Genomic DNA, 144,179 nt, shown 5'->3' with positions numbered 1-144,179 from the left:
AAATTTGTAATTGCTCTGCTGTGCTGTGCTTTTAAGCCTCCGGTTTTCCAGTCTCTGTTTGGAAGGTGTTTGTTCCTACGTTAAATGTGTAGATTCTTGGATTTTTTAAAATAATTTTCATTTTTTTCACATTTAAAATTTTTAAGCCACCTGAAATTTATTTTTGTAACTAGAGTAACAAAAATTTATTTTTCACAAATTGAAATACCAGCTTTACTGTGTTTTACTAATCATTTATTTTATAATTTATTTCTGAATTTTCTTTTGTGTTCCACAGACCTCTTCATTTGTATTTTTCCAAATAACACATTAATATGTTTATAGGGACTTTGTAGTGTGTTGTAATATTTGTTAAGGCAAGAGCTCACTCTTTCTTCTTAAAAATATCTTGTCTAGTTCCAGAGTTTTAAAAATATAAAGCATAATATCATTTTATCCAATTTACATAATATTAGGATTCAAATTTGACTTGCATTAAATTTATAGATATCAAATCTGGGAAAATCAAATTGACATGATACTAAGTTTCTCCTCTTGAAAATGAAAATCTGTTTCTATTTGTTCAGATCTTATTTTATATTTTTAAATAACATGTTATGATTTGCTTCACATAGGACTCATGCCTTTCTTGCTAACCTCATTCCTAAGCATTTCCTAATTTGTGTGTAGAATGCTTTTTCTCATTTTCTTTTGTCATACTCCTTGTTAGAATAGAAGAAATCTATTGATTTTTGTGTATTCACCTTACATCCTGCAACCTGTAAGATTTTACCAAATTCTCTTATACAGTCTAAGAATATTTTTTTCTAGAGTCTATTGAGTTTCTAGAAATGTAATAGTCTTAGCAAAAAAAAAAAGAGAGACTATTTTATCTTTTCTTTTCTAATGTGTATTCCATTTTTTTCAGCTCACAGTGTTTACCAGAACAAAATAATTGAATAACCATTATGAGAACAAGCATTCCTGTCTGGTTTCTGATTTCTAAGTTAAATATTTTCAGGAATTTGGCATTTAGAATAATATTTGATTTTTTTTTGTTGTATTGTTAGTTTAATTTACATTTCTCTGGCTCCTTCAGAATTTAGGTATATTGTATTTTTTTTAGGCACTTAATTCTACTTTCCTATGGATTGTCTTCTCCACTTGTCTGCTTATTTTTCTATTAATTGTTTGTCCAACTTTTATCAATTTGCCTAATTAATATTTAATTGTTAATATTCATCTTTTATATTATATTTATATTTAAGTAATCTTTTACTGTTTTATTTAAGTTTTAATTAGGAATGGCTAGAGACATAGCAAATGTTCTTTCAGCATTCATTGATGGGATTATATATTTTTTCTTTAGTGTGTTGATACATTCGATTATGTTGATAGAATTCTACATACTGAGTTAGTCTGCTTTCTTCAATAAACTCTGCTTTATGGAGTATTTTTCTTTTAAATATCATTGGATCCACTCAGTAATAGTTTAGTTAGAGTGTTTACATTTATAAACAAGTGAAATTAGCCTATCCCTTATTAAAATAATCTCCTTTTTGGTTTTTGGCATTACAGTTATACTGACTTTATAAAATAAGTCAAGCCATCTTTCCATGTTTTCATAAGACCTAAATTAGTTTACCTGACAGTGGATTTATCTGGTCTTTAAATATTAAATAAAACCTAACCAGGCTGGGCGTGGTGGCTCACGCCTGTAATCCTACCACTTTTGGAGGCCGAGGTGGGTGGATTGCCTGAACTCAGGAGTTTGAGACCAGCCTGGGCAACATGGTGAAACTCCGTCTGTACTAAAAATACAACAACAACAAAAAAATAGCTAGGCATGGTGGTGCATGCCTGTAATCTCAGCTACTTGGGAGGTTGAGGCACGAGAATCACTTGAACCCAGGAGGTGGAGGTTGCAGTGAGCCAAGATCATGCCATTGCACTCCAGCCTGGGCAACAGAGGGAGACTCTGTCTCAAAAACAAAACAAAACAAAACAAAACAAAACAAAACAAAACAAAACAACCAACTGTGATTCCAGTGGGCCCCTACTTATTTATGGTAGCTCTCTAATCATTTTCCTAACTCTTTATATTTTAAAAATTGATACATAATAGATGTACATATATTTTGGCAATTGGATAATTTAACACATTAATATAATTTGTAAAGATCATATTTGGAATATCCATCATCATAAACATTTGTCTTTTATTTATGCTAGAAACATTCAAATTTTTATCTTTTAGTTATTTTGAAATATACAATAGATTAAACTATAGTCATGCTACTGATCTATCAAACTCTAGGTGTGTTAGGGTTCTCTAGAGGGACAGAACTAATAGGTTATATATAGCGGGGTTTATTAAGTAGCATTGGCTCACACAAGATCACAAGGTCCCACAATAGGCTGTCTGCAAGCTGAGGAGCAAGGAAGCCAGTCCGAGTTCCAAAGCTGAAGAACCTGGAGTCTGATGTTCGATGGTAGGAAAGATCCCTAACAGGTGAAAGATGTAGGCTGGGAGAGTAAGCCAGTCCAGTCTTTTCACCTTCTTCTGCCTGCTTTTATTCTGGCCATACTGGCAGATGTTTAGATTGTGCCCACCCAGATTAAGGGTGGGTCTGCCTTTCCGAGTCCACTGACTCAAATGTTAACCTCCTTTGATAACACCCTCACAGACACATCCAGGAACGATACTTTACATTCTTTAATCCAGTCAAGTTGACACTCAATATTAACCATCACACCAGGTTTTATTGCTTCTATCAAATTTCCATCAAACTATATGTTTGCATCAATTAATCAATCTCTCTTCACCCTCCCCTTCTCTCCTACCCTTGCTGCCTCTGGTAACCACCAATCTACACTCTATCTTCATGAGACATGCATTTTTAGCTTCCATAAATGAGTGAGAACATGTGATATTTGTCTTTCTGTGCTTATTTCACTTAACATAGTGAACTACAGCTCCATCCACGTTGCTGCAAAAGGCAAGATTTATTCTTTTTACAGCTGAATAATATTCCATTGTGCATGTACGCCACATTTTCTTTATCAATTCATCCCTTGATGGGCACTTAGGTTGATGCCATATTTTGGCTATTGTGACTAGTACTGCAGTTAACATGGGAGTGTAGATACCTCTTTGATATATTTATTTCATTTCTTTTGGATATATACCCGCAGTGGAATTTCTAGATCATATGGTAGTTCCGTTTTTAGGTTTTTGAGGAACATCCAAATAGTTTTCTATGGTTGCTGTACTAATTTATATTCCCATCAACAATATATAAGTGTTCTTTTTCCACATCCGCACCTACATCTGTTATTCCCTTTCTTTTGGATAAAAGCCATTTAAGTTGGGGTGAGATGATATTTCATTGTGATTTTGATTTACATTTATCTTATAATGTTGAAAAATGTTGAACATTTTTTCCATATACCTATTATTTGTATGCTTTTTTTGGTAAATATCTATTCAGATCTTTTTGTCTGTTTTTAAATCAAATTATTTGCTTATTTTTGCTGTTGAGTTGTTTGAGCTCCTTATGTATTCTGGTTATTAACCTCTTGTCATAATCTGTCACGGGAGGAGAGAAAAAAATCTCTTGTCACACAGCTAGTTTGCAAATATTTACTCTTATTTCTGTGGGTTGTGTCTTCATTACGATGATTGCTTCCTTTGCTATGCAGAAGTTTTTAACTTGATGTAATCCCATTTGTAGTCCATTTTATCTAAAAAGCGTAGGTATTCCTGCTCTTTTTCTGGTTTTCAACTGCCTGGAATATCTTATTTCACCCCTTCACCTTCAGCCTATATATGTCTTTATAGGTGAAGTAGGTTTCTTGTAGGCAGCACAGAGTTGGTTCTTGTTTCCTTACCCACTCAGCCACTCTATGCCTTTTAATTGAAAAATTGTGTCAATTTTCATTGATTCTTTTTTTTAATGAGTAAGGATTTACTACGCTAATGTTGTTGCTTGCTTTCTGGTTGTTTTGTAAGTCCTCTCTTCCTTTTTCCTTTCTTACTGTCTTTTTTTGTGATTAAGTGATTTTCTCTGGTAGGATGTTTTAATTCATTGCTTTTGTTTCTAGTGAATCTCTTATTGGTTTTTGCATCATTGTTACCATGAGGCTTACACAACACATCTTATAGATATAACAAGTTATTTTAAAGTGATGACAACTTATTTTAGATGACAATTAAAAGAATAGAAACAAAGAAACAATTTTAAAACTTGACACTTTAATTCCACCCCTGCCTACATTTTGACTTTGTGTTGTCTCTTAACAGGTTGCTATATCTATTATTATTTTTGACAGCTTTGTCTTTTAATCTTCATAGTAGGGCTGCTCTGCCTGTGGAGTAGATAACACCTTTTCATTCCTTTACTTTCTTGATAAACTGGCTTTCACTTAAAAAAAATCTTCATAGTAGAATTGTGAGTGAATTGCACACCACGATTGCAGTATTAGAGTATTCTAGGTTTGTCTGTGTACTTAATTTTACCAGTGAGTTTTATACTTTTACATGTTTTATTTTTGTATGTTAGTGTTTTTTTTTTTTTCTTCAGATTTTAGACTTCCTTTTGCAATCCTTGTAAGACACGTCTGGTGTCTGACAAGATTTTCTTTCAGATTGTAGACTTCCTTTTGCAATTCTTTTAATACAGGTCTGGTGGTGGTGAATTTTCTCAGCTTTTCATCTGGAAAAGCTTTATCTCTCCTTCATATTTGAAGGATAGCTTTGCTGGACACAGTATTCTTGGATGGCAGTTTTTCATTGTTTTGTTTTTTAGTTTCGCACTTTGAAAATGTCATCCCATTCCTGCCCTGTATGATTTCCATTGAGAAATCTGTTGCCAAATGAATTGGAGATCCTTCATACGTTATTGACTTATTTTCTCTTTGTACTTTTAAGATCTTCTCTTCATCCTTGACCTTTGAGAGTTTGATTATTATGTGACTTGTGTATTATTTGGTTTGAATCTGTTTGGTTTTCTCTGACTTTCATATAGCTGGATATTTCTCCCTTTCTCAAGTTTTGAAGTTTTCTGGTTTTTTTTTTTGTTTCTGTTTTGGTTTAAATAAGCTTTCTTCCCCTTGCTCTTGCTATACTCCATCTTGAACAACAGTAATTCTTAAATTTGTTCTTTTGAGGTAATTTTCTGTATCTTGTAGGTGACCTTCATTTTTTTATTCTTTTTTTTCTTTTTTCTACTCCAACTGTATTTTCAAATAGCCTATCTTTGAGTTCACTGGTTATTTCCTCTATTTTACCTATTCCACTATTGAGAGTCTCTAATGAATTTTTCAGTTTAGCAAAAGTCTTTATCAGTTCCAAGGGTTCTATTTGATTTTTTAAGTACTTTATTCTCCTTGTTAAATTTCTCTAATAAATTTCCAAATTGCCTTTCTGTGTTGTCTTGGAAATAATGAGTTACATTGAAGGATTATTTATTCTAGTCTTCCCTGTCTGGCTTATTCTGATTTTTCTCTTAGGTATGTTTGCTTAGAGATTCTTTGTGACTTATAATTTATCTGTTAATTTTCTTTTCTTTTTTTATTATACTTCAGGTTCTAGGGCACATGTGCACCACGTGCAGGTTTGATACATAGGTATACATGTGCCATGTTGGTTTGCTGCACCCATCAACTCATCATTTACATTAGGTATTTCTCCTAATGCTATCCCTCCCCCAACCCCCCACCCCCTGACAGGCCCCAGTGTGTGACGTTCCCCACCTTGTGTCCAACTGATCTCATTGTTCAATTCCCACCTATGAGTGAGAACATGCAGTGTTCGGTTTTCTGTCCTTGTGATAGTTTGCTGAGAATGATGGTTTCCAGCTTCATCCATGTCCCTGCAAAGGACATGAACTCATCATTTTTTATGGTGGCAGGGTATTCCATGGTGTTTATGTGCCACATTTTCTTAATCCAGTCTATCATTGATGTACATTTGTGTTGGTTCGAAGTCTTTGCTATTGTGAATAGTGCCGCAATAAACATACATGTGCATGTGTCTTTATAGTAGCATGATTTATAATCCTTTGGGTATAACCCCAGTAATGGGGTTGCTGGGTCAAATGGTAATTCTAGTTCTAGATCCTTGAGGAATCACCACACTGTCTTCCACAATGGTTGAACTAATTTAAACTCCCAGCAACAGTGTAAAAGTGTTCCTATTTCTCCACATCCTCTCCAGCATCTGTTTTTTCCTGACTTTTTAATGATTGCCATTCTAATGGCATGAGATGGTGTCTTATTGTGGTTTTGATTTGCATTCCTCTGATAACCAGTAATGATGAGCATTTTTTCATGTGTCTGTTGGCTGCATAGATGTCTTTTTTTGAGAAGTGTCTGTTCATACACTTCGCCCACTTTTTGATGGGGTTGTTTGTTTTTTTCTTGTAAATTTGTTTGATTTCTTTGTAGATTCTGGATATTAGCCCTTTGTCATATGGGTAGATTGCAAAAATTTTCTCCCATTCTGTAGGTTGCCTGTTCACTCTGATGGTAGTTTCCTTTGCCGTGCCGAGGCGCTTTAGTTTAATTAGATCCCATTTGTCAATTTTGGCTTTTGTGCCATTGCTTTTGGTGTTTTAGTCATGAAGCCCTTGCCCATGCCTATGTCCTGAATGGTATTGCCTGGGTTTTCTTCTAGGGTTTTATGGTTTTAGGTCTAACATTTAAGTCCTTAATCCATCTTGAATTAATTTTTGTATAAGGTGTAAGGAAGGGATCCAGTTTCAGCTTTCTACATATGGCTAGCCAGTTTTCCCAGCACCATTTATTAAATAGAGAATCCTTTCCCCATTTCTTGTTTTTGTCAGGTTTGTCAAAGATCAGATGGTTTTAGTTGTGTGGTGTTATTTCTGAGGGCTCTGTTCTGTTCCATTGGTCTTTGTCTCTGTTTTGGTACTTGTCCCTGTTTGCAGATGACATGATTTTATATCTAGAAAACCCCATCGTCTCAGCCCAAAATCTCCTTAAGCTGATAGGCAACTTCAGCAAATTCTCAGGATACAAAATCAATGTGCAAAAATCACAAGCATTCTTATACATCAATAACATACAAACAGAGAGCCAAATCATGAGTGAACTCCCATTCACAATTGCTTCAAAGAGAATAAAATGCCTAGGAATCCAACTTACAAGGGATGTGAAGGACCTCTTCAAGGAGAACTACAAACCACTGCTCAAGGAAATAAAAGAGGATACAAACAAATGGAAGAACATTCCATGCTCATGGGTAGGAAGAATCAATATCATGAAAATGGCCATACTGCCCAAGGTAATTTACAGATTCAATGCCATTGCCATCAAGCTACCAATGACTTTCTTCACAGAATTGGGAAAAACTACTTTAAAGTTCATACAGAACCAAAAAGGAGCCTGTATTGCCAAGTCAATCCTAAGCCAAAAGACCAAAGCTGGAGGCATCACACTACCTGACTTCAAACTATACTGTAAAGGCTACAGTAACCAAAACAGCATGGTACTGGTACTATTCTTATATTTCTAAAAGCTTTAGCTTCATATGTTTAGCTTATATGTTGTTTTGTACATACGGTTTTTGAAATATTTTCATAAATTTTACAATTTGTTGTTATGCGTCACTTTTTTAATCCTGTTTAGTATATAATCTTGAATTCTATCTTATTTAATATTAAATATTGCCAATCTTGCTTTTTATTTGTTTGCAATTTGCCTGGTATTCCTCCTTTTATCCCTATAATTTGAATCCGTTGTCACCAATTTAAGTGTATCTATACCCTTAAGGGTATAAATGTTGTAGGTTTTTTCTTTTCTTTTTTCTTTTTTTGAAACACGGTCTCACTTTCTTACCCAAGTTGGAGTGCAATGAAACTGCATCATAGCTCACTGCAGCCTCAAACTCCTGGACTCAAGTGATCTTCCTGCCTCAGCATCCTGAGTAGCTGGGGATAAAGGTGTGTGCCACCGCACTCAGCTATTTATTTTATTTTTGTAGAGATGGGGTCTCACTGTGTTACCCAGGCTGGTTTTGTAGGTCTGGCTACAAGGAATGTTCCCACCTCAGCCTCCCAAAATGCTGATTACAAGCGTGAACCACTATGTTCAGCCTGCTTTTGGTTTTTAACCCTCTCTGAATAAGCTGTATCTTTTGACGAGATGATTCAGTTTGTTCACATATTTAATAATTTATATGTTTAATAATGTACTTGCCTGTCTTTTCTGTTTCCTATTGTTTTATATTTGTACTTTATTTTAAATTGCTTTTTTCCCCTTATTTCCCATTGGTTTGGTCAAATTGTTACTCATCTTTTAATGTGTAGTGTCTAGCAAAACTGTTAAATTTTATTAATGGTTTCTATTTCCTTGTACTCATAATCAAACATATAGTTCTCTATTGTTCTTTGAAACAAGATACCAACTATTTCACCAGGTATGACATTGCCACAGCTTTCTCCCCTTCCTCCCCGCATGGGATGAGACCACTAGAACACCTTCCTCTGTTATCCTCCCCTTCATCCCTCCTTCTCTCAGTCCTGAGATGGACATTTGGAATGTCTCTAACCTCCTTCCCCTCCCACTGCCCCTGCTGAAATAGTGTTGCTGAAATTGTTTCGTGCTATTAGTTTTAGGCTATTGTAAGAATTTCCCTTGAAATATCTCCCTTCAATTTCCAGATTATTTAAGATTAATATTTCACATTTCCAGAGAATTCATTCTTCTCCATTCAGAATTTTTCTCCTGTTACTGAATTATTATCTTTTTGCTATATAGCCCCTTTTTTTCCTTCTGAAGCCACAATACTTGAATGTTAGGTTCATGCATCCATTCCCCAACTCTTGCTTTTGTCTTCATCATTTTCATCGTCTTATAGTTTTGCTCTGTGTGTTGGCATATATTACTTCCATTTGACTCAATTCAGGTCTCAACAGTAGCCACATTTTTCTTTCCTTCACTTGTTATGCTGTGTAGTTGGGAAATCCACATTTTAGCTTTTGAAAGCCTTTTTGGGTGTGTCCTGCTCTTGATTACCAATAAGTGCTCTGTTTTTCTGTTCAGTCTCAGAGATAAGTATTTGAAAGCAGACACAGCCACAGATACAAGAGAAATTAAAATACTTACAAGAGAAGAGTATATGTAACTTTTGGCAATAATTTTAAAATCTAGAAGAAATGGATGATTTTCCAGCAAATAAAAGTTTCCGCAATTGACTTCAGAAGAAGTGGAACGCTTCAAAAGACCTATTATGACAGAAGAGAGAGAAAGTAAACTACCTTTTAATCAACAACCAGGGCCCAGTGATATCACAGCTGAATTGTGTTGGACATTGAAAGATTAAGAGAGCAGCCTTCTGTGGCTCGGTGTGCACTTTGATAGGTCATCCTCAGTCTGGACACCTTGAGCGTTGTTGCAGGTGGGATCCCCAGGAAGGAGAGCAAGTGGGAGAGTGTCCTGCACAGGACACTCCCTACATCAGGGAGTTCTCTTGGGACCATCCCTGGAGGAAAAGGAAAGAAAGCAGGGTTGAGAAGAGGGAGATGTTGGAGTGTGGCAGGTTGCCTCCACAAAGCCACCCTCTATGAAGAGCCACCAGGCTGTTAGGACTCTTCAGAGTTGTCTTGAACTGAGGTGAGAGGGCTGGACTTTTATATCCCTGCATCAATGAGGCATTTGATATTGCCTGCCTTGGATATGCCAAGGCAACTCCCAAAGAGGCCTGACAATTGAGTGCCATCTGCCAAGAGCCTCTCAGAAGCTGAGGGAGGGAGGAGCCTTCATTACTGTAGCAGAGTCTGGGTGACACATTACAGCATCCACTACAGATGAGCTGGTATTTTTCTTTATTCTCCCCTGAGTTTTTGGCCTGTTACTGCATCTCACAAAAAGCAGCAGTTTCAGAACTGGTGGTGAGTGGTGGAGCAGTCCCCTCACTGCAGCGGCAGTGAGGGTGACCATGTATGGCATCTGGAGGACATTTTCTTGGCCGCTCCTATTCTCCCAGCTGCTGGAGCAGGGCAAACTCAGTCTACTCATTCAACTCTCTCTCTTGGCCAGGCACATGAGAACAGGGGGAGAGGAGGGTGGCAGCTCCCTACAGGAGGACCTGCTGCCTTACCATCCTTGCAAAGGGGCCTGTAGGAGAGAGTTCTACGTTGGTTTCCTTGGCCATGACTCACCTGATACCCATGGCCTCATACAGGCCACACAATGGCCACAGAGACTGGTTGTCTTGGGAGAATCAAATTGATGAGATCTGTTAATGGAGAGGAAGGGAGCTGTAGACAAGTGGCCTTCTCCTGAGAATCCCTTCCTCCTGCCTTTCTCCTTTGTCACCGTGTTTATGAGAGTCATGTAAAGTATTTTGTTCATTGAGTAGCTGAAATCAGCATGCTAACTCAGCAGCCAGTGCAGCCAGTAAGAACTGGGCTGTAGGCAGAAAAGAGACAAACACATTCCACTTGAGGCAAGGGAAAAGTTTAATCAGTCACCACACAGGTTACTCAATTGTGAGTTCCCAGCCCTGGGCTAGGACCCATGGGGAACAGAAGGAGGAACAGTGAGCAAGCTCCTGCCACCGTCCCTGCACTTCGCCATCAGCATTTACGTATTTAAGTAAAGCCTTATGTCTTATAGATGAGTATGTGCGGGGGAAATGTTTACTCAGCCTGAAGCTCTGGTGCAGATCTCTGTGATCCAGGTCCTTTGAAATTTAAACATATTCATGAGGCTGAAACACAGAGGCTCTTTATTAAAGCAAAGAGGCTGTCTAAAAAAATAACTCGCAACACTATGTAAGCTTGGGAATAGACGTGTTAATTGAAGTACCCCTGTGTGGAGGAGCAAGGAAGAGCTGATGACTCCCAGAAGGGCTGCTCCATTACTCTCAATGGGGGCAAAAGTTAAATGCCACCAGCCGTCCTGACTGCACATCCTGCCTGAGCCCAAGGGAAACAGTGGGGAAGGCAGGGCCGCGGGTGCACAGGGAGCTGAGTCTGTGTGGGATGTTGGAAGGAGACACACAAAAGGCAGATACACAGCCAAGGACAAATGCTGAAGCGTGCTCTGGGGCGGTAAGAACAGCATCAGGAAAAACTACCGTTTGGAATGAGCTGAGGTTTGGAAGAAAAAAGTCAAGGACAAGAGAAAATTAATTCTTCTTTTTACTCTCATTTTGTTTGGAGCCAGGAAAATACAAATGTGGCCACAATTTGGGGCTACTGGGGTTCTCTGCCTTCGGTGACCAGGTGCTCCCCAAGTCCACAGGGCAGACAGGTGTGTAACAGGGCACAGAGGGAAAGCGCACCCGCCCAGCCACCCACTCCATCGTTTTCCTCCTGAGGGATTTTCAAGACAGGGAGAGAATGAACTGTGAGGCAGGTAGATTAGAGAGAGGAAGGAAGCCCCCTGCCGGCCATTCCTGCTAGGAGCATCACCAGCATTGACTTCATTCAAGTCCTGGGCTCCCACAAATTGTACTTTGAATCCAGAAAGAACTCACTGACATGAGCCCAGGGAATCCACTGTGTGGAATCACTGAAGACTCAGAAAGGAGAAAGGGAAGAGAAGGCTCACAACCAACAAAAGCTGTCTGGATGTTCAAAATCCGAAAAAACAAAACAAAGTCAATTTCCAAATCTAAAACTAAAGGCCATTGACCTTGGCATTAATTCCTGGGAAAAAACTCCGAACGCAGTTGTTAAATGGTCCAGTTGTGCATGTGTGAGGAGGGAAGCAGCTGGCCAGTGAGGGCTCACGAAGAAGAGCGGTGCCACATGGACCTGGTTGATGAAGGTGTCTGCCCATCTGCAAAGCTCTTCACAGTCTCTCAGCATTGTCTGGTTCATGAGAGAGAAGCATGTGGGCTACACGGCTGCAGGGGGAGGACTCGGGTTGGATTTGACGAGGTGGCCCAGAAGCGTGTTCATGAGAAGACCTGAGTCAGTCTGAAGGGTCTCTAGTGAGCTGTCACAAGGCTGGGTTCAGGCAGGCTCTGCTTTACTCAAAAGGGAGACAGGCCAGCCAGGTGGTTAAAAGCACAGTTTTTGAACTTGGATGAACTTTCTATACTTAAATCTTAGCTCAATCACTTAGCAGGTGCATGATCAAATAAACTTAATGTTTCTGAGGCTTAGTTTCCCCATCTGTAAAATGGGAGATAATGCCTACTTCCACTTACAAAATTATACATACACACATAAATTATACATATACACACATACAATATGTGTATGAACATGCATCTGTTTGTATACATACATATAATATATGCCATATATATGGCATATATTATATATACATGCATGGCATATTTTACATATACATGTATAGCATATTTTATATATGCATTTATATGTATATATAAATGTGTTTATATACATATATGTGGACAATATACTATGCAGTGTATTATATATACACATATATGTGTGCATGTATATATATCTATACATATATAATGCTTAGCACAGGCTTGGAGTGTTGCGGGCATTGAACCAGTGATTGCTGGGTGGTGGTTGTTTAACTGAGGGCACTATCACCTCTTCCTCTAGGAAGCAGAGGCAGGAGTTTGTGTCTGTGAAGGACAGGGTTGGGGTGGTTCCCAGGACACAAATGTATGAGAGCATCAGGAACTTTATGAAAGCGGAAAATTTAAGGTTGAAATAAGTCTGAAAGAAAATAATAAATCTTGAGCAGATTTGCTAAAAGAGACTGGATTGCAGCTCTCTGGCCAGAGGGAAATTAAGGAGCTAGTGCAGCAATTACAGCCCTCCCAGAATTATAGGGAGCACCAGAGTCTTTAACCAATGCCCTGTAGCTGGAAGAATAACTCACAAGCCAGGGCTGTACGTCTAAAGAGAAGCCCTGCTCACGACCAAGCAGTTTTTTCTTCCAAATTAAAAAGCAATTTACATCTGTAAATCACAAGCTGCTGAGTTCTCCCCCACGCCACTATGCAAATCTTATTCTATAGGCAGATAGATTGAGACTGCAGTTTAGAAAATTACCACTCCTTACAAGCTTCCAGAGGACACACTCTCTGTGCCCGCGTGCACCCAGTCCATTCACTTGCTGAGCTTCTGCTGAGCATGAGACAAAGTTCACATACCCAACGGAACTGCCAGCTCAATACAGAGAGCTCACCAAGTCCCAGAGGTCCAGCTGGATCCCAGGGAAGAAGTAGGTGATATTAAAATGAAACAGAAGAAATTCATAGCTGTTGAGCATCTATCATGCATAAGGAGCTCTCAAATAGGAATTTTCACAAAAGAGAGCCTCATAGATATTATCCCCATTTTACCAATGAAGCTGCTGAGCATCAGTGAGGTGAGAATTCTTCCAGATTCAAGAGACAGGGGCCCAATTCAATGTAGCTTAGGCAAGGAAGGGCATTTAGGGAAAGGGTCCTGGGGGAGCTTTTGTTTTGTTTTGTTTTTTGTCCATATTCATACATTTATAGAGCTCATATGTCAAAAATTTACACGGTGATACCATTAGCCCCTGGCCCACCTTTCTCCTGCTGGACACTTATGTGTCCCACCCTGCTTAGACCCTGGCACACAAAGATTGATCAAAGGCCGTGGCCACCTCAGACTGCCACAGTGCTCATCCTGCAGGGGAGAGGCCTGGCAAGTTAAGGGTGAGGCACCCGCAGCCCAAGACAGGTCCCAGACCTTGACCCACCCAGCGAGGACAAAGAGGCCTCAGGTCCCCAAACTTAGCTCACGTAAGAGCCACCACCCACTATTGCCCCTACCATATCAACTTGTGTGGGCAGGACCCTGGCCTGGCAGTGCGGCAGGCGGAGGGCATGGCGAGCTCAGGCCGAGAGCTGAGGGTGGCAGGTGCAGAGGAGCGCCGGAGAGCGAGCTTCTCACAGTGCAGCTCGTCGCCTACCCAGAAGTGCCCGCGCATCTTCAGGTTCACAGAAAGGCAGCAAAGTGTTGTGTGAACCCTGGTGCTGTGGACCTCAGAGACTTTGGCCCCACCTTGCTCTCTGGCCACCTCTCCTGGCTGTCTCACTCCCTGCACGCTCTCACCCTCCGCTTGGCAGCTCTGATGCTCTTCGATTTATCCAGGTAGGATTACGTGCCCACCCTCTGGACCCCTCACAGTGGCACCACAGCTGGGAAGCCAGTGGTGCAGCTGGAATCTGAAGGGCAGTTTTTCAAGGCAGTGTGTGGGGGTGGGGGTGTGAGTAATGAGTAGGAGGGGCATTGTTGCAGGAGATGAAGGCAGAGTTAGGCTGACGAAAACCACCATTGTCACTGGTTTTGTTCAAAGATACCTGACTGTGAAGCGGTAGTGATCAGGTTTGAACACAGAGCAGTCTGCAGGGAAAACTCTCCCTCTCATACAGTGAAAAATTAGCAAAAATATCCACTGGGCAACTGAGATTTGCGTTGAGCTAACTGTGGTGTTTTTTAATGTGTGTTCCGATGTCCATCAACATTGGAATCTGCTGGGGTTGCTTGCTAAAATGCAGATTCACAGGCCCAATGTCAGATCTAGTGAGTCAGACTCTGTAGGGTGAGCCCCAGTAATCTGCGTGTTTTAACAGGTCTCTGAGGGTGCAGAGGAGGACCTCAACGGTTAGGGCACAAAGTGGCTGAGACACATTTTACCCACATCATTCTCGTCACCGTTATATGGAGTAGAGCTCTGTAGCTTTCATACCAGGATGTCTTGAGGATACCGCGGTCCTTTAGAAACATCTGTTCATCCATCCATCTATCCATTCATTCATGCATTCCTTCCATGCCTACTGACCATCTACTACACGCCAGGCACTGGGCTCAGTGCCACGAGATAAGTGAGACATGACAGCTCCCAGCTTCAAGGAGTCTACAGAGGGCAGGAATTACATGTACTGACTTTTAAATCTTCCCAAAGAGGCTAGCCACATTTATTCACCAAGCAAACTCTGTAATTGAGAATGAATGAATAAGTGGAGTTTGTAGGACCAATAAGCTTTCATTTACTGCCTGTAAAATACAAGCATATGATAAAGAATTTTTAAAAACTAGAAAATTAGGGAGAAGACTGGCACCCTATAGAAATATGTATATGTATAGTGGCTTATCATGGGTTGAGATGATTATTATCTCGACTGTGTGAGCATTTAGGGCTCATCAGAGGCCAGCGAACTTGCTGGACAAGGGCTGGCCAGATGTGGGATCTACAAAGTGCCTGAGGACATACCCATCACAGGTCTTACCTTGGGTTCTGGTCTATGTCATCAACAAAACCCATCTATTAGGTGCCTAATTGCCTGTTAAGCATGAGATTTCTCCCCCTCCCTGCTTGTTCACTTGCAGCCTACAGCTAATTTTGAGGTAGAAGATAGGGCTTTCCATTTCACATTTCATTACCCTCTTCGTCCAGGAGAAGCCAGGAGCCAGCCAGCCAGCCAGGGAGAAGCAGGGCCACTGCGCTTCCACGAGAGCAGAGTGTGAGCCCTCTTGAGGGGGGCCATAGTGTCTTCATGTTCAGCTCTGCACACCGTCCCTGCACTGTCAGACACAAAAACGCTGGCTGAAAGATGCGGCTGGCAGTCTTGATCGCTGACCCACGATGGGGTAGCCAGCCTGTCTGACCATCCAGGCCGCCCAGCCTGGAAACAGTCACCCTCACCATGGGTTCTCTGGCCTGCCCAGCAGTACACCCACCCTCCCATCTGTCTGCCTGTCTCCCAGTCCTCCCTGAGCTGCAAAAGTCTGCCAAGTCCTGGGTATGAAGGTTAAAGAATCCGCAGCTGTGGGCTCTCTGGGGTTGCTCCTCTTGAGCACCCTGGTTTCCTGCCTGCCATGGGGCCTTTGGCCTTGCATCCCAGCCTTTAGGTCCTCCTTAGAGGAGCTGGTTCTCATTAAACATCCACTAGCTGGTGTCCCACTCTGGCCAGTTCCCTCCCACATACAGATGCAGCCCCTCAGCCAGCCTGGAAGAGGCTGACCAGCTACACCCGCATGCAGAGTCTTCTGTCTGTGGCCTGGTGAGCAGGCTGCTCATCTGCCAGTTGCCAGATGTGGCTGCAGAGTTTCCAGAGAATGAGAAGACAGAGGATCTCCCTCTAGGAGCTTGGAGTCCCTTTCAAGAGACAATGTCTGGGAACAACTAAAGCCGTGGGAGAGCTTCATGGAGCAGCTGGGACTGCAGGTGGTGGGCGATCCTGGGGAATGAGGGCCTCAAGGGGAGGATGGGGCTGATGGAAGGGAAGGAACAAGTCCATAGGCAGCTGGGGTGTGACTGGAACTTGGAGGAATGGATGAAGTGAGGAGGGGCATTTGCAGGCTCAGGCAGGCCTTGTGACATGTCCCACCCACCACTACATTTTACACTCAGGCTTCTTATACTCACCTGGTACCACAAGAGCTGGCTCCCATCCCCAAGCCTTTGCATGCTGGCTTATCCCTGTCCAAATCTCCTGGGATTTCTGCAAAACCCTGCGAGCAGCCTCTTCTCTCCAAAGCCCAAAGCCCACAGCCCAGGAGAGTGAATCATCCCTTCCTGTCCCACTCCTGCTCCTCATGCCCCCACCACCTGCCACCTGACTTTCATGGCTTGCTCTTCCCCACTATTCCCTCCCTGGGACTGGCTGCCTCTTTGTTTGATTGTTTTTTAGAGAGAGAGACAGGGTCTTGCTCTGTCACCCAGGCTGGAATGCATTGGTGGGATCATAGCTCACTGGAACCATAAACCCCTGGGCTCAAGTGATCCTCCCACCCCAGCCTCCTGAGCAGCTGGGAGTACAGGTACATGCCACTTTGCTCAGCTAGTTAAAAAACTTTTATTATTATTATTATTATTTTTTGTAGAGTCAGGGTCTTGCTATATCACATAGGCAGGTCTTGAACTCCTGGCCTCAAGCAATCCTCCTGCTTTGGCCTCCCAAAACACTGAGGTTGCAGGTGCAAGCCACCGCACCTGGCCAAAACTGTCTTACCTTACTCATTTCTGACCCCATCCCACCATGAGCCCTGGCATACAGCAGATGCTCCACAAATGCCACCTGGGTCAAACTGAGCTGTTAGCCAAACCCAGCCCAACGGCATCCCTGCTGTGAGGGCGCTCACTATGTATGGTGTTGGTCTGGTCATCTCTCCTGGTGGCCCTACATCTCCACTCCTCCTCCCAGCTCTCCTTAGACCCTGCCTGCTGGGAGGTGTAGGAGGAATGAGACACTCTGAGCTTCGGAGTCAGGCATGGCCCTGCCACTTACACCATCATGCCTGGGCCACTTGCTTTGGCTCTTGGGGCCTCAGGTTCCTCTGAATCACTTGATCATCATAAGATCTTCACACAGTTGTGATACTTACATGGCCCAGTGCCTGGCACCTTGGAGATCCCCAATAAAAATCCATTTCTCTCTCCAATGCTTGACACCTTTCACTGCCTCCACCCATTCCCTCCTAGCCTGCTTCCCATCCTTCAATGTCATTCTCCACCCCTAACACCTCTCTTTGGCCCAGGTGAGCCTTTCAGGGCCAGTGAGGCTTGGCCAGATGGGCAAAGCTTCCCTACAGCATCCTTTGGCTTGTACGGTTAAGGTGAGAGAAAACAACCATGGCAGAGGGAAGCCTGGAGAGTGCAGAGGTGGGAGCGGAGGGCCTGGGGAGCTGGGCACTCAAAGACGAAAATAGAAGCTCATCAAACACCTTACCTTCTGCTGCTCTAAGGGTGTGTTTGTTGTGACTGGAGGAAGTGGGTCTGCCCAGTTGCAGACACCCTAGCCCTGTTGAAATGTAACAGAGACCAAGGGCAGGGGAATGTGACAGCAAGTACACAGGCACTGGTCAGATCCTGCTTTGGTCACCTATTCTGCTGTGTGACTTCAGGCAAGCTGGTTTAGCTCTCTGAGCCTCAGATACCCCAGGTAGAAAATGAAGATGGTGCTGGAACAGGCCTCACAGAGGGTGATGTGAAGATGAAATGAAACAATGCTAACACCATGCTTAACATGGTTCATGGAACATAAGAAGCATTGAATGAATTATATACATTAGTAAATATGTGCATTTTTACAGCTTCAACAAGCCCGAAGAACAGAATGGTCCTTAGGGTGCCTGGAGCCCCAGGAAAACATTTGATTAAAACTGTATTATGAAATCCACGTGGAGTATAATGATTTACTGATGAAGATTTAGAATAATGACCAGAGAAAAGGAAATTAAGCGTGTGCTTATTGTCCAATCAGTGGCAGTGAAGATCATTTGGAATGAATAGGCACTGTGTCTTCCTGGTCAGGTCCAGGAGCCATCTTCCTGTCAAATGCACATACCTGGCTTATTTCATATTTCCTACTGTGAGAAAGATGTGGCAGCACCATTGTAGCTCACAATGCCACAGCTTTTTGTAACCTGTATGGATTGAAACCATATTAGTCTTTTTACCTCTGTGGTTCCTTCATGTTGTTTACTTAATGCTGGTTACATCCTTCCTCACCCATGTGCTACCCACCAGTGCTGACTTCAGTGACTCTCTCTGAGTTGTTATTGTGCTTTGTTGCTGATGACCACAAGCCTTGCCCTAATGTGCAACAACTTGCCCTAATAATGCAAGAACAATAATTCATCTTCCAGTCGTGTTAAATTTACCACTTGGAATGTTTTGTAGCATAAACATAAAACAGCACATCCTCCACCCACATCTTCTCTTGAACTTGTTAGGCTGTGATCGCTGCATCTCTAGAATGTGATCGCTGTCATCGTGGCTCATGCCCCTGCCTTCCACACACCATCACAAGGTGGAGGATAGGCAAGGAGATGAGGGGAGCAAGAAGACTGGTCCATCCCCACTTTAGTGTGTCTTAAGATGAGTGGAGGGAATATGATGTCACTACACCCATCACTACAAGAGCATGCATCCATTGGACAGGTCCATTGGCATTCTCTCCAAAGCCCTCAGAGATGGGCATGGCCACCCCCGGAGGCTCCCAGTCTTGGAATCTGTGGAGGAGAGGCGGGCACCATCCTGGGTCCAGTGATGGAAAGTGCATGGGGTAAAGGATGCCTGCCACCATCCTCACCATTCTTAGGTGCCATAGACTTGAGAGAGCATTGCGGTGGAAACATGCACGGTGAGACCAATACATGGGCACACAAATGTTGCTTGCACTCAAGGGTCCGAAGGAGATAGTGGGTAGCTCAGAGCCCTAAATTCCTCCTCTGCCCATCTTGAGTGAGGCTTACCTCGAGTCAGCAAGTCAGCCCCATTCTGGAGGCCCATGTTCTTGCCATCCAGTGAAATAAATACTATCCTGGTCAGCAGTCACAATCCGCTCAGCAGAGCACCCTTCTGGAACCATGGGCTAGGCTGGGACAACCCTCCAGGCATGTATCCTGGAGCTCCATCAGTTGTCTTACAGATCTTATGTGCAGAGAAGAGGGCCTGCGAGCACCTGGAAGGGGAGAAATATGGACAGAGGCCTTGCTGGTTTGGGTCTGGGTGGCTAGAGATGTCCAGCATAGATGGCTCTGCCAGCCCTGGGGATTTTCAGGTACTAGAGGGACCTTAAGGAAATGTCATTGGGGGTGCTTCTAGAATCCCAGATGTACACAGGACCTGGCCTGGACCTGGGATGCCCTTTCTGAACAGAACTCCTAGCCCTGACTGGGCCCAGGTACCCAAGGGGAACTCAGAGAATTTCAAGGAAAGTACCCCAAAGTGGGGACTCCTGAGGCAAAGGGCCAGGGCAGGGCCTCCTTGCCTGGGCCTTAGGGAATACTTCTAAAGAAAGTGCTGAATGAGATTTTTAATCTAAGGTTAACAAAAAACTGAATTGCTTAGGAATTTCTCTGGCCTGTCCAGCATTCAGCCTCACTGCTGCGGGCCTGCTGGGCTGAAGCTGGGCAAATGGGCTCAGCTTGGGTGGTGATGGCCCAGCTCTCCCAGGGAGGCCATTACTTGCAGAGAATAACTCAACAGGCTGGCATTTCTCCCTGGGCCTTGCCTTCCTGTGCTAGGGCAGGGGTTCCCAACCTGGTGGGACATTGGCATTAATTGGGGATGTTCCCAAAGTCACACCAGATCAGTTTAATCAGGTTCTTTGGTGACTTCTGTGCTCAGAGAATGGATAAAAAGAGGGAATGAGAACAGCAAGGGCTTTGGGGTCAGCAGGTCTGAGTCCAAATCTAATTTCTCCCCTTATAAGCTGTGTGACCTTGAACAAATTAACTAACTGCTCTGAGACCTAGTTTCCTCCTCTGTGAATGGCATGCTTAAGCCTCATAGGACTGTCATGAGTACAGTGATGAAAGCTTGACTTGTAGGTCAAGCAGAGATGCTTCTGTTTTTTACTGGCTGGATGACCTTAGGCAAAGTACCTAACCTCTCTGAACCTTCATCTCTTCAGTTTTTAAATGGGTATAATAGTATTACCTCCCAGGACTGTGAAGACAGAATAGGATAAAGTGTTTTGTTTTATTTTATTTTATTATTTATTTATTTAATTTTTATTATTTTTTTATTTTTTTTTGAGACGGAGTCTTGCCCTGTCACTCTGTCTGGGGAGTGTAGTAGCGTGATCTCGGCTCACTGCAACCTCTGCCTCCCCGGGTTCAAGCAATTCTCCTGCCTCAGCCTCCCGAGTGGCTGGGATTACAGGAGCATGCCACCACACCCAGCTAATTTTTGTATTTTTAGTAGAGATGGTGTTTCACCATGTTGGCCAGGATGGTCTTAAACTCCTGACCTCAGGCCATCTGCCCGCCTTGGCCTCCCAAAGTGCTGGGATTACAGGCGTGAGCCACCACGCCTAGCCAGGATAAAGTATTTTAAATACCTAACGCAGTACCTACACTTTATAGGAATTTTTACCATGTTTAAAAATAAAGACTGTTCACTTGCCTGTACGGAGTAGAGGATCCAAATCCCCCATCCAGCTCTTAGTTATCTCCACTGTCGCTCTCCAGCTCCCCCGGCCTGACAACACACACCTCATCAATCCTTCTCTCCCCTAACTGCTCCAGTCATATTAATCTTCCTTGTTCTTTCTTATCTCAGAGTCTTTGCTCCTGTCAGGTGCGACTGAATGATCTCCCCTCTCCTCTCTGCCAAACTAGGATGCGCACCTCATTCATGCCTTTGTCAAATTAAAATTTTCTCCATGGTGAAAAAATACCATGAACGAAGCAAAAGGACAAACCAAGGGAATATATTTACATATTCATATCCATGCAACATGAAGGATTCTTACAAATTAGTGAAAAAGAACAATAACTCCATTTTTTAAAAAGAGGGAATGAACGCGTTTAGGCAGTTTACAAATGGGGAAGTACAAATGATCACTAAGCACATGAAAAGAAGCTCAGACTCACTCGTCATTAAAAAACGCACATCAACACAATGAGATGCCATTTTTCAGAATTATATTGGCAAAATAATGATGATGATATACAGTGCAGGCCAGGGCATGGGGAGGAAGGTGCAGTCATGTACTGCTAATGGGAATGTAAATCAGCGCAGCCTCTTTGGATGAGAATCCGGCAATATTTACCAATATTTTTAAAATATTTACCAATATTTAAATGTGTCTCCCCTTTCAGAGGGCAGTGCCACTGGCAGGAGTTATTTTACACTTGTAATACACATGCACCTCTAGTCACTCAACAAATCTGTAGTAAGCTCCTACTACATGCCAGGCACTGGTCGTGACATTGGGAATGCAATGTGCAGGCAGCAAAACCACCTTTGTATTAGTTCCTCGTTGCAGCGGTAACAAATTGCTACAAACAGAGTAACTTAACACAGATGTATTATTTACAGTTCTAGAGGTCAGCGGTCTACTGTGGAGGTGTCAGCAGGGCTGCGTTCCTTCTGGAGGCTCTTGGGAAGAATGTTTCCTTCTGTTTCCAGCTTTAGAGGCTGCCAGCGCTCCTGGGTTCATGGCCCCCTCACTCTTGCTCTGACTTTGACCCTCCTGCATTCCTCTTCCTCGGACCCTGGGATTTGCTATTGGGCCCACCCAGATAACCCCAGATCATCTTCCCTCCTCAAAATCTTTAATTGAATCACATTTCCAAACTCCCCTTTGCCACGTAGGGTAACACATTCACAGGTCTGGGGACTAGGATATGGACATCTTTGGAGATCAATTATTCTGCCTGCCACACTGCCTTATGGAGTCAATATTCTAGGGATAGTGATACACAAAGATATTAATGGAAGCATTATTTGTAGCCTCAAAGAACTTGAGAAGCCTAACTACTCTTTAATAGCCAGCTAGTTAAATTGGTTCCAATACAGCCATTCAGTGGAATACCAGGCTGCTGAGGATGTGAACGTGATATTGAGGTTGTGGTCACAGGGATCCATCTCCCAGATACTTTGCTAAGTGAAAAGTGCCATGCAGAGCAGGATGAGTACTAAGGTGACACTTGTGGAAAGATAAGCACACATGCTTTTATATGTATAGAATATATTTGGAATGATACACAAGAAACTGTTAACAGAGACGAGGAATGAGAACAAGGGGTTTCAGTCAGGGTGAGTCTTACTTTTCACAATATATCCCATTGTGTGGGTTGAAGGCATTTATGGGGCATCTGGAGGGTGGCAGAGCTGTGGCAGTGCTGTGGCAGTGGGCAAGGTGGCTCAGGCAGCAAGGTGACACCCAGGAGGGACAGAGCAGCAGTAGTAATGCTGGAGGGGCACTTGGCTCAAGGCTGCATGTACACATATAGCACCCTGCTCTTGCTCAGATGACCCTAATAGAAATAGCAAAGTCTTTGAAATATGTGTTCATTCAAGCTTTACTTAAGAATGAGAAAACACACACTTTGCTGCTTTTTTTTCTCCTCTTCTCCCCTCTCTTTCTTCCTTGTCTGCTTTGGGGGTGCTCTTTGGGAGGAAGCAGATGAAGTTGGGTGGTAACCACCCCCAGCCACCCCTTGGTGTCATCCCTGCTAGGGAACATGTAGACAGAGAAGAAAGACGAGGGCAGTGTCAACTTTTAGGGGGCAAGCTGTGAGAAAGGAGCCAGGGAGGAAGGCTCAGGGAGAGGCTGGGAGACAAGCAGCTTGAGACTCCAGAAAGGTTGAGAAAATCAAGAGCAGAAGATGTTTCAAAAAATACACAATGCATTTGGTATTTTAAAACCAGTTTTTTAAATGGGGCAAAGCAAGGGTTAACACTGTAAAATATTTCCTGTATCCATCTATCTATTCATATCTATCTATCTATCTATCTATCTATCTATCTATCTATCTATCTAGTCTATCATCTATCTATCTAGTCTATCATCTATCTATCTTATCAGTAAATACTGTAAGGCATACCTGCCAAACACAAGGCATTGTGTTAGAATCTGCAGGCAACATTATAAGCAGCTTACACTTTATTTGGGTGAAAAGTGAAATGAGCTATAAAATATTTAAATAACAGCTTAACCCCGAAGCCACAAAGGAAAAGACTGATAAATTTGACTACACGAAAATTTAAAAGCTTTAGTACAGAGAGGGGAAAAAAAAGCTTCAGGATAAACTGTAAAGGTATTTGAAATGCATATGACAGACAAAAGACTAATTTCCTTAATTTACATTGAGAGAATCATTGAAAAAAAGACCCTAGATGAGCAGATGTGAACAGGAAGTTCTTAAACATGCAAGCTTGGAGGAAAAATTCTCATCTCAACTCATAATTAAAGAAGTGTAATTCAAAACAACAACGAACCTTCACTTCGTTAGTCACATCTCAGATTGGCAAATATTAAAATGAAAATTATTACCAAAGGTGTGGGGAAATAGCCACCCTCTTATTGCTGGTGGGAGTCAATCAGCGCAACCTTATCGGAAGACAATTTAGGAATATGTCAGCATTTCAAGTGCATATACTACTTAATCCAGCAATTCCGCTGCAGCTGCCTCTGCAGAGATTCACCAAGAGGCACTGGGCAGGGTCTCCCGGCAGCACTGTTTGCGATAGCGCTGACTGCAAACAACTAACACCACCCACTGAGGACCAGGCGAGTGAGTTACGCAGCGTCTGTACTGTGGAATATGCCGTAGCCATAAGGAAGGATAAAAATCGGCTCGGCAGAGAACAGTGTGTTCAGTATCATGCCATTTGTGTTAATAAAAACCCTATATACTGTATACGGATTACAGTAAATTATTCTGAGGGGAGAATACATGTGAACTAATAACCACCTCTGGCTTGACACACTGTGCGAATGGTTGCTTCATCAAGTGAGATAAGAAATGTAGGAGCAGATTCCTAAGAAAAAATATGTTAAAAAAAAAAAAAAAAGGCATGCCCCTTTGGTGTAAACCATGAGTCTGACTTTTGACTGTGGAGTTTAAAGTACATCTGGGAGGAGAACTGAGTGGGGGTCGGTGTAGAAAGGAAGGCTAAAGCTGGTAGTGTATTTTATGTTTTCAAGAACTGTTTTGGGAGGGGAACACCACACACTGGGGCATGGCGGGAGGCGGGGTGTGGGGAGGGAGAGCACTGGGAGAAATAGCTAACGCCTGCTGGTCTTAATACCTAAGTGATGGGTTGATAGCTGCAGCAAACCACCATGGCACACGTTTACCTGTGTAACATGTCTGTACATCCTGCACATGTACCCTGGAACTTAAAATAAAATTAAAAATTAATTAAAAAAATGAAAAACAAAACAAAAAAATTTAAAAACTGTTTGAACTTTTTAATCAGCTAAATATGTTGCTATTTTATCAAATATTTTAAATAAAATTACATACTAAGACAACAATTGAGTAACTGGCCCACACAGGACAAATGTCATTGAATTGCTCAGCGAACAGGGGCCAGGACAGGGAGTCTCTCTGATCAATCCCTCTGACCACATTGTTTCTCTATTTTGTGAAGTCGTTTTGTCACTGCGTCTTGTTCACTGACACCCTCAGGAAGATCTCCTACAAAGTGTCTGAGATGTTCCCTACCACCAGCCCCCTTCATCTGGCCCAAGACACTCCCATAGCAGAAGTTTGTTCTGAGTAATTTCCATTTCATTGTGATCTCAAAACATTAAAGATTTGTGCTGCCCAAAGACAGAATCATTCACTGATTTGAGCAACTCTGTGTGTGTGTGTGTGTGTGTGTGTGTGTGTGTGTGTTCCAAGAGTGGCACAGCTTCTTGAGTGAATGAAGCCCTGAATTGGGAGCCAGGAGACCTGAGTTCTAATCCAGATCAGCAGTCAACCAGCTATGTCCTGGGGCCAATCTTATTGCCACCATAGGCCTCCATTGTCTCTAAATGAAGGACTTCAACTAAAGTCATGACCTTATTTATGTATTTATGTATTTATTTGGAGACTAAGTCTCATCTGCTGCCCAGGCTGGAGTGCAGTGGTGTGATCTCAGCTTACTGCAACCTCCTCCTCCTGGGTTCAAGCAATTCTGCTGCCTCAGCCTCCCAAGTAGCTGGGATTACAGGCGTGTGCCACCATGTCCGGCTAATTTTTGTATTTTTAGTAGAGATGGGGTTTCACCATGTTGGCCAGACTGGCCTGGAACCCCTGACCTCAGGTGATCCACCCGCCTTGGCCTCCCAAAGTGCTGGGATTATAGGCGTGAGCCACCGTGCCTGGCTGTCATGCCGTTTAATAATCCTCCCACACTGGCATTCTGATTTTTCTACATTTTGTTCTAGGCCTTCGCTCAAGCCTTGGTTATGTATTCTTCCATTTCTCTACTTTACTATAGCGGCTCCCGTAGAGCGGAGCCTACAGAGGGCTGGAGTGCACGGCACTGTAGGATGGAGAGTTTGGGCCTTGGGAGTCAGATACCCCTGGATTTGAACCTCTTTTCCTCTCCTCACCAGCAGTGTGGGCTAGAACAAGCCAGTTATCCTTTCTGAGAGTGGTTTCTCCCACTATAAATTGCCTTCTAAGTGGTGGCACAGATTAGAGATGCTTCATCTCAGGAACCTGGTAGATAGTAGATGCTCAATTAAAAAATTCATATGATCGCACCAGAAAGTATGATAGGGGAGCACAGCGTGCCCTGCTTCCTCTTCTTCTTCAAGTCTTCTCAAATGCCCTTCCTCTAGGCATTTATGTCACCATCCTGTGACTGTGTGTGTCATGCCCTGCTGAAATTGCCTGATGTCCACTAGACTGTGAAGTCCTGAGGGGCCTCGATCTGGACTTTCATCCCTGGATCCCCAGTACCTGGCACAGTGCCTGGCCCAAAGAAGCTGCTCAATACACTTTTGTTAAGTAAGTGCATCACTGTGGTTTCCTGCTACAGGAAGGCCTGAGAGGCCCGCAGTCTTTACAGGGTAATTTTCCCTCTGGTCTGCCATATGCCTCAGCTCTGTAAGCTAACCCTCTATGGATGGGAGTGAAGAGGGCTCTCTGGGCATACTGATATAAGCAGTGACACCTTGGTCTCCGTGCCTCATGGGGATGTGGCCTTGGACTGTCAGCTTCTCCAAGAGTCAAGTCCACTCATCCAGGAGATAAAGTGCCACCGGGTGCAGAGCTAGGAGCATCTGTAAATGCAGCCCACCTGGGGAGGAGGCTGATTTTTAATTTCAGCCTCTTTTATCAATGACAGCAGGAGCCACAATCAGCATCACAGAGTAGCCTTTATTGTCTCTGAGAACTTTCCACACTTGGGGTGCCATGAGAGGGCCACCTCAGCAGGCCCAGGTAGCCCCAAAGGGTCCCTGCTGCCCATGCCAGTTGGACAGCTCTTCTCAGGTTCCACAGGGAAACCCAAGCCTATCTCTCTCTGACCTGCCTGTCTCCTGCATTCTCTGTTTTGGTGACACTCCTGAGCACCCCAGCTGGGAACCTGGAATCAGCTAGGACCCTGCCCTCCGTTCTGTGCATTGCAGGCCCTCCCATCCCATGCCCCTTGGCCTGTCCCTGCCCCATGCTGTCGTGGCTCCGCTGCTGGGCTGGCCTCCTCACTGGTCATGTTCCCTGAATGTCCAGCCCCACCCTGGCTCATGCAGCTCCCTCCTCCTGCAGTGTCTGCTTCTCCCCTTGTTGTCTTGTACTCATTTTCCAATTCAGGTGGGGCTCCCAGGGGAAGGCTCTCTGCCCTTCACCAGCCCAGGCGGGTTCCCATCCTCTTCTGTGTCCCTGCATCTCATATTAGATCATCTAGTTGTCTGTTGATGGTTCTGTCCCCCCACCGGGCTGAGCACCTTGAGGGTCCAGCTGGCCCAGGTCACATGCCCAGCACCTGCTGCAGGCCTGGCACTTAGAATGAGCCGCCCAGGTAAGTTTGTTGAAACAGAATTAAACCAGAAACACTCCCCAGGAAAAGAGCTGGAGGAGAGAGGCAGCTTCCAGCAGAGGGAAGGGGGGCTATCAAATGCCAGAGGGCATGAGACAGTAGGTGGCACTCACCGAGTCCATGGGTGAGTGCCCACTGGTGTGGGCCTGTGCTGCCCTGCCACCCAGGTGGGCCTGTGGCCGGGGCCACTCTTCAGGGGCTCTGGGCCTCTGGTATCCAGCAACCTCACTTCGCAGATGGCACAGCCCCAACATGAGTTGCGTGAAGGCCTCCTCCTGGCTCTCTTCTCTTCTCACTAACCAGCCCTGATCCAGGAGTCTTCCATGCACAAACTGTAGAAGATGGTGCTGGTGTTTAAATGACCCCGTCCCACTCTTCCTAGTCCAAATGAGGAAACAGGACCTGGAGGAGAAAGACTTGGCTTGACGTCATAACCCACTATTTGGCAGACTAGGGACTAGAACTCAGGCCCCTTGACTACTTTGATGCTTTCCCACTACAGAACTCCTAGTCTCCCCAGGCTCTTCAGAAGTCCCTCCAGCAAACCTGCTGGAGTAGCCACCTCCTCCTGCCCAAACTCTTTACCCTGTGGGGGTTGGCATGGGAAGATGGTGGCAGGTATAGGGGAAGACATGGCCTTCTGGGTCAACCTTGGGTTTGGACCACCAGTTCTGTTGCTTACCTTCTCGCTGTGTGGCCCTGGGCAAATAACCTAACCTCTCTGAGCTTGTTTTCTTCTTACTAAAATGGGCAGTATAGCGTATCGTGGGATTGTTCTGGGGAATTAATGTCTATAAAGAACCCCACAGTGTACCAGTTCACAGTCGGTGCTTAATACGTGGGAGTTTCCCTGCGACCTAAGTGTACTGGCCCCCTGCACGTAGCTTTTTGAACACCATCTGTCCAGGGTCAACAGTGAATTTGTTATTACTAGGGGGTCGGAAGGAGAGGGCGAGGAGGGAGTTTGGCGGAGCCTGGGGCCGGTACAGCTGAAGAGAGGCGTCTGTCTTCCGAGGTGGGTGGGTGGGTCCAGGAGGCGCCGGCCGCAGGAGCCTTAGCGGGGAGCCGCAGCCTCTCCCGGTCCCAGAGCCGCCCGCGAGCGCGGACACCGGCCGGCTCCTGGAGGGCTGAGCACGGCCTGCAGCGACCCCGCGTGCCGGGAGAGAGAAAGCAACCTCCTGCGGCGCGGCCGCCACTGGACTAAGCCCCCCTTCTACTCAGAAGGGACAGAGGGGTGGAGCAGCCCCAGGTCATGTTTGTGGAGCCCAGCGACGTGAAACTCCCCCTTCCCCAGGCTGTTCCTCAGTTTCCAGCCCTGCCACTACTTGCAACAGCCAGTCATCCGCCCAGGGTTTGCCAGGTTCCTCGGGGGCCAAGCATCCGTGTGTACCAAGCACCTTCTGTGTGCCATGGAGCACCTGCTACGTTCTTCCCAAGCCCCGCCAAAAGGTGTGGAGATGTGGAGAAAAGCTCTCATCAGCTGATCCAAGCACTGCAATCAGAAAATCCAGGAAAATACTGTTTTAACATGCATTTGAACAGACCTGCAAATTTCGTGTGTTATCTTTAATGCTATTTTGAGGAGACAAAGCAATTTTGTCCGTGTTCATTAAGGTTGTACTATATGGAGTTCGGGAGCGGGGTGCAGGAAGGAATCCCACTCTGGCCCTGGGCCTGGTAGGAGTTCACATCAGAGGCCCTGCTGGCCCTCACCGTCCTGGGCCACCCTAACTCATCACTGTTTTGAAATCACATTTCCTCGTGGTTTTCTGTGGATCCTAGCCTTGGTGCAGGAACTGGGTCTCTGATCTTCCTATCAGCAGTGTTCAGCACAGTGCCTCATGGAGAGTAGGCATGTGTCAATATCTGCTAAGTTGCGGTGGGGAAGATGCAAGCGTGAGATAGTGAGGTTGGGGACACGGTTGTGACCGGTACAAAGGAAAACAGAGGTGCGGCACAGGATGAAGCAGTGAAGAACCCTTGGGTTAGGACATTAAACTATCAGTAGCCATCAATGTATTAGAGCTCCCAAATTTGCCATTCTCAGGAAATGGGACTTAACCAGGAGGCTAGCCACGGCAAGACTTGGTGCCCAGCTGGGTAGGAAGGAGAGGAAGCACGTGAAGGTGCTGCGCAGGTGTCTTCAGCAGGATGAGTGGAGGACCACTCAGCTCTACACACACCTGTGTTCAAATCCTGCCTCGGCCTCCTACCAGCTGTGTAACTGTGAACACACAGCTCCTCATCCGTAGATGGTCCTTGTAGTATCTACCTTGCAGGTTGCTCTACAGATTACATGAGAAAGCGTGTGCCTGGCACAGGGTGAGCCCTCAAACGATAGCCTCCTGACGATCCCCAACACTTCCAGGAAAGGCGGCAGCACACCCTCCCCACTCTAGAGTTGGATCCTTTTCCCTTGACAACCCGCCAGCACCTGTTCCTCCCCATCCACTCAGCTGCTGACCTTGGCTCATGCCCTCTAAGAAAATAGAAGCAATTTTCAGATGAGAATTCCTTCATCCCTCATCTTCCCACCACCAGATCCACTGGTGACTGCATCTTTATTCATAGCTTTGCCTTCCTTACTGCTGTACTAGAAAAACTATTCCTGTTCCCACCGATTGCTCAGGATCCTTTGCCCCCTCGTCCTCATAACAACTCTGCTCCTGAAATTATGCCCTCTCTCTTGAATTATTGATTTCTCCCTCTCTACTGGGTCATTCCCATCAGCATACAAACAGGATGTATTATATTTTGCTCTAAAACATCAAGTTCTCTCCTGCACCCCATCTCTCTCTCCCCCAATCTTCAGTCCCATTTCTCTTCTCAGCCCGCCCAGCATCCATGTTCTCTGGACACTGTACCTCCTGTCCTAGAATGGGCCCGCCCACCAGTGACACACAGCAGACCCACGACGACCAAGACCGAAAGCCTGAACTCAGGAGGAGGAGGTTTCTGGGTTCTTCGATGATGCATATTGCACTTTTATTGTTGGCTTCAACTGGCAATTTTTCTCTGTTTATAAACTTACACTCATGGTAGACAACCCTCAAGCCATGGAAAAGTATAAAAAATAAAATTAAAATCAATCATAATCCTTCTACCAAAGAGAAACATTTTGGTGTGTTTTCCTCCATTTCTTTGTAATTTTCCCCTCAGCGTGTACATTTTTTAAACAGTTCATTTATTAAATATATATACACACGCTGTGTGCCATGCACCGCACTCAACAATGGGGTTGTAGCAAGGTAGATATGGCCCCTGCCTCAGAGCAGAGAGAAACAGCAGTTCCAGACCTCGCTGAGTACCATCACGTAAGCAGAATCCAGGTGTTTGAGCCTCAGGACAAAAAGGGTGGAGGGAGAGATGAATGACCACAGGCACTCTGGGTACTTACACTAAGGTTGACCTCAGGCTGGAGAGTAAATTCTGGGTAGGTGGAAAGTGGTGATCTGAAAGCTGAGAGGTCATCAGGGCCAGATGACCGAGGACCTCTTCCACTGTGGCTGGGAGTGGGGACTTCCTTGTAATGGCAGCAGGTGGTCTTGGAAGTGTTTTAAACAAGGGAAGTGACTAGATCTGAGGTCCTTCTGGCTCTTTTGGTCTAATGGATAGAAGGGAGCATGATTGAAGGGAAAGAGACCAGTTCAGAGGCTATTGCAGTCTTCTAGGTCACGAATGGTGTGGCTTGGGCATGGAAGGGGTAGGTGTGGAGTGGCTGGGGGTGGGAGATAAGAGGACAGACCCAAGAAACATCGAGGGAGACTCACAGGTCTTTGGTGCTGGATTGAATCTGGAGTGGAGACGGTGAAGGAGAAGGAGGAAACTGTTCTTATTTCATTGTAGTCCTTCTGTACATATTGTTTTACAACTTTTTTCCTTAAATATATCACGAATACTTCCCCATATTCCTAAGCATCCTCTGTAATATGGTTTATAATAGTTAAGAGTCTGTAATTACATTTAACGTACTATCATTTAGTTAACCAAACCTCTACTGTCAGTCATTGGCTATTTCTAATTCTTCTCTAGAATAGAAGCAAATCTCAGCTCACGCATATAGTCAAATAAAGTGAAATTCCTTGGAAAACCTCTTAAGTCATCCATAAAGTACAGTGTTCTTTGTTTCATATACACACCATGTATACTAAAGTATATGTGTAAAGGTATAATGTGTAGCCTATAATAAAGAAGATACATATGAAATAGCACTTTAGACTACTGCTTAAATGGCTGCTTTCTTTACATGTTTCTGAACACAGGTAGTAGAATTTACATAAGTTAAAGGCACATTTGTGTGACTCCACAGTGCTCTTCACAATACTCCGAGGAGCTCACATGTACTTCTGTGGTTGGCAGATTGTCTCATTAGCCTGGTTCTGTACCCCTCCTGTCCACTCCCTTTTCCGTGTGGTTTTACCATCCTTCAACTCTAGATGGAGTGAACTTCCCTGCTCTGACTTTGGACTTGACCATGTGACTTGCTTTGACCAGGGAAATGTGCCACTTCTGAGCCCAGGCCTTAGGAGAAATCAATGTCTTCCTGCTTGCCTTTGTATCCACTACTTTCACCAGAAGAGCTCCAGAGAGAAGACAGATGGAGCAGACCTGAGCCTGAGCCACAGCAAGGAGCCAAATCCAGCTGGTCCTGTGGCTTGAGGCAGAGCTGCTTAGTGGAGTCTAGCTTAGATAGCCAATCCCCAGCTGATCCAAAGATGTGTGGGTGAGCATAAATAATTGTTGTAACCTACCATCTGAGTTTGATTCGTTACACAGCAATAGCTGACCAATACAGTGGGCATTTCAATTAGTTTTTTTTGTTTGTTTCAAAAAGCTTGGGTTCCATCTTGCCATATTGCCCCTTTCCCTCACTGAAAATCCATCTCTATTTCTATTTCCAGTGGATACTGGGGCCTGTTTTCTTCCTGTCTCATCAACATCAAGGATTTTTTTTAAATTGCCAATTTAACATGCAAATAAGTGTTCTCTTTTTTTTTGCATTTCTTTTATTATAAGTGAGGATAAACATTTAAAAATATGTTTACTAGCCTATAGTCTCTCTTTTTGTGAGTTTTTGGTTTATATTCCTAGGACTTGGCCTTATTCACTTCTGATTACCCTGCCACAAAGGGGAACTGAAGAGTGTTTAAACAAATTCCTTGAAGTCGGCTTTATCACCTGGCTAATCCCACAGACTTACAACAACCCCATCAGGTGAGTGCTATTTGTGTACAATTTTAATAATAAAGATTCCTATATACTGTCTGATTCATTTTGCAACAATGCATGTTTTCTGAATGCCTCTTGAATCTAGCGTGGTGCAAGCAAAAATGTATTTAAAACTGAAAGACCAGAAGATGAGTTTTAAAGACCAAAGGAAAATCATTTTATTTCTCTCAGCCTCAGTTTTTACATTTGTGAAATGGAGATAATAATGGAATTTTTCATTCAATGTTGCTGAGAGGAATATAAACGATCATGGGTATTCAGTGCAAAAATACAATGCATCTAGCATCTAGCATGCTACAAACCACATAGTAAGTAAGTCTTAGATTCTCACTGAACTTTCCTTCTTTACATGGGTGGGCTATATGGATAAAGAGAAACGAAATATTTATCTGAAGTGAGAGCAATCAAAAAGATTTTCTAAAGGAGGCACAATTTGTCCTGGGACTTAAAGAGTGTGGAGAATTCTGGAGTAGTGGAAGGAAGAAGGGAAGATATGCTGGGTGGAGACGTGGTAAGAATGAGGCTTGGTATCAGAAGCTATTCTAATCAAGCTACGGTTATTCAGTCCCCAGTATGTGCCAAGAGCACAGCAGTCACTCCAGATGGCAGTATTTTCATTATCATTATTCCCACCTTACAGATGACAAACAGAAATTCAGAGAGGCTTTGTGGCATCCTCAAAGCCACACAGCTGGTCATTAGTGCTGGGATCCGAATCTGATCTCAACTCCCACTCTCTTTTCAGCAAACCACCTAGCAGCCAGGGATTCTCTGAATCTCTCTAGTGCTTCTGAATCTCTGGCCTCTAGAGAGAACCTGCCATCGGGCCACAGAGAGCATGGGAGCCTCCAGCCTTTCGGCGGCACCTTCAGGACTCCCTTCCACTCCTTAGTCAAGGCTGTGCATTTGGGGCAGCACCCGGCCAGGGACAAAGCAGGGCAGGGCAGGGCACTAGGATCTGCAACTCCTGCCCACCGAGGACCCCTCTGAGAGGCCATCCTTGCTCTGGGTCTCCTTGTCAATGTGGCCAAGTCGGGGGCATGTCTGCATTACAGTCTGAGGTTCTCCTGCTCATCCTGCTCCCTCCATGTTTTCCCTTTCACAGATGCTACCCCCAATATTTCTCTTGCACTCCTCACTTCATCACTGTCGGCTTCTGGAGGAGCCACAGACTCACTATCCTAGACCTCCCAAGCCTGGTGCTGATGGGAGGGCCTGAGAAGACCCATCCGCCATGTGCAGAGGGCTCAGTGGGGCCAATGTTGGGGTGGGGTGAGCTGGGAAGGGCCTTAAAGGATGACTACAACAAAGGCTGAGTGCCCACTGTGTGCCAGACACCATTTTAAATGCTGTCTTTTTGCTTATTATTTCAATGAATCCTCACAAGAACTCTACGAGGAAGAAACTGTTACTATTTATTTTACAGGGACGGAAACTGGGCCTGGAGAGGCTTGATGCCTTTCTTGTGCAGGTGACAGAGCCATTGCACAGCAGCACTGGGACCCTAACCTGTGCCATTGGAGTCCAGAACTTTTGTTCTCAGCCACACCACTATGATCTGCTGCTGGGAAGTGCCCTGCGGGGTGCCCTGCTAGGTGGGGGAGTGGCAGGAGGGCTTGTGCACAGGGTTTTTTTTGAGAGGCCTACCATCTCTGTCCTGCCCAGCCAGTCTGCCCAGAGCTGCAGGCCGCAGCCAGGAATGGAGCATAGGAGGGAAAACACATTTCAAGTGGACAGTGCAGCCACGTCTCCTGCCACAGAGTCATGTGGAGGCCATGCCTCACATTCAGTGGCCCCAGATGACGCTGTAGTGCTGATTTTACCCAGTTGCTCATCACCCACAAAACCAGTGTCCTGACACACAGCAGTCATGTGCATGCGGCAGCCCCTGTGGATCTGCAAGAGAAATCTCTTCAGCTTAGCACAGCCTGAGAGCTTATGGGAGGAGTCACCTGGCAGAGATGCCGGCAGCAGCAACCCTCCTTTCTCTCAATCTTATTGGTGCCAGACAGACCTGGGTTTGAATCCCAGCTCTGCCCTTCCTAGCTGTGTGTCCTCTGTAAACTAATTTTTATCAGTTGCTGCATAACAAGCCACCCCCAAACCTAGTGGTGGTAAGCCACAGCCATTTGTGATTTCTCAAGAGTTTGTGGGTTGGTTGGGCAGGTAGTTCTTCTGCTGTGGGCTGGGCTTGACCAGCTCGGCTGGGCTTACTAATACAGCTGTGGTTAGCTGTAAGCCGGCTGATGAACAATGACCTCAGCTGGGGCAACTGGGCCCCCTCCACCTGCTCACTCCCCCGCTAATGGGCCAGCCAGTCTTGTTTTCATAACGTAGCTTGGATTCCAAGAGACAGCAAGCGAGTGCAAGGTCCCTTGAGGCCCAGGCTTGGAACTGCTTCCCAGCACTTCTGCCACTTTCTGTTAGCCAAAGCAAGTCTTGAGACAAGCCCAGAGTCAAGGTGTGGGAAGCAGACCTTGCTTCTGGGGAAAGGAGCTGCAGTTACATTGTTAGTGCCATGAATATAAGCTGGGCAAAGCACAGCCAGCATACTGCATTGCTTCCCCACTCTGAGGCTGGGTTTGCTCATTTATAAAATGGGAATAATATTATTTATATTATGTGATGCCCTAGTGTAAGGGAAATGCCTGCACTTTAGTCAGGAATAGGCCAAGGCAGCCTGCCGGTGCAGCATGACTCAGTGGGTTTGGAGTGCAGGTGCACCACTCCAAACATTATGTAACCATGCCATGTGAGGCACATTATGTAACCACTGACACGTGCTCATGTGAGGCTTGGAGCCACTGTTGTCTGTAAAAGGTATAACTACCTTGCAGACACTGTACATACAGCTTGCACTCGTGGCTTGCTTGTGCCCATGGCTCACTTGTGCCCACAGCTCACTTGTGCCCACAGCTGGCTTGTGTCCAGAGAGAGAATAAAGCCATGTCGAAACTCCCTACGATTCCTCGAGTGTTCTTCCAGTTACCTGCCACTTGCCCACTGATTCCCCTCAGACCTCAGTCAAAACCTGACACCTGAGGCATGGAGCCAAAATGGCCAAATAGGAACAGCTCCAGTCTACAGCTCCCAGCATGAGTGACGCAGAAGACGAATGATTTCTGCATTTCCAACTGAGGTACAGGGTTCATCTCACTGGGGATTGTCAGACAGTGGGTGCGGGACCGTGGGTACAGCAGCACACTGAGCGTGAGCTGAAGCAGGGCAAGGCATCACCTCACCCAGGAAGTGCAAGGGGTCAGGGAGTTCCCTTTCCTAGCCAAGGAAAGGGGTGACAGATGGCACCTGGAAAATCGGGTCACTCCCACCCTAACACTGCGCTTTTTCAATGGTCTTAGCAAATGGCACACCAGGAGATTATATCCTGCGCATGGCTCAGAGGGTCCTATGCCCACAGAGCCTTGCTCATTGCTAGCACAGCAGTCTAGCTGAGATCAAACTGCAAGGCGGCAGTGAGGCTGGGGGAGGGGCACCTGCCATTGCCAAGGCTTGAGTAGGTAAACAAAGCATCTGGGAAGCTTGAACTGGGTGGAGCCCACCCCAGCTCAAGGAGGCCTGCCTGCCTCTGTAGACTCCACCTCTAGGGGCAGGGCATAGCCAAACAAAAGGCAGCAGAAACCTCTGCAGACTTTAATGTCCCTGTCTGACAGCTTTGAAGAGAGTAGTGGTTCTCCCAGCGTGCAGCTTGAGATCTGAGAACAGAGAGACTGCCTCCTCAAGTTGGTCCCTGACCCCCGACTAGCCTAACTGGGAGGCACCCCCCATTAGGGGTAAACTGACACCTCACAGAGCCGGGTACTCCTCTGAGACAAAACTTCCAGAGGAACGATCAGGCAGCAACATTTGCTGTTCACCAATATCTGCTGTTCTGCAGTCTCTGCTGCTGATACCCAGGCAAACAGGGTCTGGAGTGGACCTCTGGCAAATTCCAACAGACCTGCAGCTGAGGGTCCTGACTGTTAGAAGGAAAACTAACAAACAGAAAGGACATCTACACCAAAACCCCATCTGTACGTCACCATCATCAAAGACCAAAGGTAGATAAAACCACAAAGATGGGAAAAAAACAGAGCAGAAAAACTGGAAACTCTAAAAACCAGAGCACCTCTCCTCCTCCAAAGGAACGCAGCTTCTCACCAGCAATGGAACAAAGCTGGACGGAGAATGACTTTCATAAGTTGAGAGAAGAAGTCTTCAGACAATCAAACTACTCCGAGCTAAAGGAGGAAGTTCGAACCCACGGCAAAGAAGTTAAAAACCTTGAGAAAAGATTAGACGAATGGCTAACTAGAATAATCAATGAGAGAAGTCCTTAAAGGACCTGATGGAGCTGAAAACCATGGCATGAGAACTACATGATGAATGCACAAGCCTCAGTAGCCGATTCGATCAACTGGAAGAAAGGGTATCAGTGATGGAAGATCAAATGAATGAAATGAAGTGAGAAGAGAAGTTTAGAGAAAAAAGAATAAAAAGAAATGAACAAGGCCTCCAAGAAATATGGGACTATGTGAAAAGACCAAATCTACATCTGATTGGTGTACCTGAAAGTGAAGGGGAGAATGGAACAAAGTTGGAAAACACTCTGCAGGATATTATCCAGGAGAACTTCCCCAATCTAGCAAGGCAGGCCAACATTCAAATTCAGGAAATACAAAGAACGCCATAAAGATACTCCTCTAGAAGAGCAACTCCAAGACACATAATTGTCAGATTCACCAAAGTTGAAATGAAGGAAAAAATGTTAAGGGCAGCCAGAGAGAAAGGTTGGGTTACCCACGAAGGGAAGCCCATCAGACTAACAGCTGATCTCTGGGCAGAAACTCTACAAGCCAGAAGAGAGTGGGGGGCCAATATTCAACATTCTTAAAGAAAAGAATTTTCAACCCAGAATTTCATATCCAGCCAAACTTAGCCTTGTAAGTGAAGGAGAAAAAAAATACTTTACAGACAAGCAAATGCTGAGAGATTTTGTCACCACTAGGCCTGCCCTAAAAGAGCTCCTGAAGGAAGCACTAAACATGCAGAGGAACAACCAGTACCAGCCACTGCAAAAACATGCCAAATTGTAAAGACCATCAAGACTAGGAAGAAACTGCATCGACTAATGAGCAGAATAACCAGCTAACATCATAATGACAGGATCAGATTCACACATAACAATATTAACCTTAAATGTAAATGGGCTAAATGCTCCAATTAAAAGACACAGACTGGCAAATTGGATAAAGAGTCAAGACCCATCAGTGTGCTGTATTCAGGAAACCCATCTCACTTGCAGAGACACACATAGGCTCAAAATAAAGGGATGGAGGAAGATCTACCAAGCAAATGGAAAACAAAGTGGCAGGGGTTGCAGTCCTAGTCTCTGATAAAACGACTTTAAACCAACAAAGATCAAAAGAGACAAAGAAGGCCATTACATAATGGTAAAGGGATCAATTCAATGAGAAGAGCTAACTATCCTAAATATATATGCACCCAATACAGGAGCACCCAGATTCATAAAGCAAGCCCTTAGAGACCTACAAAGAGACTTAGACTCCCACACAATAATAATGGGAGACTTTAACACCCCACTGTCAATATTAGACAGATCAATGAGACAGAAAGTCAACAAGGATATCCAGGAATTGAACTCAGCTCTGCACCAAGCAGACCTAATAGACATCTATAGAACTCTCCACCCCAAATCAACAGAATATACATTCTTTTCAGCACCACACCACACCTATTCCAAAACTGACCACATAGTTGGGAGTAAAGCACTCCTCAGCAAATGTGAAAGAACAGAAATTATAACAAACTGTTTCTCAGACCACAGTGCAATCAAACTAGAACTCAGGATTAAGAAACTCACTCAAAACCCCTCAACTCCCATTTTGTAGGTTGCCTGTTCACTCTGATGGTAGTTTCTTTTGCTGTGCAGAAGCTCTTTAGTTTAATTAGATCCCATTTGTCAATTTTGGCTTTTGTTGCCATTGCTTTTGGTGTTTTAGACATGAAGTCCTTGCCCATGCCTATGTCCTGAATGGTAATGCCTAGGTTTTCTTCTAGGGTTTTTATGGTTTTAGGTCTAACGTTTAAGTCTTTAATCCATCTTGAATTGATTTTTGTATAAGGTGTAAGGAAGGGATCCAGTTTCAGCTTTCTACATATGGCTAGCCAGTTTTCCCAGCACCATTTATTAAATAGGGAATCCTTTCCCCATTGCTTGTTTTTCTCAGGTTTGTCAAAGATCAGATAATTGTAGATATGCGGCATTATTTCTGAGGGCTCTGTTCTGTTCCATTGATCTATATCTCTGTTTTGGTACCAGTACCATGCTGTTTTGGTTACTGTAGCCTTGCAGTATAGTTTGAAGTCAGGTAGTGTGATGCCTCCATCTTTGTTCTTTTGGCTTAGGATTGACTTGACAATGCGGGCTCTTTTTTGGTTCCACATGAACTTTAAAGTAGTTTTTCCCAATTCTGTGAAGAAAGTCATTGGTAGCTTGATGGGGATGGCATTGAATCTGTAAATTACCTTAGGCAGTATGGCCATTTTCACGATATTGATTCTTCCTACCCATGAGCATGGAATGTTCTTCCATTTGTTTGTATCCTCTTTTATTTCCTTGAGCAGTGGTTTGTAGTTCTCCTTGAAGAGGTCCTTCACATCCCTTGTAAGTTGGATTCCTAGGCATTTTATTCTCTTTGAAGCAATTGTGAATGGGAGTTCACTCATGATTTGGCTCTCTGTTTGTCTGTTGTTGTTGTATAAGAATGCTTGTGATTTTTGTACATTGATTTTGTATCCTGAGACTTTGCTGAAGTTGCTTATCAGCTTGAGGAGATTTTGAGCTGAGACAATGGGGTTTTCTAGATATACAATCATGTCGTCTGCAAACAGGGACAATTTGACTTCCTCTTTTCCTAATTGAATACCCTTTATTTCCTTCTCCTGCCTAATTGCCCTGGCCAGAATTTCCAACACTATGTTGAATAGGAGTGGTGAGAGAGGGCATCCCTGTCTTGTGCCAGTTTTCAAAGGGAATGCTTCCAGTTTTTGCCCATTCAGTATGATATTGGCTGTGGGTTAGTCATAGATAGCTCTTATTATTTTGAAATACGTCCCATCAATACCTAATTTATTGAGAGTTTTTAGCAAGAAGGGTTGTTGAATTTTGTCAAAGGCTTTTTCTGCATCTATTGAGACAATCCTGTGGTTTTTGTCTTTGGCTCTGTTTATGTGCTGGATTACATTTATTGATTTGTGTATATTGAACCAGCCTTGCATCCCAGGGATGAAGCCCCCTTGATCATGGTGGATAAGCTTTTTGATGTGCTGCTGGATTTGTTTTGCCAGTATTTTACTGAGGATTTTTGCATCAATGTTCATCAAGGATATTGGTCTAAAATTCTCTTTTTTTATTGTGTCTCTGCCTGGCTTTGGTATCAGAATGATGCTGGCCTCATAAAATGAGTTAGGGAGGATTCCCTCTTTTTCTATTGATTGGAATAGTTTCAGAAGGAATGGTACCAGTTCCTCCTTGTACCTCTGGTAGAATTCGGCTGTGAATCCATCTGGTCCTGGACTCTTTCTGGTTGGTAAGCTATTGATTATTGCCACAATTTCAGCTCCTGTTATTGGTCTATTCAGAGATTCAACTTCTTCCTGGTTTAGTCTTGGGAGAGTGTATGTGTCCAGGAATTTATCCATTTCTTCTAGATTTTCTAGTTTATTTGCGTAGAGGTGTTTGTAGTATTCTCTGATGGTAGTTTGTATTTCTGTGGGATCGGTGGTGATATCCCCTTTATCATTTTTTATTGCGTCTATTTGATTCTTCTCTCTTTTTTTCTTTATTAGTCTTGCTAGCGGTCTATCAATTTTGTTGATCCTTTCAAAAAAACCAGCTCCTGGATTCATTAATTTTTTGAAGGGTTTTTGTGTCTCTATTTCCTTAAAGGGCTAATACCCAGAATCTACAATGAACTCAAACAAATTTACAAGAAAAAAACAAACAACCCCATCAAAAAGTGGGCAAAGGACATGAACAGACACTTCTCAAAAGAAGACATTTATGCAGCCAAAAAACACATGAAAAAATGCTCATCATCACTGGCCATCAGAGAAATGCAAATCAAAACCACAGTGAGATACCATCTCACACCAGTTAGAATGGCAATCATTAAAAAGTCAGGAAACAACAGGTGCCGGAGAGGATGTGGAGAAGCAGGAACACTTTTACACTGTTGATGGGACTGTAAACTAGTTCAACCATTGTGGAAGTCAGTGTGGCAATTCCTCAGGGATCTAGAACTGGAAATACCATTTGACCCAGCCATCCCATTACTGGGTATATACCCAAAGGATTATAAATCATGCTGCTATAAAGACACATGCACACGTATGTTTAGTGCGGCATTATTCACAATAGCAAAGACTTGGAACCAACCCAAATGTCCAACAATGATAGACTGGGTTAAGAAAATGTGGCACATATACACCATGGAATACTATGCAGCCATAAAAAATGATTAGTTCATGTCCTTTGTAGGGACGTGGATGAAATTGGAAATCATCATTCTCAGTAAACTATCTCAAGAACAAAAAACCAAACACCACATATTCTCACTCATAGGTGGGAATTGAACAATGAGATCACATGGACACAGGAAGGGGAATATCACACTCTGGGACTGTTGTGGGGTGCGGGAAGGGGGGAGGGATAGCATCGGGAGATATACCTAATGCTAGATGACGAGTTAATGGGTGCAGCGCACGAGCATGGCCCATGTATACATATGTAACTAACCTGCACAATGTGCACATGTACCCTAAAACTTAAAGTATAATTAACAAAAAAAAAAAACCCTCAACTACATGGAAACTGAACAACCTGCTCCTGAATGACTACTGGGTACATAACAAAATGAAGGCAGAAATAAAGATGTTCTTTGAAACCAATAAGAACAAAGACACAACATACCAGAATCTCTGGGACACATTCAAAGCAGTGTGTAGAGGGAAATTTGTAGCACTAAATGCCCACAAGAGAAAACAGGAAAGATCTAAAACTGACACCCTAACATCACAATTAAAAGAACTAAAGAAGCAAGAGCAAACACATTCAAAAGCCAGCAGAAGGCAAGAAATAACTAAGATCAGAGCAGAACTGAAGGAAATAGAGACACAAAAAGCCCTTCAAAAAATCAATGAATCCAGGAGCTGGTTTTTTGAAAAGATTAACAAAATTGATAGACTGCTAGTAAGACTAGTAAAGAAGAAAAGAGAGAAGAATCAAATAGATGCAATAAAAAGTGATAAAGGGGATATCACCACCGATCCCACAGAAATACAAACTACCATTAGAGAATACTATAAACACCTCTATACAAATAAACTAGAAAATCTAGAAGAAATGGATAAATTCCTGGACACATACACCCTCCCAAGACTAAACCAGGAAGAAGTTGAATCTCTGAATAGTCCAATAACAGGCTCTGAATTTGAGGCAATAATTAATAGCTTACCAACCAAAAAAAGTCCAGGACCAGATGGATTCACAGCTGAATTCTACCAGAGGTACAAGGAGGAGCTGGTACCATTCCTTCTGAAACTATTCCAATCAATAGAAAAAGAGGGAATCCTCCCTAACTCATTTTATGAGGCCATCGTCATCCTGATAACAAAGCCTGGCAGAGACACAACAAAAAAAGAGAATTTTAGACCAATATCCCTGATGAACATTGATGCAAAAATCCTCAGTAAAATACTGGCAAACCGAATCCAGCAGCACATCAAAAAGCTTATCCACCATGATGAAGTGGGCTTCATCCCTGGGATGCAAGGCTGGTTCAACATATGCAAATCAATTAACGTAATCCAGCATATAAACAGAACCAATGACAAAAACCACACGATTATCTCAATATCTCAATAGATGCAGAAAAGGCCTTCGACAAAATTCAAGAACCCCTCATGGTAAAAACTCTCGATAAATTAGGTATCAATGGGATGTATCTCAAAATAATAAGAGCTATCTATGACAAACCCACAGCCAATATCATACTGAATGGGCAAAAACTGGAAGCATTCCCTTTGAAAACTGGCACAAGACAGGGTTGCCCTCTCTCACCACTCCTATTCAACATAGTGTTGGAAATTCTGGCCAGGTCAATCAGGCAGGTGAAGGAAATAAAGGGTATTCAAATAGGAAAAGAGGAAGTCAAATTGTCCCTGTTTGCAGACGACATGATTGTATATCTAGAAAACCCCATTGTCTCAGCCCAAAATCTCCTTAAGCTGATAAGCAACTTCAGCAAAGTCTCAGGATAAAAAATCAATGTACAAAAATCACAAGCATTCTTATACACCAATAACAAACAAACAGAGAGCCAAATCATGAGTGAACTCCCATTCAGAATTGCTTCAAAGAGAATAAAATACCTAGGAATCCAACTTACAAGGGATGTGAAGGACCTCTTCAAGGAGAACTACAAACCACTGCTCAAGGAAATAAAAGAGGATACAAACAAATGGAAGAACATTCCATGCTCATGGTTAGGAAGAATCAATATCATGAAAATAGCCATACTGCCCAAGGTAATTTATAGATTCAATGCCATCCCCATCAAGCTACCAATGACTTTCTTCACAGAATTGGGAAAAACTACTTTAAAGTTCATGTGGAACCAAAAAAGAGCCCGCATTGTCAAGTCAATCCTAAGCCAAAAGAACAAAGTTGGAGGCATCACGCTACCTGACTTCAAACTATACTGCAAGGCTACAGTAACCAAAACAGCATGGTACTGGTACCAAAACAGAGATATAGACCAATGGAACAGAACAGAGCCCTCAGAAATAATGCTGCGTATCTACAACTATCTGATCTTTGACAAACCTGAGAAAAACAAGCAATGGGGAAAGGATTCTCTATTAATAAATTTTGCTGGGAAAACTGGCTAGCCATATGTAGAAAGCTGAAACTGGATCCCTTCTTTATACCTTATACAAAAATCAATTCAAGATGGATTAAAGACTTAAACGTTAGACCTAAAACCATAAAAACCCTAGAAGAAAACCTAGGCAATACCATTCAGGACATAGGCATGGGCAAGGACTTCATGTCTAAAACACCAAAAGCAACGGCAACAAAAGCCAAAATTGACAAATGGCATCTAATTAAACTAAAGAGCTTCTGCACAGCAAAAGAAACTACCATCATAGTGAACTGGCAAGCTACAGAATGGGAGAAAATTTCTGCAATCTAACCATCTGACAAAGGGCTAGTATCCAGAATCTACAATGAACTCAAATTTACAAGAAAAAAACAAACAACCCCATCAAAAAGTAGGTAAAGGATATGAACAGACACTTCTCAAAAGAAGACATTTATGCAGCCAAAAGACACATGAAAAAATGCTCATCATCACTGGCCATCAGAGAAATGCAAATCAAAACCACAGTGAGATACTATCTCACACCAGTTAGAATGGCGATCATTAAAAAGTCAGGAAACAACAGGTGCTGGAGAGGATGTGGAGAATTAGGAACACTTTTACACTGTTGGTGGGACTGTAAACTAGTTCAACCATTGTGGAAGTCAGTGTGGTGATTCCTCAGGGATCTAGAACTAGAAATACCATTTGACCCAGCCATCCCATTACTGGGTATATACCCAAAGGATTATAAATCATGCTGCTATAAAGACACATGCACACATATGTTTATTGTGGCATTATTCACAACAGCAAAGACTTGGAACCAACCCAAATGTGCAACAACAATAGACTGGATTAAGAAAATGTGGCACATATACACCATGGAATACTACACATCCATAAAAAAGGATGAGTTCATGTCCTTTGTAGGGACATGGATGAAGCTGGAAACCATCATTCTCAGCAAACTATTGCAAGGACAAAAAACCAAACACCACATGTCCTCACTCATATGTGGGAATTGAACAATGAGAACACATGGACACAGGAAGGGGAACATCACACACCAGGGGCTGTTGTGGGGTGGGGGGAGGGGGGAGGGATAGCATTAGGAGATATACCTAATGCTAAATGATGAGTTAATGGGTGCAGCACACCAACATGGCACATGTATACATATGTAACAAACCTGCACGTTGTGCACATGTACCCTAAAACTTAAAAAAAAAAACAAGCTGATACCTAGTGTTCTTTGTTCTTTCAGTAGATGGTTAGTGAGTTGTTGCCACAAGAAGGGACACAGGAGAGGCTCAGGAAAACGAAGCCTTTTATACCTACAGGTCCTAGAGTGACAGTCACTGCATGCCAAGAAGGGGTCACATCCTCCCCACCCTTTAAGGTCCAGTTCAAATTGTGCTTTCTTCAGAAAACTTTTTTGATTACTGTCACTCCAGATAAATATTTCCATTCTGTAAATCCCACCCATGTATGGAAGGAAAGATCAATGAGACTCTAAGACTGATTTCAGGCTTACTATGTGGTTTGCAACATGGAGAGTGGGCTTAGCCCAGCAGGCAGGGCGCTGAGAGAGAGCAAGGACCGGTTGGGCAGGTGGAGTCAGGGTGGAGCACACAGCATAGGGCATGAAGAGAGTTCATGTGTGTGCTGGAATGTTACCAGGTCACTGTCAGGGGAGGACAAAAAGGGGGATAGAGAGCTCACCATGAGAGATGTTATGTCTGAATGACTGAAGAGATGGTCAAGACTAAGGTTGACCATAGGTGACCTTCACCTTCTGCCTCACCACCTCCAACCTCTCCTTCCCCTGGCTACGGACATGAGAGAATTCAATGAAATGTTGTGGTGCATGGAGTGGGCACATCAATGGGGATGGGAGGTATGAACACAGTGACACTCAGCCACAGCCAATGATGTTGAGCTTTATTAATGGCCCCTCTCCAGAGGCTGCTCAGTTGTCCCCAGGGAACTCCTCAGAGATCCTCTGCCTTCCCACATATGAGCCCGAGGACACCTCGGGAGCAGAGAAGTGAAAGGGTTTCCGGGTCAGACGCTGCACTCCACGCCTGCGTCCTCCTCGTGGCTGCAGTCATGATGGCCCCAGCTATTCTTGGTGCAGCTCCACAGGGTACTCTCCGTGCCCCGACACTGAACATTATCCAGCCAGATCTGCCCAGTGCCTTGATAGAGAGAAAGCAAGAGACAGAGGAAGAAGGGTAGGATTAGAGTCAAAGCAAAGAAGCCACGTGTGCGCCTGGGAGCTTCCATCTGAGGTGGACTGCCGACTTCTCACTCATTCTGGCCCATTCCGGCCCAATGTGCTGATGGCTGGCTTAGCCTGTTTTTGTTGTTGTTGTTGTTGTTGTTGTTGTTTTTATAATGACTTTGCCTCCGTTCTATTCTCTACCCTTTGACAAAAGTCTCATGCAAATCTTTAATGCTTAAACCCCACACTATTTGAAATATCTTCCTAGGCGGGTGTCCTTTAGTTTCCTCCCTGCAAATTCACTCCTGCTGCGTCCACCTGCCTCACATGCCTCTGTAATCAAGCCATCGCCCTGCTCTAAAGTGGGCATTTGCTTTGGTTTGGGTAAGGACAGGGAGCACTTGGGGCTGGGAGCAAGGGAAACTGGCCTCATGTCCTGCTGGGCCAGATCCTATAGCCAGAGAAAAGGGTTCTGCCTGGGGACTTAACTTCTTTGCTCAAGGCTTGAACTTTTGGCTGAAAGATATAGGCTGAGTCTCCAGCATCCGAAGACATTTTCCACACATTTTAGTAAGTCCCTGCTCTGATTTGCTTTCTCTTCCCTTCCCATCTTCTCTTTAAAGATGATCACAGCCAAGACTGCTTGCTGGTCAATCCAGGCTGCTGGTTCACAGACAGCTGGAGTGAACATCTGCGTTTGCCTGCCCTGAATCTTCTCTCTGTTCTTCCAGTTGCATCAACTCAGCTGTCCTTTGGAGAGCCATCTGCGGCAAACACCCTCAGCCATGTGGCATTCTGACTCCAGGGCTGGATGGACCTTGACCGAAGCCAGGCCAGCCTTCACTGTCAGCGCTGGAGAAGACAGGCCATCTTTCTGCTGGGGTTGCCAAGCTGGAAGGATGCATACCTGGAGCCCTGCACTGCAGAGCTTTTTGGTTGCTTGGACCAATATTTTTCTTTTAAAGAAAACCACACTGAGTCACTTGCCAACACCCCACCAGCGAGAGAAAGCCACATCCACACCTCTGGGGAAGAGGCCCCCGGCTGATGACTCACTTACCAGCTCCCACTTTGTACAGGGCCCTTCCTTTGGAGTAACCCAGCATGCGGCAGAAGACAATGGCATCAGAATTTTGCCACTCGTCATCGCAAATTGTCCCCCAGGTACCACTGTAGTAAACTTCAGCCCGGCCTCGGTTACTACTGCCGACAATCCTGACGGACACTGAGTTTTCACCTGGGTGAAGAAACACACATGGGAGAGGCAAGGAAGGCCCCTTGGGGCTTTGGGTAAGTGCGGGCTCTTTCTTTTCATTTTGGAGTTCTACAGTTAAGGAAAAGAAATGCCCCTGCTTGACTGTCACCAGAGCCTGGAAGATCCCACTTTACAGTGCCAACCCAACCTGGCACGCAGCCTCCATGCACCTGGGGCCTGCAGGCACAAGGCCACAGGGGCAGGTGCCCCTGTGGCTGGTTTGCAAATCGCATACACCACGTCTTGTCATGTGTTGTGGAGAGAAAAAAAGGAAAGCTGAGAAAAGAGAAGGAAGGAAGGAAAGAATGGAGAGAGAGAGGGAAAGGAAGGAGGGATGGAGAGGAAAGAAAGAAGGGAAAGGGGAGGAAGGGAGGGAGGGAGAGAGAAAAGGAAAGGAAGAAGGAGAAAGGGGGAAGGAAGGGAGAGAAGGAAGGAAGGGAGAGAGTGGCTGGGGAGAGAAACTGCTGCTCTGTGCCGTGGGCAGGCTCATTCAAGGGACTAGACCCTCAACTCCTCCCCAAAATGAGAAATTTATTTGAGAACCAAGGTCTCTTCCCCCAACACACACAATTTTCAGGTGCAGAATTGACTTTAAAGCACACATTAAAGATAATATAAATAGTGATTACCTCTTTCACCTTTTTCTCCCTTTACTCCTTGCTCCCCAGAAGATCCTGTCATGAGGAGAAAACCCACACGGTTTGAAAGAAACCCAGGCAGGACGCCTTTGCCTGCATTTGCATGAGTGGGGAGCGGGTGGAGGGTTGGGAGTGGTCAGATGCTCCGTGGGTCTCGCCTGTGGCCTGGCATTATGGGGATGGGATGTCCTGCGGGTGTCAATGACTGAGCAGGAAGAAACGGGCCTGAGCTACAGCAAGAGGGGTTGAAGTTAGATTGGTGAGGGATGCTTGGTCTGGTCAGAGATATGGAGTGGGATGGGCTCATCTCCTTCATGGAAACTGCCTAGGAGTGTTGGGTCGTGGGGCATGGCTCAAGTGCATGTTCACGCCCCTGCCTTGGATGCTAGAGCTGCGCCTAACCCGCTGCTGTGTGCTCCATGCCTAGGGCAAGCCCCAGCACAAGACTTGTCAATCAAGGAAATAAACCTCTACCCTCCTGGGTTCTGAAAATCCCCAGAACTCTTAAAACAGCGCCTTTCCTATTTTAAGGTACAGAACTGGCTGTAAAGCACAGTCCTAAGAACAAAGGAATCAGATGCAGAGGCCTTACCTTTCACTCCCTGGTCTCCCTTCTGGCCAGCTTGTCCAGGGGCTCCCTTGGGACCTGCCAGCCCTGGGCTCCCCTGTTCTCCCTTCACACCTGCAGGGCCTGGAAGGAGAGACACTGCCCTGATCAGGTGCCCTGCTTTGCCTTCCCAAGAGAGACCCAAGGGCATTACTGTTTAATAAATGAGTTATCCTTAACTGCCAGACCTCCCCCATGGCTGGGCTATCTGAATGTTCAGCCTGTCTTTGGTCCATCTGGGGGCTGCACTGATCTCTCAACTCTTAGGTAAATGCTGTCGAGAACAGGCAGGCTAAAATAGCTGGTGGTATTCCACAGATTCTTGGTCCTTCTGGAATTACATAGTTATGTGGAAGTTCTAGCCATGCTGGGAGAATTTGCTAGAATGTTTCTAAGCCTCGATGTCTCCTTTAGTGAATTGAAATAGTAACAGAGGCCGAGTACAGTGGCTTACTCCTGTAATCCCAAGCTTTGGGAGACGAAGGTGGGAGGATCACTTGATCCCGGGAGGCCAAGGCTACAGTGAGCTATCCTGTCCTGGCACCACTGCATTCGGGCCTGGGTGACACAGAGAATTTGTCTCTAAAAAAATTGAAAAAAAAAAAAACCATAAAACATAATAGAATATCTAGCTTATGAGGAAGAAAACTTGCTCAAGAAATGTGTCTGAAAAATCTCACTTTTGCACTCACAGGGGCAGGGCTCTTGAGAGGCCTAGAAACACCGTCCAGCTGGTGCCAGCTCAGTACCCAACTGAAGCACAGGCTCTGGAGGTGAGGATAAGAATAAGAAAGCCCAGTGACAGGCAGCAGGAGGCAGAGAGGAGAAGCTTGGGGGCCAAGAAGAGACAAGTGGGCCACAGCTGAGGTGGGGAAGCAGCAGCCGTGGATGGAGCAGAAGGGGCACAGCTCCATGGCGGCTGTAGAGCCTGGAGCCTCTGCCTGCACCCCCAGCTCTCCTGACATTTTTCCCCTTTGCCATCCTCAGCCCCTTTGCCATCCTCAGCCCCTGCCCCATACGCTACACCCCTCAGGATGTTGAGTTCCTGTGGTTCCCAGGTTTTGCAGCGGAGAAATCTGAGGCTTGAGTGACAGAGCCCTGGAGTCTTAACCTCCACTTTGGGAGAAGGTCACAGCTGTGCATTCAATGTCAACAAGACCTGCCCTCTGAGAAGGCAGGCCTTCCCCGTCATCACTCCGAGGGATGAAGATGCAGCCTGCCCTTTACCTGGAACTCCTGATTCTCCTTTTCTTCCTTGCTGTCCTTGAAGTCCTAAGATCAAAACAAAAAAGGGGGGGGGGAGGAGATAATAAAACTTAGGTATTAGACATTTTTAATCTTAGACAACCTCTACCTTTTGTCTGATTAATGCAGATGGAAAGATACATTGGTTCTCCACGATTGTTTAAAGCCTCTTCAGCAGATCATGAAAAGAGACAGTCTGCAGATGAATGAGAACAGGTGTGTTGGGGGTGAAACGGCAAAGTACTGGATGAAAGCCTGGATTAGACAGACCCCAGATGCACCACTGGCCTTCCCTGCCCCCCGGTAACCTGACCTGGCATCTAAATCCAATCCCATTCCCTGCTGTTGCATTTATATTGGAAGAGAATTGGGAGATATTTGGTAAATAAAGTTATCTTTATTGCTAAAAGACTGTGGAGGGGCTCAGTGGCCACCAGGAGCTTTGGAGGTCCTCCTGCATAGTAGATGCTCTTCAAGTATTTGTTGGTTTTTTTCATTGTGGCTCCCAGTGGCTAAAGATTCATGTGGCTAAAGGGTCTAATGTCCAGAAAATGGAAAAATAATAACCACAGTCATTGATGATGATCCTATTGTAGTTAATGTTAAAGGTCCCCCTTTCTTCCTTCTTTCCATCCATTCATCCTTTTTTTTCAGTAAACTTTCATGGAAGGCCCACTGTCCCCAGCATCCTGCTGGGTCACTGAGATAATAATTTGTTCATTTAGCAAGATCATGTCCTCTTGATTTTAAGTGCCAATATTTATTTTATTTCAGAGAAATAGGACTCCTCAAGGCAGTTACACAAACTTGGGAAAATGCAAGCTCATTATTGACTATCAATAACAGTTACTAGAGGGTAATGAGGGGAACACCAACAGTGAGTCATAAGTATCTGTGTCCCCAGCCAAGCATGGAGCTCAGTCAACCTCCTTGCAGTTGCCTCGGGGAAGTTTCTGCCTGCCCTGCCCCACCTCTCACTTCAATCCCTGGATTTCCCAAGCACCTGCAGTGTGCTGGTCAGTGGAGGGAGAGGCAAGGGGCTGGCAGACCTCTTCAGGGCCCCTTCTTGGAATAACGAGCAAGAGAAGTTGTGACTCTGGGGGCATTTCAGATCCCACCTCCAGGCCTGGTGCTGCCTGGGGAGGAGGGCTGGAGAGCTAAGGGGCTGGGAGCTGCCGCTGCAGACCCAGGCAACAAGAGAAGCAGGAAGCACCAGAAGATTCTGAGAGGGCAGCTACTTCTGTTCCTCGTGTTAGGGAAAGGGACAGAACTGAGGTTGGGATAGGTTTTTGTAAGAGCTGGAGGTGCCTTAGAGGTCAGCCCCTGGCAGACAGGCCCCAGCTTACACAGGGCCATTTGTGCACACACCTGTCCCTCTGAATAGAATGCCTCACTGCTTTGGTTCACCTGGAGAACTCACATTTAGCTTGTAAACTCTGCAAAGATGTCAGATGTCACCACCTGTGAAGCCTTCTCTCCCTCGCCCAAGACAAGATATCCTTTCTCCCAAGGCAGTAAAGCAAAGTGGTTCCAAAGTCTGACAGCCCGGACTTGAGTCCACTTCTGTCTTATACTAACTTTGTGACCTTGAGCCAGGTGTCCCTGCTCTGAGCCTCAGTTTCCTTCTCTGAGTCTCCTTGTTTGCCTCCTGAGGCAGTTGTAAGGCTGAAATGAAATCGTGTGTATCAAGCGCTGAGCCCGGTGCCCAGCCAGTGCTGAATAAATGATGTAACAGGACCCACAGTGTCCTGTGTCCCCTCCAGGTGGGGAGCACCTCAGGCACTGAGGTTGAGTCCACACATGAGCACCAGGATTGCTGCACAGCTAGCACCCAGAAAATGTCTGCTATTGACCTGAAGGGCTTAGCTGAGATTGCCCAGGAGAAGCGACAGATGTTTCCCTTCTGCTTACCTGCATCTGAACAGCATACGCCAAGATGGGTTGGGCGAAAGATCACATTCTGTATGTCTATGATGGTGATGAAGTAGAAAACAGTCCACATCCAGGGAGGTCACTATGTCTTGGGGTCCCTGAACCCTACCTCTAGGGACACGCTCTTAAGGTAGAGATTTCTGCAACATGGCACCCTCTGGGATGCAGATAGAAGGGGCCAAGAGTCTGGATGTGGACTGTTTCCTGCTTCATCACCATCATAGACATATAGATTGTGGTCTTTCTCCCCACCAGTCTTGACATACGCTGTTCACATGCAGGTAAGTAGAAGGGGCCTCAAAACACTGTGACCACCCTTTATTGTGACCACCTAAAGAGATGCACCCCTCCAACTGTCCCCTAAAGCACCGAGCAGCAAACACCCTCTAAAGACAGGAATCATAGGGAAGCCCCTGTTCACCAGGTCCATAGCCCCAAGCCTGACTCTCCCTCTTCATTTCCCACACTCTCCCTTCCTAGCTCCTCACCTCCAGGGGACTCAGCATTTTCTGCTGCCTGCATCACGCCAGGCACTGTGCCAGGGGCTTTACATCCATGACCTTGTTTGATCTTTCAGCCACCCTCCAAGGCAGTGTGATTTCCCTCCTTTACAGAGGAGAAAGTACACACTCAGAGATGCTAGGTGAGTAATTCAAGGTCACATAAGAGTGAATGGGGGAAGTTGGGGCTGTCACCCAGGCCCAGCCTCCCAATGTTCCCTGAAGGCACCTTTGTTCCACTAGTACTAGGCTCACTCCTATCTGGAGTTTCACTTGGTCTACGCACTTGGTTCCCAAGACACCTCCAGCCTCCCTGAGGCCATTTCTTCCCCCTAAAAGAGGAGTAGTCAAACTAGAGAATACATCAGAATCATCTGGGTGCATCTTGTTAGTAAACAACTTGCTAGGTCCCACCGGAGTCACTGATTTAGTGGGACTGGAGTGGGAATCCAAGAATCCACAGTACTAACAAGTTCCCAGGTGATGCTAATGCTGCAAGTCTCAGGACCACATTTTGAGTAACACTGCCCTAAACAACTCTCACTCATTCTTGAGCGACCAGCTTACAGCCCACCTCCTACGAGCAGCCTTCCTTGTCTCTTTAGGAGCTCACAGCCCCTCTCGCATCTGAATCCTCCCAGACCCACAGTTCCTATAGCAGAGGTTGGACCTTGATGAAATGCCTTCTGATATGTATTTAATGGGTATTGGAAATTAGAATTGAGGTTTGTATCATTTCTCTCCAAGCCTCGCTGGACTCTAAGAGAACACTGGCTGAGTGGTTGTCCATGGACTAATCGATGGAGGAACTAGTAATTACTTCACTATAAATCAAGGCAGCATCCTGATAGGATCAGCTCCTGCAGAGTAGAGGGAGAAATGGCTAAAAAATAGGTTCTAGAGCTGCATGTTGTAAAACTACGCTGGAGAGCAAATAAATGCTGGATTTTTCTTCTTAACCATAAGCAAGCTGGCTTTCCCCAAGTATCACAAGCTTATCAAGCTGAAAGGGTTCCAAATATTTACTTGCAAAGTGTTTTTACAGAAATAATATTCTCCCAAGAAATGTGTGTTAAGTTAGAAAACATATGCCTTCCAGTTGTTTAGTGTTGAGCTGGTGTTCTGACTAAAGTCTTCAATTGTTCCTGCTCCCAGGGAAGCTGCCTATTTCAAACCCAGAGTGCTGTGAAACTGTCAGGGACCTGGTGTTCTTCTATACTGCTTGCACGCCACAGAAAAGGAAACAGGCTCAGCAACGTCAAGTAGCTGAGCCTGTGGTCACTCAGCTAGTCAGGGGTAAGTTCAAGCTGAGGCTCAGATCTCCTGATTCTGAGTGAAATGGAGAAATCTCCAATACATTAAGAAAACTTTCTTTCTTTCCCTTTCTTTTCTTTTCTCTCACACTCTTTCTTTTCTTTCTTTCTTCTTTCTTTCTCTTTCTTTCTCTTTCTTTCTTTCTTTTCTTTCTTTCTTTCTTTCTTTCTTTCTTTCTTTCTTTCTTTCTTTCTTTCCTTCCTTCCTTCCTTCCTTCTTTCTTTCTTTCTTTCTTTCTTTCTTTCTTTCTTTCTTTCTTTCTTTCTTTCTTTCTTTCTTTCTTCTTTCCTTCCCTCCCTCCCTCCCTCCCTTCCTTCCTTCCTCTCTCTCTCTTTCTTTCTTTCTTCTTTTTGACAGGGTCTCACTCTGTTGCTCAGGCTGGAGTGCAGTGGTGCAATCATAGCTCACTGCAGGCTCAAATTCTTTGGCTCAAGTGATCCTTCTCCTCCTCCTTCAGCCACCTGAGTAGCTGAGACTACAGGTACATGCCACTATGCCCAGCTAATTTTTTTATGTTTTGTAGAGAGGGGGACATTGCTGTCTTGCCCCGTCTGGGGAAACTTTCCTAAATACCATGCCAACTTGGAGGCTAGATGCAACCTGGCAAATTTAGGATTGAGCTAATAACTGACAAATCGACCTTGTGGTAAGAAGTGAGATGAAGGATAAGGGACTCAAAATTGGGGTATGTGTAGACTTCTGCAAAGCTCTCTCAGAAACTTAGAGGAAAATGAGGAAGAGTTTTATAAATGACAATTTAGTGATTTGACTTAGTAGAATTTAATAAATTATTGGACTATCTCAGAACTTAGATATAAGGAATGGAATTAACTAAGAAATTATATTCATGACATAGGGCTCAATTGCTATTATGGATGATCTTTTTGGCTTATCTTTAAAGTAAAACATCTTCAAATACAGATGAGAAAATGGATTTTGAGTTATTTGCACTTCGGTTTTGCCCCAAGAGGAAAATAAAAGGGCATGGAAAATTCACATTGCTATAGTTTAGACATAAAGGCCATTGAGATAAAGAATTTCCAATCAGATTGGTGTTTTGGAGTTTAAATGTTTTGGCTGCTTCTAATGTTATTTCATGAGGTGTAAATGGTAAAAAGAGAAATGTCATGATTACAAGCCGAAGTGGAGTCCTTCCTTATTTCTAAATAAATATTATTTCAAAATAGCTAAGACATGTAGAGCTAAAATTGGATTATTCTTCTGCAATCTTTGAAAGTGAAAATGTTAGAAATACTAAGTGATGGAGGCTGGACAGGGTCTGTTTCTAGTAGGTAAAAAAAGTGACCCTGAGAGAAGGTTCTGCAGGGTATGGTGCCTTGCTTAATAAACTGTGGAGGTTATCTTCCCACCAGAATGGGAAGAATTTCCTCTTTGTCTTCTTTAATATGAGCTGGCTCCTCTCTCAAGAGATGCAAACAAGAGGAAGCATTTCACCTGAATGGGGTAGAGTGTGGTCAGTGGCTGTGGAGGAGGTAGAAAGGCTTGGTGACCAAGCCAGGATTTACCCATTTATGGAGGAGTGGGAGGTGTGGCTGGGGTGGGGACAGGGTGAAGGTAACCGATTTCTCTCAAATCATACACTCTACGTTCTTCCATAAAACCGATTCTGGAAAAGCACAACTCTGGAATCAGACTTTGGGATTCACTTCTGAATTCAGTTCATGCTCCCTGTGACACTGTGAGCAAAGGGTTTACTCTCTCTGAGCCTTTGCTTCCTTGTTTGTAAAGTAGGAATGATAAGTTCAGTGTGATCATGGGAGTCAAGACCCAGGCACAGTGCCTGGCCCAGAGGCACTGATAATAATGAACAGACCGCTCATGTTTTTAAAATAATTAATGCGCAGTAATGAAACCTAGCTGTCACCTAGGTCAAGCCAACGCACTGTAATTTTTCTGTTTTCATCTAAAGTGGCTAGATATTCTCTTGAGAGATTAACGATTTTATTTACAAAATGGGAAATACATCAGTTTGGAAACCTGGCTTGATATATCAACACTGGCCAAGCACTGCAGTGGCTTTAGTTTGGGGAATACCGACATCCTGACATTGACAAGTATACACTGTGCTCCATGATGGGGAGATTGGGCTCCCACCCTCTGCCTGCCCCTGCTTCTCCCACTTCAGAAGTTGTCAAATCTAATCTCTCCGGAAGTTTATTAGCCTATGACTCCAGGATGATCTACATACCCAGCTAAATTAGCCAGATTATGGTCCTATTGGAATTCCCCTCTGAGATGTCCATGTGGACTGTCAGCTACTAAATCAAGGAAAACATTTGGACTCGGGTGGGCAACCTGCACAGTTTTAGATAAACGGGAATTATCACAAGCCCCAAATTGAAATGCACTTCCTCATGTTTACTTGGTCAGCCAGAATTAAGGGTAACCCCTAGAATTTGCTGGCTGGTACTCACCACTAGGCCTAATTATTGGAGAACTCCATAAGGGTATTCAGCAGATATAAAAGGTCTCGATGAGGATGAAATTAAAATGATCCCCAAGCTATGGGCCAAAAGTCTTTTGCTAAAATGGGTGTGGGGTCCTGGTTAAATAACTAAGAACCATGATAGGGCCTGAAAGCTTCATGTTTCTTCCCAGGAATGGAACAAGCTGCTACCTTCTGCTCTGATCCTTTCTGAACTGGGATGAAGGGAGGAGGTGTCACTCATCAGCACACCCTGATTGTGGGGCTGGGGAGGGAGAACTCATGATAGACTGTACTAATAAGATCCCAAGCTTTGTCTTGTACTGGCCTAGATTTGAACCTGGCTGCATCTCTTAATGGCTGTTTGACCGTAAAGTTGTGCTACAAAGAGTGCTTGTCCCACTGGGTGTCAAGAAGATGCTCATTAGCAGGAGCTGCTTTTGTTCTGCAAATCCTCCCAGGATGCAAAGGGCAGGGCAGGATTCCCTACCCTCAGACTGTGGAAGACACAAGCTTGGGGCTTGGGGAGTAAGCACAATGCTCCTGTGGGTAAAATCATGTTTTACCTCCAATACTCTTGGTTAGTTGAGAACCGTTAGTCTGGCAGTGGGGGTGGGGGCAGAGGGTGACTACTATTTACAACCGAGAGATGAAAGCAATCATCTCCATGAAATCACACAGAAGGCTCAGGGGCAAGAGAGCATCAGGTCTCATAGTCAGATGGACTCTGAGACTGGGGACCAGAGAAGATGGAATTATAAGATCAGAATGGACAGTGAACAAGTCAGGAACATCTGACGACTATACCCAGATGGAAACTTTCCTATGGTGAGACCCAGCTAGTGGCCTTCAGGTGGCATCCACATGGGATCAGGTAGCAGGGATCCTCCCAAACACACTGTCCATAAAAAACACAATTGCTCTGGGGCTCGACAGATTACAAGGACAGAGAGGGTGTAAAACTGCGCTTGCCATGGCTCCCGACAGCTTTCAAAGAAACACAAAAGCTCAAGCCCAGAGCCCAAGGTTTGCCAGGAGGTGGTGATGAATGAATCAATCAATTGATTAGAGCTGTGGAGGGCCAGGTCCCAGTGTAGGTCTCTAGCACAGCACGGGGGTGAGGGCATCCAGGTTGTCTGACACAAGCGTGACCTTCTCAGGCAGAGGACAGGGGTGGAGGCAGACTGTCTACAGATGTCCTTGGCAGACATGCAGCTTTACATCACAACCCTGCCTTCCCCATTGCCCCTCCTGCCCGCTCTTGGCTTTCCAATGTGCAACAGTTCTCCACAGAAATGCCCAATCAGAGTGTGCCCACATCATCTGGCAACAGTCTCTGTTCACTGCAATACCCTGCATGTCAGGGCAGAAAGGCAGGAATTGATCTTATGCATTGTGATAGTGGTCTGGACTTTCTAGACCAAGCAAGCACACTGTGACTGGACCAAAACGGCTTATAAAGTAGACTATATTGGTACAATGGTTTACGACCTAGACTAAATAGACATGATGGTATATAACCTAGACTAACCTAGACTCTGTTGGCATTATGGTATAAACTAGTCTTTGGCTAGTGTGGGTCAGTGCTCCCAGGCTGCCCCCCTAGGAAAATGTGGAAGAAGAGTTTTCTGGACCCTCCAGCCTGAATCTAGACTCTTGGACCCCCTCTTAGGGGCCCCAATGAAGGGTTAGCAGGAGACAGCAGAAACGTACAGCTGGGAGGCAGACCAGGGAGATGGTATGGGCAAGGTGCTTTGCTCTCCTCCGTGATGCTGGAGGTTTGGTCATGGCATTCAAGGACTTTCATGAGCTCTGAGAAGAGAAAGAACAGCCCTAGGCCCTTGGGCTTAAGGGGTCCTGGCAGGGGCAACTGCCCCCATAACCAGGAACCTCAGAGGCCAAGGCACAGAAGACCCTCTGCCTCCTCCGTGGGCCTAAGAAGAAGCAGTTTTTCTCTCCATCCATCCTGCCACCCAGCAAGCCCACCTACTCACCCACTGCACCCTCTGTTACCTGTGTCCCCTTTGCTTCCTTTCAGGCCTGTGGCTCCTGGACTCCCGGGGCTCCCTGGAAGTCCTGGACAACAGACACCACAGAGAGCATAAGGGCTGGACTAGGCAGGTTTTCACACATCACTCCCTGTGCCCACCATAGGACCCAGGACCTCACCTGCTCGCCCAGGGGAGCCAGCACTGCCAGGCTCACCCTTGGCACCTGGGTGTCCCACTGCACCAGGAGGGCCCGGAACACCCTGCAGTCCAGGTTGTCCTGAAAGGAAAGTAGTGACTGCCAGGCTGTGGTGGTTGGCAGAGGGCCCAGATACCCCAACCCCCAGTGCTTCTGTTTTCAGCAGTGAGACATGTACCTCTTAACACCTTACAGTCCTCTTGGCAGCTTTAACACCTCTCTTTAGAAGCCATGAGCTAGCCCTCTTAGTAGGAGGAAAATTATTCTCAGCAACTTACTAATCTTTTCCATCTGCAGGGCCTGGGACTTATGGACTTACTAGGAGCTCTGGGTGTGACTGTCCAACTCCACCCCCTGGGTGGCAAAGTGGGGTAAAGTCTAGAGAGAAACATCAGTGAGGCCTGCCCCCACCGCCCACTGGCTGCTCTGTTCCTCTTGGCCAGGGCCAGATGTCTAAAAAACCCCAGGTGTTCTGGGTGAATACTACAATGAAGCAAAAGATGGTGGTGTCTGGTCCCCAGCTTCACTCTGCCAGGGACAGTCGTAGCTGGGATGATGCCCAGATTCCTGTAGTTCTTACCTTGATCTCCTTTAGCTCCAGGAAAACCAGCCAAACCTAAGATGAAAAAGAACTTTTAGGAATTTTTTTTTCCTTTGGCTCAGCCAGCCAGAAAAAAAAAAAAAAGGAAATACCTAGAGGTCAGTGGATGTGACCACGTGCCCTCTTACCTGGTGGGCCTGGCCTCCCGAAGTCACCTTTACTCCCCTGGGCTCCAGGAGGCCCCATGACCCCTGCATCTCCTTTCATGCCCCTGTCCCCTTTGCTTCCTGAAAAACCAAAAAGTCTTGGTTAGTTGTGGGAGGAACTCCAATCAGGCCACCATGTCCTCCTCTGACACTTCCCATTCCACTGAAATCCCAAACCCTAAACTCCTTGAGCTCCTACTTGGTGCCCGCGAGTGGAAGATATGACCGCTGCCCTCAAGGAGTGCACCGCTTTGCCCCAGAGACAAGAAAGAAACTCATGAAAATTTGGTGAGGTGATCTGGTATGGCTGACAGTCAACAGAAAGCCCTGGTCCCCTTGGGAGGGACAATAGCCAAGGCTCAGCCAGCACTGTCTGGCTTGTTTTAGTGTCTGCATTTTGGCAATTATTTGAATTCACTTCAAAAATTGAAACCTGAGTATTCCGAAAAGCAGATCCCAAATGCTGAGAATAGCAACTCTGAGGCATCAATAGAGAGAAAAACACTGCAGCAGCTCATATTCCTGCCAGCACTTCAGACATGGGCTTTCCTGGTACCCAAGATTTCAAATTTTCCACTTATCATCAGAATTCAGAGCTCATCCTAGCCTGTCCCCTTCTGAGTCCTCTGTCGCTCCCTCCTCTCTTGCTGGTGCCTGGTGCATATCAATTGACAGAGGCTCCTCACTGGGGTAGGGCTCTGTGACTTCTTTGGTTTAGGGGTGGACTGCCTGGACCTTGCCAGCCATGCAATGCAGGGTACTACTGGTAGGCTGCCAAGGTCCCACCATCAGCTGGGTGTCCGTGCTCAACTCCACTCCCCTGGGGGTGGGTAGAGTGGGGCAAAGGTCTAAAGAGGAATATCTCACCTCAACACAACATTTTAGGCTTTCAAAAAGGCTTATTGGGATGCAATTTTGCTAAAAGGCATTTATTGCTCCAATCTATGATTTTGATAATTCTGAAGCTGGGGAGGACTCAGGCATGACACCAGCCTTCTCTCCAGTGAATTAGAAAAGGGGAGAGAGAGCTCTGAAGAGGTGAGGAAGAAGGGAGAGCCCTGGGTCTTAGCATTGAGTGCTGTGAATTCACGAGGTATGAGGCTCATGAATCAGACCCCTTGAGATGGCTGAATACTTGAAGGGTGGCTGCTCCTTGAGGAAGACAAAGCAATCCTAAGGAACTTGGTTATGGCTGAGGCGTCCTATAACAGCTGGAGATGCAAAAAGCAGAGGAGGCTGTTCTTGGCCGTTCAGAGTGTCCACCCTGGAGAAGGGGCCAACGGCACCTGTTAGAAGGCACTGAGAACTGTTTCCCTGGAGGAATCTGTTGGTGCCTTTTTTGCTGTGGGCCAGGACCATCAAGTTACAGCATTGCTGGGCCACATGAAGTTTCTTCAGAATGGTCTGGACCTGCATCTGTGTTGCTATAACTTCCACTCCCCAGCAAAGGGAATGGCTTTGGGAAGAGGGCAGTATCACATCAGTCAGAGGACCACACTCTGGCTCTAGCCAAGGAAGCACAGCTGCCTGACTTCAGAACTTCCCAACTGTAGCTAAGTAGTAGAGTGAGGAAAATAGGCTTATCCCCTGGGACTTTAAGTTGGTGGCTTATCTGTCTACTAGCAGGAAGAGAATAGGTAAAATCTCAGCACTATTGGGGTCAGGTCTCTCTTGGTTTGCACAGCCCAGCCACCAGCAGTGGATTGAGCAAGCCATGGGTAAGAGAGACCTCATGATCTTGGGAGAGGAAATTTGGGAAGAGGAGGGGTGGGCCTGAGTCCTGATTTTTGAAGAACTCAAACTGCTGCCTTTCCCTTCGCCAACCACAGCGTTTCCAAGCCTGAGTCTGGGTGTGGATTCTATGCGTGCCTTTGTGACAGTGTGGTTGGGAAGCTGCATAACTCAGACTCAGTGGGCAAAGACCTGGCTGAGGCCCCTTCTCTGGGGCTGGCAGGACCACCTTGAGAAAGTCTGGGTCTCCCTTTCCCATCTATAAAGAGAACTGTGTTGTTCCAGCTTTGGAAGGATCCTCAGAGGTCAACCACCCAACCATGTTCCTGGTGCCAGTATCCCTCATCAGACCAGCCTAGGAGAATTCTGCAGCCCCTCCTCCCCTCCCAGCAGTCAGCTTCCCGCTAAAACCCATGCCCACGCACTTCATCATGGGTCAGCCCCAGGTTCTGAATCATTCTTCCTCCCTTGCCTTAGCACAATTGGTCCTCCTGAAACCTTAGTCCATTGGTCCTTGTTCTTCTGCTGGGTACCACCCTGGGCAAGACCATTTTCTTTCCCACAAATGCCCTTTGAATATTTGAGGATGGCTGACACATCCCTACTAAGGGCTGTCTTCTTGAGGGCAAGGCTTCCCAGTTTTTTTGTAAGGAATTCCCATGTGCCAGGTACAGTGGTACACATCTCATATGTCTTATATTCCTGCAGTAATTCATCCTCATTAAAGGTTTGTATTATTATTAGCTCCCTTTTCTAGGAGAGTAAATTGAGGCTAAGAGAGGTTAATTCATTTGCCCAAGGTCACACAGTTAGTGAGCCATATCAGAACCCAGGTCTGTCTGATCTTGAAACTGAAGTCCTTCCCTTTCTACGTTACAGGATAACTACTACTACTATTATTATTACTAATACTATTACTATTACTAGCTATCACATATTTAATGCCTATTACTAGTTGTCATGTATTTAATGCCTATCATGTTGCAGACAGCTTGAAAACATGGTCTCTAACCCTTATTACTGTCTTGTAAAATATATCTAATTTAATTATTTTTTAACTTAATTACCATTCTTTTCTAAAATGAGAACATTAAAGCTCAGAAGGGTGAAGTATTGCGTTAGTCACACAGGGGAGCAGGTGCAGAGCAGGGATGGGAACCAAGCCCGCCTGGCCCCGCAATCCTCACTCTCTGCCATTCACTGCAGAGCCTCCCCAATGACTGCAGGAGGCTGAGAGGCGGAGAGCGTGGCATGCTCAGTCAAGTCCAGAGCCCATAAGCCAGTGTTTCTTCGAGTGTGGTGCACAGACCTTCATGGTCAGAACCATCCAGGGCATTTGAAACAGACCCTCGAGCCCTCCCTGCATTTTAAGCAAGCACCCAAACAGCTCTTATGATATTGGCCCTTGGCTTGAGGAACACTGTTCTAGAGATAGCACCCTCAGTCAATGGGGGATTCTGGCTGCCTGGGGTCTCCCTCCTTGAATCAATCCCCTTGCCCTTGCCACCAGTCAGTCTGCCCTGCTTCCCAAGGCCCAGTGCAGGCCCACTCTCCTCATCCCCTTGGCTTCCTCTCTGAGCTCCTAGCACTGCCTGTGCCCCAGCTTGCCATAGTCATGCCTGGAATGACATTGTTCTCCCTCTCATATTGCATCTCTTTGCTCACCCGGAAAGAAGAGACTATGTGTGGTGCTCCAGAGATTCCCATAGACAGAGCACTGCCTTGCCCTCAGTGGGCACTGAATAGACCCAATGGCACAGAGGTCAGGCCCTAGTTCCCTCAGGCCTCCTGGCAAGCACCGACACCCCCAATACGGCCCTCACCTGGGAGACCCAGGTCTCCTTTCTCTCCCTTAGTTCCAGTTTCCCCTTTTGGGCCAATGAGACCCCCATCGCCTTTGCTGCCCTTCTCTCCTTGGGGTCCTGGGGTGCCTGCAAAGAGAATGGCTGGTGAGATGGGCTCCCACTATCCTTTTGGGGACAGGCTACCAGAGGCAAAGGGGCAGGAAGCATTTGGGAGAGAAGGGAATGGGATCCCCAGATTTCCTCTGGGGGATGTGCTAGCTCATTTCTTGGGTGGTCTTGAAGAAATGTGACAGGACTCAAGAGAAGAGGACTGTAGGGTGGGCAGTAACTGTCAGGGGCTGGGGTGGGGCTGTGGAAAGAGGATGGGGGGTGGGGGGGAACTGCCTCAGTGCCTCAGGCTATGCATCATTTGTCCCTAGCAGAGCAAGTACAAGTTACCAGTGGCTCCTTGCTTCCCTGGAGCACCCTGGGGTCCTTGGAGGCCTGTGAGGAAGGAAAAAAGAGCTCAGTTGCTGTGGCCTGAGAATGTCTAAAATGTCTTTAATCAGCTGACATTCTAGATTCCCTTAGTTGAGCAAGGTTCCCAGAAGGAGATCTTTCTCTCTCTCTCACTCTCACTCTCTCTCTCTCTCTCTTTTTCACACACATGCACACACACAATCACACACATATGATTGCACAAACACAACCAGCAGAGTCCCTGGCAGTTCCAGGCAGTGTTTGCTCTTGCTATGGCATGAAAGTGTCCCTCAAAAGTTCATGCATTGGAAGCCTGGTCCTTAATGCAGCAGGTCCTAGTGGGGAGGTGTTTGGGTCACAAAGACAGATCTCTTATGAAGAGATTAATCCCATCTGGCAAGATGGAGTGAGTTCCTGCTCTTGTGAGACTAGATTAGTTACCAAGAGAGCTAGTTCCATTTCTCCACCACATTTTGACTCAACACAAGGCCCTCACCAGAAGCTGCCAGAGATAGCTGCCCAATCTTGAACTTCCCAGCCTGCAGAATCATGAGCTAAGTAAACCTCTATTCTGTGTAAATTACCCAGTCTCAGGTATTCTGTAGTAGTGACACAAAACAGGCTAAGACAGCTCTCTTCCCAAAGGTCCAGAACAGCACCTAGGAATATGTCCTGCATGGCAGTGCAGGAAAGGCTTTAGAGTCAGGCAAGTGTGTTTGAATTGTAGCTCTGTCACTCCCCAGGCTGATAACTTTGGAAAAGTCACTTAAGTATTCTGCATCTGAATTTTCTCATCTGTAAAATGGGGCTGCTAATGACTACCTGTCCTCAGCAGATGCATAATTAGTGTTCTAAGACAAAATTGGAATTGAGAAACGGTGATTCCCACCCACATGGCCCAGGTATCCAAGGCTAGCATATGGAGTACAGACTGGAGGTGCTGGGTGTTCCTGGGGCAGGGGCAGGGGCAGGGAGGGATCTGTTGAGGAGAGAAATGGTGAGACTATGAGGGGAAATTGAGGGATCCAGGAGGCAAAGTGGAAAAGGATGGGAAGGAGAGGAGTGAGAGGAGGTGGGTGTATATAGAGAGGCTCTAAGTGAGTTGCTGAATTACACAAGCTTTTCCTGAGGATGCCAGTGGGGCCCAAGCAGAAAGTGCAGATGGGCTCTGGACTCCACACTCTCTATGGAACCACAACAGCCTACTTTGTGGATCTGTTTCATGTATGTGGGTTCCAGATGATTTGGGCTGAAAAAGGGGTTGCCTGGTTTTAGTGCTAGTGGTTGCACAGTCCTGCTCTGAGCCCTCTGTCAAGGCTGTGTGATGTGCCTACCTGTCAGAGTCCTAAAGAGAAGGGGAGGCTCCAGCTCTATTCCTTCTTGAAGGAAATGACTGTGCTCCTCAGGCTTCTGGCTTTTCCCTTCAAGCCAGCCTCAGTGGCTCCACTCTGGTGAGTTTCAGTCACCTAGCCTGAGTCCCTCTCTCTCGGAGGAAAGAGGATGGAGGGAGACCCACTCCCCTCTGAGTGAGCCTGCTCTGCTCAAGCCCCCACAGGCTGAGTGTGAGTGTGTGTGCATGGGGGGTGCGAATGTCTGCAAATGTGTGTGAGCATATGCATATGTGCACAAGTGTGATTGTACTTGTGCAAGTGTAAGAATGCAAATATGTACATAGATGTGTGCTCAGACACGGGTGTGCATGAGTATATGCGTGTATGTGAGTGCATATATGTGCATGAGTATATGTGTGTATGTGAGTGCATGTGTGTGCATGAGTGTGATTACATTGGTGCGTGAGTGAGTGTGAGAATGCAAGTATGTGCACAGATGTGCCCTCAGACATGAGTGTGAGTGTGTGTGGTGTGAATGCATGTGCACACCTCTGACTGCACCATAAACCTTCCTTCTTCTGGTCTGCCTATCCTCCCCGCTTAAACCCTCCTCAGAAAACCCCCTGCTGGACACAGATCAATAGGCTCTTTGGGGTCCCTTCTATTAAATTCCTTCCCAAAATCAATTTCTGGAGGATTCTACCTCCTAACAAGTTTCCTTTCTTGTAACTGGTGGTGTTTTCTTTCTGCCTCAGCAGCCTGGCGGCTTAGAGACCTGCTTTGTTTACTCCCCACTCCCTTGTAAATCCTCTCATCTGCCCTTTGTCTAGTAAAGGTCTTAATGTCTTCGCATCTTCACATCCCAGCAGCCTCAACCCCTTGCGGAATTTGCAAGTTGGAGTTTCTAAATTAAGGGTGGATGGGAGCAGAGTGGAATGGAAAACTGATGTTTGGGTTTGTCCCTGGGGAGGGACAGCTCTGGGCCCCCCATTCTCTGACCGGGCCCCGTGAACCCATTTATATTAATAAGATGGCTGGGCAGAATTAGGCAACAGTCTAAAAAAATGGAAACTAATACTTTCCAAGCAACGATCATGAGCTTTGTGTCATTGTCTCTAATCCCCCTGGCAGCCCTCTGCAGCCCTCTCATCCCCAATCACAGAAAAAGAAACTGAGGCTCGGTTTCTTTGGGAACATCAGGAAACATTCCCAAGGGCACAGAGCTAGTCCAAGGTGGAGGTGCATGTGCCTGACACCAGAGTCCTTGTTGGACCAAGGAGGCCAACTTTCCAAAGTGGCACTGGCAGACTTACATTCTCACACAGAGGAGGGGGTAGGAGTCACACCCCCCAGCCCCATCTAGGATGAAGGCCATCTAGCCATACCTGCCCCTGAGGGCGGCTGCCCAGCCCTACTCTGGCCACCAGAAAGGGTGCTTCCCAGCCTCTCATCCCCTCTGGGGTCTCCCACCAGGCCTCCGTTCACCTACAGACCCCTCAGAGGTCCAGACTCTGGAGGGAGGCTGCGTCTGCAGCCCACAGCAGTCACTCTGAGAAACTTGCTGTGTATTTCTGGGTACATACCCAGCACCTACTCACCCGCCTCTCCCTTGACTCCCGGTGGGCCTTGGGGTCCCGAGGGGCCTGGAAGGGAAAGGGAATTCAGAGTGAAGCCAGAGAAGGAGGAGGAAAATGATTAAGGGTCAGAAGAAAAAGACCCGTACCTGTTGCTCCATCTCGTCCCATAGCCCCCTTGGCTCCCTTCTCAGCAGGTGGTCCCGGCGGGCCAGGGGCACCAGGCATGCCCATGGCCCCCTTGTGACCTTGAAGACCTGAGGAAGAGGAACAGAGACACTAATGAGTCAGTCAACAGGATGGGGCAACAACGCCATGCAATCACTTACATGGTGATTCATTCAACAAACGTTCACTGAGCATGGGGATGAGCCAACTGTGTGGAAAGAAGGAAAGAAGACAGAGCTCCTCCTGCAAGAAACCCATGGCCTAGAAAGCAAAAGAGAGACACTGAGTCACAGTCCTAGGAGCAGGTGTTAGCACTGCCCCTTTAGCTGGGTGACCTTGTGCAAGTTACATCATCATTTTGAGCCTCAGCTCCCTCATCAGTAAGATGGAATTAGTGTACTAATTACACAGGGATGTCCTGAGATTACCACGTGGGGACCATCATGGAAAACACACAAGGCAAGCTCACAGGAAGGCTCACAAGGGCAGGGCCTTGTCTGTCTTCTTCATGTCTGGATCCCCAGTGCCTATGCGACTTCTCATCCTCATGGAACTTTCAATAGGTATTTGTTGGGAGGAAGGAAAGAAGTCCAGGATGGATAGGGGAGAGAAACAGAGAGGCAAGTGGGTTTCGCAATCCCCTTCCCTGAAGCTTGGCTGAGGAGCAGTTCCCCTGACTGTGTTCCAGGCAGCCTGCGTGGGAAGGCAGTTCCACCGGCAGGCTGCCTCCAGTGAGACCATGACTTCTGGGTTCCACACCCAGCCCTCCTCCCCCACCCACCTATTTGTCTCTGGAGCCTTTTCAACAAAGGAACCTCTGGGAAGTCTTGACCAGGCAAGGCAAGCCATGGGGAAGGGGAGAGAACACAGCCTCCCTGGGTGGGAAAGGGTGATGGGCGGGGAATCTGGAGAGGCAGGTGGTGTCCGAGGAGGAGCCGAGACTTCTATAGCCCCAGCTGCTGGAAGAAGTTTCCTGTCTCTGGTTTCTGGGCACAAAAAGAAAGAGTGGGAAGAGACAGAGAGAGAGAGAGAGAGACAGAAGTCAGAGACAGAGAGAGACTGAGAAAGACATGGAGAGTGAGAGTTGGAGATTTTCTCTATGTACATACATCTATATTCAGAGAGAGAGAGAGGGAGACATGGAGAGAGATAGTTGGAGTTTTTCTCTATGTACATACATCTATATTCAGAGAGACAGAGAGAGAGACATGGAGAGAGAGAGTTGGAGTTTTTCTCTGTGTACATACATCTATATTCAGAGAGACAGAGAGAGAGACATGGAGAGAGTCGGAGTTTTTCTCTATGTACATACATCTATATTCAGAGAGACAGAGAGAGAGACATGGAGAGAGAGAGTTGGAGTTTTTCTCTATGTACATACATCTATATTCAGAGAGACAGAGAGAGAGACATGGAGAGAGAGAGTTGGAGTTTTCCTCTATGTACGCACATCTATATTCATACAGAGAGAGAGAGAGCCATAGAAGCCATGTTCTGTGCTCTGGGGTGAGGTGGGCAGCACTGTGCCTAGGGCGGGTGACAGGCAGATTTTGAAGGTTGTACTGAACCCATTGGGTTGAGAAGAAGTTTAAGCATTGATTCTGTCAGCAAAAGCAATTGAAATTGTTGAAACTGCCCCTCCTTAAAGGAGAGGAGCCAGCATTCATCAGGCTGGAGGCTCTCCTAGCAGCAGCATTTAGTTTTCTCAAGAATAACAGAATAACAACCATATATAACAATAGCAAATAATAGTCATAATAATAACGAAGACAAGAACATCATTGAGTACTTGCTCTTTGCTGGACACTGGACTAAGAGGTGTACATTTATTGTTTTATCCTGACACCAATCCTAGGAAGTCCTACCATATCTCCATCTTACGGGGGAGGACATAGAGCTCAGAAATGTTAGGTGACTTACTCAAGGCCACCCAGTTTACAGGGGCAGATCCAGGATTTTCTGTAGGCCCACCAGTCTCCCAAGTCCCTGCTTCCATCACTTTGCAAGGCTGCCTCAAAACCCTCCCTGGCCAATGGTGTGATCTGGGCCATCCTTGAAATATTATGGGACCAAAGGATTCTGTCCCAAAAATGGCATGTATATTTATCCTCAGGGGGAAATTTCAACCACTCAGCAGATGAAATGGAACAGGGCTGTGAGTGAAGCGTGTGTGTAACACAACACATGTGGGTTGAGGCAGGAAGAAAAGGCAAACAACCATAGCCTTGTCCTCAGAGAGCACATGCCATTGTCAGACAGCTTTTGCACTCCCTTGAGTCCTACAGCAACTCTGTGAGGCGAGTCGATTATCTCCACTGCTTCCTACACAGGTGAGTGGCTGGGGCTCCAGAAAACTTAAGTAACTGACCCAGAGTCACACCGCCAGTAAGCCCCAGGCCCAGGATTAGAACTCAGATCGGCCTGACCGCACAGCCTGCGCCTCCATGACACCTGCCTCCCATCATTACTGCCCTGTAGGAGAGAGGAGTGAGACACCATGGAAATGAGCACAGCACCTCTGGTGGGAAGTGCTATGTATGTGGTAGGTAAGAGTCACCTGGAAGGAATGCTTACAGGAAACCAGGAGAGAGGCTGCCCTGGCAGCCAGATGATGCCTGGTCTGGCCTGGGAAGGTAGCTAGATTTGGATGGGGGAGTGGAGAGAGGAAGCCTCTTTAAGTAAGGAGGGGGATGACAGCCCAGGGTCTGGGAGTCCAGTTAAGTTCTGGGAACAGAGAGGAGACCCAACTGAAGACAAAGGAGGCTGTGGAGACAGGGGAAGGTAAGCTAGGGTCAGCTGTCCAGACCCAGAATGGCACAGGCCAAGGGGCCCTTTTGGGGAGGTTTTGGGGAAAGAGCAGGGTGGGTGTGAGTGGAAATGAACCTACCTGGGGCGCCTTGTTCACCTTTGATTCTGAACATCCCTGCAAGGGAAGGAGAGTGAGCTGCAGCTGAGCTGTGGGGTACCCTTGGCCCAAGCCCCAACTGAGAGTGCCCAGGTTCTGCAGTGGGAGGGTAAGCCCTCCTGTGTGGGGCTCCCATCAGACTGTGGGGGTTTGGACAACAGGAGCCAAGCACCTGGCTGTTTTTTGGGAAAGAGTCCTTGGAAAGAGCCAGATGCTCAGCTGCAACTAGCGGACTGCACCCCGAGACCTGTAGATCCCTGGGAGTCTTGGAGGTGGGGAAAGGAGGTTGCTTCAAACCAGCCTGAGGAGGTAGAACCCCTTCGTATTGGTCAAAATGAGCTCCTTCACATTTCAAGGAAGGAAGAGACACTCCCATGGTGTCTGTGTCTGAACGTGGACTCCTTCCATCTGCCCACAGCTATCGCCCCTCCTCACACCCCCACTCAGCCTTCGTCTTTTCTCCCTGGGGAGGCCACAGCCTCTGGAGGGATTGGCCTCCTGGGTCCCGTGCTGGGCGTACCCCTTGGTCACAGGACCTAGCCATGGGATCACCCTCCTAAGCCTCAGCTCACACAGGGCCCAGAGCAAGGAACCCTGCTGGGGCTGGAGCTCTGTGTCACGGGGTAAACCCTACAACAGTTGAGCCACACCTAGCAGCTGGTTTTGCTGAAACTGTCTGAGGGCGAGGCTCTTCCCATTTTGGGGCAGGCTGAGAGAGGAGAGGGTGCAGCTGCAAGGCCCTGAGAGCACCGAGGGAAGGGGCACCCTTGGGGTTTTAACCCTTGGCTCAATTTTCCCCAGCCTGCAGCCCTACCACCCAAGTCACCACCTTTCCCCCAGCAGGTCCGGGTGTCCTCCTCCCCACAAAGTCCCCACATTGTCTGAACTAGTTTGGTGCCTTCAGTTGCTCTCTCCCCAACCTCATGTCAGTGTAAGTCAGCTGTGGGGGAGTGGTCCAGGGAACCGCCCCAGGCTCTGTGTTTTACCCTCCCTCCCAGACATTCTGGATCCATGTGGGGACTCTGGGTTCAGACTTGGCATTGAGCTGGTTGCTCTAAGTCCCTGGCTCTTGGAGGTCACACTTTGCTTGGACAGGGTCCTTAATTTCCTGGTTCCTGATCCCGCTGTCTCCCAGACCTCTGTTGAGAAGTCCTGACCCAGAGGGGAGGAGGCCAAACCTGGGTTCTGAGTGAAGTTGTCTACCCGCTGCAGCAAGTGCTCATGGCTGACGCGGACCCAGGTGAGTTGGGCCTGCAGGACTTGCAGCCTCGATGCACCCTGAGCCAGGTGTTCTCCAGGGTGTGCTGACTGCAGCAAGGAGAAGGACGGGCTGTCCTCAGCCGCCAGAGTGTCATTGAGGAAATACATCTCCAGGACCCGGAGCCGCGCCTGCAGATTCAGAACTGGGCCCCACCCCACAGCATTCTTTTAGGGACTGAGGCATTTGAGCATATCCCTGACATTCTTGTGTCATGTGTGCATAACTTCTACAGGCCCTGAATTTGTAAACACAAATTCCATGTGCTGTCAGGACCTAGCGTGAGCACACGGCCTTTTCTACATCTTGACCATGTGCGCTCCACACTCAGGCATGATATTGCACGTCCACAAAACATTTCTGCGTGGCCTAAAGCTGTGCCTACTGCATCCACAATCAATCTCCAACCTTCAGGCAGTTAAGACCTTCCTGCATGCTCTGGGTGTAGATGCATGACAGCTAACATGCTGGTCTGACCTAAATATGTGCAAGCAGCATTCGTGTGTGATCTTAATACACACAAGACGTGTTTATGACAACTGCTCATTCAGCGTTCTTGAGTGACTTCAGTGTCTGCTCATGGAACGACTTCATGACTTTAACCTTTAGATTGGGAATACTTCAAAAGTAAAATCATGTTCAAATGGACACTTGGATCAGCAAAGCCCTTCCCACTCAGAGGCTGGGAGTCTTAGATGTCAGAAGTGTGTGTCATCCCCCGTGTGAAATTATGATGTCTTTCACTGCTTAGACACATAGGCTCACAAGAGCATTCTCAATGTCTCTCTCTCTCCCTCCCTCAGGCACACATACACACAACATACACTCCTTCTTTGCTCCTCTCATCACTGTGGCTGCCAGGGGCTGAGACTGTCTCCCAGCAGATGGGAGCAGTGGCCCGAGGCTCTCCACTCAACCTGAGCCCTTCATCTGAGGGGCCCAGCTGGGTCACCCCTCTCCCCCCAGGAGGGACTACACAGGACCAAGCCTGCTTTACCTTGGACCACCAGCAGCCCAGCGCCAGCGGTGAGCAGGATCAGGTAGATGACCACCACAGCTAGGGAGAAGTTCACCCCATTTCTCCTCTTGGGCTTTGGAACTGAAACACAAGCCAGGAGGAAGGAGGCTGCTGCAGAGAACACAGCACAGGAAGTCCCTGCCTGCTCCAGGCCCTACTCCATGTGAGCAGGGGGCACCCTGTGAGGTCAGCTGGGAAAGACACCAAAAGCTCATGACTCCCAAATCATCCCCCAATCCTCTTTCTTGCCACAAAGCAAAAATTGCCACTGTTGGTCACTCATCTGTGTGGCTGGGCAAATAAACATCTGTGCCATATATCATTTGCTGGAAAAGGTGTCATATCAACCTTGTTCACTGGTGAAGCCCCAGCATGGTGCCTGGCCCTGTTGGGTTCTCAATCTCTGTTTGTGGAATAAATTATGAATTAATGTGTTTAAATTTCAAAACTCTGGGAGGAGGAGGGTTGTTCCCATTTGGCAAACAAGTAGTGAGACTTGGAGAAATTAAATAACTTATTAGGTTATAAGAAGCAGATCTGGAATTCATGTCTAGGTCTTTTTTTTCCTTAAGATTTGTAAATTATAAAAGTAAAACATGCTTGATATATTTTATCAAATAATGTACAGGGCATGACAAGGGTTAATAATCATCCCTCAACCCCCTAAGGTCCTAACCCGATGAGATAATCTCTATTAGCACTCTGGGGTGTGGTCTTCCTCCCATCCCTCCTGTCCAGAAATCCTACAAACCCATATAGTCTGAGAAAGCCTTTTTTTCTTTTAATCTTACAAATGATATCATAGTACATAAAATACCACACATTGCTTTTCACAGTGAAAGATTTTCGTGGACATTTTCCTAGTTTTCTTTGTAGAGAGAGATTAGCTGCCTAATACTCCTTAGAGACAAAAGCCACAGTTCATGCTAACATTTCCCTTTTAATGAGCTGTTTCCAGTTTGCGACATTACAAAAGAGGCTGTAATATTTCTTGCCTGGAAGTCCTGACTCTAGTCTTTCGTCAGCTGTTACTCTGTCTTGTTTAGGGGTATTAAAGGGAGGGCCCCAGACTGCAGAAGGCCCTGCAGTTCCTACTGCTCACATTAAATGAGCACCTATTCCACACCAGGCATTTACCAACATCATCTCTAACCATTGCAGCAACCCTGCAAGGTAGGCATGGTTACACTCCTTTACAGAGGAGAGAGCTGGGGTTAAAAAGTTAAGGTGGCAGGTGACACAGCAGGCATATGACCCCAGGTTGGTCTAGCTTCAAGGCCTGAGCTTGCCTCACTAGCCTGCACTGACCACTGCCCCTAGGAAAGATCCAGTTGAAATGGGCCCCAAGGGCACATCTGAAAGGGAAACAGACAATAATGAAGGAGCCCAAGGGAATGTGTGCCCAACCATGTTTGCTTTTGTGATAGGGGCAGGTGGGTTTTAACTATTGTGACAGATGCACTTAAACCTCAGATCTTTTCCTATCACCTGCAGCTCCTGTGTTTACCCTGCTGATATTCCTTCCAACCCCCGCACAGCAGGGACCCCTGCTTGAGAAATGCCCAGATGAACAATGGTCTAGGGGTAGCTCTGGCAGCACAGAGAGGAGTGGTTTTGTTGGTGGGTTGGTTGTTTAGCTAGTGGTACTCGATTATACTCAGTTTAGCATGGAGTGCCCCGTCTCCTCTGCACCCTACCCCCCAGAATCCAGGCTCACACAGCAGCCTGAGTGAGCCCCACAACACATAACCTGCCCAAGTCATTCCCTGCTCTCAGCCCTTCAGTGGGGGCTCACTGCTCCCAACCTGGCACCTGAAGCCCGTCTGGCCAGCTCTCCTATGGCTGCAGTTCCATGTCACACCTCCACATGGATCCTGACCAATGGCCAGGCCAGATGACAACTGGTGGCATTCTTCTGACTTGGGGCAATGTGTGTCCCCTGAATACTGGCTCTCCTCCTTCCCTTTCACAAGACTAATTTCTGCTCATCCTTCGGAAGTTCAGTAGAGCCCGTCCTGCTTCAGGACACCTTCTCTGGTTCCTCTGGGCTGGGTGGAACCCCCCTTGGCTCTCCCACATCACTCTGTTTCTCTCTGCCATAGCACTGATCACCCTGGATTGTGTTTTTGTCTCTGTCTCCCCAAATGGCCTGGAAGCTCTTTGAGCTGTATTCCAGCACCAACGTGGTATCTGGCACACAACATGCTGGGAAGATGATGACTGAATAGATGAATGAATGAGTGGCTACAGAGGTTTGGGTGCTGAACATGTGCAGAGTTAGAAGTGTTGAAAGAACATCAGGAATGCAACTCAGGGCCTCAGGTATTCATGCAACCGTCATGATGAAGACAAATAACACACGAGGGGAGCCTCACATTTAACACGAGGTGGTGGATGGCAAATTGGCAAATACAGTGTCATGGACAGCACTGTTTTTGGACAGCACTAAATTTTATGAAACAAACATCATGGGAATGGAAAGGTAAATTGTGCTTCAGAGACACAGGTATTACAGAAGTCAGAGGCTGGAGCAAGCATGGAAAATACAGATATTTTGAAACCATATGGTCAGAGCGTGGTGGAAGGCATGTGAGTAAGGATACAATGAGAAAAAATAAGGTATGGTAATACTGTGACAGTAGTTCATGGATAGCCATCCAGGCCCAGAATGCTTTTTAAATTCAGAGCTACCACCTGGCATAGAGGCAAAGTATTTTAGAAACTGGGAATGTTGAGCCTGTAGACCTATATAACTCATTCTGTACAAAATGGAGGGTCTGATGAAGTCTTTAGCCTCTACACTGTTCATTTCATCTCTTAGAGGGTAGAAGAAACTATAAAGAAAACACCTATTCTGGATCAGGTTTGACCAAAGAGGAAGAGCTGCTTGACATGAGAGGATAAAAACAGCTGCTAGTAAATAAAAATGGGCTTCCCTGGAGTAAACCTTGATGAGTATGGGCAAAGATTTTAGGCAAGCAGGTTTCAGAAATTTGACAGCTCTATTGTCTGGCCCACAATGAAAACATAGCTCAGGAGGGAAATAAAAATAATTTTTCAAGTCTGTAAAAGATCCCAGTGAAGAAAAAAAGCCTGCACACAAATTCTAGTCTTTCCAGGTCTGCCACCTCCTGGGGTAGCAGGCAGTGCTGGTAGGGTGTCCTCCTCCAGGTCTGCCACCTCCTGGGGTAGCAGGCAGTGCTGGTAGGGTGTCCTCCTCCCGTGCTATAACACTAGTGGACATTGAGCAGGTGTCCTCACTCTACCCTAGCACTGGGCTGCCTGGTGAGCAGACCCAGAGAAGTAATGTCTTCCCTTTGGGCCTGATGTATCTCACTTCCTACCTGATAGCACCAGGCAGTACTGGAACGTGCCTTCTGCCTTGCAGGAAGGACCAGCAGGGGACCAGCAAGAACTAATGGCACCAGGTAAACAAAGTGGATCAAAATAACGTGGACAGGGCTCTGAAAACTAAATTGTCATTGTACCATAGCCCACACAAGTAGGCCAGAACCTACATAATAAACCTAAACTGTGTGACTCTGTGACTGTCTACTAAAATAGAAGTTTTAAATAGGACTCAGAATCTCCTAACATACTATACAAAACATCCATTATATAATGGAAAATCACCCATCATACAAAGAATAGAGAAAATCACAACTCAGATGAGAGGAGACAATCAAGAGATACCAGCATTGAGATGACACAGATGTTAAAACTATTCCACAAGAATTTTAAAGCAGCTGTAACAAAATGCCTTAGTGAGCAATTAAAACTATTCTTGAAACAAATTTTTTAAAAGCTCACCAAAATAGTACAACATATAAAAAAAGAACCAAATGGAAACTATAGAACTAAAAAAATACCAATGAAAGAAAAAAGACTTGGTAGATGAGCTGAATAGTGTAATAGATGTGACAGAGGAAAGAATCAGTTAACTCGATGATAGAACAATAGAAATTACACGTCTGAAAAACAGAAAATCAGCTGGGAAAACAAACAAACACACATGAACAGAGCCTCAGAGACCTGTGGGCCAGTAACAAAACACCTACAATTCATATCATTTAATTCCTAGAAAAAGTGTGAGGCTTAAAAAATATTCAAAGAAATAATGGCTAAAAATTTCCCTAATTTCGTGGAAGATCTAAACCTACAGATTAAAGAAACTGCCAAAATCGCAAACATGATAAACTCAAAGAAATCCATATCAAGACACATCATAACTAAAACATTGAAAACATAAAAAGGCAGAGAAAATTAAACATCTAAGGAAAAAGGAAAAATCTAGAAAGCAGCCAGAGACAAATGGCACATTACTTATAAAGGAATACTTTTTTTTTTTTTTTTGAGATGGTATCTCACTCTGTCGCCCAGGCTGGAGTGTACTGGCATGATCTCTGCTCGCTTCAACCTCCATCTCCTGGGTTCAGGTGATTCTTGTGCCTCAGCCTCCCAAGTAGTTGTGATTACAGGTGCACGCCACCATGCCCGGCTAATTTTTATATTTTTAGTAGAGACAGGGTTTCACTATGATGTCCAGGCTGGTCTTGAATTCCTGACCTCAAGAGATCCGCCCACCTCAGCCTCCCAAAATGCTGGGATTACAGGCATGAGCCACTGTGCCTGGCCAGGAATACCAATTTGAATGACAGAAAGTTTCTCATCAGAAACTATGGAGAACAGATGTAAGTGGTACAGCTTATTTTGTGTTCTGAAAAAGAAGAATTGTCAACCAGGAATTATATTGCCAATAAAAATACACTGTGGGAATGGACAAGAAATAAAGACACTCTCAGAGGAAGAGAAATGAAGAGAATCTTTTACTGGCAGAACTAACTTTAAAGAATGACTAGAGGAGGTTCCCCTAACAGAAAGGAAATGATATAGTAAACTAGAATTTCAAAAAAGAAAGAGAATAATAGAACAAGTAAAAATAGGGATATATACTACAGCATCCTTCTCCTCATGAGTTTTAAAAATCACATTTGATTTTTAACACAAAAATTATACCACCTGATGTGGTGTTCAGTGAATGTAATAGAAAATGACAATTATATTTAAAAAGTGGAGAAGGCTAAAGAACATAAATGAAAGTAAGATTTCTACACTTGACTCAAAATGGTAAAATGTTGATATGTTCTGTATGTATATTGCAATAGCCAGGCTGCGATAAGTTCCATATGTATATTGCAATAAGTAGAGAAACCATTAAGAAAACTATTCAATAAAAAACACTATAAATAAATCAAAATGGAATTCTAAAAATTATTCAAATAATCCACAGGAAGGCAAGAAAAGAGAAATACATGAATGGGAAACAAAGAAAAAACAGAAAACACACAATAAGATGGCCAATTTAAGCACTGACATATCAATAATTACTTTCGGTATAAATGGTCTAAATCAGAGGACGGATATTGCCAAACTGTATTAAAAAACATAATCCAACAATGTGCTATAAATAAGAAATCAAACAATAGAACTTCAAAATACATGAAGCAAAAACTGATTTAACTGAAAAAAGAAATAGACAATACACAATTATAGTTGAGACTTTAACACGTAGTTTCAGCAATTGATAGAAACTCTGCAAAGTTACAGAAGAACTAAACACTAGCACTACTGACTGATAGTATCTAATGAACACACAGAATACTCCAGGTAGCAACAGCAGAATGTACATCCTTTTCAAGGACACATGGAACATACACCAAAATAGATGATATCCTAGGTCATAAAACAAATTTCAACCAAATGAAAAAAAACCAAGGTCATACAGAATACCTTATTTGCCAATAATACAATAAAAATAAAAATCAACAATGGATAGGCAACAGGAAAATCTCCAAACATTTGGAACATTTAAAAAAGGACTTCTATATAATGCATGGGTCATTAAGAAAGCATCAAAAAAATTTTAAAAATACAAATGAAAGGAAATGAAAATACAATATATTAAAATTTATGGGATAAAAAAAAGCAGCTCTGAAAAGAAAATTTATAGCACGAACTGCTTACACCAAAAATAAAAAAGGCCTCCAATCAACACACTAAGTTTTTTCCTCAAGAAATTAGAAAAGAACAAAATAACTCCTAATCACCAGAAAAGGAAATAATAAAGATAAGAATATAAATAAATAAAATTTAAAATAGGAAGATAGAGAAAAATCAATGAAACAAAAGCTAGCTCTTTGAACAAAGTCAATAAAATTGGCAAATCTCTAGCAAGACTGAACAAAAATAAAAATGAAAGAAGACACGGATAGCCAATATCAGAAATGAAACAGGTGCTATCACTACAGATCCTGCAGCCATTAAAAAGAAAATAAGAAAATACTATCACTAACTTTATGCTCACAATTTAAAGGAAATAGGCTAGTTCCTGAAAAGCCACAAACTACCAAAACTCAGCCAAGGTGAAATAGATAATCTGAATATCTATAATCATTAAATAAATCTAAATTTTAATTTAAAAGCTCCCAGAAAAGAAATATTCAGGCCCAGATAGTTTTACCAGCATATCGTAATAAACATTTAAAGAAGAGTTAGCATCAGTTTTACACAATCTCTTACAGAAAAGGAAGAAACACTTTCTAATTCATTTTATGAGATCAGAATGATCCTAATATGAAAATCAAAGATAGTCCAGTAAAAAGAAAGAAAGAAACAAACAAAACTATTTCATGAACTTTGACACAAAAATCTTCAGTAAAAGGCAAGCAGAGAACAAAATTGTGAATGAACTTCCATTCACAATTGCTACAGAGAATAAAATACCTAGGAATACAGTTAATAGAGGACGTGAAGGACCTCTTCAAGGAGAACTACAAACTGCTGCTCAAGGAAATCAGAGAGGACGTGAACAAATGGAAAAACATTTCATACTCATAAATAGGAAGAATCAACATCATGAAAATGACCATACTGCCCAAAGTAATTTATAGATTCAACACATTTCCCATTAAACTACCACTGACATTCTTCACAGAATTAGAAGAAACTATCTCAAAATTATACAGAACCAAAAAAGAGCTTGTATATCCAAGAAAATCCTAAGCAAAAAGAACAGAGCTGGAGGCATCACACTACCAGACTTCAAACTATTCTACAAGTCTACAGTAACCAAAACAGCATAGTACTGGTACAAAAACAGACACATAGACTAATGGAACAGAATAGACAACTCAGCAATAAGACCGCACGTCTACGAGCATCTGATCTTCAACAAACCTGACAAAAACAAGCAATGGGGAAAGGATCTCCTATTCAATAAATGGTTCTGGGAAAACTGGCTAGCCATATGCAGAAAACTGAAACTGGATCCCTTTCTTACATCTTATACAAAAATTAACTCAAGATGGATTAAAGACTTAAATGTAAAACCCAAAACTATAAAAACCCTGGAAGAAAATCTAGGCAATACCATTCAGGACATAGGCATGGGCAAAGATTTCATGAGGAAATTGCCAAAAGCAACTGCAACAAAAGCAAAAATTGACAAATGGGATCTAATTAAACTAAAGAGCTTTTGCACAGCAAAAGACACTATCATCAGAGTGAACAGGCAACCTACAGAGTGAGAGAAAATTTTTTGCGATCTATCCATCTGACAAAGGTCTAATATTCAGAATCTGCAAGGAACTTGAACAAATTTACAAGAAAAAAAAACAACCTCATTAAAAAGTGAATAAGGGACATGAACAGACACTTCTCAAAAGAAGACATTCATGTAGCCAACATACGCAAGAAAAGAAAGTTCAACATCACTGATCATTAGAGAAATGAAAATCAAAACCACAATGAGATACCATCTCACATCAGTCAGAATGGGGATTATTAAAAAGTCAAGAAACAGCAGATGCTGGTGAGGTTCCAGAGAAATAGGAACACTTTTACACTGTTGGTGGGAATGTAAATTAGTTCAACCATTGTGGAAGACAGTGTGGTGTTTCCTCAAAGATCTAGAACCAGAAATACCATTTGACCCAGCAATCCTATTACAAACCATTCTATTATAAAGATATATGGCACATGTATGTTCATTGCAGCACTCTTCACAATAACAAAGACATGGAATCAACCCAAACGTCCATCAATGATAGACTGGATAAAGAAAATGTGGTACATTTACTCCAGGGAATACTGTGCAGCCATGAAAAGGAATGAGATCGTGTCCTTTGCAGTGACATGGATGGAGCTGGAAGCCATTATCCTCAGAAAACTAATGTAGGAACAGAAAACCAAACACTGCATGTTCTCACTTATATGTGGGAGCTGAACAATGAGAACACGTGGACACAAGGAGGGGAACAACACACACTGGGGCCAGTCAGGGGGTGGGGGTATAGGGAGAGCATTAGGAATAATAGCTCATGCATTCTGAGCTTAATATCTAGGTGATGGGTTGACGGGTGCAGCAAACCACCATGGCATACATTTACCTGTGTAACAAACCTGCACATTCTGCACATGTACTCTGGAACTTAAAATAGAAATAAAAATTTCAAAAAAAACTTGCATAAAAAAGTTAGTAAATAATATCAAGCAATATATTTAAAAAATTATATGCCACAACAAAGTGGGATTTATTCCAGATATGCAAGGATGGTTCAATGTTTTAAACTTAATCAATATATTCCACCAGATCAGCAAGCTAAAGAAGAAAAACCATAAAATTAGTGCAGAAAAAGCACTTGCCAAAATCCAATTCATAGTAAAACTCTCATCATTATAATTCAAAACTATGACTCATAACAAATAATAAACTCACAATAAAAATTCTTAGCAAACTAGAAATAGAGGAGAACTTCCTCAACTTAAAAAACTGCATCTACAAACTATCTAAAGCTAACATCATACTTAATGGTGAAAGACAGGACACTTTTCCCTTAAGATTCGAAACAAGGCAAGGATATATGTTCTTGCCTTCTTATTCAACATAGCACTGGGAAGTTCTAGCCAGAGCAGTAAGGCAAGAAAAAGAAATAAAAGGCATACAGTTTGGAAAGAAAGAAATTAAAATGTTCTTATTTGTAGAGTACATGACCATCTACATAAACCATTCCACAAAATCTACAAAAAAAGTTTTATTTTTATTTATTATTATTATTATTATTTTATTTTATTTTTCCATAAGTTATTGGGGTATAGGTTGTATTTGGTTACATGAGGAAGTTGTTTAGTGGTGATATGTGAGATTTTGGTGCACCCATCACCCAAGCAGTATACATTGCCCTGTATTTGTAGTCTTTTATCCGTCACCACCCTCCCACTCTTCCCTCCAAGTCCCCAAAGTCCACTATATCATTCTTATGCCTTCATGGCTTAGCTCCCTCATATCAGTGATAACATATGATGTTTCGTTTTCCATTCCTGAGTTACTTCACTTAGAATAATAGTCTCCAATCTCATCCAGGTCACTGAAAATGCTGTTAATTCATTCCTTTTTATGGCTGAGTAGTATTCCATCATATATACACCACAGTTTCTTTATCCACTTGTTGGGGTTCCATGATTTTGCAATTGTGAATTGTGCTGCTATAAACATGCATGTGCAAGTATCTTTTTCAAACAGTGACTTCTTTTCCTCTGGGTAGATACCCAGTAGTAGGATTGCTGGATCAAATGGTATTTCTACTTTTACTTCTTTAAGGAATCTCCACACTGTTTTCCATAGCAGCTGTCCTAGTTTACATTCCTACCAGCAGTGTAGAAGTGTTCCCTGATCACCACATCCATGCCAACATCTGTGGTTTTTTTGATTTTTTTTATTATGGCCATTCTTGCAGGAGTAAGGTAGTATCACACTGTGGTTTTGATTTGCATTTCCCTGATCATTAGTGATGTTGAGCATTTTTTCACATGTCACTTGGCCATTTGTACATCTTCTTTTGAGAATTGTTTTTTCATATCCTTAGCCCACTTTTTGATGGAATTTTTTTTCTTACTGATTTGTTTGAGTTTGTTGTAGATTCTGGACATTAATCCTTTGTCCGATGTATAGATTTGTGAAGATTTTCTCCCACTCTGTGGGTTGTCTGTTTACTCTGCTGACTGTTCCTTTTGCCGTGCAAAAGCTCTTTAGTTTAATTAGGTCCCAGCTATTTATCTTTGTTTTTATTGCATTTACTTTTGGGTTCTTGGTCATGAAATCTTTGCTTAAGCCAATGTCTAGAAGGGTTTTCCCAATGTTATCTTCTATAATGTTTACAGTTTCAGGTCTTTGGTTTAAGTCCTTAATCCATCTTGAGTTGATTTTTGTACAAGGTGAGAGAGGAGGATCAAGTTTCATTCTCCTATATGTGGCTAGCCAATTATCCCAGCACCATTTGTTGAAAAGGGTGTCCTTTCCCCACTTTATATTTTTGTTTGCTTTAAGTATTTGGGTTTATTTCTGGGTTCTCTGTTCTTTTCCATTGGTCTATGTGCTATTTTTTATACTGGTACCACACTGTTTTGGTGACTGTGGCCTTATAGTATAGTTTGAAATCAGATAGTGTGATGCCTCCAAATTTGTTCTTTTTGCTTAGTCTTGTTTTGGCTATGCCTTCTCTTTTTTGGTTCCATATGAATTTTAGAATTGTTTTTTCTAACTCTGTGAAGAATGATGGTGGTATTTTGATGGGGATTGCATCGAATTTGTAGATTGCTTTTGGCAGTACGATTATTTTCACATTATTGTTTCTACCCATCCATGAGCATGGGATGTGTTTCCATTTGTTTGTGTCATCTATGATTCTTTCAGCAGTGTTTTGTAATTTTCTTTGAAGAGGTCTTTTGACTCCTTTGTTAGGTATCTTCCTAAGTATTGTATTTTTTTTTTTTTTTGCAGCTATTGCAAAAGTGATTGAGTTCCTGATTTGATTCTCTGATTGGTCACTGTTGGTGTAAGGAAGAGCTATTGATTTGCATACATTAATCTTGTATCCAGAAACTTTGCTGAATTCTTTTATCAGTTCTAGGAGCTTTCTGGAGGAGCCCTTAAGGTTTTCAAAGTAAGCAGTCATATCATCAGCAAAAAGGGACAGTTTGATTTCCTCTTTACCAATTTGGATGCCCTTTTTTTTTAATCTTGTCTGATTGCTCTGGCTAGGACTTTCAGCACTATGTTGAAGAGGAGTGGTGAGAGTGAGCATCCTTATCTTGTTCCCGTTCTCAGAGGGAATGCTTTCAATTTTTCCCCATTCAGTATTATGTTGTCTGTGGGTTTGTCATAGATGGCCTTTATTACATTAAGGTATATCCCTTGTATGCTGATTTTACTGAGGGTTTTAATCATAAAGGGATGCTGGATTTTATTGAATGCTTTTTCTGCATCTATTGAAATGATCATGTGATTTTTGTTTTTAATTCTGTTTATGTGGTGTATCAAATTTATTGACCTGGGAATGTTAAACCATCCCTGCACCCCTGCTATGAAACCCACTTGATCCATGGTGGATTATCTTTATGATATCCACCATAACTAGTATTTTGTTAAGGATTTTCACATCTATGTTCATCAAGGATACTGGTCTGTAGTTTTCTTTTTTGGTTGTGTCCTTTCCTGGTTTTGGTGTTAGGGTAATGAAGGCTTCATAGAATGAATTAGGGAGGGTTCCTTCTTTCTCTGTCTTGTGGAATAGTGTCAAAAGGATTGGTACCTTAGTATTCTTCTTTTAATGTCTGATAGAATTCTGCTGTGAATCTGTCTGGTCCTGGACTGTTTGTTTGTTTGTTTGTTTTTGGGGGGTAATTTTTAAATTACCAAACAATCTCGCTGCTTGCTATTGGTCTGTTCAGGGTATCTAATTCTTCCTGATTTAAGCTAGGAACGTTGTATTTTTCCAGGAATTTATCCATCTCTTCTAGGTTTTCTAGTTTATGTGAGTAAAGGTATTATTCATAGTAGCCTTGAATGATCTTTTGTATTTCAATGGTGTCAGTTGTAATATATCCTGTTTTATTTCTTAGTGAGGTTATTTGGTTTTTCTCTCTTCTTTCCTTCGTTTATCTTGTTAACGGTCTATCAATTTTGTTTATATTTTAAAGAACCAGCTTTTTGTTTCATTTATCTTTTGTATTTTTTTGTTTCAATTTTATTTAGTTCTGCTCTGATCTTGGTTACTTCCTTTCTTCTGCTGGGTTTGCGTTTGGTTTGTTCTTGTTTCTCTAGTTCCTTGAGGTGTGACCTTAGATTGTCTGTGCTCTTTCAGACTTTTTGATGTAGATCTTTAGGAGTATGAACTTTCCTCTTAGCAACACCTTAGCTGTATCCTAGAGGTTTTGATAGGTTGTGTCATTATTGTCATTCAGTTCAAAGAATTTTTAAATTTCCATCTTGATATCATTTTTGACCCAATCCTCATTCAGTAGCAGGTTATTTAATTTCCATGTATTTGCATGGCTTTGAAGGTTCCTTTTGGAATTGATTTCCAGTTTTATTCCACTGTGGTCTGAGAGAATGCTTGATATAATTTCAATTTTCTTAAATTTATTGAGGGTCATTTTATGGCCTATCATATGGTCTCTCTTGGAGAAAGTTCCATGCACTGTTGAATAGAATGTGTATTCTTTGGTTGTTGGATGAAATGTTCTGTATATATCTGCTAAGTCCATTTGCTCAAAGGTATAGTTTAAATCCATTGTTTCTTTGTTGACTTTCTGTCTTGATGACCCTCCTGTGCTGTCAGTGGAGTATTGAAGTACCTCACTATTATTGTGTTGCTGTCTATCTCATTTCTTAGGTCTATTAGTAATTGTTTTATAAATTTGAGAGCTCCAGTGTTAGGTGCATAAATGTTTGGGATTGTGATATCTTCCTGTTGGACAAGGACTTTTACCATTACATAATGTCCCTTTTTGTCTCTTTTAACCTCTGTTACTTTAAAGATTGTTTTGTCTGATATAAGAATATCTACCCCTGCTCACTTTTGGTGTCCATTTGCATGAAATGCCTTTCTCCACCCCTTTATTTTAAGTTTATGTGAGTCCTTATGTGTTAGGTGAGTCTCCTGAAGTTAGCAGGTAGTTGGTTGTTGAGTTCTTATCCATTCTGCAGTTCTGTATCTTTTAAGTGGAGCATTTAGGCCATTTATATTTAATGCTAGTATTGAAATGTGAGGTACCATTGCATTCATCATGCTTTTTGTTGCCTGTACTTTGTTTCATTTTGGTTTTTTGATTTTGCTTTTTAACTTATATTTTTGTTTTATAGGTCCTGTGTGATATATGACTTAAAGAGATTCTGTTTTGATGTATTTCTGGGATTTGTTTCAAGATTTAAACAGATTTAAACAGTTCAAGTTTTTAGCAGTTCTTGTTGTGGTGGCTTGGCCATGGTGAATTATCTCAGCATTTGCTTGGCAGAAAATGACTGTGTCTTTCCTTCATATATGATGCTTAGTTTTGCTGGATACAAAATTCTTGGCTGATAATTGTTTTGCTTGAGGAGGCAGAAGATAGGGCCCCAATCCCTTCTAGCTTGTAGGGTTTCTGCTGAGAAATCTGCTGTTAATCTGATAGGTTTTCCTTTATAGGTTACCTTGTGCTTCTGTCTCACAGCTCTTAAGACTCTTTCCTTCATCTTAACTTTAGATAACCTGATGACAATGTGTCTAGGGGAAGATCTTTTTGCAACGAATTTCCCAGGTCTTCTTTGTGCTTCTTGTGTTTCCATGTCTAAGTCTCTGGGAAGGCCAGGAAAGTTTTCCTTGATTATTCCCCCAAGTATGTTTTCCAAGCTTTTACAATTGTCTTTTTCCTCAGGAACATCAATTATTCTTAGGTGTGGTTGTTTACCATAATTCCAGACTTCTTGGAGGTTTGTTCATATTTTTTTACTCTTTTTTCTTTGTCTTTGTTGGATTGGGTTAATTCAAAGACCTTGTCTTTGAGCTCTGCATTTCTTTCTTCTACTTATCCAATTCTATCACTGAGACTTTCCAGAGCATTTCACATCTCTAAAAGTGTGTCCAAAGTTTCCTGAATTTTTATTGTTTTTTTATTTAAACTATCTATTTTCTTGAGTATTTCTCCCTTCACTTCTCATATAATTTTTTAGATTTCCTTGCATTGGGCTTCACCTTTCCCTGGTCCCTCCCTGATTAACTTAATAACTAACCTCCTGAATTTTTTTTCAGGTAAATCAGGGATTTCTTCTTGGCTTGGATCCATTGCTGGTGAACTAGTGTGATTTTTTTTTTTTCTATTTTTGGCAGGGCGGGGGTTGAGGGTGTGGTGTTGATGAGCCTTGTTTCGTCATATTACCAGGGTTGGTTTTCTAGTTCCTTCTCATTTGGGTAGGTTCTGTTAGAGGGAAGTCTAGGGCTGAAGATTGCTGTTCAGATTTTTTTGTCCCACGGGGTGTTCCCTTGATGTAGTATTCTTCCTGTTTTCCTGTGGATGTGGCTTCCTGTGAGTCAAACTGCAGTGATTTTTGTCTCTCTTCTGGGTCTAGTCACCCAGCAACTTTACCCAGCTCCAGGCTGGTACTGGGGGTTGTCTGCACAAAGTCCTCTCATGTGAACCAACTAACGGCCTCTTAGCTGTGGATACCAGCACCTGTTCCAGCGGACGCAGCAGAGGGTGCAGTGGACTCTGTGAGGGTCCTTAGCTTTGGTGGTTTAATGCTCTATTTTTGTGCTGGTTGGCCTGCCAGGAGGTAGCAATTTCCAGAAAGCATCAGCTGTAGTAGTGTGGAGGGGGACTGGCAGTGGGTGTGGCCCTAGAACTCCCAATATCACATGTCTTTTGTCTTCTGCCACCAGGGCAGGTAGGGAAGGACCATCAGGTCCAGGGGTGGGACTAGGCATGTATGATCTCAGAGTCTCCTTCGGCAGGTCTTGCTGCAGCTGCCGTGGGGGATAGGGGTGAGATTCCCAGGTCACTGGAGTTGTGTACCTAGAAGGATTATGGCTGCCTCTGCTGAGTCATGCAGGTTGTCAGGGAAGTGGGGGAAAGCTGGCAGTCACAGGCCTCACCCAGCTCCCACACAAACCAAAGGGCCAGTCTTACTCCCACTGTGCCCCCAGCAACAGCCCCAAGTGTGTTTCCAGGGGGAGGGGGAGACAGCCTTGAAAACTTGCCTGAGGCTTTCTCTGCCTCCCAGCTGCCAAAGACAAGGGCTTTAGATCTTCTCCTGCCTGTGAAGTCTGCAAGCTGGATTCGCACCCTCCCCTGAGTTCTGGTCAGGAGGCTTCTCACCCTGTTCAAATTGTTACAAAGTTCAGCTAGAGAATCCTTTCTCCCTGTGGAGTTTTGCCCCTGCTCCTCTGGCCACCTTCCTGATGGATTCCTGTGGTGCCAGCCAGGAGTGGGCTGCTTGGGGACCCAGCAAGCTCCCAGGGCCTTTCTGCTGCTTCCCCCACCCCTGTATTTCACTTGGCTCAGCTCTCTAACTTGATCAGCTCCAGGTAAAGTCAGAAACTTCTCCTGCAAACAGACCTTCATCTTCTCCAGTGAGGGTGTGTGTTCAGGAGACGAGGGTCTCCCTTTTCCACTTACACGGCTGGGGCACTCGCAGTATTTGGGGTGTCTACTGGGTCCTTCAGGAGCAGTCCACTTCCTTCAGAGGGTCTGTGGATCCTCTCAGGATTGCTGGTTTGTTCTTGCAGTTGATATGGAGCTAAAATTCACAATGCAAGCCTCTGCATGCTGCTCTGTCTGGAGCAGAAATCTAGTCCCGCCTCTCATCCACCATCGTTCCCCCCACCTCCAGAAAACTTTTCGAATGAATAAATAAATTCACATAGTTGGAAGACACAAGATGAACACACAAAAATCAACCACATTTCTATATACTAACAATAAATGGAAACCAAATTAAAAGCATAATAGAACTGACAATCACACCAAATGTAGAAAGTAAAAAGTTTCCTCTTCAAAGTTTTCCTTCTTGTTGAAGAATAAATTGTGTGTTGGAAATGATGGTTTCTTTTGAGGACTAACTTTCTTCAAGCCTCCTTGCTTTGTGTTAATAACTCTTTGTTAAGCCCTAGCCTATGTAACTGTTGAATGTGCTCACAGGCCCGTTCCAGCTCACAGCCTATGCCCCTTCCTTATTTGGAAATGTTATTGTTTCCTTAAAACTTTTGTAACCAACTTCTTTGCTCTTCCCTGTACTTACCTATTTAGGAAAGTTGTAGGCTATTAGCAAATCGGATATCAGTTTAAGATTGTGAGGTCCTGCTCCAGCCAACGGACATAGGACACGCAGCAAGGACAACCCAAATGTGTAAGGGATAAATATGTCTGCTTTTCCTTTGTTCAAGTGTTCTCCTGCCATTGTTCCATCTGCAATTGAGCACCCTTTCTGCAGAAAGTAAAGATGGCCTTGCTGAGAGATCTTTTGTCTCTGTGCTGACTTTCCTTTGTGGCACCAATGATGTATTTCTAACAATTTTGATATTTCTAACAATTTTGGTGGCAATCGTATGGGGATACATTCTCCTCCGGGGGCATCTCTAGTCCTCTTTCATGAGGAGGCACCACACCACCTCTTGCGGTGGCCTCAGGGGTAAGGGACCAAGACCCACCTGGTGCGAGGAATAACCCGAGCTCTCAGCAATGCAGAAAGAAACTGGCCAGCAACCTAGCTTAAAGGATCCTCACATACTGCAGCGATGACTTTGTGCACAGACCAAGGAAGGCAAAGCCACAGGAGCCGGTAAAGTACTTCCTTGGTCATGAAATTCTGGAGGGCTAAATGTACATGTGCGTGAATGATCACAGATAACCCTGCTTGCGGTGTTGTTTGTGTGGATGGTGACAAGTCCTACTGCTGGATGGAGTGAGTGGGTCCTCTCTGCGGTTCCATAGCTACCTCATATGGCTTAGGGCGGATCCTGCCATGGGATTTATACCTGCACGCCAACACTAAAAGGGGCCTAATTCTCCCTTGGGGGAGCGGCCAGAGAGGACAACACAAGTGGGAAGTGTGCAAGGGACCTTCAGAGAGGGGAAGGGAGAAACCAGGTCAACCTCCCAGGGCAGGCAAGGCAAGACACCCACTGGTTTGAGGGGTTGAGCCTTCCAGGACAGGCAAGGCAAGACATCCCTGGTTTGAGGGGTTGAACCTTCTGCAAATTTCAGGTGGTTGAACCTCACACAAACCTCCGGTAGTAAGAAAAATATTCAGAACTCCCCTGAAAGAGGTAAGAAAGGGGTAAGAAAGAGGCTAAGCTCCACTCCTGCTGGTTGCTCCCCTAGGGGAAGGGGAAGGAGAAGGGAGAGCAGCAACATAAGTGGCTGGCAGAGGCAGGGAAAGACCAGCAGAGAGGAGAGAGAAACTGGGAGAGGAAATAAGGGAGAGAAAGAGAGAGAGGCGGAGAGACAAAGAGGGAGTCAAAGAGAAAGAGGAAGAAAGAGAGAGAGAGAGATGGAGAATCAGAGAGTGAGAGAAAGAGACAGAGAGATAAAGAGGTAGTAAAAGAGAGAGAGAGACAGAGTCAAGGAAGAGAGAGAAAGAGAGAGATGGAAGTAGTAAAGAGAAAACTGTACCCTAGTCATTTAAAAGCCAGGGTAAATTTAAAACTTGTAATTGATAATTGAAAGTCTTCTTCATGACCCTATAACACTCCAATACCACCTTGTTGTCAGTGTAAACAGGGGCGTAGCCCGAAAGCACTGAGGCCACTGACAACCTGAAGCCTTTCTAATAAAAAATCCTTAACCCAGTAACCCGTAGATGGCCCAAATGCATTCAATCTGTAGCAGCAACTGCTTTGCTAAGAGAGCAAAGTAGAAAAATAACTTTTAGAGGAAACCTCATTGTGAGCACACCTCATCAGGCCAGAACTAACCTAAGTCAAACAAACAAACAACAAAACCCAAAAGCTAAAAGGTAGCTCACTGACTCAAGAACCTTAAGGTATGCGGCTATTCTGTTAGAAAAAGTGATTTAACGTTAGCCACTGAAAATTCCCTTAACTCAGTAGGTTTCCTAACGGGGATCTAAATCTTAGTTACCATAGAAAGGTCCCACCAGACCTAGGAGGAACTCCCTTCAGGACAGGATGATTGACGGTTCCTCCTTGGTGACAGGATGATAGATGGTTCCTCCCAGGTGATTGAGAGAAAAGGACACAATGGGTATTCAGTAAGTGATAAGGAAACTCTTGTAGAAGCAGAGTTAGGAAAATTGCCTAATAATTGGTCTGCTCAAAGGTGGGAGCTGTTTGCACTCAGCCAAGCCTTAAAATACTTACAGATTCAGGAAGGAGTCATCTATAGCAATTCTAAGTTAAATTTGGACTAAATTAGGTCTTATTAATAGCAAAGGATAATTGAAATCCCAAACTTACAAGGTTTTCAACAAAAGTAAAATTTGCTAAATATTAACAGTGTCATATGTATTATCCTAACTTCTAATCTTGTGGCCTTTAACAGTCCAGTCCACAGACATGAAGGAAGTTCACTTTGGAAAAGAATGGCTATCATCTTTGAGGAAAAAAAAAGGGGGGAGGGGAGAATTTATGTAAAAAGGAATGTTATATGGTAAATTCTTGTCCTAAAATAAATTAACTGGTTGTTTAAAGAAAGCGATGTTAGCAACAACTCAGAAAGTTGAGGCATGTCGAAGAATTGTCTGTAAAAGTTGTGAAAAACAAAATTATAAAAGGGAATTTATGCAAGAAATGTTGTATAACTTAAAAGTAATTAGGCCTCCTGAATGTAAAACTATTGAAGAAACAGTTTATATGCAAGGTATGTAAGGAAAGCAAAATAAACTTTTGGTAAAAGGATTATAAGGAGGCATAAGAATGTGGATTTCTACCTACATTAAAAGGTTAAAAAAATTTTGTTTTGAAGGTTTAAGCAAGTTTTGAAACTTTAATTGTAAAGGAAATTCTGTGTGTAAACATATTGGCTAAAGTTAAAGGGGTGTCATCCAGTTTTTCTGTGAACTGGATATTAAAATAAAAGAACAACAGGTTTTTCTTAAAACACTAACCTGCTCTTTAACAAAAAATTATAAAAGGTTAAAAACAGTCTATAAAAATCTTACCTTATGGTCAGACATTAAAATTGGATACATATGTCAACAAGGTTTTATTAAAATTAAATTTAACATTAATGACACACTCATATAAAGGTAAAATTTAGCTTTTCTAGTATAAAATCATATACGAAGCACTGTCAAATATAAAATGGTGTTTGGCTTTCTTTGGTCTAAAAACTAATAAAAATCGGTGCTAAAGAAAATTTATCAGCAAGAAGGCACAAAGGACTATAAAGTCCACTGTTGATGTACCCACGTTTAAAACAAAAGATCAATTTCTTAGAAATTATATACTTGGTTTATCCTCCACCTTCTCTTCCCTTGAAACAAAAGGTCTTTTAGCACAGATGCCGCCCTTGGAGTTTCCAGTACATCAGCATCAGCCTGGGGATCACATTCTCATCAAAGGATAGAAAGAAGGGAAACTCGGGCCAGCCTTGGAAGGACCGTACCTTGTGCTGCTAACCATCGAGACTGCTGTTCGTACAGCGGAAAGGGATGGACACATGACACCTGAGTCAAGCAAGTGCCATTATCCTCAGAATCATGGGCCATTGTTCCTGGGTCAAGCCCTACCAAATTAAAGCTAAGGAAAGCTTAGTCTATCTTTTTCCTTTCCTTTCCTAACCCAGTGCTTAAATCCATTACTATTCCTACCACCAGCAACTCTAACCCCACTGTAGGGCACTTCTGTGGTTTAGGAGCAGAAGTCACTGGAAAGGATCCTATAGGCTTCTTTAAGGTGCACTTTGTTCTCCCTCCTCTACCTCCTACAACTGCACCTTTCCCAAACCTACAAAATCAAACTATGACTCGCCTCATGCCAAATGACAAAAGCAAGGTCTCAGTAGTAGAAATAGGAGACCTATGGCAAACCATAGCCATTGAAACAGGGTATAAAGATGTAAATGCCTGGTTAAAATAGATTAAATATTCTGTTTGCACTTTAAACAAAAGTGACTGCTACTCTTGTGTGCAAGGTAGGCCAGAGGCCCACGTTGTTGCCTTTCCACTAGCATGGTCCTCAAATCAAGGGGACATGGAGTGCATGGTAGCTCTTTTTCAAGATTCCACCCCCTGGAATAAAGAATTGTGCCAAGCTCTTTTTCTGCTATTTCCTGAAGTTCAACACCCTGCGGATCAGCCTGCGAGGGCCATCCAGCCTCCATCTTCCAAAACCAATTTTACCTCATATATCCAATGACAAGGGGAAAAATCTGGCATTCCTTGGAGACTTAACAGGATGCAGTGAAGTCAGTCACTTCCAAGAGCTGACCCATCAGTCCACCCTTATTCATACACCTGCCCTTAGCGGATGTATGGTGGTATTATGGAGGACCATTACTGGACACTCTGCCAAATAATTGGAGCAATACTTTTGCTCTAGTTCAATTGCCTATCCCTTTTACTCTAGTATTTCATCAACAAGAAACAAACAAACAAACAAACAAACATAGCTTCAATTCTTACCTCTTCAACAACTATAATAAGTATACTCCTTCTTCTTAAGTATTATGTTGTACCATACATCCAAGAGTTAATCAAAACAACTAAGCCAAGACATGTTAAGCAAGTTTGAAGAGGAAAACTAAAAAGTAAAAGAGGAGGGATTGTAGAAAGTAAAAATTTCCTCTTCAAAGTTTTCCTTCTTGTTGAAGAATAAATTGTGAGTGTTGGAAATGATGGTTTCTTTTGAGGAATAACTTTCTTCAAGCCTCTTGCTTTGCGTTAATAACTCTTTGTTAAGCCCTAGCCTATGTAACTGCTGAACATGCTCACAGGCACGTTCCAGCTCACACCCTATGCTCCTTCCTTATTTGGAAATGTTATTGCTTCCTTAAACCTTTTGTAAGCAATTTCTTTGTTCTTCCCTGTACTTAACTATTAGGAAAGTTGTAGGCTATTAGCAAATCGGGTATCAGTTTAAGATTGTGAGGTCCTGCTCCAGCCAATAGATGCAGGACACAGCAGTAAGGATGAACCAAATGTGTAAGGGATAAATATGTCTGCTTTTCTTTTGTTCAGGTGTGGTCTTGCCATTGTTCCATCTGTAATTGAGCACCCTTTCTGCAGAAAGTAAAGATGGCCTTGCTGAGAGATCTTTTGTCTCTGTGCTAACTTTTCTTCCTGGCACCAATTATCTATTTCTAACAATTTTGGTATTTCTAACACCAAAGAAAATGGAATATTTAGATATAAATCTAATAAAACATGTACAGGATCTGTATGCTGAAATTTTTTTAAAAATTTAGTTAAAAGAACCAAAGACCTAAGTAAATGGAGAGATGTGCATGGATTGTAAGTCTGCAATAATAAAGATATCAATTCTCTCTACATTTATCTATAGGTGTAACACAATGCCTATCAAAATTTCAGCAAGATCTTTTTGTAACCGTAGACAAGCTGACACTTAAATTTATATGGAAAGGCAAAAACCCTAGAATAGCTAAAGCAGTTTTGAAAAGAAGACTAAAATTTGAGGAATAACTCTATTTGATAATAACGCTTACAATATAACTATAGTAATCAAAGCACTGTGGTATTGGTAGAGGGATAGTCACATAGATCACTGGAATAGAATAAAGAATGCAGAATGAGATGCACACAAATTTACCCAAGTTGTTTTTGACAAAGGTGTAAAAGCAATTCAACAGGGAAAGGATAGCCTTTCAACAAATGGTGCTGGAATGACTATGTATCCATGGTCAACAAAATGAAACATATGAAAACCTTGGCCTACACATTATACGTTATACGAGAATCAATTCAAAATGGATCACGGGCAGGCATGGTGGTATGAGCCTCTAGTCCCAGCTACTTGGGAGGCTGAAGTGGGAAGATCACATGAGCCCATGAGTTTGAGGCTGCAATGCACTATGATCACACCTGTGAATAGCCACTGCACACTCCAACTTGGGCAACATAGTGAGATCTTGTCTCTAACATATAAAAATAAAAATAATGTAAAACTACAAAAATTTTAGAATAAGATAGAGAAGAAAATCTTCACCAACAAGGGCTAAAGAACTCTTAGACTTGACACCGAAAGCATAATACATACATGGAAAAATTGTTAGGTTGGACCTTGTCAGAATTAAAAACTTTTGCATTGTAAAAGATGCTGATATGAACATAACAATGCAAGTTACAGACTCGGAGAAAATATGTGCAAACCACATATCTAGCAAAGGACTTATATATAGAATATATAAAGAACTCTTAAAACCAAACCATAAAAAATAAAAGATCCAATTAAAACATGGGCAAAAGACACAAAGAGACATTTCACTGAAGAGGCTATACATATGGTATTTAAGCACATGAGAAGATAGTCAACATTACTGGCCATTAGGAAAATGTAAATTAAATCTACAATGAAATATCAGTATACATCTACGAGAATGGCTACATTTAAAAATAGTGATAATGTCAAATGTTGACGAGGTTGCAGAAAACTGGATCAGTTGTACATTGCTGCTGGGAATGTAAAATGGTATAGTCACACTGGAAAATATATCGACTACTTCTTGTAAAACCAAACACACTTAGAATCCAGCAATTACACTTTTGGACATTTACCTTGGAGAAATGAGAACTTAAAGTCACACAAAACACTTACAGAAATGGTCATGGCAACTTTATTTGTAATAGCCCCCAAACTGAAAACAACCCAAATGTCCTTCAGTGGGTGAATGTTAAACAATCTTTGATATATTCATATCATGGAATGCTACTCAATAAGAAGAGCCAACTATGGATGGATACAACTTGGATGGGTTTCAAAGGAATTACACTATGTGAAAAAAAAATCAATCTTAAAGAAGTCACATACTGTGTAATTTCTTTATGTAACATTCCCAAAATGGCAAAATTATAGAGATGGGAAGCAGATTAGTGGTTGCCAGGGGTTGATGACTGCTGGTGGGGGAGTGAGGGGTATGTGGGGTTATTTAAGCATAGAATTGGTACAACTATATATGTACACAGAGACGAGTGCATGTAAAACTAATGAATAAGCTCTATGGATTGCACCAATATCAGTTTCCTGGTTGTAATTTTGTATTAATGCAGTGTAAGATGTTACCACTGGGGGAGAATGAGACAAGAGTCAGAAAAGCTTCTCTGTACATTTTTTGCAATTTTCTCTGACTCTATAACTACTTCACCATAAAAAGTTAAGACTAAACTCTGCAATAAAGCCAGATGTTTAAAAGATGTTGAGAAATATTGGCATGATGAAGAGCAAAGTCAGAACAATGACATGAAATAATAGCAGTCGTGTTGCAAGACTGAGCCTGAACGGACTTGAGGGTTTGGGTTTTGTTGAAGGTTGCTCTAGAGTATGTTAAGGGTGGGAAGAAAGGATGGTTAGGCTCACTACTGAGAGACAATAGTTAGTGTTAATTAAAACAAACAACAATAAAAACCCTAACTTTTCTACCTGTATTTTGTTTCAAACTTCTCTCTCAAGAAGAATGTTCTTCAGACTGAAGTTGGTGGGAAGCCTGAAGTAGTTGAGAGATTGGAGTAAGAGGTCCCAACAGGGCCAGGTAGGTGGCTCATGCCTGTAATTCCAGCACTTTGGGAGGCCAAGGGGGGCGGATCACTTGAGGTCAGGAGTTGGACACCAGCTTGGCCAACATGGTGAAACCCCGTCTCTACTAAAAATATAAAAGTTAGCCGGGCATGGTGGTGGGCACCTGTAATCCCAGCTACTAGGGAGACTGAGTCAGGAGAATCACTTGAACCCGGGAGATGGAGGTTGCACTGAGCCGAGATCGCTCCCCTGCACTCCAGCATGGGTGACAGAGCGAGACTCCATCTCAAAAAAGAAAAAAAAAAAAAAAAAAAGAAACAAGAGGTTCCGACAGATCACATTGCACAGCCTAACAAGTGCTTGTCTTGTTAGGCTGTGGTAACAGTAGTCTTCCTTGAGAAACCAGACGGCCAGGAGTGTGACAGGAAGCCTAAAGCCAGACACAGATTGCTAATTTTCAAAAAGGTAGAAACAGACACATCCCAGAAAGATATTGCCAACAGGTAAATCCTCTCGTTCAAGCCCAAATGTTCCATTGTTGAGGTGGATGATGGGGCAAAAGAGCAGTTTCTATGGCTCTGAGGAGAGACCTGGGATTCTGTGAGACCCTGAGGGCCACAGAAGCCAACCCTATGTCAAGTCCCCTCAGGAAACTAAAGCAGTCTTTGTGGTGGTTATTCATCCATGGATACATATATCAAATCATCACGTGTACATCATAAATATATACAGTTTGTATTGTTAATCACACTCCTAAAAAGCTAGAATAAAAAATAAAGAAAAGAAAGAGTACCTTAATTCTAGTGCAGATAATGGAATGAAGGAGGCTTGTTCTAATGAGGGAGGCTGGAGGTGATGGCAGGAAAGAGGGATGCAAGTTGCACTGTGCTTCTAGAGGGTACAGTGTGAAATTTACACTCCTCATCCTTTTTTTAAGATTAATTTTAGAAAAAATGAAGGTTATATTCCAAAAGTTTCCCAAACTCACTTCTAAAATTTTCTTCAGCATGTGTTGAAAACTTTCCTAGTCCAGTATCCTTGGGTAATAATAATAAAAAAAAACTAGTTTAATACTTTATAATCAGGGAAAAACAGCATTTTATATTTCAATACCAACAATAGAGAAAAATAAATGAGGAAAATGACATTAGAAATATTTTTCAGTGCTGTTTTTCATGAACCATATGTGGGAATTTTAAGATAATGTATTTTCAAAAGAAAATAAAACTATATATGGCCTAAATAAATAAATCTTCAGCAGACAAAAAATAAGTAATGTGCAGAGCCGGCCCTGAGGGGTCACTGTGTTACCAGAGCCTCACAGTGATTACCTGCATAATGGCACTCTTCTAGAAAGTTTCATATGTTCCACAATCTTTGTATTAGAAGGCAGGATGTTGTGAATGCATATAAGAAAATGTTTCTTTCATCCAAATTGGAGTAGTTTTGGTTTTTTGGTGAGATACTTTAAACATTTTATTTATTTATTTATTGGTGGAGATAGGGTCTCACTATGTTGCCCAGGTTGGTCTCAAATTCCTGGGCTCAAGGAATCCTCCTGCACTGGCTTAGTTACATTTTTAATTGGTGACACACACAACCCAGGTCAGAAATCTAGGGTTCACTATTAACTCCTGCGTCTTCCTCCCCAGCCCTGTCCTGCCATTGCAGTCCAATTGATCTGATTTCCGGTGTTTCTCCAGAGCATTCCTTTATTTTCCTGCCTTCCATCCACTGCCCCTCATCATCTCTTGCTGCCAAGTTCCTCTCTGTCCTCAGCTTCTCTCTCCAGCCATCCCTATGTAGGACAAAGAGCAACCTCACATGCACATTAGTGCCTTTCAGCCCCACATCGGCCCCTTCCTGCTTCCCCACTGACCTCAGGATGAAGTCAAATTTTTTGGTTCCAGCCTCAGTCCCCACTGGTCTTTCCGTCCCAATTTTGGCCAAACAGTATGGAAGTATTTATATTTCTCTGAATATTTCTTGTGAATACAATACAAACATGTGGCGCCCACCCCGCCCCAGGCACTAACTTCTTTCTCTAACGGACTCCCTTTATCCTTTAAACTTTGGAAGAGGTGTCAGCTCTGCCCTCCAGGGCTCTACACCTGGTTAGATCTGTCCATCATGTCCTGTGGAAGTCTCAGTCACAACATGGAAATTGTCAGTTCATGGGCAGCTTACCCTGTCCCCTGTCCCCTCGTGCCAGAAGCCAGAGGCCAGAGGCTATGTTTATTCAAGCCTGTTTCCTCAGTGCTGAGTGCAGTGCCCTGCTGGAAATAGGTGCTGAGTATGCTTGATCAGCTGACTTTGCTTGAACATCTTCAGTCTCTTAAACAGTCATGTATCCAGAATGTTGCATTCTGAGAAGTTCTAAATAGCCAATGATTATTATAGCCATTAGCACTCACACCTTTCTCTGTTATTACACTGTAAATTCCTAGAGGCAGAGCCCCAGACGCTTCATCTTTGTGCGCTGAAAATTCCAGGCAGGGACCTGGGCAGACAGGTGTGGGATGAGAAGGACACTCTGGCCAGGAGATAAAGCCACCAATTTTCCTGCATAGACAACTTCCAGCAAAGCCTGGGAGTGGAAATGACTGATCAACTTGGAAGATGATCCCAAGAGAACGTTCTAGACTAGGAAATCAGAGCTCATTTGTGGAATGCAAGCCCACCCATGACTTCAAATGCTACAAATTCTAGAAGATTTTAAAAATGCATCACCTGTTGAATGCTGAGTGAGAAAATAAAGACAACAGAGTTGACTGAATATTACAGACCTGAGTTTAACCTAAGACAAACTAATTATGAAGCTATGAACATATTTCAGTCAACATGAAATACAGAATATGTTTCCTGACCAGCACATCAGTTATAACAGAAATCCCCTTAAAGAATTTTAAAGAAGCTGTGTTTTGAAAACTGTCATGCTTGGCTTCAGTTTTGTGGTCCCCTTTCAGTGCCCCTGTTTTGCGTTTTCATTGTATCACCCAACCTGTGTGTCAGAATAAGACATTCATTAAAAAAAGGGGACATTTAATAAGCATTGGCATTTTTTCAAGGGAAAATATTTAAATATGATTAAAACAATAGTGAAGCTAAGAAAAACCTGACTATATGCTAAAAATACAGCATCTATTATTAGCATTCCAGAAATTCCAAATTGAAGCACTCCAGACAGTATTAGTGATGATTACGTGCAAAATGCAGCAATAAGCCAAACCTAGACTTTCTATTGACTTGTCTATTTTCGTATCTCGCTAGCAGAAAGACTACATTTCTGGTCATTTCCATTATTGGGGAATCGTACTTTACCATTGATTTCGAAAGGCTCCATTGCAATTTGGTGAAAAGCAGCTTGTTGGGTCTCACTCAAGAGCTCGTCCTCCTTGAGAATTTTCTTATTTCTCATTGCCAAGCTTTATAGATGGCCAAAGTCCTGGAGCCAGCAGAAATGCTCCCCTCAAGAGGAACCACTTGGAGAAAGATCCTTCCCATCGAACCACTGCAGCTGGTTGTAAACCTCGCAGCACTTCCCTTTGGCTCTGATTTCAGAATTTGCAGGATGTTTCCTGACATGATCAGGATTGGACATTTCTCAAACACGGGCTATTCACATGTGGATCTCCCACACAGTGCTGCTGCTTGTTAAGGGGGATCGAGGAGGCTTTGGGACACAAGTTACGGGCCTCTGAATGCACCCGTCACTCCCAGGTCCCTGAGACCCAAAAGCTGGATGGCTCCAGAGAGGGCCAACCAAGCCCTGCCATGGGCCCAGACTCAGCTCTCTGTCCCAGGACCTCTCCAGCCCACAGTGAAATCTCCCTTCTCTGACCTGCCTCAACCTTTAGAGTTCATCCTTGCTGCTCAAAGTGTGGTCCATGGACCAGCAGTATTAGTATCACCTGAGAACTTGTTAGAAATGCAAGTTCACTTGTTCTAACAATGAGTCTCTGGTCCCACCCCATCAGATCAAATCCAAATCTACAGTTTAACTAGATCCCCAGGTGATTTATATACACATTACAGTTTGAGAAGCCTTGCTCTGAACCACACATTTTAGCACTTAGTATTTCTTCTTGTAGTTTTCCCATGTTCTCTCTCTGTGTGTGTACACATGTGTGCACATGTGTACATGTGTTACAGGTGTCCTTGTCCAGGCCCCAGTGAGATCTGAGCTCCTTAAGGAAAGTAGCTTCTCCCCTCTCTCCCTCCCGTCAGGCATCTCTACCAGGGATGCTGTATAGCATGGTGGTTAAGACACAGACACTAAGAGCTAGAATGCCTGGCTTCAAATTCCACCTCTTCCACATAGGGGCTGTCTGGCAGTAGGCAAATCACTTGAGCTTTGAGCATCTCACTCTTCTGTTTGTATAAATAAGGAAGATATGAATTTCGTGAGCCTTAAATGAATTAAATCATATAAGGTGGCTAGGATGGAAGTATTAGGTAATAAACACTATGGTCATGTTGTTGTTATTATCATTAGAGACATTGTGAGCCTGCTGGGCACCGAGGAGATGAAGAAATGGCCTTTTTTCATGAAAGATATTCACAGTCTACCATGCAAGATGGTTGCGGCTACAACTACATTCCAGAAAATTGCTGTGAAGTGCGGCAAAGGTTGATGTCCCTGAAAAGACAGAAGTGCCGGGAGGCAGGGGAGACAGGGCAGAAATATGACAAATAGCTTTATCATCTGAATCAAGAGATATCAGATACCAGAGCTGGGCTTAAAAGGATAATGGGGGATTGATCCAGATCAAGATGAGGCAAAGGCCCTCCAGGGAGGAAGGAGGGCAGGTGCAGCCTCTCAGAGGTGGGACAGCCTGGAGCAGGGGAGCCGTAGACTTTTGGCCTATTTGAAATGTAAGAGGTGAGGAAGACAGGTGGCAGGAAGTGAAGCTGTGCCAGGCGAAGTCACTTTCTTTGGCCCGTGGTATGTCAGAAAGTGAAAGGGGATGAAACTCAGGAAAGTGAGCTCCTAGCAGTGCCCTGAAAAGCAGAGGTCCCCCGTGGCGCCCACAATTTCAACATTCAGGAAGTCACTGGTTCCGCCAGAGGACAAGCAGCAGAAGCCAGGACAGAAAAATTTAAAGAGGAAAATTGGAAATGAGGAAGTGATGGCTCCAGCTAGAGTCTGGGGGGTAGACAGGACCAGATAATTGAGGACACAGGGGATTTGCCCACTGGAGGGCAGTCCCCTAGGCAAAGGAACCCGCTCACTTAGCCTGGCAGAGCTCCCTGCTCTCCCTCTGCCTCTGCCTGGTCAGCTCATCTTTGATTCTCATGGGTGTGGGGAGGGGACTTATTAGAAAATGTCATGGGCTAATTATTGAGGATCCCTGTTCTTAAAGGAAGCACTTAGTGGATGTCAAGTGTAGTCACTTCACCTCTGGCTAGAGACCAGAGAGACTTGGGTCCCAAATTCAACTCTTTCATTAACTTTCTGTGTGACCTTGGTTGACTTACTTCTCTGAACTTCCACACAGAGTAATGGCTTGTGCAAGCATTAATTCCTATCCAGGATTTACTGTTAATGCCAGACACTGTGCTAAACATTTGCATACATTGCTCAACACTCATAACTTGCAACTTGCCTTAAATTGTGTGGTTATAAAGAGCTACACCAGAATTTGAATCCAGACTCTCTGCCTCAATCTATAGACTGATTTAATTCTGGTTTAATCCAGGGGTTCCAATCCAGAGGTTTGCAGTAGAGGAATGCCAGTTTCCCATCCCAAACCTGAGGCTCTGGTTTTAATAAAAATTTCAGAAAGAGCTCTAATGTGCACCAGGCTTAGGACCACCGAGTGGTATAATTGAAGCACTCATGTGCAGTGTGGCCTCCTGACTCCATCCTAGGAGGATCCATTAGGTTGAATCATATGGAATGACAGATATTTATCTGTTTTTCATATGCAATAAATGGATACTTTATATGACTCAAGCTAATCCATTCACCTTGCAGGGCCTGAGACTCAGGGATTAGGATGAAGCAAATAATTCACTAGCCTTGAGTACAAAAGATTCAATAATCAAGATAAATAATATTTTAGTGCAATATATTTAAAAAATCAAAGTTAATGCAAAAATTCTGCGATGAACAAAATATCATCATTTTAAAGGAAGACAGAATCCCACTTTGCACGTACAATGACCCTCCTCATTTGCTTACCCTAGTCCTGGCCCTCTCATTAGCTCTGTGTTTCAGCATCCCCATTACAAAATGGGATGCCCAGAGTTGCCGTGTTTACCCATAGAGTGGATGTGTGGATCAAATAAAATAATAAATGAGTAAGTACATTTGTAAACAAAAGTTCTATATGCAGAATAGCATTTTATATCAAAAGAGCGTGTCATACGAAACTCCTGCACTGTCAATGAATCCCTTAAAAATCCTTTAAATCTTCTATAAATACAAAACACACAATTTAGGAAATATGGTACAGTCTCTTCTGAAGTCTTACTCAGACACTTTTATCTCCAGGAACACAGATCCAGCAGTTTCTTCCCAGGTGAAGTTGCATTTGGAGACAAGTTGTCCAAGAAATGCAGGGTCTGGCTTTATTTGTCTAGCAGCATGCATATAATTGGATTGGAGTATTTAAATGTGCATTTGGGGAGGGCTCAATGCCCAATGTAGTTACATCAAGTTCTGATATTCTCTGAAGTGATGGTCAAGTGGCTCCCAGTGCTTTATCACACAGGAGTGGTGGGGCTGGAGTTCCAGGCAAGTGTGACCACTCTTGATGGTCTCCATGGAGCTTGATTTCCTATCAGCTGGTGGGTTCCAAATTAGTTCAGTCAGTGGGCTGCCTGGCAGATCACCAAGAAGAACCCTTGAGCAACCCAATTCCAGCTTAAAACTGGGGCAACCAAGTTAACGCATGATATAAAAATTACCGGCACAAACCCATGTGTCCGAAACCAACCAACCAATCCACAGCAGACAGGTGAACCGAGCCTTGGGGACCTCTCTGGAGTCCCTTCCACACATCTGCTCAGTCATCTGCCTATGCCCACCAGCGGAAGGGATGGAGAGACTGGACTGAAGGGAATGTATCAGAGAGAAACATTTAAAAGTTCTATCTATTGACTTCATTTTTCCTGCCAGTTGTGAGTGCCCAGGCTTACGTAAGTTCCTGGTAGTTAATGAAGCTCAAGAAGTGTTGATCATTTAAAAATTAGAGAAAATTAACAACACAAATGACCGTGAACAGGCGAATGAATTGTGTCCTATCTATGCAATGGAATACTAGTCTGCAGTAAAATGAAATATGCCACATGAATGAATCTCAGAACCCATTATGCTGAGCAAAAGAAGCTAGACTTCAGACAGGACATACGGTATGATCCCATTTATACAGGCTTCTAGAACAAGCAAAACTCATTCAAAGGGTCAGCAAACAGAGCCATTGGGTCCTGGGGTGGGAGTAAGGGGGACTCTACCAGAGTGGAGCACAAAGGAAACTTCTAAGGAAATGAAAGTTTTCTGTATCTTGTTTGGGGTGTTAGTTACAAAAGTCACTAAACTTTACACTTGAAGTATGTGCATTTTATGGCATGTAAATCATGCCTCAATAAAGTTAATTAAAACAGAAGTTAAAGGACAAAAAGGAATTATTGTTGTTGAACCTTGGCCCAACTCACAGAGGTTTGTCTTTTGAGAGCTATTGGAATGAGGTGACAGTGCCAGCCTCCCAGTAACAGGTGTGGACTGGCCACCCACACTTTTTCTTGCCTGATGAGGATCCTTACACATGCTAGTGTGGCAGGTCAATTCTCCCTGACAACCACACAGACAAGCAGGCATGACCGTCACACAGACAGGCCTGCATAGCACCCTAGTTACACAGACAAATTTCCACAGAGCTGCCTTAACATTGAGCAAATAGTTAAGCCTAGGGAAATAATGCCTAGACATCAAAGCTAGAAATGAAACATGGTCAGTAGGAGCCTTGCATAGTCTTCTCCCTAACCTAGAGCAAACAAAATAATAGAGACAGTCTTACATTCCTAGTGCCAGCACTTCGTCTCAGGTTGACAAAATTTTAGATGAGTAAAGGTAACAGAGGCAGTGTTTGAATAGATTCATTGGAGAGCCTAAGGTAGCTCTCTGGACCAAGCTGTAAAGGAGATAACATAGAAATAATCACTCCGGTACCACAGTAGACAGGCCTTGAAGGTACTGGGGCCCTTTTCGTTGGACTTAGCAAGCATTTTTTGCCTCTGACCTTATAGCTGAAACAAAATTAGTTACCAATAGACTTAAGTGAATGCGATACTGCATGTAGGCACATAACACCAACTATATGAGCACTAAGAAAATGGTAACACTCTGGGTTTGTCTGGTGGAATTATCTCTGGCCTTCTCCCTGAATCCGGTTACAGCAATAAATTCCCTTCTTTCCCAGTTTGTCTGCTTCTCATTATTGGGCCTTGAGAAAACGTAGCCAGACCCAGCTTGGTTCTGGGAACACTGGGATTGCAGAATCCGGACTGCAAACTCCGCCGTGAGTACAGAGGAAAGAAAAGAGAAGCAAACTGGTCTCCTATGAGACTCTTCCACTGACTCAGCACTCCCAATTCAGGAACCATAAAGGGCAGAGGCTGGAAAAGCAGCAGCTTTCTTGGTCTGATTTCAGGAACACAAGTTCTCCTGACCCCAGACACCATGCCCTGCCTTCCTGACACCTGCAATGTTTTCACGGGGGACCAAACCTTATATTCCCTTAATCAGAAATGAGATGTAAACATACATCCCCTCTAGGAGAGGAAACAGAGACATACACTGAAGTGTAAATGAGCAATATTATTCTTTTCCAGAGCAGGTTTGGGGGATTGGAGGAAATAGGGGCACAGGAGAGAGTGGGAGCACCCAGGCCCTAGAAGCTCTGCACAGGAGAGTGCTATAAATGCATGGAAAGAAAAGCAAGAGCCACTAATAAAACTTTACAGGTTTCACAGTTGTACCAAGGATCACCCGTGGTAATTTGCATTGACCTGAAACCATTTTGCCTCTCCAATCCTGGACTGAGAGCAAATGGGTGGAATAGAGAAGCCAGGAATTCAATTAGAGCTGCTGGGGAGGTGGTAGTCATTCCTTATTCATTCATTCAACGGATATATAATGAGTGCCTACTATGTTCCAAGCTCTGTGCTAGTAAGAAAAGAAAACAGAACCTTGCCCTTACCAATGAGCTTGCAATTCACCCTCCCTTAGTCATGTACTCACGGGTTGTGCCCTATCTTGTCATTTTTAGTAGCTGTAACTCCTTCCTAATTGTTTATTCATTCCTCTTTCTGGCCATGCCTCCTATCTTTCCAGCTCATTTCTTTAGCACTAACTCCAACAATCTTTTGACTCTAGGACCTCTTATCTATTATTCTGCTACTCTGCCACTGCCCATCATCTACTTCATGTCCTCTCTTCCCTACTTAACCAGCTTAAATTTATGGTTACTCACCCCCTTGCACACATCCTTAACTCCCTTATCCCTTTTTTGCTTCATTGTCCTCATTTGACAAAACCCACAACCCTGGTTAGATCCAACTCTCAGTGCAGCTGAGTGTAACTGGAGAAAACAATGTGGCCATGTTGATGGTCTTACTTTAATTTTGTGACGTGAACTGCAAATAAACCCTAATCCTGTCTGGCAATAGCACAGTAGTCTTTATTCAACTCACTCTCCCAAGTAAATCTTTCATACCTGTCTTCTCTTTAATCTTGTCTTTGCTCTCACCTCACTTTCACTGAGGAAATCCAAACAACCAGAAAGAAAATTCTCTGCACCTCCACCATCACCAGTATCTGCACTAAGGCTTCTGCCTGCCTCTCTTTGACACGGATGAACTTTCTAAGTTCCTATCAGGAGCCAGTACTTCAACCTGTGCACTACTTCCATCCCCTCTCTTCTATTCATGAACTTTTTCTCAGTAGCAATTCTTCCTTCAATCTCCTCTACAATATTGATTCTAGTCTCTACTGAAGTATTTCCAACTGCTGAACATTGATACTATTTCTCACATTCTAAAACTCCTACTCTTGACACACTTTCCTACAACTTACTACCTAATTTATTGCTCTCTATTCAAGTAAACTTTCTCAAAAGAATCGTCTATACCCACTGTCTTCAATTTCTCCCCTCCCATGCTCTTTTAGATCAACTCCAGTGGAGTTTTCATTTCCGTCACTCAACCAAACTACTCATGTTAATATGACCAATGAACTCTGCATGGTGACATCCTATGGTCAAAGTCAAGTTTTCATTTTACTTGTCAGAAGCATTTCTTAGGGTTGCTCACTCTCTCCTCCAGGAAGTAATCTCTACATTTTCCTTTAAGACATAACAGTTTCTCGGCTGGGCACAGTGGCTCACGCCTGTAATGCCAGCACTTTGGGAGGCCGAGGTTGGCAGATCACCTGAGGTTGGGTGTTCGAGACCAGCCTGACCAACATAGAGAAACCCCATCTCTACTAAAAATACAAAATCAGCCAGGAGTGGTGATGCATGCCTGTAATCCCAGCTACACAGGAGGCTGAGTCAGGAGAATCACTTGAACCCCAGAGGCGGAGGTTGCAGTGAGCCAAGATCGTGCCATTGCACTGCAGCCTGGGCAACAAGAGTGAAACTCTGTCTCAGAAAAAAAAAAAAAAAAAAGACATAACAGTTTCTTGATAGTGTTCCTATCTTACTGGTCACTCTTGGTTCATTCTGCTCATCCCTTCTCTTTTACTTACCTCTTAATGTTGCAGTGCCCCAGGGTTCTAGCCTTTGTCATCTTTTCCATTCATACATACTTTCTTGGTGATGTTATCTAGTCTCATGGTTTTAAATTCCATGATTTTCAAATTTCTACTTCTGGATTAAACTTCTCTCTTGAACTTCAGATTTCAATTTTTACATATATGTTGCATAGGCATTTCAAACTATATACCAAAACAAAACTCCTGATTTTTCCTCAATCTTAATGGGAATTTCATCCCTCCAGTTGTTTTAGTCAGAAACTTTGATGTCAACCTTGATCTCCTTTATCTCTCTCACTCTCTTTATCCCAACATTCAATGTGTTAGGAAATCCATTGGCTTTACCTTCCAAATATATTCACAATTTGAAATTTCTCACCAGCTCCCTGATACCACTCTGGTACAAGTAACCATGATCTCCCACCTGGATTAATTCAGTAACTTTCTAATTGGTACACATACTTCTGTCCTTGCTACTATACAGTCCATATCCAATATAGCAGCCAGAGGGATCCTTTTAATATATGTCAGGAGTGATGACAGGGAAAATGGTGGAGTAAGAAGCAGCAAGAATCTGTCTCTCTACCTAGACAACAATTATACTGTTAGAAACAGTCTGAAGTGACTATTTTGGAACTCTGGAGTTTATTTTAATGTTTGCATCTTCCAGGGAACAGTTTGGCTGGCAAATTTTATCTACTTTTTATTTATTTCAGCCATCAGTACAGTTATGACTACCCATCTCAAATCCCCAGCTGGCAGCAGGCAGCTGTAGGGACAGCAACCAATGTTTCTTGTATGGCTCACTGGAGCTAGAGTGGGCAATAAGGACCTTGTCCTCCAAATATTAGGGTTCTGTGTTCTGACTATGGATTGCTGTTTCTGATCACTGATGGGGCAGGCATGGGGGCTGTTTGTCATTGTTTTAAACCCCATTAACTGAACAGCTTCCAGGAGACTTAAAAAAACAGTGCCTGTTGTTTTGGACACCAAAAATTGAACAGATTCCAGGATACTTAAAAAAGCAGTACCTGTTGTTTTGGACACCAAAAACATGCATGTGAAGAAATTTATAAAGCCATTGTGCATTCCCAGGGAAACAGGTAGAATCAGATAAAACCTAAAAGACCTTAAGTTTTTATTTAAACTGATTCTCAAGACAGAAACATCCCACCAAAATGCAAAAAAACAAAAGCAACACAAACTTTGAGGAAGGGAGAAAACCCAATTTCCAGAGTTACCATGTTATAAGATTCAAATGTTCATCTCTCAACAACAACAAAATAACAAGACATAGAAAGTATGACTCATTCAAAGGAGCAAAATAAATAAATGGAAAACATATTTGAAGGAGCCCAAATATTGGACTTCCTAGATAAAGACTTTAAAATGACTGTCTTAAAGATGCTCAAAAAACTGAAGGAAGACATGAACAAAGACAGGAAAACAATGCATAGATAAAATGAGAATATCAATGAAGAGGTAGAAAGTATAAAAGAGGGCCAAAAAGAAATTCTGGAGCTGAAAAATATAATCACTGAAATGAAAAAAAAATACATTAGAGGGGTTCAAAAGCAGGTTTGATCAAGCTGAAGAAAGAACCAGCAAACTTGAAGATACAACCATTGAGATTACTGAGTGATGAACAGAAAGAAAAAAAACAAGGAAAAGTGAACATAGCCCCACAGATCCCGTGGGGCATCATCAAACAGAACAACTTACATATTGTGGTAATCTCAGAAGGAGAAAAGAGAGGAAAGGGCAGAAATAATATTTGAAGAATTAATGCCTGATAATGCTCCAAATTTGATGAAAGACATCAATTTACAAATCCAAGAAGCTTGATAAACTAAGAAGTAGGGTAGACTCAAAGAGATGCACAGTGATGCACATTATAATCAAAAGACAAGGAGAGAATCTTAAAAGCAGCAAGAGAGAAGTGACTAATTACATAGAAGGGCTCTCAATGAGATTTCAGCAAGCCAGGCATGGTGGTGTGCACCTGTAGTCCCAGCTATTCAAGAGGCTGAAGCAGGAAAATGACTTGAGCCCAGGAGTTCAAGTACAGCCTAGGCAACATAACAAAACCCATCTCTAAAAAAAAGTTTTCAGCTGATTTCTCATCAGCAATCTAGAAGGCCAGAAGTCAGTGAGTTGATATATTCGAAGTGCTTAAAGAAAAAAAACCTGTCAACTAAGAATTCAATATTCAGCAAAACTGTTCTTAAAAATAAGTGCGAAATTACAATATTCTCAGATAAACAAAAGATGAGTTTGTTACCACTAGACCTTCCCTGCAAGAAATCCTTAAGTGAGTACCTTCAGGGTGAAATGAAAGAAAACTAGACAGTAACTAGAAGCCACATGAAGAAATAAGGATCTCCAGTAAAGGTAAATACAGAGACTATTATAAAAGTTAGTATTACTGTAATTTTGGTCCATAACTACATTTTAAATTTTCTCTGTGATTGAAAGACAAATGCATAAAAATGAATTATTAATCTACATTATTGGGCACACAATTTATAAAGACTTAATCTGTGACATTAATAACAGAAAGAGAATACTGGGCACTATAAAAGCAAAGTTTTTATATGTTACTGAACTTAAGTTGGTATAAATTCAAATTAGACTTTACAACTTTAGTGTATTCAATGTAATCCCTGAAGTGAGAACAAAGAAAATATCTATTGAATTCACACAATAGAAAATAATGATTGAATTCATTAAAAAGAATATGCATTTTAAAGTAAAAATAGACTTTAAACCCAAAAAGGTTATAAGAGGCAGAGAGCATTATATATTAGTAAGAGGTTCAATACAGCAAGAAGATATAACAATTATAAAGATTTACAGACTGCTATGGTTTGAATGTGTCCCTTCCAAAGAAAATGACAAGGGAATCATATTCATCATGTTTCTCCAGAGAGGCATAACCAACAGGAGATATACAAGAGAGGAGATTTATTAGGGGAATTTGCTCATACAATTATGGAGGCTGAGGAAGTCCCATATGCTCCCTTGATATTCCAGAGATTGGCCCAGTCCAAGTCTGAAAGCCTCAGAACCAGGAAGGCTGATGATGTAACTCTTGGTCTTAGGGCAAAGCCCTGAGAACTCAAAGGGCTGCTGGTGTAAGTCCTGGGGTCCTAAGGCCAGAAAGCCTAGAGTTCTGATGTCCAGAGGCAGGAAAAGAGGAGCATTATAGCCCAGAAGACAGAGAGCTAGAATGCTCCCTTCTTCTGCCTTTTTGTTTCATCTGGGCCCCAAGCCATTTGAATGGTGCCTGCCCACATTGGGGAGGACCTTTTTCACTCATTCCACCAACTTGCACACAAATATCCTCTGGAAATGGCTTTATAGACACATCAAAAAGTATACTTTGCTAGTTTGCTAGGTATTCCTTAATTCAGTCAAGTCGACATTCAAAACTAATCATCACAGGAATCAAAAAGTTTCACTACAAAAAAAATCAACTAAACACAAAGAAGGCAGTAATGGAGGAAATGAGGAATGTAAAACTAGAGGTCATATGGAAAACAAATAGCAAAATGGCAGAAGTAAGTCCCTTCTTATCAGTAATTACTTTAAATATAAATGAATTAAATCCTCCAATCAAAAGAGAGAAAAATGGATTTTTAAAAAACCTACCATGATCCAACTATGAGACTCACTTTAGATTCAAAGACACAAGTAGGTTGAAAGTGAAAGGATAGAAAAAATTATTCCATGTAAATAGTAACCAAAAAGAGAGGTGATGTGGCTATACTAATATTAGAAAAATATAGACTTTAACCCTAAAAGGTCACAAGAGACAGAAAAGAACATTATATATTAATAAAAGACTCAATACAGAAAGAAGATATAACCATTATAAAGATTTACAGACTGGTATGGTTTGAATATATCCCCTCCAAAATTCAGGTGTTGAAATTAATGGGGAATGTGATTAGGTCATAAGGGCTCCTCCGCTTGCAAATGTGATTAAAGTCCATAAAAAATGTTCTCTTCATGCAGTGTACCACTTTCTTGCCCTTCCACCATCTGCCATGTGAGCACACAGCATTTCGCCCCTCAGGAGGATACAGCAACAAGATGCCATCTTGGAAGCAAAGAGCAGCCCTCACCACAAAACCAAACTTGCTGGCACCTTGATCTTGGGCTTCTCAGGCTCCAGAACTGTGAAAAAATTAATTTCTACTGTTTATAAATCACCAGTCTCAGGTATTTTGTTATAGCAACACAAATCAACCTAATAAAGGACTCTTGAAATATACGAAGCCAAAACTGATAGAATTGAAGGGGGAAATTGATACTTCGATACCACATTTTCAATAATGGATAGATTAGTCAGACGGAAGATAAGTAAGGAAACAGGGGACTTGAAAGACACAATAAGCCAACTAGACCCAACAGACATGTACAGAAACTACATTCAACAATACAATACACATTCTTCTCAAGGGCACAAGTAACCTTCTCCAGGATACACCCTGTTAGGCCACAAAACAAGTCTCAACAGATTTTAAAAGATTGGTATCATACAAAGTATCTTCTCCAACCATAGCAAGATGAAGTCAGAAATCGATAGCAGAAGAAAAATTGGAAAATTCACGAGCATGTGAAAATAAACAGCACACGCTTAAACAGCCAGTGGGTCAAAGAAAAACGTCACAAGGGAAATTAGAAAATATTTAAAGATGAATGAAAATGAAAACACAGCATACCAAAACTTACACTTGTTTTTTTTTGTTTGTTTGTTTTGTTGTTGTTGTTTGCTTAAAACAACACAAATTTATTCTTTCACAGCTCTGGAGACTATAAGTCAAAAATCAAGGTATTGGCAGGGTCATGCTCTCTTTGAAGGCTTTAAAAGAGAATCTTTCCTTGAGTTTTCTAGCTTCTGGTGATTGACTGGCAGTCCTTGGCTTGTAGATGCACACTCCAGTCACATGGTCACCTTCTCCCAGCATGTCTTCACACTTCCCTTTGTGCATGTCTGTCTCTGTGTCCAAATTTGCTCTGTTTATTTCTTTATATATCTCTTCTCCCCTTAATATAAAATCCCTGCATGCTGAAACTTTTTCTTTGCTGTCCACTATTGTATTCAACATTAATCTTGTATCTCCACCTAATTATTATGAAATCGGGCACACTGTCTTTCTCTTCAGGTCCAGAACCTATTCTTTGCACAGGAACAAATGTGTCATTCCCGGCTAATTTCATATCTTCCAGTTTCAGCAGGCTGTGCAAGCATGATGCCAGTGCCTGTTCAGTTTCTGGGGAGGCCACAGGGAGATTTTACTCATGGTAGAAGGCAAAGGGGGAGGAGGCACATCACAAGGCCAGAGAAGGAACAAGAAAGAGCCAAAACATATGTACACTTATAAATGGTTAAAATGATAAATACTATGTTTGGTATATTTTATCACACACAAACAAAATGTAAGTCAGATTGGCCAAAATGGCCTAGTACCATTCCTTGCTAAATAGCAGAACTTTACACCCAGTAAATCTGGAGGATGGGTGTGTATTTTGCCTTTTCTCCATCCTCAAACCTGTTCCTGCCCACTGTCTCCAAGAAGTCTGGGTTCAGAGGGACACTGTCTTTGGGGAGAATCAGGGTTCATTCACTAGCTGTTCAGTGTCATATGACCCCCTGGGAACCCCAAGGATAAATGGAGTAATCTGAACCTAAAAGATGGAAGTACGTCCTTGTGAAAGAGGACCTTGGTCAGGAAGAATTGCTTAGGTTTCTCTTCTGTTTCTGACTTTCATTTCTGAACACTGCTAGCAGTGAGGCTCTGATGTGAGGAGGGGTAAATGGTTATGTGAATTGGAAATGTAGGGTGAAGAATGATCCATTTACAATCTCATGGAGATCCAGAGAGCACCTAGAGGGCTTTGAGAGGAAGGAGAGTGGTGAGTAGCAGGTTGGTGTAACTGACAGATGAGTAGCTAGATGATTGATGATTGCTGCATCATGGTGGACAGCTGGCTATGCAGGTCCAAATGTATTTCTGGTGTCACATTGTCTCTGATACATTTGGATATCGCATGTTGAATTGTAGTTCCCAGTGCTGGAGATGGGGTCTGGTGGGAGGTGTTTGGTTCATGGGAGGAGATCCCTCATGAATTGCTTGGGCCATTCATGGTGATGAGTAGAGGGTCTCCCTCTCAAAGATCCCTTAAGAAAGGACTCAGACAATGAGATACCATCTCACACCAGTTAGAACGGCGATCATTAAAAAGTCAGGAAACAACAGGTGCTGGAGAGGATGTGGAGAAATAGGAACACTTTTACACTGTTGGTGGGACTGTAAACTAGTTCAACCACTGTGGAAGTCAGTGTGGCGATTCCTCAGGGATCTAGAACTAGAAATACCATTTGATCCAGCCATCCCATTACTGGGTATACACCCAAAGGATTATAAATCATGCTGCTATAAAGACACATGCACACGTATGTTTATCGCGGCACTATTCACAATAGCAAAGACTTGGAACCAAGCCAAATGTCCAACAATGATAGACTGGATTAAGAAAATGTGTCACATACACACCATGGAATACTATGCAGCCATAAAAAAGGATGAGTTCATGTCCTTTTTAGGGACATGGATGAAGCTGGAAACCATCATTCTAAGCAAACTATCGCAAGGACAAAAAACCAAACAGCGCATGTTCTCACTCATAGGTGGGAACTGAACGATGAGAACACATGGACACAGGAAGGGGAACATCACACACCAGGGACTGTTGTGGGGTGGGGAGAGGGGGGAGGGATAGCATTAGGAGATATACCTAATGCTAAATGACGAGTTAATGGGTGCAGCACACCAACATGGCACATGTATACATATGTAACAAACCTGCACGTTGTGCACATGTACCCTAAAACTTGAAGTATAATAATAAAATAAAAAAAAAGAAAGGACTCAGAGGCAGCTCATGACTTGGTGTCAAGTCAAGAATGTGCCAAAGGCCCTGGATAAGGCAGTTTTATGCTTGTTTCTTTATGACTAACCTGTTTTTGAGCACCGTTTCAATGTTTGGAGTCTTCCCTGCCTTTGGAGAGTTAATGGGAAGCAGAAATGCTATTCTACTAAAGAGGCCGAAGGGTTGAATTTCTTGAGTTTTCAGCCTCACTTGCAGACAGGCATGGGCATGTGGCCAACCAGACATGCCACCACATTCCTTTAAAGAAGACGGATTGCTGCACACCAGGGAAGGGGCAGCAACTAGAAAATGCCTCAGGTCCTACCCACTCCTCCTGCATAGGCAGCAGAGGTAGCCACAGCAGCAGATGGGTCCTCACTGGATGGGTTCTGTGGCATGATTTCGGCTGTGAACTGTTATCCTTGTCCCTGACCTTGTCCGGAGCCTCATTTGGTGGTCTTACCAGTAAATCTATGAGATCCCAACAGTCTTCCAGGAATTTCCTTCTCAGCTTAAATCAGCCAGTTATCCATTTCTGTTGCTTAGAGTATACTGCAGACTGACACAGAGAGCAAAGAGATGTGATCAGCAATTCAGGCCCTCAGGAGGCCCAGGTGATTAGAGTTTTGGAGAATAAAAAGGTCCAAATTCCTTAGCTTGGCAAATAACGGCCTTTGTGCTTGTCAGCACCACCCTCTTCCCCACCCAACCCATATTTCTCCTGTCATCCTGAAATTACTACAGGTTACCATGGCTGCTCCTTCAGCTTGAAGACACTTTCCCATTCCTGCATCTCATCTGGTGAATGCCTGTCACTCAGTCTAAAGGTATCTTTCTCCATAAAACCTACTGCCAAGTGGAGCTGACCCCCACCCTCCCTACCTGCCTTTTCAAGGTATATTCTGCATGGAGATTCATGCATAGCACAGTAACTCCGCAGTGCTTGTGTTTATTAGTCTCCTTCCTAAACTGTGAGCTCCTCAAGAGCAGGAACTACACATTACCATCTCCTCAACTCCATTTCAACCAAGACTGAAGTCAAGGCATGATTGGGAAATAGCCAGGTGCCAAGGAGCAGCTCCCAGGCAGCATTCCAGCTGCACCAGGGTTTGTGTATGTCCCCTAGAAATAAGTGGAAGGAAAGAGGAGGAAAGGGCAGGCCAAAGGCCCTTTTATTCTCTTGTTGACTCTGTTAGATGAGATCTCAAAGAATAGCGATCCAGAAAGGCTCTGTGGAACCTGTGATTTGTTTTTGTCCAGCACAAAAAGTTATGCTGTGAATGCTCTGAGGAAGTTTATGGCCAAGAGCACCTGAGATTCATTCTTCAAGGTTCTTAACCTCAGCCCCCAGCTGCCAGCAGCTGCTACTAACCCTGGGTATTCATCTTCCCAAGAACTGCACATTTTAATAGGGAACTTAGACTATAAATTGGTTAAATTTTGGCAGAGAAGAGACCCTGAGGGCTAAGGGCTTTGGTGGAGGCTGTACCTCCTCACTTCCCTGCCCCTGCTGGGAAATTGTGTACACCTAAGGGCATTTCTAGCCATTCAAAGGCAAACTCTGCCTCTCTCCACATTTTAACCATTTTTGATTGAAAGATGTGCAATAAGCAACACAGCTTGATTCTTTCCATCCTTTGGACTGATTCTTTGTCCTTTCTTCTAGATGAGGCTTACATCTGGGGGTTTACAATTCTAAGAGCTGACTGCAGTAAAGTGATCTAAAACATAAACGCAAAGAGTGATATTATTAGTCTACAAAATTCCCAGTCTATTATTATCTCTCTTCCTGTGTCATTTCTGATTACAGAAAGAAGTTAACTAATGGTGATTGTGCAAACTGGTTACAAATAAGAACAGAAGCAAAGTCCTGATGCAGTTTTTAAGAGCTGGGTGGAGGGAGCTGAAGTGACTGTATTTCTATAGACTCACTTCCAAAATGGCAAATGGGATAGAATCACTTCCCCAGGAAGGAGAGGTGAACAGTTAACATTTTAGTGCCTACTCCAGGCCAGGCTTAGTTAGGCATTTAAAGAGGTTCTTTCTCCACAACAATCCTCTTTAATGTAAATATCATTTTTTTCATCCTTTCTACAAATGCAGAAACTGAGACACAGGAGCCATTAAAAGCCACCTGTCCAAGGTCACACAACCAGCCCCAACTGGCTGCAGAGTCCAATGTGTTCACTGTATCATACTGAATGCTGGAGTTACCCGGGCACTGAAGAGGTGCCAAACGTTTTTAAGTGGTGTGTATACGGGAGGAGTTTTCTCTGAAGCAATATAACTGATGCCACCAACTGTAACAAACACAAAGTGCTAAGGAGCTGATGAGCCCATAGGAAACTTGTGAATTACGCAGCACATATCTTTGACGTGTTCTTTTTTTAAATATATACATTGTTTCCCTGGCTTGAGGTCCTTGTTCTTCTTCTGCAAGAGGCTGTGCACTCAGCACTTCCCCAGCCTGAATTGCCCTAAGGAGATACTCACAGAATTCACTGTGATCAGAATACATTGCAGTATTATTTGCCATAGCAAAAACCTGGAATTAACTTGAATGATCTTCAGTAGGGAACACAATCAATACATTCTGGAATGTTATGAAGACATTAACAAGAATATGGTAGATCTGATTAAGTAAGTTTGGAAAGAATTTCAAGAGTTGTTATTATGGAGAAAACAGAGGAGTGGAACAAATAGGTAATATGATTCTGGTGATGCAAGTTAAAAAGTATATACGTATGTACACCTATATGATGGGTTATTTATAATTTTTTTAAAAAATAGAATAGTACACCAGAATTTCAGCAGTAGCTGCCTTTGAGATAAAGGTGGGAAGAATGTCTTTTCTTAGATCAATTTTATTATCACTTTATTATAAGAATTGTAATTCTTATATTATATTTATATCACCTTTGCCCTGTCCTGAGCTTTTTATGAATTTTAATGTATTTAGGCCAGGTATGGTGGCTCATGCCTGTTATCCCAGCATTTTGGGAAGTCAAGGAGGGAGGATCACTTGAAGCCAGGAGTTTGAGACCAACCTGGACAACAAAGTGAGAGGCTGTCTCTACAAAACTCTTTTCAAAAAACTATCGGGGCACAGTGGTGCCCACCTGTAATCCCAGCTACTCAGGAGGCTGAGGCAGGAGGATTTCTCAAGCCCAGGAGTCTCAAGACTACAGTGAGCTATTATCATGCCACTGCACTCCAGTCTGGGCAACAGAGTGAGACCCTGTCTCTAAAAAGATAATTTTAAAAAAGTATTTAATCCTCATGATAACACTACAAAATTGGTGCCATTGTTATCTCCATCTTGCAGATGAGGAAATCTGGGTGCAGAGAAGTTAGGTAACTTGTCCACGGTCTTACAGCTTTAAGGAACAGAGTAGGGATTTGAGCTCAGGCACTCAGGCTCATAACCACTGCACAATACTGCTTCCTAGAATAGCATAATACAAGTTGGGTATCCCTTGCCTGAAATGGTTGAGACCAAAAGTGTCTCAGATTTCAGATAGTTTCAGATAGTTTTGGATTTTGGAATATTTGCATATAGGTAATGAGATATCTTGGGGAGGGGACCCAAGTCTAAACACGAAATTCATTTATATTTTGTATACTCTGTATACACATAGCATTAAGATAATTGTATACAATCGTTTTAATAATTTTGTTCATGAAACGAAGTTCGTGCACATCAGAAAGCACAGCTGCCACTATCTCAGCCACCCACGTGGACAACCTGTGGTTGTTTGGCATCACCATCATCCTGACTGAATTTGTATGCTGTGGATAAGCAATCCTTTTCCAACACTACTCACACATAAGTATTTAAGAGTAAAAAAATCTTACATCATTAATAGAGTGAAAAAATAATGTGTTCATGGTAACTAGGCAGCACAATAGCATCACCAGATACCTGGATCAGCTGCAAAACAACAGCCACAACAAACAATGGCAGGTTTTCAGTCTCCATTTACAATGCTGTGCTTCAATTGAAAGATTACTGTACAGTGTATTTTACTCTTTAGGTGAGGAAAATATTAGAAACAGTTGAGAGGCCAGGAAGTGGGTCCTTGAGGGATGAAGAGGCATTGTGCTAGATGGCTTTTTAAAATGTTTCCTCCAGAGTCATCTGCCTCATTAGCAACGGTTTTTGTCTTAGAAGTCTGTCTTCGATTTTATAAACAGACTGTAAGAGTTAAAGAGGAAAGAAACATGAAAAGTGGCTCAACAGTCAAAGATAGGCTTATTTTGGAGAGTAAACCTGTGAGGGGCTTCTGGCTGATTTCGGTCAGGAGCACTCTCTCTTACAGACTAATAGTATTTATTGGATTTAGGGTGAGAGAGCTTATTACAGGCTTGGAATGTTTCCATGTGGGGGAGAAGTTTATGGCAGGGTTGGAATGTCTCTGGTCAGAGGGGAGGTTATCTTGGGCTGACATCTCTCTGGCCAGAGGTGAGGTTATCTTGGGGCTGGCATGTCTGTGGTTGGGAAGGGGTTTACTTTATGGTTTTGGAATGTTTCTGTTTGGAGATGTCATTTGTGGTTTATGATCATGCTGACCTTAGCCATCAGGCTGATGCCCTTTGGATTTAGGCAGTTTTTGATCAAGGTGAACTTTAAAATGGAAGTGCTTGTCCAAGATGGTGATGCTCCTGCTCTGCCACAGACATGATTTTTGTTCTGTTACACTGCCCTAGCCTTTCAGTAAGCCCATCACATATTTTCACCACATCATCTATAGGCACTTTTTCTGCAGTATTAACATCATCTTCATCGTCAATATCATCACGATCCCCTTGATTCAGAACCATTTTGGCATTTCACCATAGGTCAGTGAATGAACAACTGGAGACTCCTTGTTGATGTCAAACACTTCTTTGATATCCACTTCTTCCAGCTTACTGACAGACTCTGAAGGTATATATCTGCATATACGAGATCAAACATCATTTCATTCTCACTTGACTTACAGACTCCTTCAAAGTCACTGCCTTGTTCGTCATCATCCCTGAACACAGTCACAGGCCAGAGGCTGTGCCAGGTAGGCACAGCTGTGTCTTCAGTCACTGTGTTCTAAGCATTGGCAACAGCATATATGGCGTCTTTCATGCTAAACTTCTTTTGAAAACCTTCCACACCCACACTTCGGTTCGCTGCTGCTGGGATGCTGTTCAAGAATGTGTTTTTATATTTACTCTTTATTTTCCCAAGGATATCCTCGTCACATGGCTGAATTAATGAAGTCACATTTGGGGGAAAGTATATTACGTGAACATTATTTTTGATGAGAATTTCAACTAGCGGACAAGCAGAACAGTTGTCAAGGTATAACAAAATCTTGCAGTCATCATCCAATCTGGTTTTCCTGTAGTGAGCACCAGCCGCTGGTACAAAATGTTGTGAAAACAATTGGAAAAGATGTCCCTAGTGATCCATGCCTTTTTGTTAACATAGTAATGAAATGGTAAGAAAGTCATCCCTTGAAAACAGTGAGTACACAAGATTTTTCTATCACAGCAACTTTACACTTATGCAAGCCTGCTGCATTTGCACATTCCAGCACAGTTCTGCCCTTGGCATCCTTAATTCCTACAGGGATTGTCTCATCAGCTGTAGTCAGTCTTTCTGGGGCAGTAATGCCGACACATTGATGTTTTATCAGCAATATATAATAGATTTCTTCTGACATCAGAGTTTCATCAGGGATGACCTTAACCTTGGCAAACTCATCAATGAATTTCTCTCCTGCTTTGTGATCAGCAGATGCTTTGTCACCACAAACTTTAAAATTAATGCCATGTCTTTTCTTAGATTTCTGAAACCAGCCTGTTGAATATTCACAGCTCTCTTCAATTTGCAGTTCATTGTGATAGATCTTTGCTCTTTTATGATCAGCATACCTTTCAGAGGCACGTGTTCACTGTGATGCTGATGAATCTAATCTTTCAATACATGATCAAGATCTTCCTTTTTAGCTTTATGCAGTGTTTTTCAATGTTTCATTAACTTCTGTTGATCACTATAGAGCTTCAGCAGTTTATCCTTCTGTTTCTTCGGGTCACATATGGGGGCCATTCCAACGTCATACTCTTCTGTAAGACATTTCACACTTACACTGCCTTCCAAGTTCTCCAACAGCTTGATTTTCTGTGTTACAGATAAATATAAATGCTTCCTCTTATTCTTATCGCTAAGCTACCCATAGGGGTATCTGTGTGGTTTTCAACACCACAATTATCTTTACACCACAGAGCAGAGATGAATGAAAAAAACACAGAGTAATGCACACAGGTCTTGGCCCCGCGTGGGGCTTTGTGGGAACCTGCTTTGGTGCGTCCGGCCTGCAGTGCCATTTTATTTTCCTTTGTGGATGTGCTTGTGTCAGGGAATTTAGGCAGGCATGGAAAAGTTACATCGCAGCTGAAGGGGGCTGAGAGGTCTTTCTTCCCTTGGGAATGCCACTTAAACTGTGTGTTGTGTGCCTGCATTTTCACTGTGACCTGACACATGAGGTCAGGTGTGGAATTTTCCACTTGTGTTATGTCAGTTTTCAAAAGTTTTGGATTTTGGAGCATTTTGGGTTTGGAGTTTTGGGATTAGGGATTTTCAGCCTGTACATGCATGTAGATTACAACAGAAAAATTGATAAGGTACTGATATCTGAAAGGGAGGCATCTGCTGCCTTACTCTCCCTCCCCAGAGGCAATCATTTCCAAACTCGTCTGTTTCTTTTGGTTCATTACCTCTTTCTTTTATGTAGGTTTATGCTGCTATTTTTGATTTACCTGTTTTAGAACAGAATCTTCCATTACAAGCATGACTTCTTGTTATGGAAGATGAGGCATAGCTTTCTTCTACTGCCATCTCTTATTTCTCCCACTCCTGCTCTCCCAACACTTAGCGAATGATTTGTAAATTTATAGGTAGTGCTTAAATCGTCATGACTATATATATATATACACACACACACAGCTGAGCCAAGTCATCTACCATAATTGTCTTTCCTTTCTGGTATGATTTTTGTTTTTTTAAATTAATACTTGGCTTTTTTCCACATTGTTTTCATTTTCTGTGAATTCATCCTTAAGTTTTTCCAAATGTCCCATAAAATGTTTAAGTAACAAATATTAGTTTTCAAATCATCAGATATATTCAGTACTCTAATAATTCCACTTTTCTTGGAGAACTCCCTCCTGAAGTTTTCAGTCAAATAATTTTCTATACTGCTTGAATTTTTGTATCATGTGCTTATATTACCTTAAAAATACTAAATAAAGGTTTAAAGCAACTTCATTGAGGTATGATTGACACACAATAGACTGCATATATTTAAAGTATACAGTTTGAGATGTTTTGACATATGTATACACCTGTGATATAATCACCACAATCAAGATACCCATTACCCTGAAAAGTTTCCTTGGGCCCCTTTGTAGTGTCTCCATCCTGACCCCATCCCCAAGTAACCACTCATCTGCTTTCTATTATTACAGATTAGTTTGTATTTTCTAGGGTTTATATAAATGTAATCATATAGAATGTAGTCCGTTTGTCAGGCTTCTTTCACTCAGCATAATTATTTTGAGACATATTCATCTCGTTGCTTGTATCAATAGCCCTTTCTTTTTATTACTTAGTAGTATTTCATTGTATGGATATACCACAATTTGTTTATCTATTCACCTGTTAATGGAATTTGGGTTGTTTTCAGTTTTTGGCTATTACAAATAAAGCTGTTTTGAAAGAACATGTGTACAAGCCTTTGTATGAAAACATTTATTTGCTTTTCTCTTGGGTAAATACCTAGGAGTGAATATCACATGGTAGGTTTATGGTCAACTTTTCAAAAAATTGCCAAACTGTTTTTCAAAATAATTGTACCATTTTACATTCCAATTGGTAGTGTATGAAAGCTCCAGTTCCTACACATTTTTGCCAACACATGTCTCATGGTGACTTTTAAAAATCTGAGCCATTCTGTTAGGTATGCAATGTTATTTCTTTATAGCTTTAGTTTGCATTTTCTTAATGACTAATAATATTTATTTATTTATGTATAGTTACTTGTATTTTATTACTACAAGTCCCTTATCAGATACACAGTTTGCAAAGATTTTTCTCTCAGACTTGGCTTGCTTTTTTTTTCTTTTGTGAGACAGAGTCTTGTGATTCTCCCATCTCAGCCTCCTGAGTAGCTGGCATTACAGGGGCACATCACCACATCCAGCTAATTTTTAGTAGAGATGGGGTTTTGCCATGTTGCCCAGGCTGGTCTTGAACTCTTGGTCTCAAGTGATCCATCAGCCTCAGCACCCCTAAGGGCTGGTATTACAGCCATGCACCACCGTGTCTAGCCCTTGATTTGTTTTTTTCATTCTCTTGAGATTGTTAAAAGAGAAAAAAATTTAAAGGAAAAACTATATGGTTGTCTCAGATGCAACAAAAAACATGCGACATAATCCAACATCAATTACTGATAAAGGCCCTCAACAAATCTGTAACAGAAAGGAATTTTTTAACCTGATAAAAGGTATTATAAAAGTCCTTAAATTAAGTATTATATTTAATGATGAAAGACTGAATGCTTTTCTCCTATTATAAGGCAAAAATAAATAAATAAATAAAAGAATCTCAGTTGGAAAGAAAAACTGATTCTGTCTTTATTCACAAGCAACATAATCATATACATAGAAAGTTCAATGGAATCTACACAAATGTTTCTAGAACTAAAGAGTAAGTTTAGCAGGGGCACAGAATACAAGAGAATATAGAAAACTCAATTTTCTATATGCTAGTAATAAGCAATCACTAAAATTATTTAAAATTATACAATGCACAGTAGTATTATAACTATGAAATACTTAGGGATAAGTCTGAGAAGAGATGTAGAAAGCCTATAGATAAAAATCAGTAAAACATTTTTGAAAGAAATTAAATAAGACCTAAGTAAGCAGAGAGGTATACCATCATCATGGATCAGAAAACTCAAGGTAGTTAAGATGTTATTTCTCCTCAGACTGATTTGTAGATTCATTGCAATCTCAAACAAAATTGATAAGCAAATTCTTAAATTTATATAGAAAAGTCAAGGGCCTAGAGTAGCCAAAATAAACTTGAAATGAAGGACCAAGTTGGAGGACTTACATTTACTGACTTTAAGACTCATTTTAAAGCTAATCAAGACATTGCAGTATTTGCAATTTGGCAAAGTGTTCACATATTTTTCTCATTCTACATTGAGTTTTTGCTTTTTTATTACTTAGTTTTGAGAGTTGTTTATATACCGTAGACACAAGTCCTTTATCAGCTATGTGATGTCCAAATATTTTCTTTCAGTTTATGATTTGTATTTTCACTCTCTTACGAGTGGCTTTTGATGAGTATGTTCTTATTTTTGAAATTCAATTTATTTATTTATTTTTCTTTTATGTGTCGTGCTTTTGGTGTTCTATTTTTAAATTCTTTGACTAACCCAAGGTCACAAAGATTTTCTCCTATGGTTTCTTCTATAAGTTTTATAGCTTTAGATTTTCAATTAAGGTCTATGATCCATTTGGAGAAATTGAGAAGTCTGAGGCCCTTTCTAGGGATTCTGACCTAAGACCCAGGCAATCTTTAAGGTCACTGAGCTTGACTAACTTTTGATAGTGGTGTGTGGACTACAGTGTGTTCAGTTGCAAGTATCAGAACACCTATCTTAAATTGGCTTACACAACAGGGGAGCCATTGGTGCTTTAGTTGTAAGTTCAAAGTGAGGATGGCCTATAGGGTTGGTTTAGTTCAGTAGCTCAATGATGCCACCAATTGTTCAATCTTTCTGCTGCCAGCTATATCCTGATTTGGGTTCTTTTGGGAGTTGAAGGTTGCTAATGCCTCCTCACTGCCTAGAAAGAGTGATGGACTCGTATCCAGAAGCCCCCATCACACTCCAACTTGGACCACATGTCCAACTCTGAGTGTTTATCTGTGGCCAGGGGTGGTAGAAGGATTGTCATGGTTACTGTAGGTGTGAGCCACATGCCTCACTGCCAGAAGCAAGGGAAAGCAGCTTTTCCCAAAGCACATGGACAATGCAGGCAAGGTGGGGACGCTGAAGGGTCAATTGAGGGAAGAGTGAAGGGATGTTGAGAAAGCCATCTCAATGGCTATTTCAGGTGCATTTAGGGGCAGAGAAGGGGATGATTTTAGTGATATCTTATATGTAAAATGATTAACAATTTTATAGAAATTACCATTATTTGCAGATTTGTGATTACTTACCTGGAAAGCTCAAAAGAATCAACTGAAATAATAATAAAAACATAAAGAAAATCCTGTAAGATGGCTGGTAGCAAAATTAATATGCAACTGTAGCTTTCTTTATAGAAACAACTATCAATTAGGATAGATAATACACATAAGAAAATACCTCATTAAGACTGCAAAGAGATGAAATACCTGGAAATAAATGTAACGAAAATGTGTTAAGACTCAGCCCAACATGGTGGCTCATGCCTGTAATCTCAGCACTTTGGGCAGCCAAGGTGGGAGGATTGTTTGCGGTCAGTAGTTCAAGGCCAGCTTGAGCAACGTAGTGAGAGCCCATTTCTAACAAATAATTTTTTAAAATTAGCTGGGCATGATGGCTTGCACCAGTAATCCCAGCTACTTGGGAAGCTGAGGTGGGGGCATCATTTGATTCCAGGAGTTTGAGTCTATGGTGAGCTGTGATTGCACCACTGCCCTCCAGCCTAGGTGACAGAGTGAGACTCTGTCTCTAAAAACAAACGAACAAAATCTTAAGACTCCATGTGAAAAAAAACAACTTGTAAATTCTACTGAAGTATATTTTTAAGAGACATGAATGAATGTCTTCAATAATGATATTCAATGTTATAACAACATCAATTGTCCCTAAATGAATCTATAAATTGAATGCAAGTTCAATAAAAACACTAACAGAATTTTTTTGAGAGGAGAAAATTAGATACAATTTTCTTCTGAAATTTATGTGCAAAAAAAAAAAAAAAAAAAAAAAAAAAAGGCAAGAATAGCCTCGAAAGTGAAAATGAAGAGTTATGGAGGGGGAACTATCTTACAATATATTATAAAGTACTATAAAGGTACTGTAACTGAGTTTTCTCTTATCTACCTATCACTAAGTAACAGCAATGGAAGAGAAGAGAGAATCCACAAATATGAAAATAAACATTAAAATTCAAGGTGTAGAATAAGGTAGGCTTTATACCAGAAAAGATAGATTATTTAATAAATTATGTTGGGACAACTGGTTAGGAACTCCTTACCAAAAAAGTAAATGCTGATGAATCAGATATATAGCATTAAAATAAAAAGTGGGAAATACCTGAAGGAAAGGTGGTATGTTTTAGTTTATTTTTTGCATTCTGGAATGGGGAAGAATTTTCCAAGCAACACCAAAACATAGAAGCTATCAGTTTGACTACATGAGAGATAGCTGTATGGGGAGAACATACTGTAAGCAAAGTTTTAATTTAAGAGGATAAGACGCCAGGTGCGGTGGCTCACGCCTGTAATCCCAGCACTTTGGGAGGCTGAGGCGGGTGGATCACGAGATCAGGAGTTCAAGACCAGCCTGGCCAAGATGGTGAAACCCCATCTCTACTAAAAATACAAAAATTAGCTGGGTATTATGGCAGGTGCCTGTCATCCCAGCTACTAGGGAGGCTGAGACAGAAAATTGCTTGAACCCAGGAGGTGGAGGTTGCAGTGAGCTGAGATCACACCACTGCACTCCAGCCTGGGTGACAGAGCGAGACTCCATCTCAAAAAAAAAGAGGGTAAGACAAAAAAAAACGGTTAAAACACATTTCACAAAGGGCTGATGTTCTTAATATGTTAAGAGTCCACAAACAAATGAAAATACTACAAGGAGAACGGACAAAGCACATAAACAGGGAGTCTAAAGCATCGGAAGTGGGTTATAAACAAACGATAATGCAAGTTAGTGTTTCTTTTTTTAAATCGGTCAGATTGGAAAAAATAATAAAAGCTTGAAAAAATATTACTGGCAAAAGTATCAGGAGAATAGGCATTCTCATGCAAAATTGATGGCAATGTAAATCATCTCTTCCTTTGAAGAACAATTTGGCCATATCTGTGAATATAGCTGTCTTTTGGTTCAGTGAGTCCTCTTATAAGCATTTATTTCATAGGTATTCTTATAGATGTGGTCAAGGATGTTCATGGAGGCAGAGTTTGTAAGGAAAACACTAGAAAAACATTGAATGTTTCTTAATAGGAAGCCAGTTAAATAAATTATGATCCATTCATACAACGGAGCCTTATTATAACCCAGTAATGTTTTTGAAGTATCACCCCATGTAATTTCTGTCTTTCTAATTCTCTCTCTTTTTTTCCATTTTCTTTCCCTGACCCTGGGCCATCAAGTCTAGTCCGGAATCCTTGGGCTTGTGCAAAGTGCTTGCTGTCACATCAGGGTGCGGGAAGGTTGGATTGGCTTAGAACAGGGAAGTCTTTTTCCGTTTTGATTTCTGGACCTTGTAAGGTTCAGAATGAGCACACACTCTTGAAAGTTCAACATTTCCAGAAGTAGAAAGTGGGTGCATCTCACAACTCCCAAAGCTGGATTTTCATATTTCAAGAACCAAAGTTTGGAGGGCAGGCCACAGAGTTATTGACAATAAAATGACATAAAGTGATCGACTAAGGGGTGGCCCTTCCTAGTGCTAAAGGAGCAGCCAGCCAGGAGGTGCTGGAAGGAGGGAGTGGTTGAGCAGAGTGAGTGTTCAGAGGCGCACTCCCCTTGCGGTGTACCAAGACAGGAATGTGGGAAATTGGACCAGGCAGGGGCTCTTGTGCTGCTTTTCCAGGAAACTACTACGGGGAGATGAGCCTTCAGCTTAATGTCATGGCTCACCTGGTTAAGCAGCAAAAGGGGGCCACATAGGAGAGGCAGGTGGACCTGAGGGCATATCTCAATAAGATGTGGCAAAGGCACTGGGAGTTCTGGGGCACCAAGGAGCTATGAATGCACCAGGGGACTAGACCGAAGCACTAGGAGAAGCTTGGACTTAGAATAAAAGGCCACCGAGGGCAGAATCTTGATTCTGAAAGCCTTTGCAATCTCTGAGGTCAACGACAGAGGCTGCCAGCACTTCGTGGGACCAGTCACATCTCAGTGGATACCAGTGCAGGTGCTCCGGGCCAGCAGCTGATCACACTGCAGCAGATGATACAAAAAAATAAATGTCTAATTTGCATTGCCTGCTCACACAAGAGACACAAGAAACTGATGGCAGTGGTTATTCCCCAGAAAAAAGGCTTAAGGGATTGAGGATGTGAGAATGTCCAGGCACGCTCACAGTACTGTGTGAGCTCCCCAAGAGAAGGGTCTGCATTGCCCCCATCGGACTAGGCACTCACCAAGGTTAAGGCCCGTGGCTCTCCTATCAGACTAGGGGTTCTGCAAAGGCTGGGAATACACTTTCCCCAGCAGGTGCAGGATCTGAGGGCTTCCTGATTGTGCCCATAAGGGCCTTAGGGATGGCCTTATTGAGTCCTGCCCCTCTGACCACTGTTCAGCTCCTCCCCAGACTTTAGCAAACTTGTGTTGAAGAAAATGGGAGATGAACTGAACAGGAGCTGAGAGACGGCTGAAGAGGTGGCCCTGAGAAGTAGATTTCACATGCTTTGTAGAAAGGACAGTCCCAGTTTATACCTGTCATTGTGCCTGTTGTTCCAGTGTGATGATTAATAGTGTCCTCTTTTACTCTCAAGAGTGACCCTGTTTTGATGATAAATCATGTCATCACTATTTCTAGATCTCTGAGGGAGTGTCTCCCTCAGTTCCCAGAAGGGAGAGTCAAGACCCAAATTCCTCAGCCCTACATCAGCAATCACAGATTAATCATCTCCTGTAAGTCTCATGGGAATGCATCAGACATGTCCTGGGACTTAGGGAGGCAGGGACAGACACTACCAGTTGGGAATTGTTGCATGCACAACAAATGTTCCAAGAGCCCCAGAACTTCCCCTATTCAGCTTCCTCCTGGCTTTTCCCTCAGATGGAAACAAGATGATTGCAACAATGATAAAAATAACAGTAGCTACTTATTGTTTGGAACTCTCAAAATGTCACCACTTCCCTTAGAAAGCTCCCTGACCAGTATGGGGAAATGACTTTCACTCTGCTCATGGGACAGCCCAGTCCTGTGGGCAATGCATAGCTACAATCCTTTTAAGAAGAAGCAGGGACCCCTCTTAGGCACCTGCCATTCTCCCCACCCCACCCCTCATGTACGGAAATAAAGAAAACATATTGAATCCCTTCAAGGGAAATTCCAGGCATCTAGCTAGCCTTGAGAAGAAAATGAACAACACAATAAGAAAGAAGAGAGTAGTAGTAGCTTAAACAATAGCCACCCAAGTAAGCCTGAGTCATGAGATATTTGCTTCCCCATAGAAACAAAAAGATAACACCTTAGCATATGTTCTTGAGTTTTCTTTTAGAAACCAGGACTCCCGCTAGATGAAAATTGCCAACTGCTGTCACACAGACATCAGATAAGGGGGAGCTGAGGACTGAACTCTGACCACTGTTTTTTGTTCTAAATTTCTTCCTGAGAGACACAGAGAGAGTCAAGCCTACAGGCCATCAATCTTGCTAAGCTGGTCACTCTGGTCCAGTATATTGCAGCTTGCTTGCATGACCTGACTCTGGCATAGCACGTGATAATTTATGGGTTTCTTTATCCTAACTAACCTATGTTAAGGCCAAGCCTTAACATTCCTTTCTACTGACCCCAAGCTTTCAGATAAACTCTTGCTCCCTTAACCAACTGCAATTCAATGAATCTCTGAATTTACTCATGACCTATAAGCCCTACTTGAAGATATTCCAGGCCGGATGTGCTGGTTTATGCCTGTAATCCCAGCACTTTGGGAGGCCGAGGTGGGTGGATCACCTGAGGTCAGGAGTTCGAGACCAGCCTGGCCAACATGGTGAAACCCTGTCTCTATTAAAAATACAAAAATTAGCCAGGTGTGGCAGTGAGGGCCTGTAGTTCCAGCTACTCAGGAGGCTGAGGTGGGAGAATCACTTGAACCTGGGAGGCAGAGGTTGCAGTGAGCCAAGATTGTGCCACTGCACTCAAGCCTGGGTGACAGAGAGAGACTCCATCTCAGAAAAGAAAGAAAGAAAGAAAGAAAGAAAGAAAGAAAGAAAGAAAGAAAGAAAGGAAGAAAGAAAGAAAAAGAAAGAAAGATAGCTCACCTTTTTGGGCCAAACCAATAACTTACATGTATTGATTTATGATTTTGCCTGTAACTTCTGCTTTCTGAAATGTATCCCTGCCCTTGAAAGCCCTTTTTTGTAAGCCATCGAGAAGCTCAGGTCTTAAGTGTTAGCTGTTGAATTTCCCTTGCTTGGTGCCCTGCAATAAATGCTTTCTTTCTCTCCCTGCAAATCTCAGTGTCAGCGTTTGGCTTTGCTGTGCTGGGTGAGCCGACCCAGGTTCAGTTCAATAACATTTTGCAGTTCCCAGACTGAGGAGGAAAATCAGGCAAGTCACTCAGAGACTGACAGGAATTCTTTACAAAACCCTGCAAGACAACTGGTCTTATCCCCATTTTACAGATGAAAAAGCTGGGATTCAGTGAGGTGATATAACTTACTAAGGTCACACAGCAATTTGGTGGCATCACTGGCTTCAAGCTACAAATCCCATCATGATGTGACGTGCCATTGAATATGGTGACAGAGCTTAGAAGAAGGAGGGTGCCTTTTAAATCTACTTCCATTCAGAAGGGCACGTATTCTTCTATTCCCTGAGAGTGGCTTTGGTTTCCATGCCCAGGAACATTGTGGCACCTTCATCATGTGCCCTGTACACATGGGCATCCTGTGCCACTTCCACTGGGTCCCACCTCCCACATGTTCTGTTTGGTGCCCTGAGCAAAGGCGAGGCCGCCAGAGGCGCCAGGAACTAGGGACGGTCCTAGATGCTCTGCCTCAAGTACAATGTTAATAATTTTTGTGATGCTGACCGGGAGTTCCTTTTAGAATGATAATCTGATATTCTCGTTTTGTCAATTTTTTAATGTTGTTCAATTTTCTGTGTATCTGTATGAAACCTCAAATATTATGTGGAACAAGTTGAAAGAGAAAGAGACTGAAAGAGAAATAGTTAATGGTGAAGGCTGGTGGTTAGGGAAGGGTCAGAGACTCTCATGTGTCTAGCCTGTTTAGGAAAGCCCCTTCCTTACATCTCTGACCAGCATCCTTGACTAGCACCCGTGATACATAATAATCCTGGTCACTAATCCATATCCAGACATCAGCCCTGTGGTGCTCTGATCATACATGCATGAGTCAATGAATAGCACCATCCTCAGCATTTGTTGTTGTTAGAAAAACTAACAACATTGTTCCTACTCAAGGAAGTTGTAATCTTGCTAGAGACAAGAATCTAGATTCTGAAACAATCAAGGTTATAAACAAGGGACAATCAGAGGATGATACACAGGAGCAAATAAAAACGATTTTCCTTTTGAGAAGAACATTCTTTCTTCTATAACACGAGAAAGTGGACTTTGGCAATGATCTATGCAGAAACCTCAGGCCACAGATCACTGGGAAATTAAGAGCCCTGCTTTGGCTTCCTGAGGACTCAAAGTGGCTGTCTACACGGTGTAATAACTCAGATGAACCAGGCCTCCTCTCCATGAACTGTGTAGACATGGCCCCAGGCTTGGAGGCCTCTGGTTGCAGATTGGCTGCACAGAGTATCGAGGTGTCTGGCTGAACTTTTCCTTATTCCAGCAGATGTTCCAGAGTCAGAGACTGGATGATGGTGTCTTGGAGTTCTCAAAAGATCCTCAGCCTTTATAGGAGCTAGATTCTTTCCAGATCAGGGCTCAAATATCTGGTTCTTCTCTTCTTCCTAGATCCATGGAAGATTTACTTCTCAGCCCCCTTGATTTAGTTGGAACCATGTGACTAGTTTTAGCCAATGCCCCAAGAGTACAAGTTACATGTAGTTAAAAGCAGGTGTGGGTGCTCTATGCTCTCTCTTGCTCTGCTACAGTGACTCAGGAAGCTACACACAAAGATAGTAGATATATAGGGTAGAAAAAGTATGAATTTCTTAGTCATCACATGGGACAGCTGCCCACTAGAATTCTACAAGGAAGAAATAAACTTTGGTTGTGTTCAGCAGTTGAGATTTCAGTATCAATTTGTTACTGCAGCATGACCTAGCCTGTCCTGACTCTTTGCAACATCCCAGACTACTGATTGGGAGAAGAGGCTGGGAGAAGGGTAGAGCTTGGATGGAAATCCTTTTGTCTGTCTTTGGTACGCTGTCTTTGCATTTGATGCTCTTATGCACCCTCTTCCTCCCCTTCCCTCTCTTCTTCAGTTATCTGAAGACCTACCATGGCACTTTTCCTCTGCTCTGCCACTACAGACAGAAGGACTTGCCTGATGGCCTTGTTTCATAATCCATTGTAATTCAGAAAATATTAGGGCCAAAGCGGGGACCAGAGCCTATGCAGTTCAACATTCTCAATGAGCAGAGAAAGAACCTATGGCTTAGGAGGTAATATGAGTTGCCCAAAGCCACACAACACCTGGGCGACAGGACTCATACCCAGGTTTCCCGGCTCCAAGGCCCATATTTTCTCCTCTGTCTCTATCCATTGACCTGAATCCTAGTCTCATCTGGAGGGTTGATTGTCATGTTATTCTACATTTCTTGTGTCAAGAAAAAAGTTTTGAAATCTTGTAACTAGACAGGAAGTACAGTAGGTCCTTCAATGTTTTACCAGGGCATTGTTTAACAAACCGTTTTTAATTCTCAGAGAGAATGTACTTGTGCTTGACTATGGTATATGCTATTTGGTTAGCACCTAGGCACTGGGAAATGACATGTTTAGCTGCAGATTTCTGTCTGGCAAAAAAAAAAAAAAAAAAAGATAACCTCAAATATTATGCTGTTATTGCCCTGTAGGACATTAACCAGTTTTGATCTAGCCTAACAATCTTCCTTCTTTCTTTCTTTCCTTCCTTCCTTCCCTCCTCCTCTCTCTCTCTTTCATACTTTTTCCTGATGGACTATATCATTCTAAGTCATGAAGTGCTCTTGGAACCAATTTTACCATATTACTGGTCTCTCATTATTTAATTCAAAAGTTGAGTAAAATCTTTGGCACACATTCACCCTATATTGGTAAGAAAATTTATGTTTCTAACTTTTTGAAAATTATATGCTGACACTTGAGAGAAGTGTCCATGTTTTTTCAGCTTTGTACCACCATCACCTAGCATACTGTGTGACCTGGAACTGGAGGTCATAATGTTTACTGAATGAACAACGGAACCTGGGCCTATTCATCTAGGTTATAGATCTGCATATCAGCATTTTTAAAGTCTAGACTCAGCAGTGAAGCTCTGATATGGGAGTCTTGGGGTCCAGGAGAGTCTATTGGAGGAAAGGTTTGGGCTCTCACCAGCCATGACTGATCTTTCTCATAGGCATTAACTCCATCTTCACTCAGGAACATGGCACTTCTGTCCTGATGGCCTTCGAGACAGCTTTTGCTCAGTGGGAGAAGTTGGAATGGGTGTATTCCTCTAGGGCCCCTCTTGGACAGACCCAACTGCGACCTCTATATTCCTTTAGCAGTTAGGAGGGAGGTGGAGCTGCATTCCACTCACTCCTCCCTTCCCCCTGTGCTCCATCAGCTTAGCCACCACCTCTGATATTCAAGGGAGCCACATCAGGCAGCCCGAAGCCAGAATAGCTTGCTCTGCGCCCTCCTACTTGTTCTAATTATAGCCTTTAAACACAAGATCCCAGGCCTTTAAGACGAGGTTTATAATGGCGTCATTCCCTAGAAACTTTTATGGGGACTCTTTGGGTGGTTTTCCCTTCCACCTGGAAGCACTGCCAGGTCCTCAAAATCTTAAGGCTAGCTAGCTTTCCACATCCAATAAGCAGACCCTTCTGCCCAGAGGAAGGTCTTCCGAATGTCACCAAGAAGGCTTTCTTCAAAAGGAGCAGTGTCCTTTGCTTGTCCAGGAACTTCACTTGGGCTGAAGGAAATAGTTCATTCTGCCTTTCACGATTTCTCCCTTTCCAGCAGCCAGTGTTTATCATTCAGCGTGGGCCTTGGGATGGGACTGAGTGGATCGGAACTAAAGTAGCTGATTTATATTCAGAGCGGAGTTTAAATTAACTGCACAGAAGTCAAATCTCGCATTGCTCGTGTTTACTTTTTCTGAGCAGTGCTGAGGACTTATACTCTGGTCCATCCAAATTCCTAATGGGCCAAGTGCTCCAATTATAGATGATTTTGTGAACATCCGTAGCTTCTGAGCTGACGCTAGGATGATTCAGGAGAAGCTTTGGTGTCCTTCAGCCGGCTATGGGCAAGTGACACTGCAGAAGCATGGCTGCTCCAGGCTTAGAATGGCTTTGGGCAGGGCTGGGTGACTTTCGCAACTCTCCATGCCCCTTTCCCCAGCTGGATCTTCAGAACACAGAGGCCTTCAAAGGAACTGGGGTCCCTATTGGCACTTCAACCCTTGGTGGGGGAGTGGATGGTGGTATAGATGAAACAGGATTGGCCTGTTTGGGTCCATGTACTGATAAAGCTGAAGATATTGCAGGAGACAGATACATAAGGGTTATCGCACCATTCTCCCCACTTTGAATATGAGTGAACATTTCCATAGTTAAAAGTTGTGTACTATTTTCTTTTTTGATTGGAGAAACCTTCTTTTTCTAATTGGAAAGACCTTTTTATGTACCAGAGACCTGAGATCGAAGCAGCTTCAGAGAAGCCCCCATGGCCCAGGCAGACCCTACTCCTTCCCCATGCCCTGACTGTGATTAATAACCTGTCAGAGGAGCCAGGGGTCTGAAGCCAAGCTCTGCCACTGATGTCAAGGGGCAAACTGCTTGAACGAGAACTTTCTGAGCGGCTGACACTCTTGCTTGTGTATCCAGCAGTCACTCTGCCTTTGTTCTTGCTGACAGAGTGCCGCTGAGTTGAGCATATGCTTGGGGGAGGTGTGCCCAGACCCTGGGAATGCATCATGTCAGTGGGTAGTTAGGGGTGGCCACGTGACCCAGTGAAATGTCAGTGAAATGCAAGGAAAAGTTTTGGCGTGGGCTAGACTGCTGGGAAATCCTCTCTGTTAAACAAAAGGGTAGCTTTAGGGGAGGCCTTCTTTCCCCTGGTGCTTTGGCAAGCTGTCATTCCTTTCAAGGACCTATGGCCCCCTTCGTTTCACTTTCTACAACATTCCTCCTCCATCACACCCCCCAGCCACCCTGGCCCCTTTGCTTTTCTAGAACATACCAAGCACTCTTGCCTCAGGGCCTTTGCACTTGCTGTCTCCTAGGCTTTCCCTCCAGGTCTTCACTGGCTTCTCTTTCACATACTCCGGGTCTTTTCTCAGATGTCAGCTTTGCAGTGAGACTTTTCCTTGCCAAATTAAAACAAATCCTTACCCTTCTTCTCCTCCTCCTTTTCCCTTTTTTATTACTCTTCATAGCATACACCACTAACATACTGTGTTAGGTCCTTCTCGCACTGCTGTCAAGAAATACCTGAGGCTGGGTAGTTCATAGGAAAAGAGGCTTAATTGGCTCATGGTTCTGCAGGCTGTACAGGAAGTATAGTGGCCTCAGAAAGCTTCCAAACATGGCAGAAGGCAAATGGGGAGCAGGTGCATCCCACGGCCGGAGTGGGAGCAAGACAGAGAGCAGGGAGGTGCCACACACTTTTCAACAACCAGATCTTGTGCAAACTCAGAGTGAGAGCTCATTCATTACCAAGGGGGTGGCCCAAGCCATTCATGAGGGGTCTGCTTCCATGATCCAAACACCTCCCACCAAACCCCACCTCGCATACTGGGGATTACAATTCAACATGAGATTTGGGTGGAGATAGATATTCAAACTATGTCACATACCATGTAGTTTTCTTATTTATTTTGTTCATTGCCTCACCCAATCCCCAGAATAGAAGCTCCTGAGGGCAGGGATTTTTGTCAGTTTTATTCACGAATGTGTCCCCAGGACCTAGAAAAGTGTTTGACACACAGTAGCACTTATTAAATATTGGTTGAATGAATTAATGAAAGTTTGCTATGGTTGGAGCTTCAGCAGCCATTTTGTGACTGTGAGGAGGAATTGAAGAGAATCACAGAGAAACAGACCCACAGCTGTCACTGACCTGCTGTATTAACATCCCTGCCTGCTGAGTTATTCTTATTGAGGTAATAATGTCCTAATAGTTTAAGCCACTGTTAGTTGGGGAATGTTTTACTTTTGGCTGAAATTATCTTAAATGATACACCCTTCAAAGTTGTTGGGCTAACGACCAAAGGAGCCTTTGTCATTCTATCCCCAGAGGACTTAGGCTGTGGGCTCCAAGAGAGAGACAGGGTGCCCAGAGTCTGGTGTGTCTGGAATGTCATCAGCTGAGGAGGTGGGCAGTCTGGCCCCAAACTGCTCCTTGGTGTACTCAGGGTCTCAGTGTTTCCATCAATGCAATGGACATTATAATACTTTCAGTAGAAATACCCCTGGTGCTCAAGAAGTGACCTGCCTGCCAGCGTGTCCATTTTGTAAAGGAAGCGGTAGAGGCTGTGTGGCATTGCAGTGAGTCCCCTTTAGCCACACAGCCTGACAGCAAGACTGGGACACATGCCAAGGACTCGTGCCTTCTACATTGGTCTTCTTTCTCCCACTAGCTCCTGAAGCTCCACTTACTCCTGGGAGGGCTGGGGATTCTCAGAGCACCCCCGTCTCACACAGGGGAAGTGAGGAGTTGAAAATCACCTGGTCATCTCAATTTGCCTAGACGAGTAAAGCAAGTCACTGGCTGAGACTTGTGCCCACTACCAACAAGGTTGAGAAGATGGGACTCAATCTGGTTGCCACACAGTAACCAGAGGGTCCTTTTACAAGCTAACCATGGATCTCTGGCTCGAGAATCTTCCATTGATTTTAATTGCTCTGAAAATAAAACCCAAACTCCTTCACAAGACCTCCAAATACCCACTGGTCTGGCCCCGCTTACTCTCAGACTCACATCATCCTTCCTTCTTAATCTCACCAACTCCAGGCACAAACCTCCTCTCTGAACCTTTATAACCATTTTTTCTGTCTCCCCGGGGTGCTCTCCCCAGCCCTCTGCATGACTGACTGATTCTCAACCTTGAAGTCTCCACTCATGTATCTTTCTCTTTGGAGAAATGGTCTCCAATCTCCCTACTCAAAGTGGCAGTCCCCAGTTCCTCAATATCATCACCCTGTTTATTTTACCCATAGCACTTATCACGGTCTGTGGTGATCTCAGTTACCTGTTTACTTATTTATTGACTGTCTCTCCAATTAGACTGTCCTGGAGGGCAGGGACAGTTCTCTGCTCCTACCTACATCTATAGTGCCTCACTCAACACGCAGCACATGATAGGTACTCAATAATTGTACGGGGCGAATAAATGCAAGAAGGAATGGATGCTTGTGTTTACCTCAGTCACATGCCAGGTGGCCAGGCCCTGGCACAACACTGGCCTAAAGACCCTGTCATGGCCCTGGACAAACCAAATATGCCACAGCCACCACATATAGCAATGCTCCAGCTTACCTCAAAAGAAAGTGGGTCCAACAGATGAAGTTTGGATGTTGCTTTAACCAATGAAATGTAGGGGGAGTAACACATGTCACTCAGGGAGAAAGCAGAAAGGTCCAGTTGGGCCAAAACTGGTCCAACCCAACAAACCAGCCTGCCCTTTAGGGTGTGGAGCCACATCAAGCCAAAACCCCAGGTCCTGCCCTGGGCAATCCTGAACCTTATGACTGCAAAGAAGCTCTGTTCCCCCAGGTTTGTTCACCACTATTTGGGGGAAGTAAGGCCTAACCTCCTGCAGCCAACTGGGCAGTCGAGCGGTAACTGAGGGGGAGACAATGGGATGCTGGGCAGCACTGAGCAGCTGTCCTCCTGGGAGACGCCTCAGTGTTTCCTGCACTGGTCTGATTCATGGGAACTTAGGCAGAAGAGCATCCCATAAATCAAGTGTGTTTGGGGATTTCTGAGGACAAGGGAAATGGAAACCTTCACCTTATATAAAGGTGGACTTTGCAGTATTAGAAAGATAACCAGAAAGGTCACATATACCATTCCTCCTCACTCCACCCTCAGCAGGAGAATGGAAGCACAAATGCATACACACACATATACAGACAAATACACACATGCAGGCATATACACCATGCACCTACTCACAAATACATGCACATAAACTCACATATACACAATATACACACATACAATCACACAGTTACTCCCACACAAAAAAAGGCACATCTCTCTTCCTTCAAAACAATTTAATGTTTTGGGGAAAACTATTCTGAAATCAGAAATTCCCTGGCCTGTATCCTCACCATTAAGGGGGTCAGAATTGCCACACTGGGTCAGCTTCTTGGCTTTACCCAGGCCAAATTTCTGTCTCTGCTGGAAGTCCCAGGGAAGTGTTTAATGGAAAGATGGGGACGTTTTTCCTGATATCAAATTCTGAGTGTTCCCAATGTGAATGTATTAAGTTTCCCTTCATACGCTCCAATCTGGGTCTGTCATCCTTCTCTTAAATCTAGTTATAATTTCAGCTGCCAGTTTATTTCCCAAAGTGAAAGTAGCAAACAGGACTTTAATGAATCAATCAGCAAGCGCTGTTGTGCAAACAGGAGCTGGGTAAGAAATGGATATTGTACTGGGAAGCAGCAGTCCTGGTTCCCGGGTCTCCTGCACCACTAACTGGCTGAGAACCCAGGAGTCACGACCTCTGGAGGTCTTGGTGTCTGCATCTGCACATGTGAAAAATATTAATACTTCCCTGCCTGAAGATGGGCCTGAAGGTTGTCCCTGAGGCTGAACCGTCTGCCTAGCACTGTGTTCAATGCTGAGGAGCTTGTGAGTCTCAGCTCCTCCCCTTGAAGCTCTGAATCTTTCTGTGCTTATTCATAAAGTGTCAGGGGTGAGCATGGACCTTCCTCTTCTAACTCTTGAGGCGAGTTTTTGGTGTAAGGGACTCAGGTTCTCGAATCAACCTTACAGCAAACACTACTGGGGACTTCACAACTGTGCTGCTCCCCTTTCTTGCCAACAGAATTAGGTGACCTTGTGCTTCAGGGAGAATGGGTCCCTCATCTGCCCCAGGGAAAGGAGCTCAATCCGTCCAGCAAATCAATGTTGATTTTGTTCCCTTGGATACTTGAGTGGGCATGTGACACAGATCTGGTCAAGGAGGCTTGAAGGAAACTCCACTGCAGAAAGGAGACTTCTGGAAAGGCTGTGCTCATTCTTAGCAAGGGACACGTGAAAGGGAAGCTCTCTCTCTCTCTCTCTCTCTCTCTCTGACCCTTGGATATTTCTGTGTGAGGATGTGATGGCTGGAGCTGCTGACGCTATTTTGTCCCTCTAAGGGGAGGAAATGAAGTGCTGGCCATGGCAGGTGGAAAAACATCTGAGTCCTCAAGGACATCATTGAGCTTCAGAATTGTCCAAACTTGCAATTACTCTGTTTTCAGACTTTTTTCTGCAGGAGATAATATATGTCCTTATTGTTGAGCCACTTTCTGATGGATTTTCTTTTCCCCACAGCCAATAGCATCTTAACTGTATTGGTCAGGTTAAGTTAGGTCGTGCATGATGACAACCATGCTCACACCCCAGGGGTTTTATACAAGTTAATTTCTCACTCAGGTGCCATGCCCCTTGGGGATTGGCAGGGGAGCTCTGCCCATCTCAGCTGCTCAGGGATCTGGCTATGGGAGGCTGGGAAGAGAGTCTTGGGAATGGCACACTGGCCCTAGAAGCTTTCTCCCTGAGTGACACGTGTCACTCCCCACACATTTCACTAGTTAAAGCAAGTCAAACAGATATGCCATATTTCAAAAGTGTGCCACCTGCCCAGAGAGTGAAAGCTGGAATGATGTTGGGGAAGACACTAATTCTACCACAGTAACTGACATAAACTCTAAAAACAGGAAGTCATATGGTGCCAGACCAACAATTTAACTTCCTTGAACTTTGGTTTCTTCATCTATAAAATTTAATTTCTTTGAATGCTTCCTGTTTTTCCACTGTGGTGAGGTTACAATGAGTAATACATATGAAGGTGTTTTTAAAAACAGAATAAAGCCTATGGGAGCGAGTGGCCGAGGAGGTGTTCGTGCCATCTCAGCACAGATCACCAGATATCTCCATCAATGCTTCGATCAGATGTGCAACTTTCTCAGTCTCTGCCACACGTCTGCAGCCAGGCCACTTTGGAGACACTGGATATGTTCTATTTCCAGGATAAAACAGAGAAAGATGTTTATTCTGGAGGTGGAGGTAGAGGTGGGAGACGGTGGGAGACAGGAAATGGGGTAGGAATTATTCTCCCTATGGCACTTCTGAGAGGCTGGAACAGTCAGCTCAGGCTGCCATAACAAAAGACCACAGACGAGTTGGCTGAGATATCAAGAATTCACTTCCTCTCAGTTCTAGAGGCTGGAAGTTCCAAAATGAAAGTGTTGGCAGGTAGCTTTCTTCTGAGGCCTCTCTCCTTGGCTTGCAAGCGGCTGCCTTCCTACTGCCCTTGCGGGGCCGGCCCTCTCTCCACTCACATGGTAGGGTCTCTTTTTGTGTCCCAATTTCCTTTTCTTATGAGGACACCAGTTAGACTGCACTAGGGGCGTCCTTAACTGCCTCATTTAACTTAATCACCCCTTTGAAGACCCTGTCTCCAAATACAGTTCCATTCTGAGGTCCTGGGGTTAGGACTCCGACATCTGAGATTTGGGGTTGGGAGACGCGACTCAGCCCATAACACAGGCTGTTCTTTTCCTCTCAGTGAGAAGATGTCCACAGGAAAACACATGCTAACTTCCACTGCAAGTGAGAGAGAAGGAGCAGATCAGGGAGAAGGGAAGGAAGAGAAGAAGGAAAAAGGAAAGATCCCTGGGAGGGGCAGGGATGAGGCACACAGCCATCCGCAGAGGGCTTCAGTGGGTGTGGGCATCACTCAGCTCTAAGGGCCCACCCACCCGGACATCAGGGCCAAATCTACAGACAACAACAGACACAGAAGCAAAGAGAGTCCACTGAAGCCACTTCAGGCCAAGGTATGGTGCCAGCTTGCTGTGTGCAGAGGGATTGGTGGTAATGAAAGCCAGTGCCGGAAGGAGGAGCCAAGATGGCCGAGTAGGAACAGCTCCGGTCTACAGCTCCCAGCGTGAGCGACGCAGAAGACGGGTGATTTCTGCATTTCCATCTGAGGTACCGGGTTCATCTCACTAGGGAGTGCCAGACAGTGGGCTCAGGCCAGTGTGTGCGCGCACCGTGCGCGAGCCAAAGCAGGGCAAGGCATTGCCTCACCTGGGAAGCGCAAGGGGTCAGGGAGTTCCCTTTCCGAGTCAAAGAAAGGGGTGACGGATGCACCTGGAAAATCGGGTCACTCCCACCCGAATATTGCGCTTTTCAGACCGGCTTAAAAAACGGCGCACCATGAGACTATATCCCACACCTGGCTCAGAGGGTCCTACACCCACGGAATCTCGCTGATTGCTAGCACAGCAGTCTGAGATCAAACTGCAAGGCGGCAAAGAGGCTGGGGGAGGGGCGCCCGCCATTGCCCAGGCTTGTTTAGGTAAACAAAGCAGCCGGGAAGCTCGAACTGGGTGGAGCCCACCACAGCTCAAGGAGGCCTGCCTGCCTCTGTAGGCTGCACCTCTAGGGGCAGGGCACAGACAAACAAAAAGACAGCAGTAACCTCTGCAGACTTAAGTGTCCCTGTCTGACAGCTTTGAAGAGAGCAGTGGTTCTCCCAGCACGCAGCTGGAGATCTGAGAATGGGCAGACTGCCTCCTCAAGTGGGTCCCTGACCCCTGACCCCCGAGCAGCCTAACTGGGAGGCACCCCCAAGCAGAGGCATACTGACACCTCACACGGCAGGGTATTCCAACAGACCTGCAGCTGAGGGTCCTGTCTGTTAGAAGGAAAACTAACAACCAGAAAGGACATCTACGCCAAAAACCTATCTGTACATCACCATCATCAAAGACCAAAAGTAGATAAAACCACAAAGATGGGGAAAAAACAGAACAGAAAAACTGGAAACTCTAAAACGCAGAGCGCCTCTCCTCCTCCAAAGGAACGCAGTTCCTCACCAGCAACGGAACAAAGCTGGATGGAGAATGATTTTGACGAGCTGAGAGAAGAAGGCTTCAGACGATCAAATTACTCTGAGCTACGGGAGGACATTCAAACCAAAGGCAAAGAAGTTGAAAACTTTGAAAAAAATTTAGAAGAATGTATAACTAGAATAACCAATACAGAGAAGTGCTTAAAGGAGCTGATGGAGCTGAAAACCAAGGCTCGAGAACTACGTGAAGAATGCAGAAGCCTCAGGAGCCGATGCGATCAACTGGAAGAAAGGGTATCAGCAATGGAAGATGAAATGAATGAAATGAAGCGAGAAGGGAAGTTTAGAGAAAAAAGAATAAAAAGAAATGAGCAAAGCCTCCAAGAAATATGGGACTATGTGAAAAGACCAAATCTACGTCTGATTGGTGTACCTGAAAGTGATGTGGAGAATGGAACCAAGTTGGAAAACACTCTGCGGGATATTATCCAGGAGAACTTCCCCAATCTAGCAAGGCAGGCCAACGTTCAGATTCAGGAAATACAGAGAACGCCACAAAGATACTCCTCGAGAAGAGCAACTCCAAGACACATAATTGTCAGATTCACCAAAGTTGAAATGAAGGAAAAAATGTTAAGGGCAGCCAGAGAGAAAGGTCGGGTTACCCTCAAAGGAAAGCCCATCAGACTAACAGCGGATCTCTCGGCAGAAACCCTACAAGCCAGAAGAGAGTGGGGGCCAATATTCAACATTCTTAAAGAAAAGAATTTTCAACCAGAATTTCATATCCAGCCAAACTTAGCCTTGTAAGTGAAGGAGAAATAAAATACTTTATAGACAAGCAAATGCTGAGAGATTTTGTCACCACCAGGCCTGCCCTAAAAGAGCTCCTGAAGGAAGCGCTAAACATGGAAAGGGACAACCGGTACCAGCCACTGCAAAATCATGCCAAAATGTAAAGACCATTGAGACTAGGAAGAAACTGCATCAACTAATGAGCAAAATCACCAGCTAACATCATAATGACAGGATCAAATTCACACATAACAATATTAACTTTAAATATAAATGGACTAAATTCTGCAATTAAAAGACACAGACTGGCAAGTTGGATAAAGAGTCAAGACCCATCAGTGTGCTGTATTCAGGAAACCCATCTCACGTGCAGAGACACACATAGGCTCAAAATAAAAGGATGGAGGAAGATCTACCAAGCAAATGGAAAACAAAAAAAAGGCAGGGGTTGCAATCCTAGTCTCTGATAAAACAGACTTTAAACCAACAAAGATCAAAAGAGACAAAGAAGGCCATTACATAATGGTAAAGGGATCAATTCAACAAGAGGAGCTAACTATCCTAAATATTTATGCACCCAATACAGGAGCACCCAGATTCATAAAGCAAGTCCTGAGTGACCTACAAAGAGACTTAGACTCCCACACATTAATAATGGGAGACTTTAACACCCCACTGTCAACATTAGACAGATCAACGAGACAGAAAGTCAACAAGGATACCCAGGAATTGAACTCAGCTCTGCACCAAGCGGACCTAATAGACATCTACAGAACTCTCCACCCCAAATCAACAGAATATACATTTTTTTCAGCACCACACCACACCTATTCCAAAATTGACCACATAGTTGGAAGTAAAACTCTCCTCAGCAAATGTAAAAGAACAGAAATTATAACAAACTATCTCTCAGACCACAGTGCAATCAAACTAGAACTCAGGATTAAGAATCTCACTCAAAGCCGCTCAACTACATGGAAACTGAACAACCTGCTCCTGAATGACTACTGGGTACATAACGAAATGAAGGCAGAAATAAAGATGTTCTTTGAAACCAACGAGAACAAAGACACCACATACCAGAATCTCTGGGACGCATTCAAAGCAGTGTGTAGAGGGAAATTTATAGCACTAAATGCCTACAAGAGAAAGCAGGAAAGATCCAAAATTGACACCCTAACATCTCAATTAAAAGAACTAGAAAAGCAAGAGCAAACACATTCAAAAGCTAGCAGAAGGCAAGAAATAACTAAAATCAGAGCAGAACTGAAGGAAATAGAGACACAAAAAACCCTTCAAAAAATCAATGAATCCAGGAGCTGGTTTTTTGAAAGGATCAACAAAATTGATAGACCGCTAGCAAGACTAATAAAGAATAAAAGAGAGAAGAATCAAATAGACACAATAAAAAATGATAAAGGGGATATCACCACCAATCCCACAGAAATACAAACTACCATCAGAGAATACTACAAACACCTCTATGCAAATAAACTAGAAAATCTAGAAGAAATGGATACATTCCTCGACACATACACTCTCCCAAGACTAAACCAGGAAGAAGTTGAATCTCTGAATAGACCAATAACAGGCTCTGAAATTGTGGCAATAATCAATAGTTTACCAACCAAAAAGAGTCCAGGACCAGATGGATTCACAGCCGAATTCTACCAGAGGTACAAGGAGGAACTGGTACCATTCCTTCTGAAACTATTCCAATCAATAGAAAAAGAGGGAATCCTCCCTAACTCATTTTATGAGGCCAGCATCATTCTGATACCAAAGCCGGGCAGAGACACAACCAAAAAAGAGAATTTTAGACCAATATCCTTGATGAACATTGATGCAAAAATCCTCAATAAAATACTGGCAAACCGAATCCAGCAGCACATCAAAAAGCTTATCCACCATGATCAAGTGGGCTTCATCCCTGGGATGCAAGGCTGGTTCAATATACACAAATCAATAAATGTAATCCAGCATATAAACAGAGCCAAAGACAAAAACCACATGATTATCTCAATAGATGAAGAAAAAGCCTTTGACAAAATTCAACAACCCTTCATGCTAAAAACTCTCAATAAATTAGGTATTGATGGGACGTATTTCAAAATAATAAGAGCTATCTATGACAAACCCACAGCCAATATCATACTGAATGGGCAAAAACTGGAAGCATTCCCTTTGAAAACTGGCACAAGACAGGGATGCCCTCTCTCACCACTCCTATTCAACATAGTGTTGGAAGTTCTGGCCAGGGCAATTAGGCAGGAGAAGGAAATAAAGGGTATTCAATTAGGAAAAGAGGAAGTCAAATTGTCCCTGTTTGCAGACGACATGATTGTTTATCTAGAAAACCCCATTGTCTCAGCCCAAAATCTCCTTAAGCTGATAAGCAACTTCAGCAAAGTCTCAGGATAAAAAATCAATGTACAAAAATCACAAGCATTCTTATACACCAACAACAGACAAACAGAGAGCCAAATCATGAGTGAACTCCCATTCACAATTGCTTCAAAGAGAATAAAATACCTAGGAATCCAACTTACAAGGGATGTGAAGGACCTCTTCAAGGAGAACTACAAACCACTGCTCAAGGAAATAAAAGAGGACACAAACAAATGGAAGAACATTCCATGCTCATGGGTAGGAAGAATCAATATCATGAAAATGGCCATACTGCCCAAGGTAATTATAGATTCAATGCCATCCCCATCAAGCTACCAATGACTTTCTTCACAGAATTGGAAAAAACTACTTTAAAGTTCATATGGAACCAAAAAAGAGCCCGCATCGCCAAGTCAATCCTAAGCCAAAAGAACAAAGCTGGAGGCATCACACTACCTGACTTCAAACTATACTACAAGGCTACAGTAACCAAAACAGCATGGTACTGGTACCAAAACAGAGATATAGATCAATGGAACAGAACAGAGCCCTCAGAAATAATGCCGCATATCTACAACTATCTGATCTTTGACAACCCTGAGAAAAACAAGCAATGGGGAAAGGATTCCCTATTTAATAAATGGTGCTGGGAAAACTGGCTAGCCATATGTAGAAAGCTGAAACTGGATCCCTTCCTTACACCTTATACAAAAATCAATTCAAGATGGATTAAAGATTTAAACGTTAGACCTAAAACCATAAAAACCCTAGAAGAAAACCTAGGCATTACCATTCAGGACATAGGCATGGGCAAGGACTTCATGTCCAAAACACCAAAAGCAATGGCAACAAAAGCCAAAATTGACAAATGGGATCTAATTAAACTAAAGAGCTTCTGCACAGCAAAAGAAACTACCATCAGAGTGAACAGGCAACCTACAACATGGGAGAAAATTTTCACAACCTACTCATCTGACAAAGGGCTAATATCCAGAATCTACAATGAACTCAAACAAATTTACAAGAAAAAAACAAAGAACCCCATCAAAAAGTGGGCGAAGGACATGAACAGACACTTCTCAAAAGAAGACATTTATGCAGCCAAAAAACACATGAAAAAATGCTCATCATCACTGGCCATCAGAGAAATGCAAATCAAAACCACTATGAGATATCATCTCACACCAGTTAGAATGGCAATCATTAAAAAGTCAGGAAACAACAGGTGCTGGAGAGGATGTGGAGAAATAGGAACACTTTTACACTGTTGGTGGGACTGTCAACTAGTTCAACCATTGTGGAAGTCAGTGTGGCGATTCCTCAGGGATCTAGAACTAGAAATACCATTTGACCCAGCCATCCCATTACTGGGTATATACCCAAAGGACTATAAATCATGCTGCTATAAAGACACATGCACATGTATGTTTATTGCGGCATTATTCACAATAGCAAAGACTTGGAACCAACCCAAATGTCCAACAATGATAGACTGGATTAAGAAAATGTGGCACATATACACCATGGAATACTATGCAGCCATAAAAAATGATGAGTTCATGTCCTTTGTAGGGACATGGATGAAATTGGAAACCATCATTCTCAGTAAACTATCGCAAGAACAAAAAACCAAACACCGCATATTCTCACGCATAGGTGGGAATTGAACAATGAGATCACATGGACACAGGAAGGGGAATATCACACTCTGGGGACTGTGGTGGGGTCGGGGGAGGGGGGAGGGATAGCATTGGGAGATATACCTAATGCTAGATGACACGTTAGTGGGTGCAGCGCACCAGCATGGCACATGTATACATATGTAACTAACCTGCACAATGTGCACATGTACCCTAAAACTTAAAGTATAATAA

General features: G+C 43.5%; 1 protein-coding gene and 1 long non-coding RNA gene across 5 annotated transcripts, besides 4 other annotated features; one reads left to right on the top strand and one right to left on the bottom strand.

The window, feature by feature from the left end:
- Window positions 1-45,291: 45,291 nt before the first annotated feature.
- On the bottom strand, window positions 45,292-97,758 carry MARCO (macrophage receptor with collagenous structure). 4 transcript variants are annotated; one of them, NM_006770.4, is made up of 17 exons: window positions 97,555-97,758; window positions 70,691-70,792; window positions 69,614-69,838; window positions 68,418-68,453; window positions 65,512-65,619; window positions 65,387-65,431; window positions 62,437-62,481; window positions 62,017-62,124; window positions 58,445-58,543; window positions 58,296-58,331; window positions 57,698-57,796; window positions 57,542-57,604; window positions 49,319-49,363; window positions 48,077-48,175; window positions 47,476-47,520; window positions 46,652-46,828; window positions 45,292-45,565 (listed from the first exon to the last, which is right to left on the bottom strand). In NM_006770.4, exons 1-17 carry the CDS (start codon window positions 97,649-97,651, stop codon window positions 45,432-45,434), a joined length of 1,563 nt encoding a protein of 520 aa, NP_006761.1. In that variant the 5' UTR covers window positions 97,652-97,758; the 3' UTR covers window positions 45,292-45,431. The 4 variants fall into 4 exon arrangements, with proteins under 4 accessions (NP_006761.1, XP_011510384.1, XP_011510385.1 ...); XM_011512082.3 differs by having other exon boundaries at window positions 48,077-48,181; window positions 49,325-49,363; XM_011512083.4 differs by lacking the exons at window positions 68,418-68,453; window positions 69,614-69,838; window positions 70,691-70,792.
- Window positions 46,356-47,555: an enhancer, noted in NCBI's record as "MED14-independent group 3 enhancer chr2:119749973-119751172 (GRCh37/hg19 assembly coordinates)". NCBI's record gives its function as "activates an origin of replication core promoter dependent on BRD2, BRD4, P300/CBP and CDK7 cofactors, and independent of MED14, by STARR-seq in HCT116 cells {active_cell/tissue: HCT116}" and the evidence as "EXISTENCE:reporter gene assay evidence [ECO:0000049][PMID:35650434]".
- Window positions 46,634-49,745, top strand: LOC124906072 (uncharacterized). Its single transcript, XR_007087213.1, has 3 exons — window positions 46,634-46,881; window positions 48,786-48,864; window positions 49,466-49,745. It is a non-coding gene; the product is annotated as an uncharacterized LOC124906072 (long non-coding RNA).
- Window positions 50,464-50,965: an enhancer, noted in NCBI's record as "H3K4me1 hESC enhancer chr2:119746563-119747064 (GRCh37/hg19 assembly coordinates)". NCBI's record gives its function as "activates a minimal SCP1, AML or CMV promoter by ChIP-STARR-seq in primed H9 embryonic stem cells {active_cell/tissue: H9 hESC(primed)}" and the evidence as "EXISTENCE:reporter gene assay evidence [ECO:0000049][PMID:30033119]".
- Window positions 84,861-86,060: an enhancer, noted in NCBI's record as "CDK7 strongly-dependent group 2 enhancer chr2:119711468-119712667 (GRCh37/hg19 assembly coordinates)". NCBI's record gives its function as "activates an origin of replication core promoter dependent on BRD2, BRD4, P300/CBP, MED14 and CDK7 cofactors, with strong dependence on CDK7, by STARR-seq in HCT116 cells {active_cell/tissue: HCT116}" and the evidence as "EXISTENCE:reporter gene assay evidence [ECO:0000049][PMID:35650434]".
- Window positions 125,159-126,358: an enhancer, noted in NCBI's record as "P300/CBP strongly-dependent group 1 enhancer chr2:119671170-119672369 (GRCh37/hg19 assembly coordinates)". NCBI's record gives its function as "activates an origin of replication core promoter dependent on BRD2, BRD4, P300/CBP, MED14 and CDK7 cofactors, with strong dependence on P300/CBP, by STARR-seq in HCT116 cells {active_cell/tissue: HCT116}" and the evidence as "EXISTENCE:reporter gene assay evidence [ECO:0000049][PMID:35650434]".

This window comes from Homo sapiens, chromosome 2, assembly GCF_000001405.40.
Source record: "Homo sapiens chromosome 2, GRCh38.p14 Primary Assembly".
In the NCBI taxonomy this organism is placed as follows: Eukaryota; Metazoa; Chordata; class Mammalia; order Primates; family Hominidae; genus Homo; species Homo sapiens.
The sequence above is the reverse complement of the archived record's forward strand: the minus strand, read 5'-3'. Positions and strand labels throughout refer to the sequence as shown.

Coding starts and splice junctions, on each gene's coding strand:
- MARCO (NM_006770.4), bottom strand. CDS start 97,651: ATGAGAAATAAGAAAATTCTCAAGGAGGACGAGCTCTTGAGTGAGACC. Junction 57,797..58,295: donor TGGAGCTAAAGGAGATCAAG/GTAAGAACTACA, acceptor CTTTCCTTTCAG/GACAACCTGGACTGCAGGGT. Junction 46,829..47,475: donor GGGAGAAAAAGGTGAAAGAG/GTAATCACTATT, acceptor TTCTTCACCCAG/GTGAAAACTCAGTGTCCGTC.